The sequence below is a fragment of the Babylonia areolata genome, chromosome 28 (genome assembly GCF_041734735.1).
Source record: "Babylonia areolata isolate BAREFJ2019XMU chromosome 28, ASM4173473v1, whole genome shotgun sequence".
NCBI lineage: Eukaryota > Metazoa > Mollusca > Gastropoda > Neogastropoda > Buccinidae > Babylonia > Babylonia areolata.
Genome location: NC_134903.1, coordinates 2,391,348 through 2,535,526, shown reverse-complemented (window position 1 = coordinate 2,535,526; position 144,179 = coordinate 2,391,348). Strand labels below are relative to the sequence as shown.

At 43.3% G+C, this 144,179-nt stretch overlaps 4 protein-coding genes and 1 long non-coding RNA gene across 8 annotated transcripts in view; 1 reads left to right on the top strand and 4 right to left on the bottom strand.

The window, feature by feature from the left end:
* LOC143302056 (steroid 17-alpha-hydroxylase/17,20 lyase-like) overlaps positions 1-16,371 on the bottom strand; it is a 21,128-nt gene extending 4,757 nt beyond the window's left edge. The window contains exons 1-3 of one of the 3 annotated variants that reach the window (XM_076616552.1): positions 16,169-16,371; positions 10,306-10,653; positions 7,181-7,869 (exon numbers count right to left, since the gene is read on the bottom strand). In XM_076616552.1, the coding sequence (XP_076472667.1) occupies positions 7,181-7,869; positions 10,306-10,618 (1,002 nt within the window). In that variant the 5' untranslated portion in view covers positions 10,619-10,653; positions 16,169-16,371. Of the gene's footprint in view, positions 1-7,180; positions 7,870-10,305; positions 10,677-16,168 lie in introns of all 3 variants that reach the window. The other 2 variants (XM_076616551.1, XM_076616550.1) reach the window with 2 other exon arrangements.
* Positions 16,372-26,476: 10,105 nt separating this feature from the next.
* LOC143302087 (uncharacterized) lies at positions 26,477-32,233 on the bottom strand. The gene is made up of 3 exons (XM_076616603.1): positions 32,157-32,233; positions 28,821-28,913; positions 26,477-27,237 (listed from the first exon to the last, which is right to left on the bottom strand). Exons 2-3 carry the CDS (start codon positions 28,906-28,908, stop codon positions 27,002-27,004), a joined length of 324 nt encoding a protein of 107 aa, XP_076472718.1. The 5' UTR covers positions 28,909-28,913; positions 32,157-32,233; the 3' UTR covers positions 26,477-27,001.
* A 20,651-nt stretch (positions 32,234-52,884) lies between these two features.
* On the top strand, positions 52,885-64,874 carry LOC143302128 (uncharacterized). Its single transcript, XR_013057886.1, has 2 exons — positions 52,885-63,053; positions 63,143-64,874. It is a non-coding gene; the product is annotated as an uncharacterized LOC143302128 (long non-coding RNA).
* A 22-nt stretch (positions 64,875-64,896) lies between these two features.
* Positions 64,897-111,785, bottom strand: LOC143302127 (phosphatidylinositol 4,5-bisphosphate 3-kinase catalytic subunit alpha isoform-like). Of its 2 annotated transcripts, none has more exons than XM_076616675.1 (21): positions 111,653-111,785; positions 108,684-109,146; positions 105,168-105,386; positions 102,181-102,431; positions 101,756-101,873; positions 100,271-100,389; positions 98,840-99,025; positions 96,023-96,158; positions 94,967-95,109; positions 93,146-93,255; positions 89,407-89,488; positions 86,890-87,054; positions 85,588-85,691; positions 81,078-81,237; positions 78,365-78,474; positions 75,749-75,870; positions 73,922-74,000; positions 71,066-71,233; positions 68,271-68,388; positions 66,565-66,716; positions 64,897-65,521 (listed from the first exon to the last, which is right to left on the bottom strand). In XM_076616675.1, exons 2-21 carry the CDS (start codon positions 109,027-109,029, stop codon positions 65,257-65,259), a joined length of 3,153 nt encoding a protein of 1,050 aa, XP_076472790.1. In that variant the 5' UTR covers positions 109,030-109,146; positions 111,653-111,785; the 3' UTR covers positions 64,897-65,256. The 2 variants fall into 2 exon arrangements, with proteins under 2 accessions (XP_076472790.1, XP_076472789.1); XM_076616674.1 differs by having other exon boundaries at positions 108,684-109,136.
* Positions 111,786-130,449: 18,664 nt separating this feature from the next.
* The window catches only part of LOC143301967 (elongator complex protein 5-like), a 16,877-nt gene continuing 3,147 nt past the window's right edge, over positions 130,450-144,179 (bottom strand). The window contains exons 3-8 of the mRNA XM_076616445.1: positions 143,161-143,241; positions 140,531-140,736; positions 137,284-137,462; positions 136,052-136,150; positions 133,209-133,300; positions 130,450-131,051 (exon numbers count right to left, since the gene is read on the bottom strand). Coding sequence (XP_076472560.1) covers positions 130,961-131,051; positions 133,209-133,300; positions 136,052-136,150; positions 137,284-137,462; positions 140,531-140,736; positions 143,161-143,241 — 748 coding nt within the window. The 3' untranslated portion in view covers positions 130,450-130,960. The remainder of the gene's footprint in view (positions 131,052-133,208; positions 133,301-136,051; positions 136,151-137,283; positions 137,463-140,530; positions 140,737-143,160; positions 143,242-144,179) is intronic.

The following is a 144,179-nucleotide window of genomic DNA, read 5'->3' as shown; positions in this document are numbered from 1 at the left end:
CCTCCAAACCTGTATCATCATACCACCTCTATCATCACACCACCTCCATACCTGTATCATCACACCACCTGTATCATCACACCACCTGTATCATCACACCACCTCTGTACCTGTATCACCACACCACCTGTATCATCACACCACCTGTATCATCACACCACCTCTGTACCTGTATCATCACACCACCTGTATCATCACACCACCTCTGTACCTGTATCATCACACCACCTCTGTACCTGTATCATCACACCACCTCTGTACCTGTATCATCACACCACCTGTATCATCACACCACCTCTGTACCTGTATCATCACACCACCTGTATCATCACACCACCTGTATCATCACACCACCTGTATCATCACACCACCTCCGTACCTGTATCATCACACCACCTGTATCATCACACCACCTCCGTACCTGTATCATCACACCACCTGTATCATCACACCACCTGTGTCATCACACCACCTCTGTACCTGTATCATCACACCACCTGTATCATCACACCACCTCTGTACCTGTATCATCACACCACCTGTATCACCACACCACCTCTGTACCTGTATCATCACACCACCTGTATCATCACACCACCTCTGTACCTGTATCATCACACCACCTGTATCATCACACCACCTGTATCATCACACCACCTCTGTACCTGTATCACCACACCACCTGTATCACCACACCACCTCCATACCTGTGTCATCACACCACCTGTATCATCACACCACCTGTATCATCACACCACCTCTGTACCTGTATCATCACACCACCTGTATCATCACACCACCTGTGTACCTGTATCACCACACCACCTGTATCATCACACCACCTCTGTACCTGTATCATCACACCACCTGTATCATCACACCACCTCTGTACCTGCATCACCACACCACCTGTATCACCACACCACCTCCATACCTGTGTCATCACACCACCTGTATCATCACACCACCTGTATCATCACACCACCTCTGTACCTGTATCATCACACCACCTCTGTACCTGTATCATCACACCACCTGTATCATCACACCACCTCTGTACCTGTATCATCACACCACCTGTATCATCACACCACCTGTATCATCACACCACCTCTGTACCTGTATCACCACACCACCTGTATCACCACACCACCTCCATACCTGTGTCATCACACCACCTGTATCATCACACCACCTGTATCATCACACCACCTCCGTACCTGTATCATCACACCACCTGTATCATCACACCACCTGTGTACCTGTATCACCACACCACCTGTATCATCACACCACCTCTGTACCTGTATCATCACACCACCTGTATCATCACACCACCTGTATCATCACACCACCTGTATCATCACACCACCTCTGTACCTGCATCACCACACCACCTGTATCACCACACCACCTCCATACCTGTGTCATCACACCACCTGTATCATCACACCACCTGTATCATCACACCACCTGTATCATCACACCACCTCTGTACCTGTATCATCACACCACCTGTATCATCACACCACCTGTGTACCTGTATCACCACACCACCTGTATCATCACACCACCTCTGTACCTGTATCATCACACCACCTGTATCACCACACCACCTCTGTACCTGTATCATCACACCACCTCTGTACCTGTATCATCACACCACCTGTATCATCACACCACCTCTGTACCTGTATCATCACACCACCTGTATCACCACACCACCTCTGTACCTGTATCACCACACCACCTCTGTACCTGTATCATCACACCACCTCTGTACCTGTATCATCACACCACCTGTATCATCACACCACCTCTGTACCTGTATCATCACACCACCTCTGTACCTGTATCATCACACCACCTGTATCATCACACCACCTCTGTACCTGTATCATCACACCACCTGTATCATCACACCACCTCTGTACCTGTATCATCATACCACCTGTATCATCACACCACCTCTGTACCTGTATCATCACACCACCTGTATCATCACACCACCTGTATCATCACACCACCTCTGTACCTGTATCATCACACCACCTGTATCATCACACCACCTGTATCATCACACCACCTCTGTACCTGTATCATCACACCACCTGTATCATCACACCACCTCTGTACCTGCATCATCACACCACCTCTGTACCTGTATCATCACACCACCTCCATACCTGTATCATCACACCACCTGTATCATCACACCACCTCTGTACCTGCATCATCACACTACCTGTATCATCACACCACCTCCAAACCTGTATCATCATACCACCTCTATCATCACACCACCTCCATACCTGTATCATCACACCACCTGTATCATCACACCACCTGTATCATCACACCACCTCTGTACCTGTATCACCACACCACCTGTATCATCACACCACCTGTATCATCACACCACCTCTGTACCTGTATCATCACACCACCTGTATCATCACACCACCTCTGTACCTGTATCATCACACCACCTCTGTACCTGTATCATCACACCACCTGTATCATCACACCACCTCTGTACCTGTATCATCACACCACCTGTATCATCACACCACCTGTATCATCACACCACCTGTATCATCACACCACCTCCGTACCTGTATCATCACACCACCTGTATCATCACACCACCTCCGTACCTGTATCATCACACCACCTGTATCATCACACCACCTGTATCATCACACCACCTCTGTACCTGTATCATCACACCACCTGTATCATCACACCACCTGTATCATCACACCACCTCTGTACCTGTATCATCACACCACCTGTATCACCACACCACCTCTGTACCTGTATCATCACACCACCTGTATCATCACACCACCTGTATCATCACACCACCTCTGTACCTGTATCACCACACCACCTGTATCACCACACCACCTGTATCATCACACCACCTGTATCACCACACCACCTCTGTACCTGTATCATCACACCACCTCTGTACCTGTATCACCACACCACCTGTATCACCACACCACCTCCATACCTGTGTCATCACACCACCTGTATCATCACACCACCTGTATCATCACACCACCTCTGTACCTGTATCATCACACCACCTGTATCATCACACCACCTGTGTACCTGTATCACCACACCACCTGTATCATCACACCACCTCTGTACCTGTATCATCACACCACCTGTATCATCACACCACCTCTGTACCTGCATCACCACACCACCTGTATCACCACACCACCTCCATACCTGTGTCATCACACCACCTGTATCATCACACCACCTGTATCATCACACCACCTCTGTACCTGTATCATCACACCACCTCTGTACCTGTATCATCACACCACCTGTATCACCACACCACCTCTGTACCTGTATCATCACACCACCTGTATCATCACACCACCTGTATCATCACACCACCTCTGTACCTGTATCACCACACCACCTGTATCACCACACCACCTCCATACCTGTGTCATCACACCACCTGTATCATCACACCACCTGTATCATCACACCACCTCTGTACCTGTATCATCACACCACCTGTATCATCACACCACCTGTGTACCTGTATCACCACACCACCTGTATCATCACACCACCTCTGTACCTGTATCATCACACCACCTGTATCATCACACCACCTGTATCATCACACCACCTCTGTACCTGCATCACCACACCACATGTATCACCACACCACCTCCATACCTGTGTCATCACACCACCTGTATCATCACACCACCTGTATCATCACACCACCTGTATCATCACACCACCTCTGTACCTATATCATCACACCACCTGTATCATCACACCACCTCTGTACCTGTATCACCACACCACCTGTATCATCACACCACCTCTGTACCTGTATCATCACACCACCTGTATCACCACACCACCTCTATACCTGTATCACCACACCACCTCTGTACCTGTATCATCACACCACCTCTGTACCTGTATCATCACACCACCTGTATCATCACACCACCTCTGTACCTGTATCATCACACCACCTGTATCACCACACCACCTCTGTACCTGTATCATCACACCACCTATGTACCTGTATCATCACACCGCCTGTATCATCACACCACCTCTGTACCTGTATCATCACACCACCTGTATCATCACACCACCTGTATCATCACACCACCTCTGTACCTGTATCATCATACCACCTGTATCATCACACCACCTGTATCATCATACCACCTGTATCATCACACCACCTCTGTACCTGTATCATCATACCACCTGTATCATCACACCACCTCTGTACCTGTATCATCACACCACCTGTATCATCACACCACCTCTGTACCTGTATCATCATACCACCTGTGTCATCACACCACCTGTATCATCACACCACCTCTGTACCTGTATCATCACACCACCTGTATCATCACACCACCTCTGTACCTGTATCATCACACCACCTCTGTACCTGTATCATCACACCACCTGTATCATCACACCACCTCTGTACCTGTATCATCATACCACCTGTATCATCACACCACCTGTATCATCACACCACCTCTGTACCTGTATCATCACACCACCTGTATCATCACACCACCTGTATCATCACACCACCTCTGTACCTGTATCATCACACCACCTGTATCATCACACCACCTGTATCACCACACCACCTCTGTACCTGTATCATCACACCACCTGTATCATCACACCACCTGTATACCTGTATCATCACACCACCTCTGTACCTGTATCATCACACCACCTGTATCATCACACCACCTGTATCATCACACCACCTCTGTACCTGTATCATCACACCACCTCTGTACCTGTATCATCACACCACCTGTATCACCACACCACCTGTATCATCACACCACCTGTATCATCACACCACCTCTGTACCTGTATCATCACACCACCTGTATCATCACACCACCTGTGTACCTGTATCATCACACCACCTGTATCATCACACCACCTGTGTACCTGTGTCATCACACCACCTCTGTACCTATATCACACCACTTTTGTTCATCTTAATTCGTGGGCTGCAACTCCCACTCATATGTACACGAGTGAGGTATTACGTGTATGACCGTTTTTAACCCCGCCATGCAGGCAGCCATACTCTGTTTTCGGGGGTTCCCATCACTCAAAGTGCTGTTGCTGACAGGCGCATAACGGCTCAACTGGTCAAGTTAAGGTGCTGAACTTTTTATTTCCAATCTAACAGTCGGTCGTCGGTCCTGGGTTTGAATCTCGGTCAGTGGCAGCACTTGCTGTGTCAATTAATCAAGGGTGGAGGTACCTCTCTCCTCAGATCTCCCAGGTCGAACAGATGATGCAGACCTGGCTTGGTGCCTCATCCCCATTTTTTTTTTTTTTTCATGTGCATACAAGTCCATTGGATCAAAAGTGCACATTAAAGATCCCACAATATCATGTCAACGTTTGTCAGGTTATAGAAACAGGCACCAGCGCTCGGTGGGTTGGGTAAAAGAAACAAGAACATACCTGAACATGCACACCCCTGATAGATTATAAAAGAAAGAAATTAATGAAACACACACACACACACACACACACACAAACCCGAAAAAACAATGGAGCATGACTGCCTGTTATCCAGGGAACAACGGTCACACATGCCAAAGTCTACTTGAACATTTTGAGTGATCATTGAGTTGTCAGCCCATCAACGCATAAGGAACTGCCGTTGGGGGAAGACGCAGTGTGGCTAAGTCCAAACCAGCCGTTCGCGGCCACCAAGGCAGTCAGTGAACTCACACCCACTGTGTCTAGGGCTCAGCACAGAAAGGCAGTGAACTCACACACACTGTGTCTAGGGCACAGCACAGGAAGGCAGTGAACTCACACACACTGTGTCTAGGGCTCAGCACAGGAAGGCAGTGAACTCACAACCACTGTGTCTAGGGCTCAGCACAGGAAGGCAGTGAACTCACACCCACTGTGTCTAGGGCTCAGCACAGGAAGGCAGTGAACTCACACCCACTGTGTCTAGGGCTCAGCACAGGAAGGCAGTGAACTCACAACCACTGTGTCTAGGGCTCAGCACAGGAAGGCAGTGAACTCACACACACTGTGTCTAGGGCTCAGCACAGGAAGGCAGTGAACTCACACCCACTGTGTCTAGGGCTCAGCACAGGAAGGCAGTGAACTCACAACCACTGTGTCTAGGGCTCAACACAGGAAGGCAGTGAACTCACACCCACTGTGTCTAGGGCTCAACACAGGAAGGCAGTGAACTCACACACACTGTGTCTAGGGCTCAACACAGGAAGGCAGTGAACTCACACCCACTGTGTCTAGGGCTCAGCACAGGAAGGCAGTGAACTCACACCCACTGTGTCTAGGGCTCAGCACAGGAAGGCAGTGAACTCACACCCACTGTGTCTAGGGCTCAGCACAGGAAGGCAGTGAACTCACACACACTGTGTCTAGGGCTCAGCACAGGAAGGCAAGGCCCAGTCCTCTCCTTGTGCCCTTTGAACCTTCCCTGTCCAAAGTCAGGTATCCATTTATACCTGTGTGGAGCGAATAAAATCAGAGTAAAGTATCTTCCTCCAAGGACGCAACACCATGTCCACACGGAGCCTCGAACCCTGGTCACTGCTGAACCACAACACTGGATCACAAGTCCAGCATCTAACTGGTTCTGCCACTCTGACTCCCTCTGTGGCAAGATGAGCTAAAATGTAAAATGAAGCACATGTTCATCAAAGAAAAATTATAATTAACAAACATTTAGTATAACAAGTCAATATATCCTGTAAGAATATGCTCTCTTTTTTTTGGTGTCAGAAATAGAACCTCAATAGCATGTTTACTGAAGAATTCCATACAGACATATTGCCAAGTATTTCATTTCTGTGAAATGGTTTGTGACGTGTGACAAGTAGAGACAGACAGAGACACAGCGAGAGAGAGTGTGTGTGTGTGTGTGCCTGTGTGTGTGTGTGTGTAAGTGTGTGTGTGTGTGTGTGTGTGTGTGTGTGTATGTATGTGTGTGTGTGTGTACACGTGCATACGCGCAAGTGGAAGGGCAGGGCATTTGATTGTGCATGCGCGTGTGTCAGTGTGGTGCACGCGCACTCCGTCACATAAAGTAAAGCACACATGCAGGTCCTGGCCAGGGGTCAGTCAGTTTTACCTCAGGATGTCCAGCCACATACAGCAAGGCCCAGGTCAGGGTGTAGCGAGACGTGTCCGAGCCCGCTCCGAACAGGTTAGAGATCGTCTGCCGCACGTGCACGTCCGTGAACATGGCCATGACCTCCGCCCTCTCTTCCCGTGCCGCCTCCATCTGAGCCAGCAGGATGCTGTCCGTCATGTCGCGAACCTTGTCCGGCGAAAAGCTCTGTCGGTGTTCCTGGATCTTGCTCTCGTAGTACTCTAAGACCATGACGAACATGGAGGTGGCGCGTCGGAAGGTTTTTGTGGGCCAGTACTTCAACAGTGGGATGACATCTTCGAAGAACCCGTTCCCTACAGTGCTGTTTATCTCGTCAAACATGTTGATGAGTCGCTGGATTGAAGGATCGTCGTAGGGCTTCTCCTCCCCGAAGCACGTGAAGTCAAGGATGTGGAACATCAGGGAAGAGATAAACGGGAAGGGGTCAAAAGGGCCGGGCTCGGCCGCCATTTTCTCCGTGACCTTGGCCATGACCTTGTGGATGGCCGTGTCAAGGTGGGGACCCGTCAGGTAGTGTCTGATGGCCTTCACAGCAATCCTGCGGTGCAGCTTCCAGGCCGGGGAGTAGTCCGTGAAGGCAATGTCCTTGCTGCCCTCCGTCAGGAGATCCAGGGAGTGAAGGAACGGCCGCCCTGCGTAGTCCTCCCCTGCGGCACGAAAACAGAACTAATATATATCTATATCTACATCTATATCAGTGTCTGAAAGGACATCCAGCATGCGTAGTCCTCCCCTGCGGCACGAAAACAGAACTAATATATATCTATATCTACATCTATATCTACATCTATATCTACATCTATATCTGTGTCTGAAAGGACATCCAGCATGCGTAGTCCTCCCCTGCGGCACGAAAACAGAACTAATATATATCTATATCTACATCTACATCTATATCTGTGTCTGAAAGGGCATCCAGCATGCGTAGTCCTCCCCTGTGGCACGAAAACAGAACTAATATATATCTATATCTACATCTATATCTACATCTATATCTGTGTCTGAAAGGACATCCAGCATGCGTAGTCCTCCCCTGCGGCACGAAAACAGAACTAATATATATCTATATCTACATCTATATCTACATCTATATCTGTGTCTGAAAGGGCATCCAGCATGCGTAGTCCTCCCCTGCGGCACGAAAACAGAACTAATATATATCTATATCTACATCTACATCTATATCTGTGTCTGAAAGGGCATCCAGCATGCGCAGTCCTCCCCTGCAGCACGAAAACAGAATTAATATATATCTATATCTACATCTATATCTACATCTATATCTGTGTCTGAAAGGGCATCCAGCATGCGCAGTCCTCCCCTGCAGCATGAAAACAGAACTAATATATATCTATATCTACATCTACATCTGTGTGTAGTCCTCCCCTGCGGCACGAAAACTAATATATATCTATATCTACATCTACATCTGTGTGTAGTCCTCCCCTGCGGCACGAAAACTAATATATATCTATATCTACATCTACATCTGTGTGTGAAAGGACATCCGGCCTGCGTAGTCCTTCCCTGCAGCATGAAAACAGAACTAATATATATCCATATCTACATCTACATCTGTGTGTAGTCCTCCCCTGCGGCACGAAAACTAATATATATCTATATCTACATCTATATCTGTGTGTGATAGGACATCCGGCCTGCGTAGTCCTCCACTGCGGCACGAAAACTAATATATATCTATATCTACATCTACATCTGTGTGTGAAAGGACATCCGGCCTGCGTAGTCCTTCCCTGCAGCATGAAAACAGAACTAATATATATCCATATCTACATCTACATCTGTGTGTAGTCCTCCCCTGCGGCACGAAAACTAATATATATCTATATCTACATCTATATCTGTGTGTGATAGGACATCCGGCCTGCGTAGTCCTCCACTGCGGCACGAAAACGGAACGAAAAGAACTATATAATATTTCAATTATATGTGCAAACAAAACATCACTTGAGCAAGGAACGAGACTGTTCCAAAAATTTGGAATACGTGATGGAGTGATGTGTATTTTAGTTCTCTCTCATAATAATAATAATGGACATTTGTTGAGCGTTTTCCTCCCTTAAAGAGAGCTCAAAGTGCTTTACAATAAACATCAAACACACACCCACATATGCGCGCGCAATAACTCACAAAAGAGAGAAGAAAAATATTGATTTAACGCACAATAATATAAAACAGATTCAGAGACTACGTGTATTACATAATTACACTCTCGTCTCTCTCTCTCTCTCTCTCTCTCTCTCTCTCTCTACATATACATATTTATCTGTACACACACACACACACACACACACACACACACACACACACACACACACAGAAACAGGGAGGGAAAACAAGGTTTCAACAGTGAAAACTGTTGTCAAAATGACTCCAAGTTTGTAAACCGCTTGGAACTTGGACTCCGACAGAGGATAGGCGCTATATAAGTATCAATATCAAACCAAATCAAATCAAAACCAGGAGAAACTAGTTATTTCCCTGCATGAAAAATGAAGTATGAAACACAGAGGTACGGAACATACACACGGACAGAACAGAGTGTTTTCCCCCTAAAAATATTTTCAAATTCTCAAAGAGGTGTCACTGCAGTTGTTATAGTTGTTTGATGTTAGGTTTATAACGTTTCCATTTTTTCCCCAGCGTTCTCTCTCCCTATCCGCCCTCCACACATAGACAGACTTCTTCCCCCCCCCCCCCCCCCCCCATCCACCCCACTCTCCTACAATCCCTACCCCCTGCGTTTTTGTTTTTGTTTTGTATTTATTTTTCTTTTGTTTTTGTTTTTGTTTTTTTTTTTGTCCTTTTGTCTAATATCACTACAAGTGGAAAGACGTTAAACTGAAAACAACAACTACGACACACCTTTCTGTACAAGCGCCTCATTGATGGAGCTGAAGTCGTTCAGCATGACACACCGGACAGGGCCCAGGTAGATCGTCAGAACCCGACCTCACCATCATCATCATCATCACCATCATCATCATCATCATCAACACCACTGGTAGACAGACAACCACCCCCCACCCCCACCCTCCCAACCCCTACACACACACACACACCTTTCTGCACAAGTGCCTCATTGATGGAGTTGAAGTCGTTCAGCATGACACACCGGACAGGGCCCAGGTAGATGGTCAGGACCGGTCCGTACCTCTCTCTCGCCCAGTGGTCCAGGATGACGTAGAACTGCTGGCTCTTGTCCCTCATCTGCACCAGGTTGCCCAGCAAGGGCAAGGCCAGGGGTCCGGGGGGCAGGCGGTAGCGTTTCCTCATCAGGTAGTACGACAGGACTCCCACCAGAGCTCCCACCAGGAGGGCCTGGGTGAGGGGAGTGCCAGGGGCTCTGGCGCTGAGGTCCCTGACGACGTCCATGGGGCGTGGTGGTGTTCACAACCACGGCGACACTGCTGGGTGAGAAATACTGCAAACACTGCAAGACACAGTGGGTCTCAACAGCACAGTCTGTGTCAACAGCACAGTCATAACGAGTCAACACAACAGTGTCTTGACACTACAGTGTGTCAGGACTACACTCAGTGTGTCAACAGCACAGTGTCAAGAGCACAGTCAGTCCTGAAACCAGTGTGTCAACAGCACAGTCAGAGTGTCAACACCACAGTCAGTGAGTTGACACCACAGTCAAGAGTGTCAACACCAGTCATAGCATGTTAACAACACAGTGTCAACACTACAGTCAGTGTGTCAACACTAGTCGGTTCTGAACACTACAGTCACAGTGTGTCAACAATAGTCAGTTGACAACACTACAGTCAGTGTGTCAACACTAGTCAGTTGTCAACACTACAGTCAGTGTCAACACTACAGTCACAGTGTCAACACTGCAGTCAGTGTGTTAACACCACAGTCACAGTGTGACAACACTTCAGTCAGTGTGTCAACACTATGTGTCAACACTACAGTCACAGTGTGTCAACACTTCAGTCAGTGTGTCAACACTATGTGTCAACACTACAGTCACAGTGTGTCAACACTACAGTCAGTGTGTCAACACTAGTCAGTTGTCAACACTACAGTCACAGTGTGTCAACACTACAGTCAGTGTGTCAACACTAGTCAGTTGTCAACACTACAGTCACAGTGTGTCAACACTACAATCAGTTGTCAACACTAGTTAGTGTGTCAAAACATACAGTCAGTTGTCAACACTACAGTCACAGTGTGTCAACACTACAATCAGTTGTCAACACTACAGTCACAGTGTCAACACTACACTCTGTGTCAACACTACAGTGTGTCAGCACTACAGTCACAGTGTGTCAACACCAGTCAGTGTGTCAACACTACAGTCAGTGTGTCAACACCACAGTCAGTGTGTCAACACTGCAGTCAGTGTGTTAACACCAGTCAGTGTGTCAACACTACAGTCAGTGTGTCAACACTAGTCAGTGTGTCAACACTACAGTCACAGTGTGTCAACACTAGTCAGTGTGTCAACACTACAGGCAGTGTGTCAACACCACAGTCACAGTGTCAACACTACAGGCAGTGTATCAACACCAGTCAGTGTGTCAACACTACAATCATGGTGTGTCAACACCACAGTCAGTTGTCAACACCAGTCACAGTGTGTCAACACTATAGTCACAGTGTGTCAACACTACAGTCACAATGTGTCGACACCACAGTCACACTGTGTTGACACCAAAGTGAGTGTGTCAACACCACAATTACAGTGAGTCAACACCACAGTCAGTGTCAACACCAGTCAGTGTGTCAACAATCAGTGTCAACACCATAGTCACAACGTGACAACACCACAGTCACAATGTATCAACACCACAGCCACAGTGTGTTAACAGTACAGTCAATGTGTCAACACCACAGTCACAGCGTGTCAACAGTACAGTCAGTGTGTCAACACCACAGCCACAGTGTCAACACCAGTCACAGTGTGTCAACACCACAGTGTCAACACCAGTCACAGTGTGTCAACACCACTATCACAGTGTGTCAACACCACCATCAGTGTGTGAACACCAGTCACAATGAGTCAACACCACAGTAAGTGTGTCAACACTGCAGTCACAGTGTGTCAACACCACAGTCACAACGTATCGTCACCATAGTCACAGTCGGTGTGTGAACACCACAGTCAGTGTGTCAAAACCACAGTCACAATGAGTCAACACCACAGTCAGTGTGTCAACACCACAGTCACACTGTGTCAACACCACAGTCACACTGTGTCAACACCACAGTCACAATGTATCGTCACCATAGTCACAGTCGGTGTGTGAACACCACAGTCAGTGTGTCAAAACCACAGTCACAATGAGTCAACACCACAGTCAATGTGTCAACACCACAGTCACACTGTGTCAACACCACAGTCACAATGTATCGTCACCACAGTCACACTGTGTCAACACCACAGTCAGTATGTCAACACCACAGTCAGTGTGTCAACACCACAGGCACAATGTATCGTCACCACAGTCACAGTGTCAACACCACAGTCAGTGTCAACACTACAGTGTGTCAGCACTACAGTCACAGTGTGTCAACACCAGTCAGTGTGTCAACACTACAGTCAGTGTGTCAACACCACAGTCAGTGTGTCAACACTGCAGTCAGTGTGTTAACACCAGTCAGTGTGTCAACACTACAGTCAGTGTGTCAACACTAGTCAGTGTGTCAACACTACAGTCACAGTGTGTCAACACTAGTCAGTGTGTCAACACTACAGGCAGTGTGTCAACACCACAGTCACAGTGTCAACACTACAGGCAGTGTATCAACACCAGTCAGTGTGTCAACACTACAATCATGGTGTGTCAACACCACAGTCAGTTGTCAACACCAGTCACAGTGTGTCAACACTATAGTCACAGTGTGTCAACACTACAGTCACAATGTGTCGACACCACAGTCACACTGTGTTGACACCAAAGTGAGTGTGTCAACACCACAATTACAGTGAGTCAACACCACAGTCAGTGTCAACACCAGTCAGTGTGTCAACAATCAGTGTCAACACCATAGTCACAACGTGACAACACCACAGTCACAATGTATCAACACCACAGCCACAGTGTGTTAACAGTACAGTCAATGTGTCAACACCACAGTCACAGCGTGTCAACAGTACAGTCAGTGTGTCAACACCACAGCCACAGTGTCAACACCAGTCACAGTGTGTCAACACCACAGTGTCAACACCAGTCACAGTGTGTCAACACCACTATCACAGTGTGTCAACACCACCATCAGTGTGTGAACACCAGTCACAATGAGTCAACACCACAGTAAGTGTGTCAACACTGCAGTCACAGTGTGTCAACACCACAGTCACAACGTATCGTCACCATAGTCACAGTCGGTGTGTGAACACCACAGTCAGTGTGTCAAAACCACAGTCACAATGAGTCAACACCACAGTCAGTGTGTCAACACCACAGTCACACTGTGTCAACACCACAGTCACACTGTGTCAACACCACAGTCACAATGTATCGTCACCATAGTCACAGTCGGTGTGTGAACACCACAGTCAGTGTGTCAAAACCACAGTCACAATGAGTCAACACCACAGTCAATGTGTCAACACCACAGTCACACTGTGTCAACACCACAGTCACAATGTATCGTCACCACAGTCACACTGTGTCAACACCACAGTCAGTATGTCAACACCACAGTCAGTGTGTCAACACCACAGGCACAATGTATCGTCACCACAGTCACAGTGTCAACACCACAGTCACACTGTGTCAACACCACAGTCAGTGTCAACACCAAAGTCACACTGTGTCAACACCACAGTCAGTGTGTAAAAACCAGTCACACTGTGTCAACGCCACAGTCAGTGTGTCAACACCACAGTCACACTGTGTCAACACCATAGTCACAATGTATCGTCACCACAGTCACACTGTGTCAACACCACAGTCAGTGTGTCAACACCACAGTCACACTGTGTCAACACAACAGTCACAATGTATCGTCACCACAGTCACACTGTGTTGACACAACAGTCAGTGTGTCAACACCACAGTTACACTGTGTCAACACCACAGTCAATGTGTCAACACCACAGTCAGTGTGTCAACACCACAGTCACAACATGTCAACAACACAGTCACTTGTAATTTTTTTTCTTTCTTTTTTCAGAGACAATTTCGAACTGGAAATGTTGGAACCGAATTGTATCTGCAGCTACAATAGGCACAGTACATTGGTGTGAAGCTGTGTGACTGATATGAAGAGAAAAAGAACACTCACAGCAACATGTACAGGACTATCATACATCCACACTAATGGAAATGAAAGATGCAACAACCAGTTTAGTTCCAGTCTATAACTGAAAAAAATCATGACAGTTTCTTGTGGTATATACACTTACTGTATCTGATAGTAAACATCAACACACACACACACACACACACACACACACACACACACACAAATGCACGCACGTACGCACACACACACTGTGTCAAATAAATAAAATGATTAATAAATGATCAGAGCATAAATGGTTAAAATTAATTTTACCGTATGGAATGAATAATAAAGTACAAGTAATTTAACAAGTAAACACACAATCAGTAATTTAACAAGTAAACACACATAGCAGTAAGTTAACAAGTAAACACACATATCAGTAATTTAACAAGTAAACACACATATCAGTAATTTAACAAGTAAATACACATATCAGGAAACAAATCATCCGAGGACAGACAGCCAGTTGGACAGTTATACCTACAAAAATAGATAAAATAAAATACAGAAATATCTTAACTGGAGGAAAGGGTCAGTGAAAATGAATGGTAAACAAACAAAAGAACGGTAAAATGATAACAGGTCAACAATGACTTAGCAGTAAACAATAAAACAAAATTACTAGATTCAGTGTTATGTTTATACATAAAATGTTGATGACATTCATAAAGTGAATGAAATAAATGAGTGAATATATATATATAAATGAATAAGTATGAATTATAATCAGATATGTCCAGTTTAACTGACTGCAAGATTGAACAGACAGACAAAATGACATACTAAACAACACAGATTTATCTCAAATTGTTTGAGAAAGTTAACAGAAGAGGCTGATTACTTGACTGATGCAACAATGAATAACTTGTGTCTGAGTGAATGAATAGTTGATCAAATGATTGATTTTGCAATGAATAGGATGTATGGAAAAGTGACTAAATAATAACTAATGAATAAATAAACCGGATAAAGTGTGTGATGAATGAAAATGAGGAAACGTGATGATGTGTATGGGGGAAAAAAAAGAAGAAAAGAAACATCGTCTAAAACAACAACAAAAACATGTCCAACCTGTTGTCCGCTGTCAAACGGGAATAAAATAAAAATTAAAAATAAAGTAGGGGGTATTTACATGGCTACCGTCAACCACAATTTCCTCTTCAGTTTCAACAATTTTCATCAACAGGTTTTATCGCCATGGCGACACTGAGAGCACGTGACTTTCCAAATATGGAGTGTGATGCCTAATGCTCTGGGAGGCTTCGTTGCCAACTGCAGGTTTCAAGCGTTCTCGCTACAATCTGGATCTGGATCTGTACGTCGCCGAACCAATTTTGATTATATCGCAACGGAAAAACGGGGAGAGCGCAGCATTAAAACAACAACAACAACAACAAAAAACCGCAGCATTAAAAAAAAAAGTGTAGACGAGTTGGCTAATATATATATATATAATATATATGGGGGGGAGGGAGTGGGTCGAGCCACGGCCATTCTAGTTCACGAATATCAACGGAAGGAAACAACAAACAAAAAAGCTTACGTTATTCGCTGTAGGTTGTTGGCTCGATAAAGCGTCTGCTCTAAAAATAAAATAAAATAAGATAAAATATAAAAAATAATAATAATAAAACGAAACAACAACAACAACAACATTAATCACAACAATTATTTTACCTGATAATAACTTTCTTCAAACGTGCCACCTGTCTGCTTGCAGGCTTGCCAGCTGATCTCAGTAACACCGAAGGTCGCCCAGTGTGCGTGCAGTTGATAATGCCTGGCAGAAAAGCGGTCTCACAGGACTGGAAATGGTGCAGCGCCGTGCCTCTGTCTGCAACCGTCCTTTCGCTGGGACTGTGCTGTGGAAATGACGCACTCACAACGCAGTACCTATTTGTTTGACCTGATATGGGTCCATATGGACCCCAGAGATGTTTGCGCACATGTGGGGGTTAGATATGGGTACTTGTGCACCTAAACTCCGTGAGCTTGTGACCCCGGCACTTGACAGGTTGTTGGCTTGAACTCTACTCAGGGACTTCAGTACATAGCTACTTGTTTTGAACGTCTGCACTCGCAGTGACATTAATATCGATATCGCGATTAACAACAACAAAGTGACAACAAGAAATTAAACAAGCAAAGCTTCTGTACTTAGATATTTGTGTATAAGAGAGAGAGAGAGAGAGGTGTCGGTGTGTGTGTCGGTGTGTGTGCATGTGTTGATCATTGTATGTGCATGTGTGCGTGTGTGTGTCCGGCAGTCAATATGTGTGTGTGTGTGTGTGTGTGTGTGTGTGTGTGTGTGTGTGTGTGTGTGTGCTCGCGCACTATTGCCGTTTGTCTACCGGCCGATCAAAGTGTTTAATTATTTCTTGGACTCGTTAAAGTCAGTTTATTAATTTTGCCAGTTACACACACACACACACACACACACACACACACACACACACACACACATATATATATATATATATATATATATAATATATATATATATATACATATAATCTTTTATAAATATATATATATATATATATATATATATATATATATATATATATACATAATCTTTTCTCTTTTTTTCCCAGTCACACAATAATCAAATTCCACGAACATCGGTACATCTGATGAAATCTCTGATTTACTCACTCACTCCAAACGTGATTAATTTACCGAATGCCGGTGTACCACATATCAATCTACAACGTGTTTCTCAGTGAAGAATAAGCAAAAAGACGCGGTACTACTTCGAGATATCCCATTAACTTAAATTGTGCAAACACTATCACCTATAATATATATCAATTTCGATTCTTAAATCGAAATAGTCTATATGTATACTTTCGTCTTAAAGATGAATATAAATTCCAGCCAAATAGTAATAAACATTTTGGACTCAGTTTCTCAACGTAAATAGATGTTTACTTTCAAGCAAAAAAGATTTCACTCACCCAGTCAAGTTGACACGGGACAACAAATCAGTGATGCTGATGCCGTTCACGTTCCTTTTCTGCTGACAGGTGCTTTGAGTACACCCTAACTCTTTGAGTGCACAAGGTGCTTTGAGTACACCCTAACTCTTTGAGTGCACAAGGTGCTTTGAGTACACCCTAACTCTTTGAGTACACAAGGTGCTTTGAGTACACTCAAACTCTTTGAGTACACAAGGTGCTTTGAGTACACCCTAACTCTTTGAGTACACAATTTTTCCGTATTTTTCTCCCATTTCAAATCGTTGGAAATGATCAGTCCGAGAAATTTAAAGTCGCTGATGATCTCTACTTGCTTGTCTTCAGTGACAAGTGGTAAGGGGTCAGATCTGGTCTTCCTGAAATCTAGATTTAATTCTTTGGTTTTTGATATGTTGAGTTCTAAGTTGTTTTGATCACACCTAGCTGACAAGTTCATGTACTTCTTCCCTATATTTTGACTCATCAGTGTTCGTAATCAGCCCTTCTAGAGTAGTATCGTCGGCAAACTTGACCATGTGTTACATTCATTTTGCGTTGCACACTGGCAGTCATGTGTGAATAGTGAGTACAACAGTCTGGGGATAGAACACATCCCTGTGGGGTGCCTATGTTGAGAATGCATAGTGGAGGAAGTGAGGTCACCAACTTTAACAACTTAAATTGCGGTCTGCATCTTAGAAAATTTAGGATCCATGCACAAAGTGATTCAGGCAGCGAGAGGTCTTTCAGTTTAAAATATAGTTTTGATGGCACTATTGTGTTGAACGCAGAGCTGTAGTCAATGAAACGGATCCTGGCATAGCTGTTAGGATTTTCGAGATGTCTCAGGACGTGGAAGAGACCTATGCTAATGGCATCTTCAACTGATCTGTTAGCTCTATAGGCGAACTGAAAGAGATCAAACGATGGAGGAAGGCAGGTTTTTAGGAATTGTTGAATCAAGCATTCAAATGTTCATTACGACTGATGTTAAGGCTACGGGACGATAACAATTAAGACAACTAGGCTATCATTTTTTTTTTTTTTTTTTTTTTTTTTTTTTGAACAGGAATGATTGATTTCTTAAAGCAGTGTGGCACCACACATGACTGAAGGGACATGTTAAATATGTCAGTGAAGACACTAGATAGTTGGACTGCACACTTCCTCAAAAGGCCTGGTGAGATGTTGTAAGGGCCAGTGGCTTTTCTCATTTTCAGACAACTTAAGTGGCGTCTGACTTCATTCTCTTGGACTGTGAAAGGGGGAGTGGGCGTGATTTTGGGTGCAGCCACTTCAGAAGTAGAGAATGGTTTGTCGAATCTGGAGTTTGAATGTGTTGAGTTTGTCTGGAAGAGTACTGTCAGTGCTGTCGACTGCCTGGTGGGTAATTTTCTAATCAGTGATGTTCAGCAGTCCGGCCTATACATTCCTAGAGTTGTTTGCAGACAGGTTTTCTTCTTCTTTTTTTTCCCGATATAAAAACTTTGCCTTCTTAATGCATTTTTCAACACTTCTTTTTGCCTTATTGTGGACTGTTCTATCATCAGTTTCACGAAAAGCTCTCTCTTTTTCCTTTAGTTTTTGCCTAACAGCCCCGTTACACCAAATTTTGTCGTAAAAATATTAGTCATAATATGACAACAACAACAAGAATAATGATGATGGTGATGATGATGATGCTAATATTAATAGGTCCCAACAATAATAATAATAGGTAATGATTATGATGATAATAGTACTGATAAATAACTAATGATAATGGTATTTTTGATGATGATGATGATGATAATCATCGTCATTATCATGGTCATGGTGATAATGATGATGATGATGATATTAACAACAACAATGATAATAAGGAGATCTTGTTGAGCTTGGTACTAGACTCAAAACACTTTTCAGTGAAAAAAAAAAAAAAAAAAAAAAAAAAAAATATATATATATATATATAAGAACAACAGTAGACTTGGCGTGTCTTTAAAACCTGTAATTAAAATGCAGCAATTTTCACTGTATAACAGCTTCTTCAGGCTAGGGCAAGTTTTAAAGACATGCCAAGACTACTGTTGTTCTTAATTATATATTTTTGGTAATTACCTCAGATCATTCTACAAGGAGTGGAGCTCAAGACACCAAGCCAGTGTGATCTTGTATATATTATATACATGAAAAAAAAAAAAAGGAAGAAAAAAAGATGAAAAAAAAGCAGCAGCCACTTAATGTCCTACATTTTCACTCTTAAAGCCAGCGCACACTGGATCCACAGCAATGCTGTGATTACACACACAGTGTTGTTTCAAGTATCCTTTCCCATGCCCTTTACATTGACATTTCCATGACGTTGACCCAGCAGGACCGTCAGTGACACAGGCATGCCATTTTTTTAAAAATTTTTCCAAAGGTTGTGTATGGCATGACTGTGTTTGGTTGTCTGACACTGACAGACTTTGTGGGTTTGGTTGCATGACATGAAGAGTGTCAATGAGAGTGTGATAGTGTTTGTGTGTGTGTGTGAGTTTGGCATTTGCGTGCAGATGCGCATACATAATGCAAATTCATGCATGCATTTGTGTGCTTGTGTGGGTATATGTATACTTGTGCGCATGTGTCAGTGCTTAAATTGCGTATATGTTTGTTTGCGAGAGAGAGAGAGAGAATGTAACACATGGTTTGTGTTTGTATTCAAATATTGTAACACACAGTTTGTGTTTGTATTCAAATATGTAATGCACTGCAATTACTTTGCACTGTGTGTGATGAGTGAAGGTGGGTGGATGTGTGTATGTGTTTCAAGTAATACACCACAATAGCCTTGTGTTCTAACAGTCTCCAGCTTTCCAGTCAGCTCTGACCAAGAAGTTAAACTGAAAAGCTAATGCAGAAGGAAATGGTTTGATTTTGGGGAGAAAAAAAAAATCAGAGCTTAAGCAGAGGATGTCAAAACCAATCTTGACACAGAATAACACCAAAGTGTGCTTTACTCTCTCAAGGTCCTCCACAAAGGAGTTAATGTTGGATTAAAACCAAGCAGGTTACAGGCACAATAGCTGAGTGATGAAGTGTTGGACTTCCAATCCTGGGGTCCTGATTTCAAATCCTGGGTGTGCTACCTGGTGGGTTAAGAGTGGAGATGACCGGTGCAATAGCCAAGTGGTTAAAATGTTGGACTTTTGATCTGAGTGTCCCAGGTTCGAATCTTGGTAATGGCACCTGGTGGGTAGAGGGTGGAGATTTCTCTGAATTCCCAGACCTGCTTGTGCTTGAACCCCCTATGTGTGGATACACAAGCAGAAAATCAAATACACACGTTAAAGATCCTTTAAGCCATGTCAGCATTCAGAAGGCTATAGAAACAAGAACATACCCAGTATGCACACCCCCGAAAACAGAGTACGCCTGCCTACAGGTCTGTGTAAAAATGGGCATGCACGTAAAAGCCCACTCATGTACATGCGAGTGAACGTGGAAGTTGCAGCCCATGAATGAAGAAGAAGGAGAAGAGTGAAGATTGTTCCCATCTCCCAGGTCAACAGACCTGCTAAATGTCTGAACCCCCTTCATGTGTTACCCTTGCAGAAAATCAAATACACACGTTAAAGATCTCACAATAGATGTCAGCATTCTGTGGTTAATCCAGATTATACCCAGAATTCACACACCCAAAAATGAAGTCTGGTTGCCTGAATGCTGAGGTGAAAACCGCCATGTGCACAGAAAGCCCATCAGTACGTGTGAGTGGAAATGGTAGTTGCAGGCCACAAAGAACCCAAGCCAGCGAAAGGACAGGACACATGTATCCCAAAGCTTTATTTCATGCAGCAAAATGCCTACACAACATATCATCAGCAGTCAACAGAAACCTTACATCTCATTTTATCTTTAATGGAGGCAAAATATCTATAAATAAGCCATTTTTCTGGACTAATTTTCAATACTGAACTCTTGTTATAATTCAATTCATATTATATCAAGTATCAACATCCTCTGAAGAGCATTTACATAAACTGAGAAAGCAGAAATGAAACTGGATATTTAAAATTAAAAAAATTAAACACAGAAAAGAAAAGAAAACAGAAAAGTCAATTCAAAACGTTTTCACTGGTCAGCCATGTACATAAAATATGCCTGCGAACCTCACACACCATAAACCTGGCATCAAGTCCACTGTTTCTGAGTTCTCTGGTAAAACAATGTACCACACAACATTCTTGAAACTTCTTCATCAGAACAGCAACCTCCGGAATCCCACAAGGAATGGTCATGCCTTGAGAGCCTACCTACATTTGTGTAAGAGGTAATAATAATAAGAACTGATAATAATAATGAATAATAATAATAGTAATGATTATACAATAATAATAGTACTGCAGTCATACACGCTCAGATATGCAAGAATGTCTGCACTCTCTCTTTCTCTTATAGCATATACCAGCAGGTAAGCAAAGCAAAGTCATTCAATCAATCAACACACAACCCTTACACAAAACACAAACAAAAAAAGAAAGAAAAAAGGTTGACAAATAACTAACTGTATAACCAATGTGGACATCAATACAAAAACAGAACCACCCACATACGAAAAACATGAAGCGTTGAAGTGCGTAACAGACTAAGTCAGTGTCTGAATCAACTAAGTCCCTAAAACAAAAATAAAACATCAAAGAGTGACACAGGTCAAACAGATTGTCGGCTTGTTTAAATGACCTAAATCATTATTTCCGTTTAAAGGTTCTTGAAATAATGAACAGACAAACAGATCTAGTTTAATATACAATACAAAAAAAAAAATAATGTGTGAAAAAAAAGCAATGTGAATACACTCTTTTCTTAAAAAAAAGAAAAAAAGAAAAAAAGGACAGAGACAGAGAGAAAGACAGAGAGAGTCTGTACTGTCAAACAGATAAGCACTGCTGTACTTTTTCTCATCCAGTCCTCACTCTCTGTAGGGTCTACACTTCCACACATGTAGTACGGATGCCTAAATGGAGGAAGGTGACTGAATTATTGAGATGCTTATCTATCAGTATCAGTATCAGTAGCTCAAGGAGGCGTCACTGCGTTCGGTCAAATCCATATACGCTACACCACATCTGCCAAGCAGATGCCTGACCAGCAGCGTAACCCAATGCGCTTAGTCAGGCCTTGAGAAAAAAAAAAAAAGATTCAGCGCTATGGAAGTACATTTATAATCATCATCATTACATGCAATGGAAGCAAAAAAAAAAGCGTTATTCTCCAATGCAAAAAAGACACCAACTGCTCATTTGGAATTCCTGACATAATTTTCACAGATTAACATCAGATCATTTCACGTTCTCAACCTTTCAGTTATTCTTCCAAATATGCTTCTCTGCCAATACAGTGCCTGTGTTTGAATCCTGGTCTTGCCCTTTCTCTAAGGCTGAACTGAAAAGTCCGACGGAGCATCCAGTCATTCAGATGAGACCATAAACCCAGGTCCTGCGTGCAGCACACACTTGGCGCACTGAAAAGAACCCAGGACAACACGAGTGATGTCCTCTGGCAAAATTCTGCATAACTGTGTAATGAGTGTTTTATATAGTCACGTATAGAAAACTAGAGGAAATGTGTTCATACATAAGATATCCCATGTGTGGGTTGTGTTCTTTCCACATTACGTTAGCTAAGCAAAGTGTCCATAACTCTATGCCGATGCTAGGTATAATGTCTATTATATGTTATAAAACTGCACTGTTACACATGATGAAAATGTGTCCACCTTGACCAAATTGATAAAGCAATATATTATAAGTATAATGACTTATGATGACGATGTTATTGTTAGTGTACACTGTATTCATTTTTTTTCTTTCTTTGTTTTTTTGTTTTTTTTGTTTTTGTTTTTTTCCCCTTTCCTTTCCATCTACTCTGAATTGTTATAATGAATTCATATACAAAATAAAACGGTGGTCGACCCAAGAAAGTCCGGGAAAAAGGGAAAGAAAAAAAAATTCTGCATAAGATATCCTCTCTGTCAGGAAACAAATAAATATATATAAATATGCACACACTCAAAGCCGGACAAAATGCACAGGGTTATGCCTCTGGTCAGGCATCTGCCTGACAGATGTGGTGCAGTGTATATGATTCTGTCCAAACATAATGGTACCTCCTTAAATCAAAATGAAACTGCATAAACGGCTGGGTAGAGACGGCCAACTTGTAAACCTGTACAAGTGAAAATATGAAGAGTTGCAGCCCATGAACAGAGGAACAGAAAATAGGGAAACAAACTATATAACACATGACAAAAGCAAACATATATATATATAAAACAGGCTATGGAAGAACAAGCACAAGGAAATATGCAATGAACTTGATGTAAGTCACACACAGACACGCAGACAGACAGAGTGTGAAAGAGTGTGACAGAGAGATGGGAAAGAGCCAAGTGGTAGGCATGTACGAGAACTATAAAAATAGGGGGTAAAATTAAACTGAAAATTAAGCTTTCAAATCCCTGAAGCGACAAAAAATATCACACACACACGCACACACACACACACACACACACACACCACACTCTGTTTCACATATCCTAATGGGAACTCCACAAGATTTTGACCAGTTTCTAAAATACTGAATCAAGGCTTCCAAACCAGCAGACCAGCTGTGGTCCCCTTTACACTTTGGCTGAAGTTACAAGATATCACAGTACTGTCGTTTTAGGGGAGGGAAGGGCTGGATAAACTGGACCCACCATTTCTTAACAGGAACTGGCTTGAGAAAAGCCAGCGTGAGGTTTTTCTTCAAGAAGACATCACCAGAAACAACAATCTGCACCAATGATTTGTCAGGAACCATCTTTTTCTCAAGCCAACAAGACATGAAGATTTCCTTCAAGACGACATCACCAGAAGCAATAATCTGCTCCGATGACTTGCATCAGAACCAAACAGCGATGTCCTGTAGATTCAATCAGTGTTGGCGTTTTGACTGAACAAGAAAACCCATTCAGTCCACAACGCTGAACGTGGAGCTCCACAACAGATTTTGTGTTCACATGTACCTGGTACCTATGTAAGGGCTCTTCCACCTGACTCATTTTATCCTGCCATGGAGTTCTCCAAACTGTGTCTTCAGCGTCATGATGACAAGGTGTTTTGCTTCCATAACCTGCAGAACGCTGACTGATCTGGATTATGGGATCTCAAGCATGCATGTATGGTCTTCTGCAAATGTGGACACAGCAAGGGAAGTGAGGTGCTAAATTCTAAGTGTGCTCATATGTTGAGCTGGGAGACCAGAAAAAAAAAGTTATTGAAACACCAAACACTTTCCAAAAAAAAGAAAATCAAACCTAAGACACAATGAAAGCTTTAAACTGTCACTGACAGGTGCAATTGTTGACAGTTTCTTCTGCATATCCTGTCAATTTTGTATTATTTCCTGTCAAATCTGTGTTTATCTCCTGTCAATTTTGTGTTTATCTCCTGTCAATTTTAGCTCAATTTAATTTTGTGTTTGTCTTCTGTCAATTTTGTATTTATCCCCCTGTCAATTTTTTGTTTAGCTCATTTCAATTTTGTGTTTGTCTTCTGTCAATTTTGTATTTATCCCCCTGTCAATTTTGTGTTTAGCTCATTTCAATTTTGTGTTTGTCTCCCAGGTCAACTTGCATGCAGATCTGCTGATAACTTGACCCACTTCAGGTATCCATGCAGATCTGCTGATACCTTGACCCACTTCAGGTGTCCATGCAAGTCTGCTGATAACTTGACCCACTTCAGGTGTCCATGCGGATCTGCTGATACCTTGACCCACTTCAGGTGTCCATGCAGATCTGCTGATAACTTGACCCACTTCAGGTGTCCATGCAAGTCTGCTGATAACTTGACCCACTTCAGGTGTCCATGCGGATCTGCTGATACCTTGACCCACTTCAGGTGTCCATGCAGATCTGCTGATAACTTGACCCACTTCAGGTGTCCATGCAGATCTGCTGATAACTTGACCCACTTCAGGTGTCCATGCAGATCTGCTGATAACTTGACCCACTTCAGGTGTCCATGCAGATCTGCTGATACCTTGACCCACTTCAGGTGTCCATGCAAGTCTGCTGATAACTTGACCCACTTCAGGTGTCCATGCAGATCTGCTGATAACTTGACCCACTTCAGGTGTCCATGCAGATCTGCTGATACCTTGACACACTTCAGGTGTCCATGCAGATCTGCTGATAACTTGACCCACTTCAGGTGTCCATGCAGATCTGCTGATACCTTGACCCACTTCAGGTGTCCATGCAGATCTGCTGATAACTTGACCCACTTCAGGTGTCCATGCAGATCTGCTGATAACTTGACCCACTTCAGGTGTCCATGCAGATCTGCTGATACCTTGACCCACTTCAGGTGTCCATGCAGATCTGCTGATAACTTGACACACTTCAGGTGTCCATGCAGATCTGCTGATAACTTGACCCACTTCAGGTGTCCATGCAGGAAAGACATGGGAAGCACCAAAATACTCAGTATGGGGCCTCTGAATATGGATTGTGTCTACCTAAATGGGAGCAATGACCGAGTGGAAAAAACACTGGCCCAGGAAGCTTAAGACACCAAGTCTGTTGTTTGAGTGACACACAATTTTTTTCACCCCTTCCCCCACCGCAAATTCTGTGATATAAGTCATTTGGATTATACCTTAAACTGTAGTCCCGTAAGTCATTTGGATTATACCTTAAACTGTAGTCCCATCAGTCATTTGGATTATACCTTAAACTGTAGTCCCGTAAGTCATTTGGATTATACCTTAAACTGTAGTCCCATCAGTCATTTGGATTATACCTTAAACTGTAGTTCCATCAGTCATTTGGATTATACCTTAAACTGTAGTCCCATCAGTCATTTGGATTATACCTTAAACTGTAGTCCCATCAGTCATTTGGATTATACCTTAAACTGTAGTCCCATCAGTCATTTGGATTATACCTTAAACTGTAGTCCTGTAAGTCATTTGGATTATACCTTAAACTGTAGTCCCATCAGTCATTTGGATTATACCTTAAACTGTAGTCCCGTAAGTCATTTGGATTATACCTTAAACTGTAGTCCCATCAGTCATTTGGATTATACCTTAAACTGTAGTCCCATCAGTCATTTGGATTATACCTTAAACTGTAGTCCTGTAAGTCATTTGGATTATGCCTTGAACAGAAGTCCCATCAGCAACACAAAATTAGCTCATGTAAAACTGCCATTGGCAGCAAATGTTAACCCTTTATACAGAAAACTTTATCTTTAAAATCCACTCTGATACATGCACACAGGCAAAAAACAAAACAAACAAAAAAAGTATGTAATTACTGAAATACATAGCCGCACTCTCTTCACACAGAACAGCTTGAAATCCAAAAGAGACAAGAATATTATATAACACACGGACAAGCCCTCTTCTGTGAAACAACTTCACATGGAAATGCAACAGAAGAGCTGGCTAATAACTTTACATAAATATGAGCTGAGAAATAACGATATTCAGCTGAATCAAAAATGAACCTAACGTCAGTCCATCCTCCCAACAATCATCACAAGTTCTCTGCCGATTCACCACTGCACGGTGACTGAGAACTCGAAGACTGGGACTCCTGCTTTGGAGAATTCTGGGACGCCTCTTTTTCTGCAAACATTTTTTTCAGTTCAGCAGCGGCCTCCGGGTTGGCGTCCATCCACATTTCTGCCGTGTTCTTCTGCAGCCAGTCGGAATTGTTGATCTGTTTATGCAGCAATCGAAGCTGGTCTTCCAAACTCTCCTCCGCTGGAGCTGAGAGTGATAGAACACAAAACTAATTAAAAATATTGAGAGAGAGAGAGAGAGAGGGAGAGGGAGAGGGAGTGGAAAGGAGAGAGAGAACGAACGAAGAAACAAAATCTTATTTTTCCAGGGTATTGAGATAAGCACAATTGAGATAAGCACAATCACAAGAATTCTTTTTTTTTTCACAAAGCACTTGGGCATAAAAATAAGAAAGAAAAACACCACACACACAAAAATAAAAAAATATTAACAGAGAAAATTGAAATAAGAGGAGAGGAAAAGCGAGAGAGGGAGGGGGTGGGGGGGTGGGGGGGTGGGAGTGAAGTGAGTAAAGAAGAAAAGATGAAATGAGAGAGACAGATAGACAGACAGACAGGTAAAGGGGGGGAGAGAGGCAGAGAGGGGGGTGGGGGTGAAGGAGAAAGAAAGAACATTTAAAGGAACATAAATGTTTTCATGACATTGCTTCCCTCATCCTCGAACTCATACACACAAATCTGATATACACAAACACCTCTCTCACACCACTCATTCACACACACACACACACTAACCACACATTCACACACACACATATACAAACACAAAGCAATTATCTAAGATCACCCATGCAAAAGTGAAAAGACATCAAATAAGACAGTAAAAAAAAAAAAGAAACACCCGCATCATGTATATAAACAATCCCATTATAAACACACACACACACACATATGTATGTGTGTGCGCGAGTGTGTGTGCATGTGCATGTGTTGGATATTACTGATATGCATGCTCCTGTTTGTGAGTGATCATACCTCCAATTTGAAGTATTGTCTTAGTGTAAACAGACACACATGTGTTATTTTTTCATATGCAGAGTTATGTTATTATGCATCATTGAAAACATGTGTTGTTTCATGTACGGGTCTTAGAGCCCATTACATGGGAAGTCTGCGCTATATAAGTACTGTCTATTATTATTATCACTGTATATATATATATTTATTATATATATATATATATATATATATATATATTTAAATATTCATATTAATGTGTGTTCATGATGGGATTATTTATATATTTGCACACACACACACACACACACACACACACACACATGTATATATGTCAATCACAAACTTGTTGCATTGATTCATCTGTGTTCCCATGATGTAGAAAAACAAAAAACGATTACAACTTGTAACTCTGTAAAACTACCATATTCATGATATTGTAATGAAAAGGCTTAAATTAAAAAGAAAAAAAGAAAGAAAGAAAAAAGAAACCCCAAACAAACATACCAAACATTTCACTCCCTCACTGATGTAAAACTACAATACAAAATAAAGAAGAAAAAATGGTAAACTGATCAACACACTGACCAAAAAAACAAAAACAAAAAACCCCACCTAGTTTGAAATAGCTGGCACTTTTGACAGAAATAACACACAGAAAGCAAATGAGAAAAGAAAACGAAAAAGTATAGGAATTTCACATGAATACTGATTTCCCAGAAAACAGATAAACCTGCAAAATATCCAAGTGATGAAAAGTCATGAATTAGATTTCAATTTAATTTTTGGGGGGGTTATTTTCATGTGATTCACCATTGCATGATGCCCCAGCATCCAAGGCCCCTGGGTTTGCCTTGTCCTCGGAACGAGCTTGATCCCCACCAGCTTCTGCAGTGGACATTGTACCTGCACACACACACACACACACACACACACACACACACACACACACACATGTATAAACACATAAAGCATTTTCACACACACTATTGTTTTGACACAATCACACTGAATCAGTAATGGCACTATTCATCACACAATCATTTGAAAAATATGGGGGCAGCATATTCTTAATTAGTACCACCACTACCACCCTGCCCCTATGCTCCCCCCACCACCACCACCACCCTCCAAAAAACAACAACAACAACAAAAAACCACAAAAAAACTATATACTTGTCCCTTAAACTATGTTAAAGAGCGGACTTGATCATCACTGAAGAAATTGCTCACCCTGTACTCACTTGCATGCCAAGAATAAGCAATACAGTGAGTTGTACACTACATAGCATTTAGCATAATGACGAACAGGCCTCAAACGTTGTATAAAAAGTAAGTCTTTTTCTCCCTCTGAATAAATGAAGTTGGAGACTGACATTTTCTTCTTCTTCTCCGTTTATTCAACTTCAAACTTCGCAAGAACGGGACTTGTACTATTTTTATAGACATTTTGTTGGAGTAATGATTTTTACATTTAAGTATTATTGTTAAGAAGATGAGGGGGAGGGGGATGATTAAGTGAGTTGGGAAAAACCAGGTAAATGGGAGGTGGGCGTGGGATTTAAAACAAACACCTAAATTTTATACAATTACAGAAAATTACTTCATGGACTTCGAAACTGAGAAGTCGATTGTTCATCCAACAAGTGAAACAACTGATAGTATCAGTATAAGTATCAACATCTCAAGGAGGCGTCACTGCGTTTGGACAAATCCATATATACTACATCATATCTGCCAAGCAGATGCCTGACCAGCAGCTTAACCCAACGCGCTTAGTCAGGCCTTGAGAAATAGAAAAAAAAGAAGATAATAATAATAATGATAATAATAATGATGATGATGATGATGATGATGATAATAATAATAAAAATAAAAAATAAAACAGATAAAAATGATCATAAATAGGCAAATAAGCAAATAAATGTAAAACATGCAGACACACATGCATAACAAATATGCAACAAACATGCAGTTTCCACAGATATGAAAGCACAAACAAATGCACAAAAACGTACATGAGCCCCAACACATACACACACACCATCTCCCTAATTACCCTGCACTCCCTCCCCCCTCCTCCACACACACATTCTTAGGCTATGTATCGCAGCTTCCAAAGCACATGCACACACAAGCACACACACATACTTAAATACAAGCACATACACATACACCCCAAGCCCCCATGTATACAAATGTGTATATATGTTTTCGGGGTTTTCCTTTCATTCTTTTGTTTCTTTCAGGTCTTGTAGTCAGCATACTAGCTGGATTGTGTCTTCTGCTTGCCCCATACATGATCTTCCTTGTCCTTGACGGCTGCCTTTTGTCCTGAACTGCATCATGCAGTGGGTTTTGAAGGTTTTCTAATGCTCTGAAGAAGGTCTTAACCCATTCTTACTTGTTTCTGGCCTGCACTGAAGGAAAGTCAAGCAGGTATCACATGGTTTCCATTGGTGTCTTTTGTTGTTCCAAAAGGAACGAATCTTTCCTGAAGCCCTGCTGCTATCCATCTTGTCAGTGTCAAAATTACTCCATACCTTAGTAGCAGCTCCATGAGGTGCACAAACTGGACTTTATTGTAGGCATCTTCAAGGTTGATTGCAACTGCCAGTGTTTCTTCTTTTCTTTGAAATCCTTCATATACCTCATATGCGAAAGCAGCTGCATTTTCCCATGTAGACTTACTGTTCTGTAACCACCTTGATTTGAAGGGAGAATGTGCTTCTATTCAAGATCCCTTGCAAGTTTCCTGGCTATTATGCATTCCCTGAGCTTTCCAGTAATGTTTTGCATAGTCTGGATTCAGTAGCCGCTTACCTGACGATGGTCCTTTCCTTGTTTTGGTATGGGTTTTAAGAAGCTGTGTGACCAGTCCATTGTGGAAACTGTTTTGATACAGATTGAAAAGTTTGCTTCTGTCTTCTTCCGATAGTTATTGACGTCTGAGTAGCGAACTTAGTCTGGGCCAAGAGCTGATTCTTTCTTCCATTTAGATATTGCTTCATTTAGATTATCTATTGTCAAGTCATCATCAGGTCCAGTCTGCATAAGCTTTTGGTTTAACTCCCAAACATATTTCTTTTTTTCATCTAAGTTTCTTTGATCACTCTGTTGTATGAACCGTTTGAGCAGGGTGGATCCTTTTTCTTTATTTGTCTTAAGCTTGGTTCCATCAGTATTTAACATATCTGGGGTTATTGTTGTGCATGTTTTACCTTCCATGCGATGTTAAGATTGCCAGAATTCTGTCAAAGTTGTGTCATAACTGAATGCCTCACAAAACTGTTTCCACTAGTCATTTTTGGCCTCTTGAGCAATGACTTCAAACTGTTTTGGTTTTTTCTTTCATTTTTGTTTCAATTTATTTGTCCAGAGAAGGCTTTGTTCTTTCTTTCTGCCAATGTTTGACAGTTGCATATTTTTCTATCCAGGCTCTCTGTGTGTCAGTATTCCACCATGGGGGCTGAACAGTTTGCTTCCGGTTCAGCGCCGTTCTTCTGTTTCTTCTGCATCTTAATTTTTCGATGATGGTTGTCTCTTTGGTTTCATACTGAAATGGATTATGTGGCTTCATACAGAGTTTATCTGATAGTTTCTGACTGACCGCAAATTAAATTGAATTATAGTAAGTGAACTTATAAATAGTTATGTAAATATAGACGAGGAAATTTGAGCTTAATACAAAAATAAATAAATTCATAGACTAATCAAGCAATGCGCCCCCATTACCCGTTTCAAATAATCTGCAAAGGTTCCTGCAACGTATCGTTCCAGATAGTTTCTGTTGACTGAAACTACCTGGAGGTGATCACTGCCTTGATGTGGAAGCGTCCTGCATTCATTCCTGCTATGAATTTTGGAGATGTTAGAGCAATGTCGATCACACTGTCACTGTCCCCTTGTCTTGTTCCAAGGCGAGTTGGGGATGTGGTTGTTAATGGGCTAAGAAAAATTTCTCTTATCATTCCTTCAAGTGCGAGTCTTTGTGTGTTTGTAGTGTTCCGCTGGTCCCATAACAACTGATAATCACAATGAATGCAACTTTCGCAAGAAAAAGAAAAGAAAGGGAGTAAATACTTCTATAGAATATTCACAAAATCATGTGAAACTCACAAAAACAACACAAGCGTAAACATAACTTACCAGGTTATTGTTGCTAAGGAAATTTAAGAAGTATCGCTGTCTACTGAAAATCGTCTGCCTCAGCGTGCTTTCACGGCGGAAGCAACAATCAAAGGTACATAAATCTCGATGGTAAATTGAGTTACCGTTCCGCCTCCCTTTGCAGAAAAAAAAGAGCATTATTCTATATATATATTTATATATATCAAAATTTTAATGACGTGTAAGAAATTACTTAATTGAGAATTGTATATACTAAAATGACAAAATTTCAACAACAACAAAATAATAATCTGGAGTTATATATATTATATAGAAGAATGTCTGGCCGCTGCATGGGGGGGGGCGGGTGGTGCCCCGGGTGACGCCGCCGCGGGGTTCTTTTGGGGGTGCTTGGCGCTCCCCCTCTCGCCGGGCTCTCTTCCTCCTTTGCCGCCGACCACACCAGAAAGATATCAACAACAACAACAACAACACAAACAAGAATAATAACCTTAACAACAACCAAACACAAGATCCAGGAACCGGCAAACAAACAACCCATACAAGACAAAACTAACAAAACCTAACTCCACTCTACCACAATACAGTCACAGTTAGCGCTCAACACATCAACAACACAACACGCCACCCACATACAACCAACACAACACAACACAACACAACAAACAAACAACCCCCAAATCATACCAATACACCCCCCTTTAAAATATCAACAAACACAACTCCATACATACCGACCACAATAACAACCCCCCTACCACCAAACACATATGACCCCAACCACACAAACAAACAGCCCCCTACCACCAAACACATATGACCCCAACCACACAAACAAACAGCCCCCTACCACCAAACACATATGACCCCAACCACACAAACAACCCCCCTGCCACCAAACACATATGACACCAACCACACAAACAAACAACCCCCCTGCCACCAAACACATATGACCCCAACCACACAAACAAACAACCCCCCTGCCACCAAACACATATGACCCCAACCACACAAACAAACAACCCCCCTGCCACCAAACACATATGACCCCAACCACACAAACAAACAACCCCCCTGCCACCAAACACATATGACCCCAGTCACACAAACAAACAACCCCCCTGCCACCAAACACATATGACCCCAACCACACAAACAAACAACCCCCCTGCCACCAAACACATATGACCCCAACCACACAAACAAACAACCCCCCTGCCACCAAACACATATGACCCCAGTCACACAAACAAACAACCCCCCTACCACCAAACACATATGACCCCAACCACACAAACAAACAACCCCCTACCACCAAACACATACGACCCCAGCCACACAAACAAATACCTCCACTAAAACAACTCCCGCCAAACAAACTTGACCTTAAGGGTGTAGGCACCAATAGGTTGTTAAACTCCAATAGAACTTCGGAAAAAAATCTCCAGATATATATATATATATATATGTATATATATATATATATATATATATATATATATATATATATATATATATATATATCTTGACTCATCTGGCTATGTCATGTGTGGATTTTGCCCAGGCAATACCGGTTTCATAGATTCACTCCATTTCAGATCAACTTTCCTGTCTGCAGATATCATTTCCCCTTCAAAGTGGATTTCCTAGGTAACTTTGTAAGGGTCAAACTTCTTGTTGCATTTTTCTTTTTCACATATGTACGAAGTGCATGCTGCACACGACCTTGGCTTATCATCTGATCTGAAAGAGTAGCAATGAGGCCACATGACCCACAAAGGAGGGAGGGGGAAAATGGCAGCCCTTGCAGTTGATCCTGGGCAGGATCCTGGATTCCTAGCCTTGCGATAAGGCCACTGCCCCATGTGTAAAAGTTTAGGACAGGTATGGATGAATGCCACCTGTTTTAATCAAATGCTGTTCAAAGCAACACCATGTTGTGGGGAACGACTACAGAGCTCCAGTGGACTGAGGACTTCGTAACCTACTCTGGACTGACCGTCTGAACATGGTCTGGGAACCGCAAAGCTCCAAGACTCCCCACTGAACCACCAGACAACATCATGCCCAGACAGTATAATTAGGCAGGCATCAAGTACCGCAAAGCTCCAAGACTCCCCACTGAACCACCAGACAACATCATGCCCAGACAGTATGATTAGGCAGGCATTAAGTACCGCAAAGCTCCAAGACTCCCTATTGAACCACCAGACAACATCATGCCCAGACAGTATAATTAGGCAGGCATTAAGTACCGCAAAGCTCCAAGACTCCCTATTGAACCACCAGACAACATCATGCCCAGACAGTATAATTAGGCAGGCATTAAGTACCGCAAAGCTCCAAGACTCCCTATTGAACCACCAGACAACATCATGCCCAGACAGTATAATTGGGCAGGTATTAAGTACCGCAAAGCTCCAAGACTCCCTATTGAACCACCAGACAACATCATGCCCAGACAGTATAATTGGGCAGGTATTAAGTACCGCAAAGCTCCAAGACTCCCTATTGAACCACCAGACAACATCATGCCCAGACAGTATAATTGGGCAGGCATTAAGTACCGCAAAGCTCCAAGACTCGCATTAAGTACCGCAAAGCTCCAAGACTCCCCACTGAACCACCAGACAACATCATGCCCAGACAGTATAATTGGGCAGGCATTAAGTACCGCAAAGCTCCAAGACTCGCATTAAGTACCGCAAAGCTCCAAGACTCCCCACTGAACCACCAGACAACATCATGCCCAGACAGTATGATTAGGCAGGCATTAAGTACCGCAAAGCTCCAAGACTCCCTATTGAACCACCAGACAACATCATGCCCAGACAAACATCCAGGACTCCCCCTCCTCACTAAACACAAAATCTTCATGACACCAATTCCCAGCACTGCACAACTTGCTCTTAAAGGGCACAAGCCAATAGGTCGTTTAACTCTAAAATTACATCGGGAGGCTGCAGTAGGGTTCAGTGAGGGTTGTTTAACTCTAAAATTACATCGGGAGGCTGCAGTAGGGTTCAGTGAGGGTCGTTTAACTCTAAAATTACATCGGGAGGCTGCAGTAGGGTTCAGTGAGCCAATAGGTCGTTTAACTCTAAAATTACATCGGGAGGCTGCAGTAAGGTTCAGTGAGGGTTGTTTAACTCTAACATTACATCGGGAGGCTGCAGTAAATTACATCGGGAGGCTGCAGTAGGGTTCGTTGAGGGTTGTTTAACTCTAAAATACATCTGGAGGCTGCAGTAGGGTTCGTTGAGGGTTGTTTAAAATTACATCGGGAGGCTGCAGTAGGGTTCAGTGAGGGTCGTTTAACTCTAAAATACATCTGGAGGCTGCAGTAGGGTTCGTTGAGGGTTGTTTAACTCTAAAATACATCTGGAGGCTGCAGTAGGGTTCAGTGAGGGTCGTTTAACTCTAAAATACATCTGGAGGCTGCAGTAGGGTTCGTTGAGGGTTGTTTAAAATTACATCGGGAGGCTGCAGTAGGGTTCAGTGAGGGTCGTTTAACTCTAAAATACATCTGGAGGCTGCAGTAGGGTTCAGTGAGGGTCGTTTAACTCTAAAATACATCTGGAGGCTGCAGTAGGGTTCGTTGAGGGTTGTTTAAAATTACATCGGGAGGCTGCAGTAGGGTTCAGTGAGGGTCGTTTAACTCTAAAATACATCTGGAGGCTGCAGTAGGGTTCAGTGAGGGTCGTTTAACTCTAAAATACATCTGGAGGCTGCAGTAGGGTTCAGTGAGCATGTGCAAGCTCATAATAATTGGTTGGAAGAATGAAATGGCGCACGTGTGGTTCAGTGCATGTTTGAGGACTGATGAAAGGTGGAACGTTTCAGTTTGTTAAGGAGGTGCCACTGTGTTTGGACAAATCCATACACACTACGCCTTTTCTGCCTGGCCAGCAGCATCACCCAACATGCTAGTCAGGCCTTGAGTGCATGCATGTATACATGTGTATGCCAATCCCAGTGGATTTCCTCTGCAGAATTTTGCCAGAGGACAGCACTTTCGTTGCCATGGATTCCTCTTCAGAGCACCGAGTGTGTGCTGCACACAGGACCCCAGTTTTATCATCTCATCCAAACAACTAGATGCTCAGTTTGATTTTCTATCAAATTTGAGAGAAAGGGGGAGACAGGGATTTGAACCAGACCCTCACAGACACTGTAGTGGCAGTTCTGCTTCCTGATCATTCTGCCGCTGTACGTCATCAATGTACCTGTGTGTAGGTTCAAATGTGTTTGTCAGTGGACAGACAATTTCAGTTTCAGTTTAATGGAGGCATCAAAGGACACAGATGGATCCATGTGTGCGGCACCTTCTTCTTCTTCTGTGTTCACTCGTATGCACACGAGTGGGCTTTTACGTGTATGGCCGTTTTTACCCCACCATGTAGGCAGCCATACTCCGTTTTCGGGGGTATGCATGCTGGGTATGTTCTTGTTTCCATAACCCACCGAACGCTGATATGGATTACAGGATCTTTAACGTGCGTATTTGATCTTCTGCTTGCATATACACAAGAAGGGGGTTCAGGCACTAGCAGGTCTGCACATATGTTGACCTGGGAGATCGTAAAAATCTCCACCCTTTATCCACAAGGCGCCGTCACCGTGATTCAAGCCCGGGACCCTCAGATTGACAGTCCAACGCTTTAACCACTCGGCTATTGCGCCCGTCAGTGCGGCACCATATCTGTTTAAAAGATACACAGAAAAAAGGAGCAGATGCCTTGCGTAATGCAAACCCAATGAGCCAGTCAGGTTTTGAGAGCCTATCCCAGGAATGTATAAAACATTAACCTTAAATAAAATAAAACAATCAAACAAAATATTCTCAAGGAGAGATATACAGAAGGCAAAATCAGTGATTGGAATAAAACAATAATGGAAATGGGTCATGTTCAACGAGCTTCAGCAGCTTGTAAGAGGGTCAGGTTTTTGCAAGTGGGCATGTAAAATCTCTCCAACAAATCATTTTACATAGAAATCTGTACACACCACTGCTCTGTCCCCTTTCTCACCTGTTCACTGGCCATGCACACAAACTCACCTTTGCGCACAAAGAATGTTCACACACATGCACATGCTGCTCAAGTTCACAATCATTTATTTCTTAATTAACATGAATTCCAGACAGTGAATAACATAACACAACAAAGAAGTGTTCTTCTCTAACTCAGACAAGAATGGTTATAATGGGGACATTACAACTTGGAAAAAAAAAGGGGAGGGGGGGGGGGGGGGGGGCGGGGGGGGAAGAAGAACAAAAAAAAAAAATCCAGTTCACTGGTATTACAAATATCTGTAATATTCATAATGACATGAGCATTTCAGATTGAAAGCTGACAACAAAACTGAGTTTCACAGTGTGAAAAAAAGGAAGAAGGAAAAAAACATAAACAAAAGCATCTGACACTGACACAATACAAAGTGAATGAATTTCATCAGTGATCAGAGGACACATTGTCACTTATGGTTGGCAGGAGATATACATGTCACTTATGGTTGGCAGGAGATATACAAGGCTTTCTCAAGCCAATGACAAAAAAACCCCCATTATTTATCCATTTGTTTTCACATTTTATTCTTCTACTTTTTCGTACTTAAATAATGACAATGAAATTGCCATAATCAGATAAATCAAACCTGAAACATGTCTTGACAAATACCAAAATCAGTGATACTGAAGACCTAAACACAAGTATTCCACTTGATAGACAGTGTTTTTGCATGCATCTGCCAATAAATCAGAGATAATCAATACCTCCAATGGCAAACCCCTAACAAAAATCAAGTCAGTTTCTCTGACCGAAGGAATCACTAGCGCTGGCCTTTGTGTAAACAGCATTGAACCAACACCAGGAAAAAAAAAAGAAAGAAAAAAGTGGCGATAACAGCCATGCAAATGATGATAACTTCTCTCCAGTTGGTCCTGCCTCACACAGGGTACAATAACGTATTATCCATCACGTACACAGACACAACAGTGCAAGGCTATAGGATTTTCTCTCTCTTTTCACCAGAGGAAAAAACACCTGAATGAAGAGATCATTGCTCCAGTGTTATAAAACAGGCATGCCAGTTTTCTGAGTGGAAATAAAAACAAACAACAACAGTAGTATAAGAGATGGGGGTTCTATATACAACTTTTTTGGGCGTATTAGCTTGTGTTAAGGCCCTCAAGCATAAAAAAAATTTAATCAAAACCTGTGTATGTTGGAGTAATATGACCCTCAAGCATAAAAAAAAATATATAGTTAAAACAAGTTATATGTGTATGGAGAGCCAAATCACAAGATAAAAAAAAAAAAAAAATGGTTGGATATGTGTATGGGGGAGCGAAACGGTCATGGGGGTTCTATATACAACCGACCCCAGCCCAAAACCGCGCAATACCGCCCTCAAGCATCATAAAAAAAATCTAGTTAAAACCAGTTATAACCAGTTACGTGTATGGAGAGCGAAACGGTCGCCCCGTTCCCCGTGTGTGCTAGCGACCGCACGGCGTGTGTAGTGGGAGTGGTCCCGCGCACAGCCTGCTTCCCGCGCGCGCGAAGATTGTGATCACCCTATTAGAGAAAAGATTATATTGTATATATAGAAAAAATAATGCCTTTTCCGCGTAACATTTGTGAGTACCCCCAAGTTAAAACAAATAGAGTATGCGGTCGAGCTTGCATGGGGCTCTATTGTAAAGATCATATTAAATGTCATAGAAAAGGAATGTCACTTCCAGTACTTTGTATAAAATGCAACCTTTATGTACGTACGAAGTATGTTATTTGTTGTAAATGTAAGCATAAAAAAGAGAAGCCTCCTCCCATGGAGAAAAAGATTGATCCTATACCCGATTGTGGAGAACATTCAAGCGACTCTGAGGATGATGATGATGACGATGATGAAATTGACCCTTTTGAAACTTATTCAAGAGGGTATATTCCACCCTTTGGTGGAGTAATCATTGGATTCAGAGATTGATCAACTTGTAAAAAAAAATCCTATTAGAGAAAAAAATATAATAGTATATATAGAGAGAAAAATGGTGCAACGGTATTCTGAAAAGTATTACCGTGATCTCGCTTCAAGAAAAGAGATTCCTAATCATGAATCTATGAATAAAACTGAGTTGATTAAAGCACTGGGGTTTGATGCTTTGGAGGGGGAGACCAATGCTACGCTTAAAGATATCGCACGAAAGCTCAAAATTCGTGGTTTTAGTAGAATGAAAAAAGATGAACTTATTAAAAATATACGTCAACTACAACATAAAGCTGAATCCACGGAGGAGTTTGGTAGTATTATTAAAAATTATAAACTTGCAGCTCTTCCAAATGAAATAGATCCGCTTTCGTTTATGATGAGTAAAGTGGACACTATTAACCAAAGAGCTATTCCACTGACCAAACAAAATATTGTTTTAACGGTGGAGTTTGGTCAAATTAAAAATGATGATACTACTGTAGCTGTATTTCGATCGGAATATCAAAGTATTATTGATGTTGTTGATGATCAAGATATTGAAAAACAAATAAAACAGATTTTGTTAAAAATAGAAAATTTTACAAATGAAGGTTCAGGATGGTTCATTAAAAGAATCTTTAGTTTATGGGTGAATAGAGTTTCTATTACATCTCCAGGATCCTTTATTGAATCACCACAGTGGTTAAAAAATAAAAGAGCTGTGATTAATATTAAAAATAAAGATGATCAATGTATAAGACATTGTTTACGTGCACACAAGTTTCCAGCAAAAGCGAATTCTAATTTAACTTATTCCTATCCTTCTGATGATGGGTTTAATTTTGAAAATATTGACTTTCCTACACCAATAAAACAAATTACAAGGATCGAGACTCAAAATAATATTGCTATTAATGTATACTATTTAAAAAATAAAACGATTGAACGCGCAAGAATATCAAAACAACCCACCAACATGGAGCGTATTAAACTTCTTATTATAGAAAATGAAAATGGTGGACAACATTATACTTATATTAAGAATTTTAACAGACTACTGAGTAATACAAACAAACACAAAGCAGCCATGTACTTTTGTGAGTATTGCTTGACAGGTACAACATCATCAGAACTTTTAGAAGAACATATTAAGCGATGCGCGCAGATCAACCACAAGAACTATTCTCGCGTTGAGATGCCATCGGAGAAGACAAAAATGATCAAATTTACCAATTTTCAAAAACAAATGCAAGTTAGTGATGTGATATATGCTGATTTTGAGGCGATTTGTAAAGAAATAAAAGACGATTCCCATTCGAATAATACCATCAAAGAAAGCGAACACATCATCTCGACATACGGGTTTGTGCATGTTAGGTCTGATGGAAGGGCGTACAAACCGCAACTATTTCGTGGTGAGAATGCGGTCAGTCATTTTCTCGAAAAACTTCAAAGAATATATTATCATACTGTCAAGGAATTGAAAAAACCAGTTCCAATAAAGATGACCAAAAAAGATAACGAATCGTTTGAAAACGAACGAGTTTGTTGGATATGTAGAGGGGAACTACCCGCAAATGATAAAGTAAGAGATCATGACCATATCACAGGGAACTATAGAGGTGCCGCGCATGCATCGTGTAATCTTAAATTGAGAATAAAACCCGACGAATTTGTGTTGTCGGTATTATTTCACAACCTCAAAGGTTACGACTCTCACGCGATCATTTCGGAGCTCGCGAACAAAGGTGGTGGTAGAATTACGTGTATCGCGAATAATAAAGAGAAGTACATCACATTCAGTTGGGGAAGGTTGAAGTTTTTAGATAGTTTCGCATTCCTGAGTTCGAGTCTCGACCAGCTTGCGAAGAACCTTCCGGATGATAAGAAGTTTTTAACGCGCAAACATTTCACAGATGAGGAGGAGTTCAAGCTCGTTACGAGAAAAGGAGTCTTTCCGTACGAATATATTACCGATTGGAGTAAATACGAAGATACGAAACTACCAAAGAAAAGTCATTTCTTTAGTAAACTTAACAACACGGATATATCAGAAAGTGACCACAAGCATGCCAAGAATGTGTGGAAGAAGTTTAAATGTAAGAATCTAGGTGATTATAACGATCTGTACTTAGTCACTGATGTGCTGTTACTTGCCGATGTGTTCCAGAATTTTAGAAATACGTGTTTGCGAACTCATAATCTCGATCCTGTTCATTATTACACGCTTCCCGGAATGTCTTGGGATGCTTTACTCAAGAGTACGGGAATAGAACTCGAACTGTTGACGGATATCGAACAATATAACATGATAGAGGCGGGAATACGCGGTGGAATCAGTATGACTGTAAGAAGATACGCGGAGGCTAATAACAAGTATATGAAAGATTACAGACCTGAAAAAACGGATTCGTATATCATGTATCTCGACGCGAACAACTTGTATGGTTGGGCGATGTTACAAGCTTTACCCACGGGTGGATTTATCTGGGATAACGATGCTAATCTCGAAAAGATTCTAAATCACCCCGACGATGATGAGACGGGATATATTGTGGAGTGTGATATCGAGTACCCTGAGGAATTACACGACGAACATAACGATTATCCCCTAGCTCCTGAGAAAATAGAAATAAAACTCGAAAACCTCTCACCCTATCAACGACGCCTTCGTGAAAAACTCGAGATGCGCGGAAAGGAAACGAGAAAATTAGTTCCGAATCTATGGAATAAGGTTGGTTATGTCGTTCACTATAGAAATCTCAAACTATACACGCAACTTGGCATGAAAGTAACTAAAATCACAAAAGTGTTAAAGTTTAATCAAAGTCCCTGGATGGCGCCCTATATAATGATGAACACCAAACTGAGACAAGCCGCTACTAACGATGCCGATAAAGATCTGTATAAATTAATGAACAACTCGGTATTTGGTAAAACTATGGAAAATATCAGAATGAGAACGAATATCAAATTATTCAAGTTAGATGAAGAGGACAAGGCACGCAAACTAATAAACAAACCAGCTTATGTCGATCATATGATCATCAACGAGAAACTTCTAGCGATTCACTACAAAAAAAATAAGCTTGTGCTCAATAAACCTATCTATATCGGGATGGCCATTCTCGACCTATCAAAGTATCTCATGTATGATTTGTATTACAACCACTACAAGAAAAAATATGGATGCAGGTTGTTATATACTGATACCGATTCATTCATTCTCCACGTAGAATGCGAGGATTTTATCGCTGGTATGGATGATAATGTACATGACCGCAGTAATTTTCCAAAAGATCATCCATTGTATGATAAATCGATAGAGAAAGTGCCAGGATACATGAAAAGTGAGCTCGGATGTAAACCGATCCGACAATTCTGCGGCTTGCGCTCAAAGATGTATTCGGTTGTAGCGGATGATGGATCAGTTATCAAGAAAGCCAAGGGCATAAAAAAATGTGTGGTGAAGGATGAAATTGAACCCGATATGTATAAGGAGTGTATTGATCGATCTGTTCAATTTACTAATAGTATGAGAACGTTCAGATCGTATAAGCACAAGATGTACACGATCAAGCAAATGAAGACATCACTCTCACCGTACGATTCCAAACGCTATTGGCTAGATGATGGTATTACATCTTACGCCTACGGGCACTATGGTATTTCTGTATCGTGAGGAACAACCATAAGCTCTTCGTGTACAAACCCTCTGGATGGGCCATTTTGTAAATAATAAAGAATAGGATCGCCGGGCATCATACGCTTAATATTATAAACTTTAAGAGACCAAACGGGATCCGTTGCTCGTTTGCGAGCTCCACCCTCGAGCTCACCAGGCTCATACAAGTACCGAACTTGCGCATCAGGCGGTAACTCTCCTTTATCATCTTTAGTCGGTGCAGAGGATTCGGCTTCTACCGATTTGGCCTTTATTGCGACCGACGGTTTCTTACCAATAAGTCTCGTCACCTCATTATTCAATGCAGCCACAACAGCCGGTAATCTAGTGACCCATTCTGTTGATCGATTCGGCGATTTCATTTCAGCCACATATTGATGACTAAACAATCGTTCTGCCAGCGTACGATTAAATCTTTCTACAATAGCCTGGCTTCTGTGTGTCTTTCCACGCCTTACTTTTTTAAAAATTTTGTTCACAGCACCCATAAACTCTCGGCCAGGATCTACCTGAAGAAGTTTGGGCAACTTCAAAGGGCTACGGTCATAAATACGTAAAAAAGCGGCCGCCACTTCGACGCTGTCTTTCGTTGTTAGGGGTTCGGCTTCTTTATATCGACTTGCAACATCAACGACAGTCAGCGCATACTTATACGTCTTACGCCTGATTCTGTCATAGGGTAAAAATAAAAGGTCAGCCTGATGAACCTCATTTGGGATAGTAATATCAAATTTTGCTCTCGGAATATACTTTGGAGGGGGTAGATAAATTTGCCATATAGCTTGTTTTTGTAACCATTTTCTAGCCTCATCCTCAGACACCTTGGCTGCTTTCGCGAGTTTTTTAATCGCCGAATAACCCTTCCAATAACCGCTTGGGCTGTAATAGATCTTTTCCATTTTATTTAAGAAAGTAAATGTTTAATATTTTGAAATCGCAAAACCAAAAATGACCATGGTCATGATAATAAATACGTATTCTCGATCTTTTTGTCCCTCTGAGGGTGTATAAAAATCTGAAAGTTGGGGTTTATGAGAAAGAGGGGGTAGTGGCTCCCCCATCACTTTATAATATTCTTGCATAGCCATATCCACATCCTTAAACGTGTTCACAGCATGTTGTTGTTGTCTTAGTTTTTCATTGATATAATCTAAACGTTGAATCCTCTCTTTCTGCCATTCTGCGGTTGCTGCCTGAAGTTGTTCTTGCGCTTTGTTGTGTCGTTTCTGTTCTTCTAACGCGTCTGAAGACCCCAGTTTACTAAATAAAAAATTACTTCCGGTAAATGCTAAAGCGTTTACTACTGCCCCACCAACGAGTAACGCTACTGATGCCATACTATAATGATGATATTATTATTACTTCAAAATATCATGTGGGAGAATACCTTGTTTTTCCAACATATCCTTCGTAGCCATAGCGAGGGCTATATCCAAAGTGACCATCCCGATATCTTCGAGGTTGAAAGCCAGTCTAGGTGTCGGGGCTTTCGTAAATATTAATTTTGTCAATCTCGAGTAACCAGCGGCCAATGCGCTGACCACAACCGCGTGGTATACAGTGTTTGCAATTTCTTTACCGTTTATATTTGGCGTTGCCATTGTTGTTTATAAATTGTGTACAAATTAATGTTCAATACATGATAAATGGGTTGGGTTTTGTTACCACAGGTTGTGGTGGTGGTTTTTTCGACCGATTAAAATATATGTAAACACCACAACCTATTATCATCGCAGCAGCAATGTACAAGGGATTGATAAAAACGTGATCTGGTCTCCTCGATGATGATGGTTCTTGTTGTTGTTCATCTTTCGCTTTTCGAAGTTTTTCGAGAAGTTCTTCATGTTTTGCTTTTCTAGCAGCAGCACCTTTTCGACCCGCTTCAACTTTCTTCTGATTCTTCGGTTTCGTTACTTCCTCCATTATATTTATTAAATTGACAATGTTTAACAGTAGTTACAGCTGTGGTGAGCGGAGCTAAGAACATGCCAAATCTGTGATATAGTTCGCAAGTAAAACTGTTAAGCGCATGTCCCAGGAATGGATCTTGCTCGAGATCACTATTTAATTTTGTTTGATCATCAATTGGGAGATACATACAAACTGCTCTGGTATACAGTTGTATAATTGTATTACCGAGTGATTTTGTAATCATCGATCCTAAACTCGCTTCGTATCTCGTATAAAGCTTGTCTATATCCACATCTTTCATCGCTTCGATTTTATCAACACTAAACTCTTTCCCTAAATATTCTTTTGCTCCACCGGCTGAGACCACCGCCATAAGCCTGTCGCGTTTGGGATCCTCGGATAGTAATGGGTCCATCTTCTTCTTATATTCTATATATCTCCTTTTAAGTTTAAAATAATAAAAAACTACAAATCCAACGACTAAAAGTGTTAAGAAATTGCTAACCAGTGTTAAGAAATTGCTAACCAGTGCTAAGGAACTGTTAAGCATTGTTAAACAGCTGTTGATTATTACTAGCAAATTTTATATGCAACTGGTTGATCAGTTTTTAATATCAACTTGGAGTGTTTGGTATTTGCCAATGATTTCCTAACCTCTTTACGTTCATTTTGTGTTGGAATGACATCGTTTTCTCTTAAACACTCATCAAACGAGTCCCTATCCTTACAGTGAAATAAAGCCACCCATTTTGTTTGTTCGCGAAGGTCAGTAAGAACCGAGTTGTATTTCTGAGTCAACACCCACACAGACTGTTTCGCGTGTCTTCCAGAAAATGCGAGTTTACTCAACATTTGCTTCTTTTGAGTAAGAGCCTTTAAGTCACTACAGTCATCGATGATGTACAACGTTGGCTCCCCGGCAAATATTTCAAAAAACAGCCCAAGCCATTCGTGAAGTTTATCACCGGGATTAACGGTGTATACCCCGCGGTCCTTTCTTACCCACACTCGGGATCGATAGGCTTTATTATATTCGAGAGTAGGGCATAGAATTACAATATTCTCGAACACACCACGATATGTCGTTTGTAATAAATCTAAAATAAATTCGGTCTTGCCACACCCAGTTTGCCCGCAAATAATTGCGGAATGTGCTTCTTTAGTAAACAGCCTCGACAAATCTTCCATCTTCTATATTTAATTGTCCATCCATAATTACAAATACATACGCATTTAGCGGTTCTGCCGTTTCAGCTTTTTTCTGAATCTGAATTGTAATGCCTTCAGACGCATTTTCGATACGACGTCCACTCCCGTGAAGAGAATTATCATCTGTGGTGCGCATATCCAACCAAAGAGCATAATTATTCGTGAAATATTCACCGATTGTGACATCCGCTAGTTCTAAATCTTTTACCACTTTGTCTACTTCGGGGTCGCGTTTTTGCGTTCCGAAAAACTTTCTGATTTCATCCCATTGTTGATAGGAACGCATACCTTGACTAAACAGTTGATTGGGCACACCTTCGATCGTCACTTCAACCTTATCGATCTTAGGATTGTAATACTCATCAAACAACAGCAGTACACCCTTCATACTTTTTGCCGGCACGTTGAGATTAATATTCCAGAGTGTGTCAGATTTGTCCAGAGGAATTTTACGATGTCGTAGTATTCTATCAAATAAAATAGCGAGCCTACCTGAATAATAACCGGCTATCTGTCTCGCAAGTTCGGGTTGTGTGACTTTCTCAAACTCGAGACTAATCCCTTCTATCGTATAGGATGCATCCGGGTCTGTGCTGCGGATAACCTTGCTATAAGCGTTAAAGGTAAGTTCATACTCCAGGCGATCGCCGAGAGCACTCTGATAAAATGGTGCATGAGATTCTAGCAATTCGAAATCAAGCGGAATACAAAATCGATTACCATAAGCCTCCGCAATGGCGGCATCTCTAGCGATAGTGTCATCTCCATTATCCGCGTTAATACGCAATCGTGTCACATTACGGTGTGTAGTTAAGTCAATACCTTGATAAACGGCGTTTCTTCGTTCTTGTCGAGTTCGCCAAAGATCTCCATAAGTATAAAATACATCACTATCTTCAACGCTCATGATTTCATTACCGGAAATGCGAATGGTTGTTTTACGTACTATGGCTCTACCAATATTATCAACGAGTGTTCTGTTCACATCTGTGGTAGAAGTCAAAGAAATTTTGAATGCTAGCCGAACACTCCCCGGAACGATCACATCATCAACACCTAAATTAGGAAAGCGTACAAGAAGTTGTTGATTCTGATCGATAGTTGACGGATTGTTAGTAATCACGACAGTCTGCCGCACGCCCTTTATCCCCCGCGGCTCCCGCAAACTTCTCATTGGATTAAGCTTTCTTCCACTCATTTTTTTGGTTTTATATAGATATAACTTTATATTATAAGTTTAATATGGCGGAAGGTGGTGAGATGGCGGAAGGGTTCGCAGAAGGTGGAATAATAGAATCTGGTTTCTTGCAAACAGAATTATTAAAGAGCGCGGTTGATGATTACTATGATGCATTTGGACAAGAGCCCGATGTTGGGCGAAATTATACCAATTTTGAACTTGATAGTAGAGGTACACTACGATTAAAAAATAATCCAGATTTTAATATCATTAACGTCCGCACGAAACAACCCCTAGCACTTTCAACACTAGCGGGAAAACCTGGTGGAGCAAATATTATTCGCGAGGAACTTGGTTTTGTAGACTGGAGGAGGAAAAACTTAAAACCCCAAACGGTCGCGGCTCTCCAAAAGGTTGAAGCCAAACTGGGTGAAGAAATTGAGATGGATGATTTCTCACCAAATACAATTGATGAAGTACTTAAAACTATAGATGATCCTCCCCTCACCAATGAACTGGGTGGTTATATTCGTGAACTCAAAGGTTTAGACAAAGCCATGCAAAGACAGCGCGGTAATCTTTCTGACAACCTCTCAAAACTCTCTCACCTGGATGAAGAAATATCAACTTTAAAAATAAGAATTCAGTCTGCGGAACTAGCTGATAAAGATGAAAGCGAAATCAAACCCTTGCGTTTACAATTAGACGATCTAAACATCGAGCGTGCTGCACGGCTAGAAGCGATATCAACACACAAAGAAGCGCTGCGATCTCAAATCAGCAGAATGCGTGAAACGATACACAGAATTCTTGAGGAGGACACAACACTAGCGGAACGTATTCGAACGCTTTTTAGAGAACAAGGCATTACTATCGTTTCCATTCTTACTGCCTTTGGTATGATTATCAGCACTATCGTTTTGGCCGTCACGGGTGGAGGGGGCACTCCACGGGCGCCGGGTAAAAAAGATGACAACTGGATAAGAAAAAGACTTAAAGATTTGGGAGAATTACTTAAAAAATTAGGTTTAAAGGCGATTGATGCCCTCCCAGGAGTCATTGGGGCTATTGTTTCGTGGTTATTAAGCACGTTGGGTAAAGCGGTTGGGTGGTTAGCCAACAACCTGTGGGCACTCGTGCTCGGTGCTGGCCTCCTCCTGTTTGATTATTTAAAGAAGAGAAAGTAAATACCACCTATCAATCCAAAAGTAAGAGCGACTTTATAGTCTTTGTGAGTTGTTGGCTCTTCTTCGTACGATACTTTCGCTGGTTTGAGTTTAAATTTGTTATCCGAAGAACCTGCACCATACAGAAAGGGTCTATTACCAGCACCGGTAGCTATTGCAAATCCTGGTCGAGATGTTTGTATTAATTTTTTATTTCTATAGGTAAGAGTGAACCACCCGCGAATGCCTAACAAAACTCTCGTTTCACCCGCTCCTGTCCTCGGTGTTGTCAAAGGCTTGTGTGATTTATAATCGAGCACCGTATTACTCGCATCAAGCATTGCCAAGTCTGCATCAGAAGGTGGCACAAGAGCCCAGTGACCTCTAGACCATTGAAGAGCTTTTCCTGATGGGGCAACAAAATAGTATGCAGGAACACTTTGGGGTGGTGGAACACTTTGGGTAGGTGAAACACTCTGGGTAGGTGGTACAATGTGTGGTAGTTCGTTTAATCCATCATTAACACCAATATTCTGTTCTTCTGTCGCAATGACAATTTTATTATTATAATTAATGTGTGTACCAACCCTCAATGCCATATCAGATGGGGCCATATAAAGGCCAACACCAAATGCAAAGTTTACTTCGGATCTCGCGTACTGGAGAACGTCCTGGTATTTTTTTATCGCCGTTTGTAGGTTTTCGGGGGCATTAATCGCATCTTCAACATTGGCTAAAAATTGTTTTTGCGCATCAAATCCAGTTCCTTTTGTTGTTATACTCGTGCGCGTTTGCGCTTGTGACCCTATTAGAGCCCACACATAAGTGCGAATGCTATCGTTGAGACGAACTATCCCCGCATGTGTAAAACCCAACCCCTTATCAGGAATAAATGTTGTCCAAGCCCGGGTGATGTCCACCGTATGTCTGATTTTATCGTGGGGGCTAAAGAACACAGGTCCCTCTCCTCTGTTTCTCATTGCCTGTCGTGCAGCCCCACCGGGGGTCTCAGCCTGAATAAATTCTCCCAAACCAAAGCCATGCTTTTCTATTTTCTGTCTCCAATCCCTCTGCCCAAATTCGGCACACAAACGCTGATAAACTGTTTTATCAAACGGATTATTATACATGTTAAATGCTTGGTCGGTGGGTAGCGGGATTTTTAACTCGTCCAATAACCTCCGAATCTGATAGTAAAAATGAAACCTATACACGGCTCGAATAAACGAATCAGAAGCTTGAAAATGTTCTTCCGTTACTCCACACCCGGCGGTCGCGCACCATACCACAAAATTGATTTGATTCTGCCACCACACTATCGGGTTGTTTCTCCACGCAAGCCAGGCTGCATTCATCTCCCCAGTCATAGTGGGGTTCGCATAAGACTGAAAAACATCGGGAAACTTGGCGGTAAAAGAATATTCGCTGTTCACGTAGATCACTCGCGTACAACTTATTCTTTTTTCTTTATACCCGGTTGTATAGGACGCGTCCTTATTGAAGCTGTAAATTTTCTTATTCATAGCTATGTATATAATAACAACCGATATTCAAAAAGACGAATTACCGCGGTGCATATCTAATCAAAGTGGAAGACTAGAAATCGCGCTGCGTGAAATAACTTATTATCCCAACTGGAAAAATATCAGTGATGAGCTCGGAAACAATTTCTTTACTACTACCGATCGTAAGATAATAATCCCAGATGGTTATTATAATGTGTGTGAATTGAATAAAGAAGTGTTCACCCCCCACGGTGCAGAGTTAGACTTGCACGCTCCGAGTGGCTATCTGAGAATAAAGAGCACCAAATCGATTGAACTTTCTGAGCGTCTTGCACATACTCTGGGGTTCCCCCAAAAACTCATCGCGCCGGGAATAATGGTGATAGGAAACAGGCATCCGCGGCTCGCGATACATAAAGCACTTTACATTCACCTCTCTCAAATTAATACCACCGATAATTTCTATAACGGATTGCCTTCTACGTTGTTACAATCAATCCCAGTAGAAAATGAAAGATGCGGGGGTGGTCGAACAACCACGTTGACATCACCCCAGTACAAAAGACTTTCTCACGGAGATTTACCACGTTTAACACTTTCTATAGTAGATGAAAATCATAATCCCGTTTCTATTGATTATTTAAATATTACATTACATATAAGATATGGTTGAACCCTGCACTACGCTCGGTTTGGTTGATCTCGGAGATACAGAGGGATTTGATGTGCCGGGAAAAGAAAATAAGTTGTACGCATTCCAGCTTTCTGAAGGAACGTACAAAAGAAAAGAAGTAAAAATTGGTGATATCGTGAGTGAGGATGATGTTGTCAATGATGAGCCCTATCAACTTGTTCGTTTAAACGGTACATGGCAGCTAAAACCCCTCGACAAGGGGATGGTAGATTTTAAAATTGAATCACCTTACATTACCAAAGAAGAAGAAAATAATTATAGAATAAAAAACAGTGGTTGGATGTTCGCTGATTTAAGAGCGTTGGATGTACATTTACTAAACTACCAGGGGAGGTGTTATGTGCTTAAGAAACGCTCGAAGGATAAATCTGAATTAGGAATAGATTTTCATGATCTAACTAGTTTGTGGGGCTTCCGTTTCCGTATTATTTTTGATGTAATTCTCGGTGAAGAGCCTGATGATTTTGTAAAAGTTTTTCAAGGGTTTTACATTAAATGGCCCAAAAATCTTGCAAATCAACCCCTGAGAATCACCATTGAAAAACAAGATGATGCTATGCCCTATGATGTTATACCGCAGGGTAGTCATATAGAATTCTCGCTTGAAGGTATTACCACAAAACAGGAAACAATGAGTTTGTGGATGCAGCTGCGTCTTCCTCAAAATATTTCCTTAAGAAGACTACGTTGCGCCAATTTGAATATTTAGAATATACTATAAATATTAGAAAATGGTTGATCCCGGAGGGCCAGGAACACATAATATCAAACCCTGCACTACGCTCGGTTTGGTTGATCTCGGAGATACAGACGGATTTGATGTGTCGGGAAAAGAAAATCAGTTGTACGCCTTCCAACTTTCTGAAGGAACGTACAAAAGAAAAGAAATAACGAGTAATGGTGGTGGTGTCAACAAATTCAGCGAACTTGCAGACGTGAACGTTGACGGTGTTGTTGTGAACAAACCACATCATCTTGTTCTTTCCGACGATGATACATGGGTACCTTATCCGGTGGATAACTGGGATTTAGATTTTGAAATAAAACAACCCTATGTTAGTATTGGAAGAAATCACGCTCTACAAAAAATACAAAATAGTGGTAAACTGTTGGCTTCCTATCATACGCGTAAAGATCTAATCGTCGTTAACAGCGACGACTTTGGATATGTTATTGGTATGAGAGGTAAAAAGACTGGCACACTGCGGTTAATTAAAGAGTTTGATTTTGAGCCGCCTATTCAGGGGTCAACTGTCGTTTTAGATATACTCCTTAGTGGGGTGCCAGATGATTTTGTAGAAGTTTTAAAAGGGTTGCAGATAAAATGGCCTGGAAATCTTAAAAATAAACTCTTGAGAATTACCATCAAAATTCCAGTGGTTGACCCATCTGATCAACCCGATCCCTCTATAGAATTCTCGCTTGAAGGTGTCATCAAACGTCCATCATTAGATAAAATATCTCTCGACTTTATTCACATCGGACCTCTTCAGCTTAAAAGACTGCGCTACTCTCCTCATCCTGTTACCATCATTTAAAAAAAAAATGATTACTATAGAATAATGGAGTTTCGCCTACGAGAGATATCGAATATAAAAAACAACCTCGAAAAAGAGCGTGATGAAAGAACTTTATTTTATAAAAAATATAAACACGGTGTAAATATCGCTACAGCCGCGGATACAACGCTGACAACTCTTAGTATCGCCCTTGGGGCATCGGGTGTTGGATTACTGTTGAGTGTCGCCGCTGCTCCCGTAGCTATTGGAATAGAAGTGGGAGCTGGTCTCCTTGGTGTGGTTGGTTTAACTTGTAAATTTATTCATAAAAAATTAATGTCACAAGCTATGAAGCACAACGAGATTCGCGTGTTGGCCGAGTCAAAACTGAACACTATAAATGATCTTATTTCAAAAGCATTAGAAGATGATAAAATAAGCGATGAAGAATTTAGTCTCATTCTGGCTGAAGTTGAAAAATTCAATGCAATGAAAACAGACATAAAATCGAAACACAAAACTCAGTTGTTAAAGAAAAATCTATTTGATATTCAAGATGGTAAACCATCCAAAAAAAGCAAACTATGTGAACGGTTGATCCAACCTCCTCTCTTTAAGGACCATTTGGCTCTCCATACACATATTTAAGCCGGTTTTTATGCTTGAGGGCGGTATTGCGCGGTTTTGGGCTGGGGTCGGTTGTATATAGAACCCCCATGACCGTTTCGCTCCCCTCCATACACATATAACTTGTTTTAACTATATATATATTTTTTTATGCTTGAGGGTCATATTACTCCAATATACACAGGTTTTGGCTAAATTTTTTTTATGCTTGAGGGCCTTAACACAAGCTAATACGCCCAAAAAAGTTGTATATAGAACCCCCATCTCTTATACTACTACAACAACAACAACAAAAAAAACAAAAAAACCCACCACCACCAGCTACCAACAGCACAGATAGTTAACTGTTGATCAGGAAGGGATTCTTCTTCTGCATTCCGCTGAAACTCCAATGTTCACTCATATGTAGACAGCTGTACTCCACATGGATGCCTCTTATGTTCTTGTTTCCATAATCCACAGAACGCTGACATGGATCACGTGATATTCAACATACACGTTTGATCTCCTGCATGTGTGTATAATATAAATGATGGGGTGGGGGGGTGGGGGGGGGTTTGGGGGGGGTTCAGGCACAAGCAGGTCTGCACATGTGTTGACCTAGGAATATGGAAAAGTCTCCACCCTTGACCCGCCGGGTTCTGTGACCCGGGTTCAAACCCAGGACCCTCCGATTGAAAGTCCAAAGCTTTGACCACTCAACTGTTGCGCCCCTTGACAGGAAGTAAGGGGTGGGGGCAAAGCCACAGCTGCTCAACCAGCAGCACCGATCAATCATGGGCCCCCTGTGCAGAGTGGAGGGGCGTGGTGGAGAGGGGATGGCTACTTTTCTTTTTTTTTCATTATTCAACAATCAGGTGATCCAGACCAATGCCCCGCAAGAGGAACAGATGGCGAAAATGGCCACACACAACTTTATCAAGAAGGTGAACAACAACACAACTGACACTTTCCAGCATTGAGAGCTGCAGTGTTGATGAGGACCTGTGGTTTATCAAAACTCAGAAATACATCTGTGAGGCAGAAATGAGCACGCCTGGTGAACCTTCTGTTATGTGCATTGTACAGAACTATACCATATAAACATGCTCACAAACAAAAAACATTCAAAAAGAGAGAAAGACCCCAGGCTTCATATTGTGTTCATCATAACTATCCCCCATGGTTAAAATTTCCACTCAGTGTTTTTCTCCAGCTGACTATGCACCATGTTTTATATCCTACTGTGTGTTTTTCTCCAGCTGACTATGCACCATGTTTTATATCCCACTGTGTTTTTCTCCAGCTGACTATGCACCATGTTTTATATCCCACTGTTTTTCTCCAGCTGACTATGCACCATGTTTTATATCCCACTGTGTCTTTTTCTCCAGCTGACTATGCACCATGTTTTACATCCCACTGTGTCTTTTTCTCCAGCTGACTATGCACCATGTTTTACATCCCACTGTGTCTTTTTCTCCAGCTGACTATGCACCATGTTTTATATCCTTGTGTCTTTTTCTCCAGCTGACTATGCACCATGTTTTATATCCCACTGTGTCTTTTTCTCCAGCTGACTATGCACCATGTTTTATATCCTTGTGTCTTTTTCTCCAGCTGACTATGCACCATGTTTCATATCCCACTGTGTCTTTTTCTCCAGCTGACTATGCACCATGTTTTATATCCCACTGTGTGTTTTCTCCAGCTGACTATGCACCATGTTTCATATCCCACTGTGTGTTTTTCTCCAGCTGACTATGCACCATGTTTTATATCCTTGTGTCTTTTTCTCCAGCTGACTATGCACCATGTTTTACATCCCACTGTGTCTTTTTCTCCAGCTGACTATGCACTATGTTTTATATCCCACTGTCTTTTTCTCCAGCTGACTATGCACCATGTTTTATATCCCACTGTGTGTTTTTCTCCAGCTGACTATGCACCATGTTTTATATCCTTGTGTGTTTTCTCCAGCTGAAAGTATCAGAGGACACTGTTGATAAAGTATTGAATGATCCTGCTGAAAAAGTATTAAAGATTAAATGTTCATAAAGTATCTGCATAAAACAGTTAAAGCCGATGTACTGACCAGTATGTCATGTATATTTATTTCACATCAGATCTAACAAATGATGATGATACAATACATTCTTGCACTGACCTGGTGGTTGACATCCTCAATAAAATGTTCAGTATCAAACTAACCTTGACAGGAACAGAGAGACAGACGCTCAGTATCAAGCTAACCTTGACAGGAACAGAGAGACAGACATACAGAGAAGTGGAAATGGCGACTGCAAATACTCTGGAACAAAAACGAAGAAAAGACAACAAAAGAAAAATTATGAACTCCAGATATCAGTAATCTAACTGTGGTTGGGGAAAAAAGGAAAAACTTTTAAACTACTTGTTAGAACTGCGACATAAACATTTACATGGCTCTTGTTCTGTTGTTGTTGTTTTTTTCCAGAAAGTAAACAATGACCCAAATACCTGCAAAAAACAGACAAGAGAAAGACCAGCAGACACTAGACAAAGACATGGTGTCTCACAATGTCTCTCATGTCTTAACTTACAGGTCAGGTCAGGTCATCAGATCTGCTACTGGTAACCTGTAATCCAGTACAACCTGTTCAGGGTCGGGGTGCCGGCGACTAAACCGGCACTCCCACCGCTCCCTTGCGGGACTGGTGAGGCGGGTGGCTAGACACCCTTATGGAATTAAAAACGAGATCCATAAAAGGGCGTCGGCTCAGGAGAGCCACCGACGGTCATCTAGCTCCACCGTGCTGTGTGCATGCCACACGCAGTTGGCCCCCGGGGTGTGTCTACCCATGCATGTGAAGTCTGGATCCAGCAGAATCTGCGGAAGAAACCTATCGGTTCAACGGAGAGGAAGGTGGTTACAGCAACGCACTGTGGAGTGCAGAGAGCAAGATGAGACACCGAAAGGATATCTTGGTCATCCACTGCATCCGTGCTCATCCTCCAGTCGTCTCGACTTAGTCTTGCCACTGGAAATTGGTGAACCCGGACAAGAGAGTGAGGTCGATGTTGCGCAACTCCTCTTCACTTTAACTCGCTCCGGACCAAGGGCCCCAATAGGCCTTACTGTTTACAACTGTTTCAGACAAAGGAGCCCAATCGGCGCTTTATAAAGTTGAACTTTTGGAGTGGCACCTACTTTGCATAATGACGTCATAAGTTAAGAGTATCTCAACTGACCTTTCCACTCTCCACTGCCACCAATCAATGCAAAGTGTGGTGTTGGTTGTGCTCACAAGCAGGAGAGTTATTATCTAGGTGACTGGTTCATGTGAACAGTGTGTGCCAACTGTGGTGTCTCACCCAGCTTCTTCTCAGTCACAAGGAAGAAGACAGAATTAGACTGAAGAGTTTGGAAATTTTCAGTTCATCAATTCTAACATTTGTTTTTGGTGATTTTATTTCTTACCCCTACAAATGGGCTGTGTGTGGAAGTCAGGGGAGCTAACTGACATTACTAAGTGAGATAAACAATGGAAATGGTAATATGTAAATGTTTGTGTGAATTAAAAACAACAAACGAAATAACAAGAAATAATAATAGTTATATGCTTTCCAAAACAATGACAATAAAAGAAGAGAGAGAGAGAGAGAGAGAGAGAGAGAGAGAGAGAGAGAGAGAGAGAGAGAGAGAGAGAGAAAGACTGTCACAGTCAGATACAACAAGACAGAAGGGCTGTAATGACTTCCTCACCACCTCACAGACAGACAGACAGACAAACTCAGACCGAGACAAAAACAGAGACAGAAAGGCATAATAAACCCAAAGGTGGCCAGAAGGACAGACAGACAGACAGACAAGACAGAGAGAAAGAAGGCACAGCATAACACCACTGGTGATATCATCCAGCTCTGGGGTTGCAAGAGGGAGGTTGCAGCGGCGCTAAGCTTGGTTAGCGTTCAGAATTTTCCTTATCCCATGGAACATTCTTTACGTTCAGCAGTCTTAGCACTGCTAACATCGCTCATAGCAGCGCAAAGTTATCTTAGCATTAACGCAAAGTTTGCGTAGCGTTAAGAATTTTCCTGTTTCTTAGGAACTGGCAAAGAAAATTCTAATTGCTAAGCAAATTTAGCTATGCTAAGATTGCTTATGGAACCGCACCACAACCCCTGAGCTTTTCCTGTACAACAGAGACAAAGCATGGATCGTTCCTTCCTAGAAATGTGGAACACCCAACAACAGTATGCACCTTGTCATTACTCATAACATCAACAACAAGGGTCATCATTATTGTACAAACGCTACTGTTACTACTATCAATTTGTATTATGCACAGCCAATTAAAAAAAACAAAAAAAAACCCACATCCCTCCCCCCCACCCAGCCCCCCGAAAAACAAAATAAACACCACCATGCATACATACAAACACATAAAGCAACAAGAACTGTAACACTTTCAGCACACACAAAAAAAGAAAAAGAAAAACACATTCTGGTGAAATACATGTCTGGACTTCGCGTGGAGGGCACAAGGAAATGTATCCACGAAAGTTTATATATAATGCACACACAAACACACATACATGTATATAATATATAAATATATATATATAGACAGAGAGATAGATAGACAGATAATGAAAAGGGTACAGCTACAAGAGGTGAGCTGTGAGAACAAATGACTTCCCAATTCCAGAGACCTATTGGGATCAAGGTGGAGATTTTTCTGATCTCATGGGTGAATATAGACGCAAACCTGCAAGTGCTTGAACTGACTGTATTTGTGTAAATGTACACAGAGAGAGACAGAGAGAGATTGTGAGAGAGAAAGAGAGAAGTCTGTGTTGTTTACGGTAAACTTCTACCAGTAGGCTGTACGATTTAAGGATATTTTCACTCGATTGTTTATTCAGCCATGCTTTCATGTTTCCACAACCCAATGCGACATAAATTACACAATCTTAAATGTGTGTATCTGATCATCTACATGTGTAGCACACAAGAACAGGGTTAAGACACCAACAGGTCTGCACGTATTGGAGACTGGGAAGAATATCTCATCCCTTAACTGACAAGGCACAGCCAGGGTTTGAACACAGAACCACCTGACGGTCAGTCTGATGTGTTCACCACTCAGCTACCGTACCTATCTAAGCCAAGCCCAACACATCATTCTTAAATGGTATATCTTCCCTTGTGACCCTGTGTGCACACATGTTCACATGACTGACAGAATAGGCTGAAATTGTTATTATCGTTATCATACTTACCATTATACATATACATACTTTAAATTTTTTTTTTTTTTTTTTTTATCATCATCTTACGCAGAAATACTATAGTGGGTGATGTCAAATCTGATGTCTAATAACACCGATTATTTCAGATGTGAAAATATCAAACATACAATCATTCACATACACACGCAAGCATTCAAGTATGCCCACCCTTACACACACACACCACACACACACTCACTCACACACACACACACACACCCACTCACACACTAAAAAAGATCCAGATATTTCACACCAAAAGCTGTGAAGCACAATCTGCTTTAGTTTAACTGGTCCCTCACGTTCAAAACGCAAACGAACTATGCAGGACAGAAGCAACCAATAAAGTGAAAACAGATGAAGGAAAGAAATCATACAAAACTTTTCTCTTTCACAGAAAGAATGCTCCCTTCTAAAGACGGATCACTACAGAACAAAGCATTACCTGTATCAATGTTTATGCTCATTAAAGAAAAAGAAAAACACAATATTCATTATTGTATATATTTGCTGCTTATAGCTTAGGTGACAACACGGAGCCATATCATGGCTGAAAAATTGTAAAGTAAACATTGATCCTGTGGAATTCCACACACACACACACTGACAGTTAGGTTGTCAAGAAGACAACAACACCGAAAAAAAACAACAACAACACACACAAAAAAGAACCCAAAACAATCAACACAATACAACAAGACAGCACATTATTTCCATCAATGGTGGGATCAAGTAAACACTGTCATCATGAAAACAAAGAATGAAAAGCATAATTACATGCTTAACACACTCACAGCCCCCACCCCCCTGAAACACACTACTAACACTGTCATCATGAAAACACAGAATGAAAAGCATAATTACATACTTAACACACTCACAGCCCCCACCCCCCTGAAACACACTACTTTTGCACTGACCCAATGTGTAGAAAGTCTTCACAAATCTCTGCGAAAATTCATCATCACACATCAGCAATGTGATAAAAAAAAGACAAAAAAAGACTCACAATATATGAACCAATAAGAAGTGACAGCACAAATGACAACTCCTTTTGAAAGAAAGGTCTCGTGGGTTCTCATTGGTCCATCTGCTTGACACAAGTTTCTGTCCATTTTCAGTTTGCATATTTAGAAGAAAAAAACAACAACAAATGAAATCACATGGACATTCAGTATCTGGGATGGACCACTCAGTCGACAGTACATACATAATCCGTTTAAACAAAACATATATTCACAGTCACATACTTCTTACATGGTCTTCGCATGTTGAAGCAACATATGAAGCATGTCCCCAGATACACATGTTCACACACAATATAAAGTATGTCCCTAAACACACATGCTCACACACAGTATAGAGTAAATGTCCCTAAACACACAAACACAGTGTCTCTGTATACTGACAGAACGCAAAAGACACATGTTCATACATAATGCAAAGTATACGTCCCTGTAATAACACAAATACGGTGTCAGTACAGAACTGGTCAGGAAACAACATTTTCAGTGAACACAGCTCTGAGCAGAGTTTTGGCAACGTCACAATGAGACTGTATACACATATATATTATATATCTATCCAACACAAAATTAGTTCATGAAACGATGGTTTCAGTGAACATACCTCTGAGCAGATTTCTGGCAACGTCACAATAAGACTGTTTATATATTCAACACAGAATTGGTTAATGTGAAACAACGTTTTCAGTGAGTTCTGGCAAAGTCACAACTTTCAAGATTCCCACAACCATCAATTTCATCAGCTGTCCCCTTGTCCATCCATTCACAGCTCAATTTCGTTTTTATTTTATATTCATGTTTGATCAATGTCGTTTATGCAAAAAAAGCATTTGTGAGTGTGTGCCTGCGTGCGTGTGTGTGTGTGTGTGCGTGCGCGCATATGTGCATGTTTCAAACAGTGGAAAGGTGATGATTTTATCAGGCTTGCTTCGCTTTCACTTTGTAGCGTGAGATTTTGTATAAATGTTTTCTGTTGTATGCTGCCTGTTACTGTTCTGCTTGTAGTCTATATGACTTTGTGTCAGCAGCTTCACTACTCTTCATTTCTCTGGCTCAGATGACAAAGTGATTCTGATTCTGATTTTCAACCCAGTGCTTCACACAGGACTTTGATCAACATGCAATATGTAAAAAAGAAAAAAAAAGAGAGGAAAATTTGAGAAACAAAAAATACAAGTGGATAAGCATCGATTTTATACCATCCTTTGTGACAGCTTGTGTTTTATGCAAGAAACTGGTTCAATAAAATCAACTGTTCCCGACGTTACGTCTTATTGTCCACTGTTAAGGGAAATCGAAGGTAAAACCCTATTTCAGTCATGCTTAATAACGCTTATTATGTGTTTAATACACCAAACAGGCAACAGCAATAAAAAAAAAAATCCAAAGGAACAAAATGCAGAAAAGAGTGAGACAGTGGACGGACATTTTTTTCTGGTCAATGCGACAGTTTGAAAAAGACACATCTTTTTTTCTATAAAAAAATCAACAACCCAACTCTGTCACCAAATTTAAGGTGAACTGAATTCAAGTCCACTCATGACCCCAGCCAACAACATAGTGCAATATCAGAGCAATCAGGGGCAGTAAGTCAAGTCACTGGAACAGTGGACATCACTGACACAACCTATCTTTTCAATTAACCTAGTCTTCTTCTATGTTCGAGGGCTGCAACTCCCACATTCACTCAAATGTACTCAAGAGGGCTTTTACGTGTATGACCATTTTTACCCCGCCATATAGGCAGCCATACACTGCTATCGGGGGTGTGCATACTGGGTATGTTCCTGTTTCCATAGCCCACCGAACACTGACATGGAATACAGGAGCTTTAACATGCGTATTTGATCTTCTGCTTGCGTATACTCATGAGGGTTCAAGCACTAGCAGGTCTGCACATATACTGACCTGGGAGATCGGAATAATCTCCACCCTTTACCCACCAGGCACCATTACCGAGATTCGAACTCTGCACCATCAGATTGAAAGTCCAATGCTTTAACCACTCAACTACTGCGCCTGTCAACCCATTCAGTCCCAGAGAGTGTGAAGCCTCAGGATGTTCCCAGCAATACTGACGTGGACAAAAATGAAGAAAATATGTTGAAATTGACCCGTGTGTATATGCGAGCAGAAGATAAATACGTATGTTAAAGATCCTGTAATCCATGTCAGCGTTCGGTGGGCTATGGAAACAAGAACATACCCAGCATGCACACCCCTGAAAGTGGAGTATGGCTGCCTACATGGTGGGGTAAAAACATTCATACATGTAAAAGCCCACTCGTTTCAATACGAGTGAGCAAGGGAGTTGAAGAAGAAGAAGAAGAAGACCAGTTTTTCATCCAAATTGACACGTGGGGATATATGTGGAAATACCAAAGAAGTTAGTTCCCTTTGTTGGAGGTTTGTGCAAATAGTGTAGGAACATTTATGCTATTTTAATGAAACGAATTTTGGTGCCAGGGTACTGCTGAGCACAGGGCTGAACGAGTTAAATCACTGGAATCATGGACATTCATAGATTTCTTTTTTCTTTTCACAGATGAAGGTTATCTTTTTATCTTTCTATACCCCTTTTCAGCAGCACTGGCTGACACGTGAGCAGACATGCCTGCCCCAGAATCCATCAGCACTTAATGATTAACCCATTCAACCCTCGGGAGTTGACAGCCTCCGCAGGCTTCCCCGCCATTTTGATGCTAAAAAACGCAGAATATAATATACTGAAACAGAACCAGTTTTTCCTTTGAACTGATGCGTGTGCGAACAGCCAGAAATACTGTAGAAGTTAGCTCCCTTTGCTGGGGGGGGTTATACACACTTAGGAACATGGAAACGGTTTGGGTGCTACAATTTAGATGCACTGGCAATGCTGGGGCGTGGGTCTTAAGTTAAGTTAAAGGTCTCACAGACTTTTATGACCATTGGAGCAGCGAATTCACATCCACTGTGTCTAGGGTTCAGCACAGGAAGGCTCCTTCCGCTGTTTGAACCATCCCTAACCGAATCAGGTATACCCATTAACACCCTGGTGGAGTGAGGAAAATCCTACTTAGCCTATTTAACTGAAGACAATAATTACTTAGTCATGGAGTCAGAGTGAGCATCCTCTGCCATTTTTGCTTATTTATCATCATTGTTGTCTTTTTTTCTTTTTTTTTAATTATTATTATTTTATTATTATTATTATTATTATTACTACTACCTTTTTTATATTATAATTATTATTTATTTATTTATGTAAGCTCATCTATTATTTATTCACCTTTTTTTTTTCTCTCAAGGCCTGACTAAGCGCGTTGGGTTACGCTGCTGGTCAGGCATCTGCTTGGCAGATGTGGTGTAGCGTATATGGATTTGTCCGAACGCAGTGACGCCTCCTTGAGCGACTGAAACTGAAACTGATCTGCAAATCTGCAGCAAACCGTTCTGTTTCAAACGCCTTACAGTTTAGTCAGCTACCTTTGGTTGCCTCAATGGAAAAAAAATATTCCTACTAACCAACTCCGAAACAAGACAACAATTAATTATAATACAACATGACCTAGTACATCCTGTTGTCGAGATGGTTTCTTTGGAACCAGAAAGCACTGGTTAGAAACAAACGTAAACATATTAACAAATAAGCAAACACATGAATAAATGAAACAAAGATAAAAAGAAAGACAGATGAAAAATATAATAAAACAAAAAAACAAAGCAAAACAACAGGTGCCAGTATACTGACACACCTGTCTTCCAGAAACAACACATACCACTCACAACGAAAACAATATCATTCATAATCAAAACGTGAGGGGTTTTCAACAGTATGTACAATTCAGACGCGGATGAAGTGAAAGCCAACATGATCAAAGTACACAGTCATGGATGGTCAGACAGCCCTGAGAACAGACGGATCAAAGAGGGACGTCCTCACCTCACTGCTGTTGGCGTGGGGAAAATGTCTGCTTTCAAACACAAGCTAAAGGTTAAACGTCCCATAGCCTTTAACGGCCATCTAGATAATGAATTCATATCTGCTGTGTCTGGGGCCCGGCACAGGAAGGCAGGTCCTAATCCTCTCCTTCCTCCTCTTCAGCCTTCCCCAACCTGTCAGGTACCCATTCACACCTGGGTAGGGCTCGGCACAGGAAGGCAGGTCCTAATCCTCTTTCCTCCTCTTCAGCCTTCCCCAACCTGTCAGGTACCCATTCACACCTGGGTAGGGCTCGGCACAGGAAGGCAGGTCCTAATCCTCTTCCTCCTCCTCTTCAGCCTTCCCCAACCTGTCAGGTACCCCATTCACACCTGGGTAGGGCTCAGCACAGGAAGGCAGGTCCTAATCCTCTCCTTCCTCCTCTTCAGCCTTCCCCAACCTGTCAGGCACCCATTCACACCTGGGTAGGGCTCAGGTACTAATCCTCTCCTTCCTCCTCTTCAACCTTCCCCAACCTGTCAGGCACCCATTCACACCTGGGTAGGGCTCAGGTACTAATCCTCTCCTTCCTCCTCTTCAGCCTTCCCCAACCTGTCAGGTACCCCATTCACACCTGGGTAGGGCTCAGGTACTAATCCTCTTTCCTCCTCTTCAGCCTTCCCCAACCTGTCAGGCACCCATTCACACCTGAGTAGGGCTCGGCACAGGAAGGCAGGTCCTAATCCTCTTTCCTCCTCTTCAGCCTTCCCCAACCTGTCAGGTACCCATTCACACCTGAGTAGGGCTCGGCACAGGAAGGCAGGTCCTAATCCTCTTTCCTCCTCTTCAGCCTTCCCCAACCTGTCAGGTACCCATTCACACCTGGGTAGGGCTCGGCACAGGAAGGCAGGTCCTAATCCTCTCCTTCCTCCTCTTCAGCCTTCCCCAACCTGTCAGGTACCCATTCACACCTGGGTAGGGCTCGGCACAGGAAGGCAGGTCCTAATCCTCTCCTTCCTCCTCTTCAGCCTTCCCCAACCTGTCAGGTCACACCTTGGTAGAGTAAGGAAAATCAGAGTAAAATGCCTCTCCCAAGGACATGCCAAAACGGGGGAATCAAACCCTGATCCCTGGTGAACACTGAATCAGTAGTCCAAGGTCTGCCATGGGGCCTGCAAGCCCCACACTGTACAACAAGGCTTTCCTTCGTTTCCTACAACCTCTTTTCCAACTCCTTCACAAGTAGATGACTTTCATCAAACATTAGTTTCCTACAACCTCTTTTCCAACTCCTTCACAAGTAGATGACTTTCATCAATGTTTGGTTTCCGCATTTTATTTTGCGATGGAAAGAAAGCACAACTTGAATTCCGTCAAACTTGGGAAAGGGGCGTAACTTGTATCTACAAATGGAGCAAACATGCGAGACGTTTTCCATTCAGTCTGTAACATGTCTACTCCATCCTTAGTGGCTTATCTACACACCCTGTTACACGCTTTCTGTTCAGACTCCTGTCCATAACCACTTATCTAAAATATACACAATCTGAGGCAACTTTCAAACTGAGCCTGTCTGCATGCAGCCAATGAAAAAGGGATCCGTTTAACAGACTTTGATAAGTTTATCAAATGTATAATTTTATCTCCGTATTTCATCCATAAATAGACTTCTGCAACCTTACTGACCATACAGTTTTAACCTCCATACAGTCTACAATGTGGACATGATCAGTTTTAACCTCCATACAGTCTACAATGTGGACATGATCAACACAACCTTTTTTTTTTAGAAGGTGGCTGACTAAGCATGATATGCTTTTAATGAAAAAAAAAGCTTGTTCACATACAGCTTAGACAGAGTGGTTTTTCCAGGTATATGGTCTATTCACCTCCAGAACATGGGTCTGCAACTGCATGCTGTAATACATCTATCCACATGTGACGGATAGATGAAACAAAAAAGGAGAAAAAAAAGATAAAAAGAAAATCACACATACACTGAGAAACTCATCCGCACACACACACGCATACATTTTTCATCCCCACACACTCTGCAGTAAAGTTGACCAAACTCCATTCAACATTTAAGTCCAATTTATACCCACCCCCCACCCCCTATAAAAAAAAACACAAACACACACACACACAAAAAAGACACACTGCCAAGACAAAACATCCACCCAAAACTCAAACCAGTGGCCAAGTGTCCAACAGGAATCTTCTTCTTCTTCTTCGTTCGTGGGCTGCAACCCCCACGTTCACTTGTATGTACACCAGTGGACTTTTACGTCTATGACCGTTTTTACCTCACCATGTAGGCAGCCATACTCCGTTTTGGGGGGTTAACAGGAATCAAAAACCCATCCCCCTATATTCCCCACTCAGAAGGTACGTCTAGCATCAGAAAGAAAACAAAAAAACCCACCGACCCACCCCACACTCCAAACACACCACCCTCCCCACCCTACCCTACACTACACTCCCTCAAAACTCAATGCGCATGCTTGATGTTGTGGAAGAACCAGTCCACCTTGGTGGTCCAGGAGTCACCATAGGCGTTCTTGAACTGCTCCAGGAAGTAGGTCAGCGCCTTCTCGTCCGTCTTCTCCACGGCCAGGGTCTTGCGGATGTAGCCGATGTCGTCCAGGGACTGCAGCTCTGAGATGCCGCACTGCAGCATCATGGTGAAGAGGGTGATGATCAGGTGGGAGTGCTTCCGCAGCACCAGGTAGGCCTGGCAGCACAGCTCCTGGAACCTGTGTGTGGGGGAAGGGGGGTGTGGGGTGTGGGTGTGGGTGGGGGACAGAATGAGAATGAATGAATGAAGAAGGTGTGAGAGACAGAGAGAGAGTTGTCACACTGAACGATGCTTATACCACACACACACACACACCTCCTTCCAGTAACAACCCATCACCCCCCCCCCCCCCCTCCCCTCCACACACATACTCAACACCAATCCTTACTGTTTGAGTGCCAGAGCTCAGTCAGCTCATTTTCACACAACTTTCCCCCTGCACACACACCCCTCTCCTTTCAACACACACTCCACACGCTCCAATCCCACCCCCCGCCAAACACACACACAACCATCCCCCACAATTTCCCCCCCCCCCCCCCAAACACACACACAACCATCCCCCACAATTCCCACCCCCCAAACACACACACAACCATCCCCCACAATTCCCACCCCCTGCCAAACACACACACAACCATCCCCCACAATTCCCACCCCCCAAACACACACACAACCATCCCCCACAATTCCCACCCCCTGCCAAACACACACACAACCATCCCCCACAATTCCCACCCCCCAAACACACACACAACCATCCCCCACAATTCCCACCCCCCAAACACACACACAACCATCCCCCACAATTCCCACCCCCCCAAACACACGAACAATGCCCCAATGCTGTTTGAGCCCCCTTGCCTTGACAGGGTTGTCAGAGACAACACACACTCACACAAATCCACACAACACCCTCCTCCCCCGACACAAACATCCAACACACTCCCCCCGCCCCAACCCCCCCCCCACACCCCCTTCCCCACAAACTCACACCATGAACACACATTCCCTCCTCCCCACACAAACTCAAACCTCCCCCGCCCACACACAAATATTTCCCCTCAACACCCCTACACACACACACACACACACAGCTTTGCTTTTGCTTTTGGTATGTGGTTACATGTAACTTTGCATGCGTGTCTTATAAACCTTGTTAAGGTTATAATTGACATTAAAACTGATTCTGATTCACACACACAGCGCCCCAACACTTACTGTTTGAAGCCCCGCTGTTTGGCAGGGTTGTCAGATCCCCTGGCGATGACCCTCATGAAGTCCTCTGTCAGCACAAAGGGCACCCTCTCCCTGTTGATGCCAAACTTCTTCTTCTTGTGGTCCAGGAAGTGCCCAAAGTCGATATGGAATACCTGCCAAAGTCAAAGGTGATATGTAAAAAACTGCCAAAGTCAATATGGAATACCTGCCAAAGTTAAAGCTGCTATGGAAATACCTGCCAAAATCATGCCAAAATCAATATAGAATACCTGCCAAAGTCAAAACTGATATGTAAAGTTGATATGGAAATACCTGCCAAAGTCAAAGCTGATATAGAATACCTGCCAAAGTTGAAATGGAATACCTGCCCAAGTTAGAGTTGGAATGTAAATACCTGCCAAAGTCAATATGGAATACCTGTCAAAGTTAAAGTTGGTACGGAAATACCTGTCAAATAGCTCATATGTAAATGCCTGCCAAGTTGATATGGAATACCTGCCAAAGTTCAAGTTGGTATGTAAAAACCTGCCAAAGTCATGATGGAATGCTTGTCAAAATTGATATGTAAATACCTGCCTAAGTCTAAAGCTGATATGGAATACTGCAAAAGTCAAAGTTTAAATGTAAATATGTGCCAACTTCAATGTGGGGAACTTGTCAAAGTTAAAGGTGATTTGTAAATATATGCCTAAGTCAATATGGAATACTTTTCAAAGATATGTAAATATCTGTCAAAGTCTAAGTTAATATCGATTACTTGTCAAAGTTCGGTGATGCCTGTTTTGATTTAACGTACTTAGGACACCACATACTATGCCCTATTCTGACAACAATAATGGCCTTGTCACAGGTCCAGACAGAGTGAGCATCCCTCCAGACTAGGCCATTACTGCCGTCAGCAGGGGACTTAGTAGGTGGTGTCCTGAGTATATTAGCTCAAAACAGGCACAACACCACTTAACTCTTTCCATACAAATGGCGAAAGAGACGACGTTAACAGCGTTTCACCCAAATTACCATCATCAAAATATTGCAAGCGGAAGACTCTTATACTGAAGACGTGAACGTTGACAAAGAATACCACAATTCTGACGACGGAAGCTGAAGGTTGGGTCATTCAGACACCCACTGGACATCCAAGGGGTCTGTGTAGAGGAGAAGAGAGGACTGGCCGTACTGAGAGAGTTAAAATACACTCAGCAGCAGCAGCAGCGCAGGGTCTCCGCAAATATGTGGTCTGCAGGCAACCTAACACCCATAGTTCCCTGTGAACTGCTGACTGTGTGTGACAGCTGTGTACATAGTTGGGTGGGTGGGGGTCGGAGGGCTCGGAATGAGCAGAGTGGGAGTAACACCACCGAAATGGTGCAGTTAATGTGACAGCAAAAAACCACAAAAAACCACAAAAAAATCCCCAACAAACAAAAAACCCAACAACCTAAAGGAGTTACCTGCCCATCCTCAGTGACCATGATGTTCTCAGGGTGGCGGTCACCAATACCCAGCACGAATGTTGCCACACAGTACCCGGCACACGATACCCAAACAAACAAAAAACCCAACAACCTGAAGGAGTTACCTGCCCATCCTCAGTGACCACGACGTTCTCAGGGTGGCGGTCACCTATACCCAGCACGAATGTTGCCACACAGTACCCAGCACACGATACCCAAACAAACAAAAAACCCAAAACCTAAAGGAGTTACCTGCCCATCCTCAGTGACCATGATGTTCTCAGGGTGGCGGTCACCAATACCCAGCACGAATGTCGCCACACAGTACCCGGCACATGATCGGGTGAAGGCGTCGATCGCTTCCTCATACCTGGAGCAGGATAAAAAAAAAAAAAGTTCATCACACAATCATGTGAAGGGTGGAACAGCTGAGTGGTTAAAGCCTTGGGCTTTCTTCTTCTTCTGCGTTCACTCGTATGCACATGAATGGGTTTTTACGTGTATGACCGTTTTTACCCCGACATATAGGCAGCCATACTCCGTTTTCGGGGGTGTGCATGCTGGGTATGTTGTTGTTTCCATAACCAACCGAACGCTGACATGGATTACAGGATCTTTAACGTGCGTATTTGATCTTCTGCTTGTATATACACACGAAGGGGGTTCAGGCACTAGCAGGTCTGCACATATGTTGACCTGGGAGATCGTAAAAATCTCCACCCATTACCCAGCAGGCGCCGTCACCGTGATTTGAACCCGGGACCCTCAGATTGAAAGTCCAACGCTTTAACCATTCGGCTATTGCGCCCGTCGCCTTGGGCTTTCAACCTGAGGGTCCCTGGTACTTCTTCTTCGTTCGTGGGCTGCAACTCATTCACTCGAATGTACACGAGTGGGCTTTTACATGTATGACCGTTTTTACCCCGCCATGTAGGCAGCCATACTCTGTTTCTGGGGCCGTCCCAGGTACGAATCCTGGTCATGGCGCATGGTGGGTAAGGAGCGGAGATTTTCCCCATCTCCCACGTCAACAGGTGTGCAGACCTGCCGGTACCTGAACCCCCTTCGTGTGTACAAGCATGCAGAAGATCAAATATGCACATTAAATATCCCGTAATCTATGTCAGGGTTCGGTGGGTTATGGAAAAGAGAACATACCCAGCATGCACCCGGCATGTTCAGACAAATCCATACATGCTACACCATATCTGCTGGGCAGACGCCTGACCAGGAGCGTAACCCAACGTGCTTAGTCAGGCCTTGAGTGAGTGCATGTATATCTGTGAATGTTGCCAGAGAACAACACTCGTTGCCATAGGTCGCCCAACACTCGGCTTATATCACAGATTGACACAACTTTACATTTGGGCCAACAGCAAAGTCAGAGCTGTATTATCAATGGTTTCTCCAGTCAATGGGAAACCATTTACAGCTTAGTCTTTTGTGAAGGACTATGACTCTCAAACTAGGAGGCAAAATTGCACTGGCTCTTAGTGCTGAGCTTTGTGGGCTAGTTGGCCTTTGGGAACCATCCCAACGTCGACTGTCCTAAAATCCTCTTGGCTGAGAGAGTGGGAATGTACTTGGGCAAGACACTCTCCATTATAATCAAATTCTGGCCCAGATAGTCAGAACAGCAGTTGCCTCCTCTGCTGTTCTGATGGTCATAGTCGGACACGACTATCCAAAAAAACAAAAAAAACAACAACAAAAAAACAAAGCGCGTGTTGCACACAGGACCTTGGTTTATCGTCTCAAAGGAATGAACAGATGCTCACTTTGACTTTCCAGTCACACTTAGGAGAGAGGGTGAAACCAGGATCCAAACTCCAGACACTCACAGTTACTGTACTGAGAGATAAGCATTTTAACCACTCTGCCACTTTCCTTTATGGTTCAGTTCAGTTCCTCAAGGTGTCACAGCGTTCGGACAATTATATATTCCTATACAGATCATATGTAACAGAATATGTCTCCTATACAGATCATATGGAACACAATATGTCTCCTATACAGATCATATGTAACAGAATATGTCTCCTATACAGATCATATGGAACAGAATATGTCTCCTATACAGATCATATGGAACACAATATGTCTCCTATACAGATCATATGGAACAGAATATGTCTCCTACACAGATCATATGGAACACAATATGTCTCCTATACAGATCATACAGAACAGAATATGTCTCCTACACAGATCATATGGAACACAATATGTCTCCTACACAGATCATATGTAACAGAATATGTCTCCTATACAGATCATACAGAACAGAATATGTCTCCTACACAGATCATATGGAACACAATATGTCTCCTACACAGATCATATGTAACAGAATATGTCTCCTATACAGATCATACAGAACAGAATATGTCTCCTACACAGATCATATGGAACACAATATGTCTCCTACACAGATCATATGGAACACAATATGTCTCCTACACAGATCATATGTAACAGAATATGTCTCCTATACAGATCATACAGAACAGAATATGTCTCCTACACAGATCATATGGAACACAATATGTCTCCTACACAAAATTCTGTAAAAGAAATCCACTCTGATTGGTACACAAATATGTATGCATGCACTCAGGGCCTGTCTAAGCGTGTTGTGAAAAACGGTCCTTTTAACATGACTCCTCAATGTTGACTATGGTTGCTTACAGTGGTGAACTTTGTTACATTGTGAAAAACGGTCCTTTTAACATGACCCCTCAATGTCGACTGTGGTTGCTTACAGTGGTGAACTTTGTTACACTGTGAAAAACAGTCCTTTTAACATGACCCCTCAATGTCGACTATGGTTGCTTACAGTGGTGAACTTTGTTACACTGTGAAAAACAGTCCTTTTAACATGACCCCTCAATGTCGACTATGGTTGCTTACAGTGGTGAACTTTGTTACACTGTGAAAAACAGTCCTTTTAACATGACCCCTCAATGTCGACTATGGTTGCAGATGGCGGTGAACTGACTGAATAAAAGTCGCCCAAGGTGACGAAAAAGAGTGAATAAAACCACAACCTGTCCTGGTTCTTCTCCTTGATCCACTTGTGCAGCTGGGAGGAGTCGAGCTGAATGGCAGCACGGGCCCCGCCCCTCGACTGGATCTTGGTGATGGTCTTGGCCCGGTTGATCAGCTCGATCAGCCCCACGTCCTTCCCCGTCGACAGGCACCCGTAGGGGATCATCCTGTCATGACAGGCATGCAGGAAGGTTAACTCATTCCATGCCACAGCTACCTGCCTGCTGCAACTCCCCGACAGTGGTAATTTAACTCATTCTACGCCACAGATACCTGCCTGCTACAACTCCCTGACAGTGGTAATTTAACTCATTCTACACCACTGCTACCTGCCTGCTACAACTCCCCGACAGTGGTAATTTAACTCATTCTACACCACTGCTACCTGCCTGCTACAACTACCTGACAGTGGTAATTTAACTCATTCTACACCACTGCTACCTGCCTGCTACAACTCCCTGACAGTGGTAATTTAACTCATTCTACACCACAGCTACCTGCCTGCTATAACTCCCTGACAGTGGTAATTTAACTCATTCTATGCCACTGCTACCTGCCTGCTACAACTCCCTGACAGTGGTAATTTAACTCATTCCACACCACTGCTACCTGCCTGCTACAACTACCTGACAGTGGTAATTTAACTCATTCTACACCACTGCTACCTGCCTGCTACAACTACCTGACAGTGGTAATTTAACTCATTCCACACCACTGCTACCTGAATGCTACAACTCCCCGACAGTGGTAATTTAACTCATTCTACACCACTGCTACCTGCCTGCTACAACTACCTGACAGTGGTAATTTAACTCATTCTACGCCACAGCTACCTGCCTGCTACAACTACCTGACAGTGGTAATTTAACTCATTCTACACCACTGCTACCTGCCTGCTACAACTACCTGACAGTGGTAATTTAACTCATTCTACACCACTGCTACCTGCCTGCTACAACTCCCTGACAGTGGTAATTTAACTCATTCTACACCACTGCTACCTGCCTGCTACAACTCCCTGACAGTGGTAATTTAACTCATTCTACACCACTGCTACCTGCCTGCTACAACTCCCCTGGAACAGCACTACATGAGACCACTGCAGTAAAAGGTAAGGTTGTTCACAAAAGTGAAAATCAATGGGAGAATTGTTAATCTAATGGAATGAACAAAGCTTTGTTTTTCATGGTTTAAATGGTTCAGCTCAGAACGGCAACTGTACCAAGCAAGTATAAATGAAATCAGAACAGTGTATTGGAACGAGAATACGCGCATCTGGCCCACAGGGGAAGTAATCATGGTACCAGTTAACTCGTACATGGAGCAGAATGAGTTAAAGGTTATAAAGGTTTAATTAAAGGGACAGAAACCCATATGATGATGATGATATTGATACTTATACAGCACCTATCCTCGGTTGGAGACCAAGCCCTAAGCGCTTTACAAACTTACAAACACTGGGTCATTTGCACAACAGGCTACCTGGGCAGAGCCGACTGAAAGCTGCCAATGGGCACTCATCATTTGTTTCCTGTGTCATTCAATCAGATTTCAGTCACACACACATACACACTCATACAGCCATACAACATTTTACATGCATGATCGTTTTGATTATTTACCCCACCATGTACACAGCCATACTCCGTTTTTGGGGGTGTGCATGCTGGGTATGTTCTTGTTTCCATAACCTACCGAACGCCGACATGAATTACAGGATCTCTGACGTGCGTATTTGATCTTCTGTGTGTATATACACACAATGGGGGATCAGGCACTAGCAAGTCTGCATATATGTTGACGTGGGAGATCAGAAAAATCTCTGGTGGTTTACCCACCAGGCGCCGTTACCGAGATTCAAACCCCGGACCCTCAGATTGAAAGTCCAACGCTTTAACCACTTGGCTACTGCGTCCATACAGACTCATCCTGTGAAAGGCACATAAAAAGGTTAAAGGCTAAAAAGGTATAAGGTCCATAGCAAGGAAGAAAGTTTAAAGTTGAAATGTTTTAAGGACTGGTAGCCTTTCCAGGTCATCAGGACAAAGAGCTCATATCCCTGGTGTCTAGGGCTTGGCATAGGAAGGCAGGCAGGAGTCCAATCTTCTACAACAGAGAATGGTGGTGAACTGGCAGGCAAGGCAGAAAAAAAGAGAGAAAAACATGACAGAAAAAGAACTGGCCAGAAACAAAGAGAGCGATAAAAAAGAGGAGAATTTCTTGTGCAGAATTTCCAGATAGTGGAGATACTATACTGAGAGACCCTGACATCCTAACCATTGGAAAAATTTCATGGGTGTGAGCTGCTGACTTTTTTTCCGTAACACTGAAATGTTTGCAGCCAGGCTCCAGTAGCAGCTTAAATGAAAGTGCATGTCGTAACACTGAAACAAAGAGAAAATGAAGAAGAAAAAAAATTGCTGATACAGAACTCCACATAAAGCAGAACTGCTCCCCCAGCCCTGACTTCCCGGAGACAATGGGTGAGGGGGCAAAATAGTTACAGGGCTGGACTCTCACCCAGGTTTCTAGAGTTCAATCCCAAGTTCTGCTGCACTGAAACTGACCTCCCATGCCAATAAATGTGCAGACCTACCTAGCGCCTGCACCCCTTTATGTGTATAAGCAAGCAAAATTTGAAATATCCACATTTAAGATCACAAAATGTATGCTATTATTCTGTAGGTTATGGAAACAACAACGTACCCAGCCTGCCCACACAGGAAAACGGAGCATGGCTGCGTGAATGGACTGTAAAACAGTCATACATATACATACACATCAGTCAACATGGGACTTGCAGCCCACAAAAAGCAGGAGGAGGAGAAGAAAAGACTTCCCCGAGAAGCACTCACATCATGTCCAGCCCTTCGTTTTTCCACAGGGAATCCATCAGACGAATCACCTGGAGGGTCAGCATGTCCTGTCGCAGATCTGTCCCACACACAGTGCAACAGCTCAAAGCTCACAGCCTTTCTTCATGCCTTACTGATAGTTCATCGTCTTAGACTTTGGATGTATGCGTGCATGCATGCCTATATATATGTGTGTGTGTTTGTGTGGGCGTGTGTGGGCGTGTGTGTCGGTGTGCATGTGGGCGTGTCTGTGTGTGTCTGTGTCTGTGTGTGTGTCTGTGTGCATGTCTGTGTGTGTGTGTGTGTGTGTGTGTCTGTGTGTGTAAGCGCATGTATGCATGTGTGTGCACGTGTGTGTGTGTGTGTGTGTGTGTGTGTGTGTGTGTGTTCATCCCTTTTCACTTCAGAGTTGTGCACGCATGTGAATGTCTGGTATGAAAGAGCTTTAGTTTGTCTTCTCTCCACGATTCAGCGCTATGTAAGTACATTCATTCTTATTTTTATCATTGTCATTATTATCAACATCATCGTCATTATCATTTTTTTTATCACCTTTCCGCAATCTTACAGTCAAAAGTCCATAATTTATTTCAGTTTCATTTTCTTTTATCTTACTGTCTTTTTTCTTTTGTGAAGGGGGGGCAGGAGCAAATTCTATAACCAAATGTTCTGGTATGAAATCTGTCTCGAAATTCCAAAGTTTGACAAAATTTTGACTTCATGTTATTGAGAGCAAAATTCTGTATGATACCTGCACACTAGCAGTTGTGCCCTGCTTAGCGTTGGAGCACGTGTGAAAGATATGTTGGGCAATGTGGAGAATGTAGGAAGTTAACTTATGAGAGTGACGGGCGCAATAGCCGAGTGGTTAAAGCGTTGGACTGTCAATCTGAGGGTCCCGGGTTCGAATCACGGTGACGGCGCCTGGTGGGTAAAGGGTGGAGATTTTTACGATCTGCCAGGTCAACCTATGTGCAGACCTGCTAGTGCCTGAACCCCCTTCGTGTGTATATGCAAGCAGAAGATCAAATACGCACGTTAAAGATCCTGTAATCCATATCAGCGTTTGGTGGGTTATGGAAATAAGAACATACCCAGCATGCACATTCCCCCGAAAACGGAGTATGGCTGCCTACATGGCGGGGTAAAAACGGTCATACACGTAAAAACCCACTCGTGTGCATATGAGTGAACGCAGAAGAAGAAGAACTTATGAGAGTGATTCAGAGCATGTTGAGGATCGACTCATGCCACGACTGGCCAAACAAATCGTTCAGCTCCGAGTTCAACTGCTGACCTCAGAGAAATGTATTTTGCAACGACTTGAATTTCTTACGCCCATGACAAAATGGCAAGCTTTACCGCACTGACCCGCAGCACAAGTTTGGCTGTATAACTGATGCTAATCACTGTAATCTGGAGAATCTTCATGCCTCCAATCTTCTGACTAAAGCCTACCTTGGGTAGCTGAAAAGTACGAAAGTTTTACAGAAAGCTGATCCATACAGTTATTTTGATGAAGTAAGAAAACTGCCCTATGACACAGCTTGACTATTTAGAATTCATACGTGTCCACACACAAACCAAATTTAAAATTGCTCTAAAGTCTATATCGACACAAGTAAACTGCACTAACAAGCATGTCACTTCACAATCATTTGGTTTATGTACAAAAAACAAAACAAGTTTCTCAAGTTTAGAGTTATGCATGCGTGTGAATGACTGGTGTGAAAACGCTTTGATTTGTCTCTGCACAAGATTCAGCGCTATATAAATACTTATTATTATTATTATCATCATTGTTAAAACCTTCTGGTCCAGTCTCACCGTCTCCATTTTTGAACATGATGAAGTACTGGCACTCCCCGATGTCCGCCATGCTGTCCGGGTTGTCCCAAACCAACCACAGCGGCAGCTTCTTGGACGTCATCACCTGACAGTCCGCCTGCCTGTAACACACACACACACACACACATGTAAATACACACAAAGATATATATACACATGTATACACACACACACACACACGTGTAAATACACACAAATATATACACATGTATACACACACACACACACACACGTGTAAATACCCACAAAGATATATATACACATGTATACACACACACACACACGTGTAAATACACACAAAGATATATATACACATGTACACACACACACACACACGTGTAAATACACACAAAGATATATATACACATGTATACACACACGCACACATGTGTAAATACACACAGAGATATATATATACACATGTATACACACACACACATGCACTTCATACACTCATTCCCCAACACCTACCCCACTCACACACACACACATAGAAATCAACAGATCATAATTCACACACACACACACACACAATTACCACCACCACCAACTCACACATAGAGAATTCAAGAAATCATGATTTTCCACTCTCACACACACACACACAGACACACACACACACAACATACTAAGACAATAACCACCACCACCACCCCACACACATATCAACAAATTATCATTTTCCACACACACACACACACACATGTAACAGAAACATATACACACACACAACAGAAATAAACACACGCGCGCACACACACATGTAACAGAAACATATACACACACACAACAGAAACACACACACAACACATTACAACAATCACCATCACCACCACCCACACACAGCCACCACCACCACCCACACCTCCCCCACACACACGACAACAATCACAGCCACCACCACCAACCACCCACACACACTACAATCACAACCACCACCACCACCCACCCACACACTACAACAATCACAGCCACCACCACCAACCACCCACACACACTACAACAATCACGGCCACCACCCACACCCCCCACACACACACTACAACAATCACAGCCACCACCACCACCCACACCCCCCACACACACACTACAACAATCACAGCCACCACCACCACCCACCCCCACCCCCCACCAACACACTACAACAATCACAGCCACCACCAACCACCTACACACACTACAACAATCACAACCACCACCAACCACCCACACACACTACAACAATCACAGCCACCACCAACCACCCACACACACTACAACAATCACAGCCACCACCAACCACCCACACACACTACAACAATCACAGCCACCACCACCCACACACACTACAACAATCACAGCCACCACCAACCACCCCCCACACACACACTACAACAATCACAGCCACCAGCCACACACCCACACACTACAACAATCACAGCCACCACCACCAACCACCCACACACACTACAACAATCACAGCCACCAGCCACACACCCACACACACTACAACAATCACAGTCACCACCACCAACCACCCACACGCACATACAACAATCACAGCCACCACCACCAACCACCCACACACACTACAACAATCACAGCCACCACCACCACCCACCCACACACACTACAACAATCACAGCCACCACCACCAACCACCCACATACAACAATCACAGCCACCACCACCAACCACCCACACACTACAACAATCACAGCCACCACCACCAACCACCCACACACTACAACAATCACAGCCACCACCACCAACCACCCACACACACTACAACAATCACAACCACCACCATCCACCCACTCATACTACAACAATCACAGCCACCACCACCAACCACCCACACACTACAACAATCACAGCCACCACCACCAACCACCCACACCCACATACAACAATCACAGCCACCACCACCAACCACCCACACACTACAACAATCACAGCCACCACCACCAACCACCCACACACCCACATACAACAATCACAGCCACCACCACCAACCACCCACACACACTACAACAATCACAGCCACCACCACCAACCACCCACACACACTACAACAATCACAGCCACCACCACCAACCACCCACACACACTACAACAATCACAGCCACCACCAACCACCCACACACACTACAACAATCACAGCCACCACCACCAACCACCCACACACCCACATACAACAATCACAGCCACCACCACCAACCACCCACACACACTACAACAATCACAGCCACCACCACCAACCACCCACACACACTACAACAATCACAGCCACCACCACCAACCACCCACACACACTACAACAATCACAGCCACCAGCCACACACCCACACACACTACAACAATCACAGTCACCACCACCAACCACCCACACACACACACTACAACAATCACAACCACCACCACCAACCACCCACACACTACAACAATCACAGCCACCACCACCAACCACCCCCCCACACACACACTACAACAATCACAGCCACCACCACACACCCACACACTACAACAATCACAGCCACCACCACCAACCACCCCCCCAAACACACACTATAACAATCACAGCCACCAGCCACACACAGAGAGAAGCCAACAGACCGTAGTTTGCCCAATGTCTGTGAAGGGTTGAGGGGAGAGGGGAGGTTACACAGCGCCTCCTGATAGTCCGGCTGCTGGAGCTGCTCCTGAAGGAACCGCATGTGGTCGTCCTGTCACACACACACAACCGTTATTCATTGCTTGGAATGTTTTCCGGAATTTTAACCCTTTCACCACCAGTCTTCTTCTTCTGCGTTCACTCGTATGCACATGAGTGGGCTTTTACATGTATGACCGTTTTTACCCCGCCATGTAGGCAGCCATACTCCGTTTTCGGGGGTGTTCATGCTGGGTATGTTGTTGTTTCCATAACCCACCAAACGCTGACATGGATTACAGGATCTTTAACGTGCGTATTTGATCTTCTGCTTGCATATACACACGAAGGGGGTTCAGGCACTAGCAGGTCTGCACATATGTTGACCTGGGAGATCGTAAAAATCTCCACCCTTCACCCACCAGGCGCCGTCACCGTGATTCAAACCCGGGACCCTCAGATTGACAGTCCAATGCTTTAACCACTCGGCTATTGCGCCCGTCTCACCGCCAGTCAATTTAGAGTACAAAATTCCCTTGTGGTATAAACACAGAAAAGATAGTGGCTAAGAATAGCTGGGGATTCCCCCTGCGATGTAAAGAAAATATGGCCTATCCTACCACTGAACATTAAGAGCAGCAGGTTCATGGATAACTGACCAATGAATGGTCACCTTTCAGTGACATGGGTCCTCTACCACGCCTGTGCATAAATGCGAGCATGGCGGTGAAAGGGTTAAAGTCCAGTTGCTATCCTCCTTTGATGTATTTTAATTCAATGTCGTTATCTATATTTACATCGCTGTGAGTTAATACTAGTTGATGTTGTAAGTTAATACTTGTTGATATGCATAAACCTGATTTCCCCCCTGTAACATCTGAATTATTACGCACCACCATCTCTTTAAACTTTTCATTTCTAATAATAGACTATTTTCAATGCCACTAAAACATACATAACACTTTCCTACACTAATATCCACACGCATTCCCTCTCTTTCACCCACTATCTCTCTTCGTTCCATCTGATAACACTTCTAGTGAACAGACGTTAAACTGAAGATCTCTCTCTCTCTTACACACACAATTATCATAATGATAATAATAACAATAATACTTGTAAATAGCTGGCTCTGAGCACACACACACACATTCTTTGTGCTACACATATGCTCACACACGGGACCTTGACCTGTCGTCTCGTCCAAGTGGCCAGCACAGGCATGCCTACCTCCCAATTTGCTTTTCAGGAACAACACACATTAGAATCAGGGACAGGGTATCATTTTCAGGAACATCTTGGCAAACATACACGGTCGGTGCTAGCTCACATGTACACTGGTCTTGTCAAAGTTACTTCACCGGTGACACAAATCGAGCAGACTTTCACAAAATGGCTTTGGTACAGTTTGGACAGTTCCAGCTTTTCACGAAGTGACTTCAGTAACGGTATTTCCGTTAGTCTTAACAGAGTGTTTTCAGCAATGATTGGAAAGCCATGTGAGGGTACACTTGTACCCACTTGACACTTCAGAAGAAAAAAATGTTATGGTCGGATTTCTTTTATTTTCCAGGACATGCAGCAAATATCCATATTACCGGGACACCCTGTCCATTTTATCAACTTTCCTGGACAAATACGGGCCCTCAGTGATGGCAGGCATGCCTGCTAGCATCCAGACCACCAGTGAGTCTGAAGTCAGTTATACTCACACTGGTGACGTCAGCTTTCAGCGTGTCTGAATGACTAGCGTCCAGACCACCACCCTGTGAGTCTGAAAGTCAGCTTTCAGCGTGTCTGAATGACTAGCGTCCAGACCACCACCAGTGAGTCTGAAAGTCAGCTTTCAGCGTGTCTGAATGACTAGTGTCCAGACCACCACCCAGTGAGTCTGAAAGTCAGCTTTCAGCGTGTCTGAATGACTAGTGTCCAGACCACCACCCAGTGAGTCTGAAAGTCAGCTTTCAGCGTGTCTGAATGACTAGTGTCCAGACCACCACCCAGTGAGTCTGAAAGTCAGCTTTCAGCGTGTCTGAATGACTAGTGTCCAGACCACCACCCAGTGAGTCTGAAAGTCAGCTTTCAGCGTGTCTGAATGACTAGTGTCCAGACCACCACCCAGTGAGTCTGAAAGTCAGCTTTCAGCGTGTCTGAATGACTAGTGTCCAGACCACCACCCAGTGAGTCTGAAAGTCAGCTTTCAGCATGTCTGAATGACTAGTGTCCAGACCACCACCCAGTGAGTCTGAAAGTCAGCTTTCAGCGTGTCTGAATGACTAGCGTCCAGACCACCAACAGTGCATCTGAAAGTCAGTATATACTCTCGCTGGAGACGTCAGCTTTCACTGCGTCCAGTAACTTGCGTCCAGACCCCTGAAAGTCAGTATATACTCATGCTGGTGACGTCAGCTTTCAGCGTGTCTGAATGACTAGCGTCCAGACAACCACCCAGTGAGTCTGAAAGTCAGTTATACTCACGCTAGTGACGTCGGCTTTCAGTGTGTCGGTCAGCTTGGTCAGGGCCTCAAAGTCAGTCATACTCGCGCTAGTGACGTCGGCTTTCAGTGTGTCGGTCAGCTTGGTCAGGGCCTCAAAGTCAGTCATACTCGCGCTAGTGACGTCGGCTTTCAGTGTGTCGGTCAGCTTGGTCAGGGCCTCAAAGTCAGTTATACTCACGCTAGTGACGTCGGCTTTCAGTGTGTCGGTCAGCTTGGTCAGCTTGTCCAGGGCCTCCACCTGCTGGGACAGCGTCTTGAGGTAGTGACCACACCCCCGGCAGTACGCCTCCAGGATCAGGCCGAACCGCAGCCGTATGGATGTCTGGTGCATCTCTGACCTGACGACAAGCAGTGTGTGTGTGCTTGTCAAGTCCTTCGTGTGGAGGAGGGAGGGGTGGGGGGGGGGGTCCAGAGAATCGTTATTTTAAATAAGCATTTTTTTTTCATAATATTTAGTAACTTTATCTGGCTTTACTGGAAAGATCTCTGCAGGCAGCTACAAAACTCAGACGAGTGGAAAACATAATTCCAAGATGCTTATAAGCATTAGCAACAGGCACAGCAATACCATCATACACCTACAGCAATACCATCATACACCTACAGCAATACCATCATACACCTGCCTTTCCCTTGATGCTGAATAACCCCCCCTTCCTGAAGACACCTGTACCACTACAGTGACAGGCACACACTGACAACTGACTTGAGACACACAGACAAAATTACAGCCATGACTGACTTGAGACACACAGACAAAACTACAGTGATGACTGACTTGAGACACACAGACAAAACTACACTGATGACTGACTTGAGACACACAGACAAAACTACACTGATGACTGACTTGAGACACACAGACAAAACTACAGCCATGACTGACTTGAGACACACACAGACAAAACTACAGCCATGACTGACTTGAGACACACAGACAAAACTACAGTCATGACTGACTTGAGACACACACAGACAAAACTACAGCCATGACTGACTTGAGACACACAGACAAAACTACAGCCATGACTGACTTGAGACACACAGACAAAACTACAGTGATGACTGACTTGAGACACACACAGACAAAACTACAGCCATGACTGACTTGAGACACACAGACAAAACTACACTGATGACTGACTTGAGACACACACAGACAAAACTACAGCCATGACTGACTTGAGACACACAGACAAAACTACAGCCATGACTGACTTGAGACACACACAGACAAAACTACAGTCATGACTGACTTGAGACACACACAGACAAAACTACAGCCATGACTGACTTGAGACACACAGACAAAACTACAGCCATGACTGACTTGAGACACACAGACAAAACTACATCCATGACTGACTTGAGACACACAGACAAAACTACAGCCATGACTGACTTGAGACACACAGACAAAACTACAGCCATGACTGACTTGAGACACACAGACAAAACTACAGCCATGACTGACTTGAGACACACACAGACAAAACTACACTGATGACTGACTTGAGACACACAGACAAAACTACAGCCATGACTGACTTGAGACACACAGACAAAACTACAGCCATGACTGACTTGAGACACACACAGACAAAACTACACTGATGACTGACTTGACACACACAGACAAAACTACAGTGATGACTGACTTGAGACACACAGACAAAACTACAGCCATGACTGACTTGAGACACACAGACAAAACTACAGCCATGACTGACTTGAGACACACAGACAAAACTACAGTGATGACTGACTTGAGACACACAGACAAAACTACAGTGATGACTGACTTGAGACACACAGACAAAACTACAGTGATGATTGAATTGAGACACACACAGACAAAACTACAGTGATGACAGACTTGAGACACACACAGACAAAACTACAGTGATGACTTGAGACAGACACAGACAAAACTACAGTGATGACTGACTTGAGACACACACAGACAAAACTACAGTGATGACTGACTTGAGACACACACAGACAAAACTACAGTGATGACTGACTTGAGACACACACAGACAAAACTACAGCCATGACTGACTTGAGACACACAGACAAAACTACAGTCATGACTGACTTGAGACACACAGACAAAACTACAGCCATGACTGACTTGAGACACACACAGACAGACAAAACTACAGCCATGACTGACTTGAGACACACACAGACAAAACTACAGCCATGACTGACTTGAGACACACACAGACAAAACTACAGCCATGACTGACTTGAGACACACAGACAAAACTACAGCCATGACTGACTTGAGACACACACAGACAGACAAAACTACAGCCATGACTGACTTGAGACACACAGACAAAACTACAGTGATAACTGACTTGAGACACACAGACAAAACTACAGTGATGACTGACTTGAGACACACAAAGACAAAACTACAGTGATGACTGACTTGAGACACACACAGACAAAACTACAATGATGACTTGAGACAGACACACACAAAACTACAGTGATGACTGACTTGAGACACACAGACAAAACTACACTGATGACTGACTTGAGACACACAGACAAAACTACACTGATGACTGACTTGAGACACACAGACAAAACTACAGTGATGACTGACGTGAGACACACACAGACAAAACTACAATGATGACTTGAGACACACAGACAAAACTACAGTGATGACTGACTTGAGACACACAGACAAAACTACAGTGATGACTGACTTGAGACACACAGAGACAAAACTACAGCCATGACTGACTTGAGACACACACAGACAAAACTACAGCCATGACTGACTTGAGACACACAGACAAAACTACAGCCATGACTGACTTGAGACACACAGAGACAAAACTACAGCGATGACTGACTTGAGACACACAGACAAAACTACAGTGATGACTGACTTGAGACACACAGACAAAACTACAATGTTGACTTGAGACACACACAGACAAAACTACAATGATGACTTGAGACACACAGACAAAACTACAGTGATGACTGACTTGAGACACACACAGACAAAACTACAGCCATGACTGACTTGAGACACACACAGACAAAACTACAGTGATGACTGACTTGAGACACACACAGACAAAACTACAGCCATGACTGACTTGAGACACACAGACAAAACTACAGCCATGACTGACTTGAGACACACACAGACAAAACTACAGCCATGACTGACTTGAGACACACACAGACAAAACTACAGTGATGACTGACTTGAGACACACAGACAAAACTACAGTGATGACTGACTTGAGACACACAGACAAAACTACAGTGATGACTGACTTGAGACACACAGACAAAACTACAGCGATGACTGACTTGAGACACACAGACAAAACTACAGCCATGACTGACTTGAGACACACAGACAAAACTACAGCCATGACTGACTTGAGACACACAGACAAAACTACAGTGATGACTGACTTGAGACACACAGACAAAACTACAGCCATGACTGACTTGAGACACACAGAGACAAAACTACAGCGATGACTGACTTGAGACACACAGACAAAACTACAGCCATGACTGACTTGAGACACACAGAGACAAAACTACAGCGATGACTGACTTGAGACACACAGACAAAACTACAGCAATGACTGACTTGAGACACAGACAAAACTACAGTGATGACTGACTTGAGACACACAGAGACAAAACTACAGCCATGACTGACTTGAGACACACAGACAAAACTACAGCCATGACTGACTTGAGACACACAGAGACAAAACTACAGCGATGACTGACTTGAGACACACAGACAAAACTACAGCAATGACTGACTTGAGACACAGACAAAACTACAGTGATGACTGACTTGAGACACACACAGACAAAACTACAGCCATGACTGACTTGAGACACACACAGACAAAACTACAGTGATGACTGACTTGAGACACACACAGACAAAACTACAGCCATGACTGACTTGAGACACACACAGAGACAAAACTACAGCCATGACTGACTTGAGACACACACAGACAAAACTACAGTGATGACTGACTTGAGACACACAGACAAAACTACAGTGATGACTGACTTGAGACACACAGACAAAACTACAATGATGACTTGAGACACACAGACAAAACTACAGTGATGACTGACTTGAGACACACACAGACAAAACTACAGTGATGACTGACTTGAGACACACAGACAAAACTACAATGATGACTTGAGACACACAGACAAAACTACAGTGATGACTGACTTGAGACACACACAGACAAAACTACAGTGATGACTGACTTGAGACACACACAGACAAAACTACAGTGATGACTTGAGACACACTGACAAAACTACAGTGATGACTTGAGACACACAGACAAAACTACAGTGATGACTGACTTGAGACACACACAGACAAAACTACAGTGATGACTGACTTGAGACACACACAGACAAAACTACAGTGATGACTTGAGACACACAGACAAAACTACAGTGATGACTGACTTGAGACACACAGACAAAACTACAGTGATGACTGACTTGAGACACACAGACAAAACTACAGTGATGACTGACTTGAGACACACACAGACAAAACTACAGTGATGACTGACTTGAGACACACAGACAAAACTACAGTGATGACTGACTTGAGACACACAGACAAAACTACAGCCATGACTGACTTGAGATGCCAGAAAAAGGCGTTGCCAATGCGCTGACTGAGCAGACTTCTCTTGAGCAAGAACTGAGTGAGGGGATTGTCCAGGTAGGGTTCGTACTTCACCGCCTGTCAGACACACACACACACACACAAAATCAATCACACACACACACACAAAATCAATCACACACACACACACACCACACACAATCAATCACACTTACACACACACACAATACACACACAAAAACACAATACACACACACAGAGAAAATCATCCAGTCAGCTGGTCCAACTATGGGCCACAATGAAGACATTTCATATTGCGCAAAAGCTCTGATTATCAACATCATCCAGAAAATACACTCCAAAGCGACCCACAAAAGCTCTGATTATCAACACCATCCAGAAAATACACTCCAAAGCGACCCACAAAAGCTCTGATTATCAACATCATCCAGAAAATACACTCCAAAGCGACCCACAAAAGCTCTGATTATAAACATCATCCAGAAAATACACTCCAAAGCGACCCACAAAAGCTCTGATTATAAACATCATCCAGAAAATACACTCCAAAGCGACCCACAAAAGCTCTGATTATAAACATCACCAGAAAATACACTCCAAAGCGACCCACAAAAGCTCTGATTATCAACAACATCCAGAAAATACACTCCAAAGCGACCCACAAAAGCTCTGATTATCAACATCATCCAGAAAATACACTCCAAAGCGACCCACAAAAGCTCTGATTATAAACATCATCCAGAAAATACACTCCAAAGCGACCCACAAAAGCTCTGATTATAAACATCATCCAGAAAATACACTCCAAAGCGACCCACAAAAGCTCTGATTATCAACATCACCAGAAAATACACTCCAAAGCGACCCACAAAAGCTCTGATTATCAACATCATCCAGAAAATACACTCCAAAGCGACCCACAAAAGCTCTGATTATCAACATCACCAGAAAATACACTCCAAAGTGACCCACAAATGCAGTGTTTTGTTTCTGTGTTTTGTTTTTCATTTTTGCAATTAGAGACTTGCCTGTGGTTATTCAATAAGTGAGTTTTCCACAATCACTGTCAACAGATTTCCTGACAATTCCTTTTCCAAAGTTAAATTCTAGACTATGGTCACAGACACACACACACACATATACAACACAAACACACACACACAATCACTCCCCCACCAACCACACACTCAAAAGTTAAGTTCTTGACTTTGGTCACACACACACACACACACACACACACACACACTCACTCCCACACGCTCACAAATCCACAAAACAACCCCCCCCCTCTTACCTGCACAAGCTGCAGGAGATACTGGGCCAGCTTGTCATCCATCAGCCCTTTGTCCAGACTCTGCACGGCGAAGGCTCGAACCTGCAGGTCGGAGTAGGAACAGTCCAACAACTCCAGGGCCGTCTCTGGGCTGGTCTGGGGCCAGCATCTCAGCAACTGGTACAGCTGGTGCACACACTGTGGTGTTATCTACTGCATTGTATTGTACTGTATTGTGCTGGATTGTACTGTAGTTTGTACTGTATTGTATTTGGTTGTATTGTACTGTATCGGATTGGACTGAACTGCATTGTAATAGACTGTATTGTACTGTACTGTGTTGCATTTATTTCATTGTATTGTACTGTACTGTACTGTGTTGCATTTATTTCATTGTATTGTACTGTACTGCATTGTACTGTGCTGCACTGTGTTGTACTGTATTCAGTTGTATTGTACTGGACTGGATTGGACTGAACTGCACTGTACTGTAATATATTGTGCTGTATTGTAATGCATTTCATTGTATTGTATTGCATTGTATTGTATTCTGTTGTATTGTACTGCATTGTATTGTACTGCATTGTATTGTTGTGTTGTATTGTATTGTATTCTGTTGTGTTGTATTGTACTGTATTGGATTGGATTGTACTACATTGTACTGTATTGTTACAGGTGATATTGTATTTCATTGTATTGTACTGTTATGTATTGTATCGTAATGGGCTGTATTCTACTGCATTGTATTAAACTGTACTGTACTGTGTTGTATTATATTAATAGCATTGTACTGTACTGTATTGTATTGAATTGTACTGTACTGTATTGTACTGCACTGTATTGCAATGTATTGGGCAGCTGCAATAATTAGTGGACACAAATTGTATTGTGTTGTGTTTTATGTTGTGTTGTGCTGTATTGTGTTGTACTGTGTTGTTATGTATTGTGCTGTGTTGTGCTGCGCTGCACTGCGTTCAACTGCATTAGACTGGACTGGATTGTATCATATGTCATTACATTTTATCACATTGTACTGCACTGGATTTCATTGCATTGCATAGTATTGGATTGGAATCTACAGCACTGAAATGTGTTGTGTTGTGTTGTACTGCACTGCACTTTATTGTGCTGCATTGTATTGATCGTGTTGTCGCAACAACAGCTGGACAAAAGTTCTGTTGTAATGGACTGGATTGCATTACATTGCATTGTGCTATTTTGTACTGGATTGTTACAACAACTGGTGGACACAAATTGTATTGTATCATACTGTATTAAATTGTATCATACTGTATCAAATTGTATTGTATTGTATTAAATTGTATCATACTGTATCAAATTGTATTGTATCAAATTGTATTGTATAGTATTGTATCATATTGTATTGTATTGTGTATCAAATTGTACTGCATTATATTGTTGCAACAACTGGGTTTTCGTCTCATCCAAATGATAAGCCTCCAGACCACCACTCAAGGAAAACGATGGTCAGTGTAGGATTACAATCCCATACTGGTTTTCGTCTCATCCAAATGATAAGCCTCCAGACCACCACTCAAGGAAAACGAGGGACAGTGTAGGATTACAATCCCATACTGGTTTTCGTTTCATCCAAATGATAAGCCTCCAGACCACCACTCAAGGAAAACGAGGGTCAGTGTAGGATTACAATCCCGTACTGGTTTTCGTTTCATCCAAATGATAAGCCTCCAGACCACCACTCAAGGAAAACAAGGATCAGTGTAGGATTCAATCCCATACCCTCAGATCCTCTTGCTTCCCAGGCGGATGTGTCACCGCTGGGCCACTGATTAGTCCAATGTGAACCCGGAACCAACAACTGTATTTTTCATGGGTTACGATTTAAGGCACAGCCTTTATTCTGTCACTCTGTCCTGGCTGATCATCATCCCCGACAAACAGTGGACACAAATACATGGAAGGAAGAAGAAGCAACAGAAGAGGTTTAGTTTTATCAAAAATATGTGACGAGCGCAACAGCCGACTGACTACAACACTGGACATTGAAACCGAGGGTCCCTGGTTCGAATCCCTGGCATGAAACAGAGGGTCCCCGGTTCTTCTTCTTCTTCTGCGTCTGTGGGCTACAACTCCCACGTTCACTCGTATATACGCAAGTGGGCTTTTACGTGTATGACCGTTTTTAACCCGCCATGTAGGCAGCCATACTCCGCTTTTGGGGGTATGCATGCTGGGTATGTTCTTGTTTCCATAACCCACCAAACGCTGACATGGATTACAGGATCTTTAACTTGTGTATCTGATCTTCTGCTTGCATATACACACGAAGGGGGTTCAGGCACAAGCAGGTCTGCACATAAGTTTACCTGGGAGATCGTAAAAATCTCCACCCTTTACCCACCAGGCGCCGTCACCATGATTTGAACCCGGGACCCTCAGATTGACAGTCCAACGCTTTAACCACTCGGCTATTGCGCCCGTCCAGTGTATGAATGAATGTGGGAGCAGCAGCCCAAGATCGAAGAAGATGATTATAAAAATCTGTCAGCCTCTTACCTGTGCAACGTTTTCCCGGTCGTTCCATTTGATGGCAGCCAGCAGCTTGGGGAGGGAGTGAGGTATGGTCACACACTTTTCTCTGCACAGTGCCAAGGTTATACGTTCAGCTGGTACTCTATGCACATTTTCACTTATTTCAATTCTAGTATCTTTTTAATAAATGCACATGAGCTTTATGTGCGTGAAAGTGTGTGTTTATGCTTGTGATTGTGCATGCGCATGTGTGTGTGTGTGTGTGTGTGTGTGTGTGTGTGTGTGAGTGAGTGAGTGAGTGGGTGTGTGTGTGTGTGAGGGGGGGTGGGGGGTGGGTGCACGCCTGCGTAAAAGCAGGCGCATGTGTGTGTATGCATGTGTGTGTGTGTATGTGCATTCCTGTGCATGTATGCAAGTATATGTGTGTGCACACATGTACAAGTATGCTCTTGTCCAGTTAAAGTCTTAACTCCCGAGAGCAAGGTTTCGGTTGCGCCCCTTTTCTCTGCATTCAAATTTTGTATTACGTGTAGCTGACACATTTTGTACTTTCCAAAGTCAATTCAGGTCTAGATTGGAAGCTGCTAGGCAAATCTCGCTCTCTGCCATAAATGAAGCCAAACCGCAGCTTTATTAGGCTTTTATTTTGAATAAACCTTCACCGACGTCACAGTGTCAGACTCTGGTGAGAAACTGTCTTGATTCAAATCGCCCGCCATTTATAGTCCGGTTCAGGCTTTAAGCCAAACCAATCCCATGACAGTACGCTGGTAGTCAGTGTACTGGTTGCAGTTCTTGTCCCAACACTCAGAAAGAAGCAAACGCTCTCTCTCATACATACACACTAACAAACAACTAGTATGCACAAATGTGAAACACATACATGCTCATTCTTTCCCCTTTACACATACACACACAAACACAATCTACCTAGCATACACACACACACACACACACAGACTGTGACACACACACACACACACACACACCCTGTCTCTCCACCAAACAAAGCACAACTCCACACAAGGAAGGAACCATCCGACAAGACAGAGCGAGGGAGGACACACACACACACACACAGTCACACACACACACAGAACACACACATAGACTGTCACACACACACATACACAGACTGTCTCTCACACACACACACACACACACACACACACACACACTGTGACACATACATACACTGTGACAAACACACACACACTCACTCTGTCTCACCACCAAACAAAGCACAACCCCTCACAAGGAAGGAAGCGACCGAGGGAGTGAGTGAGTGAGGACAGACCCACCTCATCTTCCACAAGGAGTGAGGAAGTGAGGACAGACCCACCTCATCTTCCACAGAGAGTGAGGACAGACCCACCTCATCTTCCACAGGGAGTGAGTGAGGACAGACCCACCTCATCTTCCACAGGGAGTGAGTGAGGACAGACCCACCTCATCTTCCACAGGGAGTGAGTGAGGACAGACCCACCTCATCTTCCACAGGGAGTGAGGACAGACCCACCTCATCTTCCACAGGGAGTGAGTGAGGACAGACCCACCTCATCTTCCACAGGGAGTGAGGGAGTGAGGACAGACCCACCTCATCTTCCACAGGGACTGAGGACAGACCCACCTCATCTTCCACAGGGAGTGAGTGAGGACAGACCCACCTCATCTTCCACAGGGAGTGAGGGAGTGAGGACAGACCCACCTCATCTTCCACAGGGAGTGAGTGAGGACAGACCCACCTCATCTTCCACAGGGAGTGAGGACAGACCCACCTCATCTTCCACAGGGAGGGAGGACAGACCCGCCTCATCTTCCACAGGGAGTGAGGGAGTGAGGACAGACCCACCTCATCTTCCACAGAGAGAGAGTGAGTGAGGACAGACCCACCTCATCTTCCACAGGGAGGGAGTGAGTGAGGACAGACCCACCTCATCTTCCACAGGGAGGGAGTGAGTGAGGACAGACCCACCTCATCTTCCACAGGGAGTGAGGACAGACCCACCTCATCTTCCACAGGGAGTGAGTGAGGACAGACTCACCTCATCTTCCACAGGGAGTGAGTGAGGACAGACCCACCTCATCTTCCACAGGGAGGGAGTGAGGACAGACCCACCTCATCTTCCACAGGGAGTGAGTGAGGACAGACCCAACTCATCTTCCACAGAGAGAGAGTGAGTGAGGACAGACCCACCTCATCTTCCACAGGGAGTAAGTGACGACAGACCCACCTCATCTTCCACAGAGTGTGAGTGAGGACAGACCCACCTCATCTTCCACAGGGAGGGAGTGAGGACAGACCCACCTCATCTTCCACAGGGAGTGAGTGAGGACAGACCCACCTCATCTTCCACAGGGAGGGAGTGAGGACAGACCCACCTCATCTTCCACAGGGAGTGAGTGAGGACAGACCCACCTCATCTTCCACAGGGAGTGAGTGAGGACAGACCCACCTCATCTTCCACAGGGAGTGAGTGAGGACAGACCCACCTCATCTTCCACAGGGAGGGAGTGAGGACAGACCCACCTCATCTTCCACAGGGAGGGAGTGAGTGAGGACAGACCCACCTCATCTTCCACAGGGAGTGAGGACAGACCCACCTCATCTTCCACAGGGAGTGAGTGAGGACAGACCCACCTCATCTTCCACAGGGAGGGAGTGAGGACAGACCCACCTCATCTTCCACAGGGAGGGAGTGAGGACAGACCCACCTCATCTTCCACAGGGAGGGAGTGAGGACAGACCCACCTCATCTTCCACAGGGAGTGAGTGAGGACAGACCCACCTCATCTTCCACAGAGAGAGAGTGAGTGAGGACAGACCCACCTCATCTTCCACAGGGAGTGAGTGAGGACAGACCCACCTCATCTTCCACAGAGTGTGAGTGAGGACAGACCCACCTCATCTTCCACAGGGAGTGAGTGAGGACAGACCCACCTCATCTTCCACAGGGAGTGAGTGAGGACAGACCCACCTCATCTTCCACAGGGAGTGAGTGAGGACAGACCCACCTCATCTTCCACAGAGAGAGAGTGAGTGAGGACAGACCCACCTCATCTTCCACAGGGAGGGAGTGAGGACAGACCCACCTCATCTTCCACAGGGAGGGAGTGAGGACAGACCCACCTCATCTTCCACAGGGAGGGAGTGAGGACAGACCCACCTCATCTTCCACAGAGAGTGAGTGAGGACAGACCCACCTCATCTTCCACAGGGAGTGAGTGAGGACAGACCCACCTCATCTTCCACAGGGAGGGAGTGAGGACAGACCCACCTCATCTTCCACAGGGAGTGAGGACAGACCCACCTCATCTTCCACAGGGAGTGAGTGAGGACAGACCCACCTCATCTTCCACAGAGAGTGAGTGAGGACAGACCCACCTCATCTTCCACAGGGAGTGAGTGAGGACAGACCCACCTCATCTTCCACAGGGAGTGAGGACAGACCCACCTCATCTTCCACAGAGAGTGAGTGAGGACAGACCCACCTCATCTTCCACAGGGAGTGAGTGAGGACAGACCCACCTCATCTTCCACAGGGAGTGAGTGAGGACAGACCCACCTCATCTTCCACAGAGAGTGAGTGAGTGAGGACAGACCCACCTCATCTTCCACAGGGAGTGAGTGAGGACAGACCCACCTCATCTTCCGCAGAGAGTGAGTGAGTGAGGACAGACCCACCTCATCTTCCACAGGGAGTGAGTGAGGACAGACCCACCTCATCTTCCACAGGGAGTGAGGGAGTGAGGACAGACCCACCTCATCTTCCACAGCAGTTCCTTCTCCTGCTCAGAGATGTCGGACAGGGGGTCCTTGGAGATGATCTCCTCCAGAGCCAGCTGATCCTTCTTGTTCACCTCAGGCAGTGGCTGCACACACACACACACACACACACACGCACACATATGCACGCACACGCACGCACACACACACATGCACACACACACACGCGCACACACACACACACGCGCACATACACACACACACACGCACACACACACAACCCAGTGGTTAAAGCACTGGACTTGTGTCGTCTTCTGCTAGTTTGTTTGTGGGCTGCAACTCCCACCCCTTCACTGGTATACATGTACATGTGCATTGTTTTGCTTGTTTTTGTTTTTTTTCTGGTTCTACAGGACCAATATTGTTCAGACCAGATGTCGCCCGGAGTGGGTGGATGGACTGTAACTAAGTACAAGCAACAAAGATAGATAGATAGATATAGACAGACAGACAGACACAGACAGACAAATAGATAGACAGACACACAGACAGACTGACAGATAGACTGAGAGACAGACAGACAAACAAACAGATAAACAGACAGACAGACAGATGGATAGACAGACAGATAGATAGACTGACAGATAGACAAGACAGACAGACAGATAAACAGATAGATAGATAAACAGACAGACAGACAGATAAGACATACAAACAGACAGATTAACAGATAGATAGACAGACAAGACAGACAGACAGATAGACAGATACACAGGTAGCCAGATAGACCAATATTTTTCAGCCCTGATATGCATGGTTGGCTGGGCTATTAGCAAAAAAGACAGATAGATTAGATAGAGATAGACAGAGATGGATAGATAGATATAGATACATACATACATACAGATTGATAGATACATAGATACTTACAGACAGAGATAGACATACAGACAGACAGATAGATAGACAGACAGACACTAAGACAGATACATAGATAAACATACAGACAGGCAGATGGATAGACAGAGACAGGTAGATAGACACTAAGACAGACACACAGATAGGTTGACAGACTGACAGACAAATGAACAATAGACTCACCTGCATCATACCACCCTGATGTTCCTTGAGAGACACCATACGTGCCAGCTGTTCAGACTCACCTGCATCATACCACCCTGATGTTCCTTGAGAGACACCATGCGTGCCAGCTGTTCAAAGTGAGACTCACCTGCATCATACCACCCTGATGTTCCTTGAGAGACACCATGCGTGCCAGCTGTTCAGACTCACCTGCATCATACCACCCTGATGTTCTTTGAGAGACACCCACCGTGCCAGCTGTTCAGACTCACCTGCATCATACCACCCTGATGTTCTTTGAGAGACACCATGCGTGCCAGCTGTTCAGACTCACCTGCATCATACCACCCTGATGTTCCTTGAGAGACACCATGCGTGCCAGCTGTTCAGACTCACCTGCATCATACCACCCTGATGTTCCTTGAGAGACACCATACGTGCCAGCTGTTCAGACTCACCTGCATCATACCACCCTGATGTTCTTTGAGAGACACCATACGTGCCAGCTGTTCAGACTCACCTGCATCATACCACCCTGATGTTCCTTGAGAGACACCATGCGTGCCAGCTGTTCAAAGTGAGACTCACCTGCATCATACCACCCTGATGTTCCTTGAGAGACACCCACCGTGCCAGCTGTTCAGACTCACCTGCATCATACCACCCTGATGTTCCTTGAGAGACACCATGCGTGCCAGCTGTTCAGACTCACCTGCATCATACCACCCTGATGTTCCTTGAGAGACACCATGCCTGCCAGCTGTTCAGACTCACCTGCATCATACCACCCTGATGTTCCTTGAGAGACACCATGCGTGCTAGCTGCTCAAAGTGCGACTCGGGCGGGTACACCAGGGGGTGGGAGAAGCGGTCAAACTCTATCTCCAGGCACGGGCAGTCCTTGTTGGGGTTCGATACTGTCGGGATGGGAAAACAAAGCATGCTGCAGAGTGTGTGTGTGTGTGTGTGTGTGTGTGCGAGAGAGAGAGAGAGAGAGTGAAAATGGGGGAGAGAGTGCATGAAAATGGGGGCAGGAGGGTGGGGGGGGGAGAGAGAGAGAGAGAGAGAGAGAGAGAGATAGAGAGAGAATGTGGGGCAGGGGGGGTGAGAGAGAAAGAGAGGGTGAAAAAGGGGGAGAGAGAGAGAGATAGAGAGAGAATGTGGGGCAGGGGGGGTGAGAGAGAAAGAGAGGGTGAAAAAGGGGGAGAGAGAGAGAGAGAGAGAGAGAGAGAGAGAGAGAGAGAGAGAGAGAGAGAGAGAGAGAGAGAGAATGTGGGGCAGGGGGGGGGGTGAGAGAGAAAGAGAGGGTGAAAAAGGGGGAGAGAGAGAGAGAGAGATAGAGAGAGAATATGGGGCAGGGGGGGGTGGGGTGAGAGAGAAAGAGAGGGTGAAAAAGGGGGGGAGAGAGAGAGAGAGAGAGAGAGAGAGAGGAAAGAGACACACACACATGGAGAAAGAGAGAAAGACTCTGTGTGTGCGTGTGTGTGTGTGTGTGTGTGCGTGTGTGTGTGTCTGTGCGTGTGTGTGTGTGCGTGTGTGTGTGTGTGTGTGTGTGCATGCATCATGTGTGTGTGTGTGTGTGCATGTGTGTGTGAGAATGGGAGATCTTTATAATTATATATATCTATCGATATTATATAAAGAGAGAGACAGAGACAAAGACAGAGAGACATAGAGAAAGAGGAGAGAGAGAGAGAGAGAGAGATGGTTTATTCAATTAAGGCCATAGCCCCATATGAATAGGGGGTAATAACAGTTTTACATGTGTCATTGCAATCAGAGAGAGAGAGAGAGAGAGAGAGAGACTGTGTGTGTGTGTGTGACATATACTGGGCAGGCCGATGGGGTTGAGGAGGTCGTCCATCCCTTGCGGCATGGGCCACAGGTACAGTGACTGCTTGTCGCTCTGCAGCCGGTTGTTGAAGTTGAACAGCTGCAGGTTGCCCCAGGCCAGAGCGTATTGCACCTGCCCAGGAAAGGAAAGTTTCAGTTTCAGTTTCAGCATCCCAAGGAGGCGTCACTGCATTCAGGTCAGATGCCTGCACAGCTGTTATTGGACCTGTCGAGGAAAGGAAAGTTTCAGTTTCAGCATCTCAAGGTTATGTTGCCTTCGGAACAGATGTCTGAACAGCTGTTATTGGACCTGTTGTGGAAAGGAAGTTTCAGTTTCAGTTTCAGCATCTCAAGGTTATGTTGCCTTCGGAACAGATGTCTGAACAGCTGTTATTGGACCTGTTGTGGAAAGGAAGTTTCAGTTTCAGTTTCAGCATCTCAAGAAGGCGTCCCTACGTTCGGAACAAATCCTTGCACACAACACATCTGCTAGGCAGATGCCTGAACATCTGTCATTGCACCTGCAGAGGAAGGAAGGGAAGTTTCAGTTGTTTTTCTTGTTTGTGTTTTTGTCTTTGGTGGCTGGGAAGCAAGCTTTAATGATACTGGTTCAGGTAGTATTATCTATACTGGTTCAGGTAGTGTTATCTATACTGGTTCTGGTAGTGTCGTCTATACTGGTTCAGCTAGTGTTATCTATACTGGTTCAGGTAGTGTAGTGTATCTATACTGGTTCAGGTGGTGTAATCTATATTGGTTCAGGTGGTGTCATCTATACTGGTTCAGGTAGTGTCATCTATACTGGTTCAGGTGGTGTCATCTATACTGGTTCAGGTAGTGTTATCTATACTGGTTCAGGTAGTGTAGTGTTATCTATACTGGTTCAGGTGGTGTCATCTATACTGGTTCAGGTAGTGTAGTGTTATCTATACTGGTTCAGGTGGTGTCATCTATACTGGTTCAGGTGGTGTCATCTATACTGGTTCAGGTAGTGTCATCTATACTGGTTCAGGTAGTGTAGTGTTATCTATACTGGTTCAGGTGGTGTCATCTATACTGGTTCAGGTGGTGTCATCTATACTGGTTCAGGTAGTGTAGTGTTATCTATACTGGTTCAGGTGGTGTCATCTATACTGGTTCAGGTAGTGTAGTGTTATCTATACTGGTTCAGGTGGTGTCATCTATACTGGTTCAGGTGGTGTCATCTATACTGATTCAGGTAGTGTCATCTACACTGGTTCAGGTAGTGTTATGCTTGGGGGAAGGTGGCAGTGTCCGTGAGAGGGAGTTGGTTCCATTCCAACCCTCGCCCTTTCTCTCAAGTTCGGCTGGAAAATCAAACTGAGCATCTAGCCATTTGGGTGAGACAGTAAATTGAGGTATCGTGCGCAGCCCGCACTTGGCACGCTGAAAAAGAACCCATGTCAACAAAAGTGTTGGCCTCTGGTAGAATTGTGAAGAAGAAATCCACACATACAGGAACACAAATACATAACCTGATACATGCTCTCATGGCCGGACCGGCGCACTGGGTTATGCTGCTGTCAGGCATGTGCCTGGCAGATGTGGTGCAGCGTATAAATATGGATTTGTCCGAATGGAGCAACGTCTCCTTGAGAAAATGAACACTGAAACTGCCACACCAGGCAGCTACCTACCACCCATTTTTTTGTTTCTGCTTTTCAGTTTCAGTTTCGGCATCTCAAAGAGGCGTCTCTGCGTTCAGAACAAATCCATACATGCTTCTCCACACCTGCTAAGCAGATGCCTGACCAGCAGCATAACCCAACACTGGGCTCAGTCAGGCCTCGAGTGAGCGCAAGCACATATGCATTTGTGTACCTAAAAGACTGGATTTCTTCAGCAGAATTCTGCCACAGAACAATACTTTTGTTGCCATGGGTTCTTTTTCAGTGCGCCAACAGCATGCTGCACACGATCCTCGGTTTATCGTCTCATCAGAATGGCTAGATGCTCAGATTGATTTTCCAGTCAAACTTCGGAGAAAGGGAGAGAGGTTTAGCAGTCCAGCCCTGGAAGACAGACACTCTAACATCTCCGCAGCAATAAAGAACAGTTTCAGCTTCAGTTTCAAGGAGGTTCCATACCGCGCAAATTGACCATATACCCTTCACCACATCTGCTTAATATCTACTTTATATTAATAGATAAAAAAACAAATAAAGGTAAATAAACACACATACACGCATGCACACACACACACACATTCCCACATATCACAGATCCCACAACACACACACACACACACACAGAAAGCCACTGAAACAGTGCAGATGATGGGGTAGCACAACAACAAAATCCCCACAACACACACACACATCACAACACACACACACATCACAAACACACACACATATATCACAACACACACACACACACATCATAACACACACACACGTATCACAACACACACATCACAACACACACACACATCACAACACACACACACATATATCACAACACACACATCACAACACACACACATATCACAACACACACACATATCACAACACACACACACATCACAACACACACACATCACAACACACACACACATATCACAACACACACATCACAACACACACACATCACAACACACACACACATATCACAACACACACACACACACATCACAACACACACACACATCACAACACACACACACATATATCACAACACACACACACAAATATCACAACACACACACACACATCACAACACAAACACACCCACACAGCCACTGAAACAGTGCAGATGATGGGGCAGCACAACCAAAAGACCCCAACAACACACCTTCCGGTTGCGGCGCTTGGACTCGGAGCAGATGGACAGACAGAGGCGGGCGCTGCGAGGGACGTCAGGGATCTTGAGGAACTCGAGCCACTCATCCCAGCGCGGGTTGGTGGACTCCACCATCTTGCTGCTGCGAGGCTCACACAGCGCCTCCGTGCCGTGGTAGATACAGGCCTTGACGTAGATCTGCAACAATCAGAGGCACTTTAGTAATCCACATGCATGTAGACTGACAGGTGCAATAGCCGAGTGGTTAAAGCGTTGGACTGTCAATCTGAGGGTCCCGGGTTCGAATCTCGGTAATCGTGCCTCGTGGGTAAAGAGTGGAGATTTTTTCCGGTCTCCCAAGTCAACGTATGTTCAAACCTGCTTGTGCCTGAACCCCCTTCATGTGCATTAGCAAGCAGAAGATCAAATACGCGTGTCAAAGATCCTGTAATCCATGTCAGCGTTCAGTGGGTTATGGAAACAAGAACACACCCAGCATGCACACCCCCAAAAACGGAGTATGGCTGCCTACATGGTGGGGTAAAAATGGTCATACACGTAACAGCCCACTTGTGCACATAGAGGTGAATGGGGGAGTTGCAGCCCATGAACGAAAAAGATTAATCCACATGTATATATGATTGTTCTTGTCTTTGTTGCTTTTAGTCCACTCGACCGCACTGGGCCATATCATCAGGACTATCAAACCATACAAATGCGTCAACACAAAACTGTCACATCAACAAACAAAAAAAAACCAACTATGCAAATGCTCAACCGTGTGAACACAAAACTGTCATATCTACAAAAAAACCCACAAAGACAAACCCACGAAATACAGTTCATGACACAGTGTCCCAACCATTTAGCTCCTCAGGACAAACAAGACTAGGCTGTGCTGAACACCAGCCACTCCACTTAATTTATCAACCCCAGATTACAAAAAATCATAAAAAAGGAAAAAAAACAATATTTCAAAGCCAACCAAAAAATACATTAAAAAGGCTATAAAGGCTGCTGAATGGGCAGCTGGTGTCCATCCCAGTGTTTACAATCTCAATACCTAATCGCCAGAGCAAAACAGTACAGACAGTACATCATAGACTGCGGAAAAAGTGTCAAGGCTTGCTTGAAAGAAGAGAAAGAAGAAAACGAAGACGACAATGAAGCAGGTGAAAAAGATGAAAACAAAGACAACAATGACAGAGAAGATGAAGAAAACAAAGATGACGATGAACAAAAAGATGAAGAAAACAAAGACAACGACAAAGATGATGACGAAGGAGAAGCTGATGATGACAATGAAGAAGAAAATGACAAAGACGAAAACAAAGATGACAAAGAGGCGAAAACGTAGATGACAACAATGACAAAGAACAAGATGATGACGACAACAGTGAAGAAGATGATGACAAAGAAACAGAAGCAGCTCAAGCTCCTCACCTTGCCCAACTCCTTGATGTTGACGTAGGTGGCGCAGCAGATCTTGATACGCAGTGTGGCGTGGACGTCCCACAGAGAGATGGTCTGCTGGTTGTTGATCTCTGTCAGAGCCTGGATGCCTGTCATACATATTGTAACAATAATAATAACAGACATTATCACTAATACTATTATCATTATTATCACTAGTAGTTGCATCAGTCGTAGTAATAGTAAAAGCAGAAGTATAATAATAATAATGATGATGATGATGATGACAATAAAAATAACGAGAAGAGGATTTTCATATAGCTGCAAGAGGAAACAAGTTCTAAGCACTTTACAAAGTAAATGCAATGCTTAGAATGAATCCGATAAACACATAAGATAAAACAGAAACATATAAAATGAGTCACTAATAAATTTTTTTCTCAAAAGATGAACGCTGCGCTGCCAAAGGCCATTTCCACCAGAACTGAACTGATGAGTGACATGGTTCTGGCTTTTCTTCTTCTTCTTCTGCGTTCACTCGTATGCACACAAGTGGGCTTTTACGTGTATGACCGTTTTTACCCCGCCATGTAGGCAGCCATACTCCGCTTTCAGGAGTGTGCATGCTGGGTATGTTCTTGTTTCCATAACCCACCGAACACTGACATGGATTACAGGATCTTTAACGTGCGTATTTGATCTTTTGCTTGCATATACACATGAAGGGGGTTCAGGCACTAGCAGGTCTGCACATATGTTGACCTGGGAGATCGGAAAAATCTCCACCCTTTACCCACAGGCGCCGTCACCGTGATTCAAACCCGGGACCCTCAGATTGACAGTCCAACGCTTTAACCACTCGGCTATTGCGCCCGTCAGCTGCCACTCCAATACAGGACTTTCTCCAAAAGGAAGATCCCTGTGTCTGCTAAAGGCTGTCAAAGTGTTAATACAAAAATCCTTAACTCTCTCTGCCCGATGTGCCCAGATCAAGGTCCTACTGTTTACAACTGTTTCAGATGCAGGACCCTGGTCGGGGCTTTAGAAAGTTCTGAATTTTTGGAGTGGCAGCTGACGGGCGCCATAGCTGAATGGTTAAAGCGTTGGACTTTCGATCTGAGGGTCCCGGGTTCGAATCACAGTGACGGCGCCTGGTGGGTAAAGGGTGGAGATTTTTACGATCTCCCAGGTCAACGTATGTGCAGACCTGCCAGTGCCTGAACCCCCTTCGTGTGTATACACAAGCATAATATCAAATACGCACGTTAAAGATCCTGTAATCCATGTCAGCGTTCGGTGGATTACGGAAACAAGAACATACCCAGCATGCACACCCTCAAAAGCGGAGTATGGCTGCCTACATGGCAGGGTAAAAACGGTCATACACGTAAAAGCCCACTCGCGTATATACGAGTGAACGTGGGAGTTGAAGCCCACGAATGCAGAAGAAGAAGAGGAGTGGAAGGTGATTTGCATAATGACATGAAAAGCGAAGAGCATCACTCAGTGACTGACCCCTCTGCATGTAGCTGGGCCACACGAAGGGGGTGTGGGGCAGGGCCAGGTACACACTTTCCCGTGTGTGCAGCATCAGCTGGGGGATGTTGTTCCTCGCAATGCACTCCCGGATATACTGAAACACACACACACACACACATGAGGGACTCTCCCGGATATACTGAAACACACACACACACACACACACGTGAGGGACACTCTCAGACATAGTGAAACACACATACATGTATACATGAGGAACACTCCCCGATATACTGAAAAACACACACATACACACACACACACAAACACATACATGTACACACACACACACACACATACAAACACCCACACCCACACACCCATACAAACACACACACACAAACAACCCCACACACACCCACACACCCCCCACAAAAAAACCACCACCACCTCCACCCTACCTTGTACTGGCTGATGGGCACCTCGGCCAGCAGGAACTGGTCCGCCCCGCACACCTTCAGGACGTACAGGTGCTTGTACTCCTCGATGCAGCGCTCGGCGTGCTCCCTCGTCATGCCCATGGTGCGGGAGCGGCGTCGGATGGTGTCGGAGATAATGTCGGAGGGGAGGGCGTCGTGCTTCACCTTGGCCGTGTACTTGGCACGGTCGTTGTTCTCCGACACCACCCACACGCACACTATCACACAGCCGTCTGGCGGGGAGAAGAAACAGGAGGTGTGTGAAACAAGGTACTGTTTATGACATGAACAGTGTTTTTAAGGGACACACACTATCACACAGCCGTCTGGTGGAGAGAAGATATGAGGGGTTATGAAACAAGGTACTGTTTATGACATGAACAGTGTTTTTAAGGGACACACATGATCACACAGCCATCTGGCGGGGAGAAGAAACAGGAGGTGTGTGAAACAAGGTACTGTTTATGACATGAACAGTGAACAGTGTTTTTAAGGGACGCACACTATGACACAGCCGTCTGGCAGGGAGAAGATATGAGGGGTCATGAAACAAGATACTGTTTATGACATGAACAGTGTTTTTAAGGGACACACACTATCACACGGCCGTCTGGTGGAGAGAAGATATGAGGGGTTATGAAACAAGGTACTGTTTATGACATGAACAGTGTTTTTAAGGGACACACACTATCACACAGCCGTCTGGTGGAGAGAAGATATGAGGGGTTATGAAACAAGGTACTGTTTATGACATGAACAGTGTTTTTAAGGGACACACACTATCACACAGCCGTCTGGTGGAGAGAAGATATGAGGGGTTATGAAACAAGGTACTGTTTATGACATGAACAGTGTTTTTAAGGGACACACACTATCACACGGCCGTCTGGTGGAGAGAAGATATGAGGGGTTATGAAACAAGGTACTGTTTATGACATGAACAGTGTTTTTAAGGGACACACACTATCACACAGCCGTCTGGCAGAGAGAAGATATGAGGGGTTATGAAACAAGGTACTGTTTATGACATGAACAGTGTTTTTAAGGGACACACACTATCACACAGCCGTCTGGCGGAGAGAAGATATGAGGTCTATGGAAAACATGACAGTGTTTTTATGGGATGCACACAATCAAAGCCTGAAAGAAAAAAACAAGATGCATGCAAAACAGGATACTGTTTGTGACATGAAAGTGTATTCATGCAACAAATACTATCTCACAGCCGCCTGGTCAAAAGAAGAAATAAGGTCTATATCAAACAGGATACTGTTTGTTCTATATCAAACAGGACACTGTTTGGAACATGAAAGTGTTTTTAAGTGACAAATACCATCACACAGCCACCTGGTCAAAAGAAGAAACGAGGTTTATATCAAACAGGATACTGTTTGGAACATGAAAGTGTTTTTAAGTGACGAATACTATCACACAGCTGTCTGGTCAAAAGAAGAAATAAGGTCTATATCAAACAGGATACTGTTTGTTCTATATCAAACAGGACACTGTTTGGAACATGAAAGTGTTTTTAAGTGACAAATACCATCACACAGCCACCTGGTCAAAAGAAGAAACGAGGTTTATATCAAACAGGATACTGTTTGGAACATGAAAGTGTTTTTAAGTGACAAATACTATCACACAGCCACCTGGTCAAAAGAAGAAACGAGGTTTATATCAAACAGGATACTGTTTGGAACATGAAAGTGTTTTTAAGTGACAAATACTATCACACAGCCACCTGGTCAAAAGAAGAAACGAGGTTTATATCAAACAGGATACTGTTTGGAACATGAAAGTGTTTTTAAGTGACAAATACAATCACACAACCGCCTGGTCATAAGAAGAAACGAGGTCTATGCAAAATACTATCACAGACTGTCTGGTAGAAAGAACAAACAAGACTGTAAAACAAGACAAGCGTTGTGACACATGAGTGTTTTTAAACTTTTCTCTCATTCCCTCACTGCTTTTTGTTGGTGTGGTTGTTGTTGTTTTCCTCATAAAACAAGAAACGAGAGGTGAAAAACACTGGTAGGCAGGAAAACAAAACAAAACATGGTGTGTGTGTGTGTGTGTGTGTGTGTGTACACATGTGTACGTATGTGTGTACTTTACATTTGTATTAGATTTTAAATACTGCTAAATAACTTGGTTTTAACTGTGTATACATGTCTATGTTTTAGTTCTGCATGATAATTATTTATGCATGTGTGTGACTGATTATTTTGTGATGCTTATATTAACTTAGCAGTTAAGCATATTTTCTTTTATACATGTATACATTTACACTGATATTGAATGACTGTGGTAAGTGGGTGTTCATGATTGTGTGAGGTCCCACATTAACTTGGCATCTGAGCATTCTATTCCCTTTGTGTGTTCATACCATGCATCATTTATGTAGCGTACACCACACATGAATTTCTCTTCTTGAGATAATACAGTATTCTATATCTGTATCTGTATCGTGGCTCTGCAGTGTCGCAATGCACTCTCCCTGGGAGAAACAGCCAGAGTTTCACACAGAGAAATCTGTTGTAACAAACAGTAACCCAAACAATTCCAATACTACTTAAAACCCACCTCTTTCCAACATAGCCTCCCTCCCCTGCCTCTTCTTCGTCTTCAGTTTCTCAAGTTTAGAGTTATGCATGCATGTGAATGACTCGTGTGAAAGCTCTTTGATTTGTCTCTGCACAAGATTCAGCGCTATATAAATACTACATGTCATCAATCATCAATAACTATTTGTTATGAAACAAGGTCATAACTCTCCTTTCAAACACAGAATAATTCAAAAAGTTAGTTAACAATTTCAATAAAAATACATACACAAGTCTGAATTTCACATACAGAAAATCTGTTATGACAAATATCAAATATCTAATACGATACTAAACAAAACAAAAAAACATACAATACAACAGCCCATTACACTCCTCTCTTCTGACTGTGCGACACTGTACCTTCTGTGAACTTCTTGAGACTCTCCAACAAGTGTGGGGGTAGTTCTTTGGAGCCGTCTATCTCGGGGCTGTAGGCGTACATGGCACGCGCATGGTCCCCCCCACTGTCCCTCATCTCCACGATGTCCTTGCACGACTTGAGGACGTTACGACGAAAGGTCATGACCTCCAGGTCCTTGTTCTCGTTGAACTCATTCACTGGCATGCCGATCAGCATACCTGAAAGAGGAGAGAAAATTGAAAGAAATTTGATTTTTTTTTTTGTATGTAAGACAGTTGTACTGTATTGTATTGTATTACTAATTTTCATCACAACAGATTTCTCTGTGTGAAATTCGGATTGCTCTCCCAAGGGAGAGTGTGTCGTAACACTGAGAGCGCCACCCATTTTTTTGTATTTTTTTCCTGCATGCAGATTTGTTGTTTTTTTGTTTTCCTATTGAAGTGGATTTTTCTACAGGATTTTGCCAGGGACAACCCTTTAGTTGCCATGGGTTCTTTTACATGTGCTAGGTGCATGCTGTACACGGGACCTCGGTTTATCGTTTCATCCAAATGACTAGTGTCCAGACCTCCACTCAAGGTCTAGTGGAAGGGTAGAAAATACTGGCCACTGTGCCATGATTCGAACCAGTGTGCTCAGATTCTCTCGCTTCCTAGGCGTTACCTCTAGGTCATCACTCCAGTTGTGTCCAACTATCATATGACCATCAGAACAGCAGAGGAGGCAACTGCTGTCCCAACTTTCTGGGCTAGAATTTGATCATAATGGAGAATGTCTTGCCCAAGTTACATCCCCACTCTATCGGCCAAGAGGGTTTTAGGACAGGTCGCCATTTGGATGGTTCCCAAAGACCAACTAGCCCCCAAAGCTGCTGCACTAAGAGCCAGTGCAGTCTTGCCTTCTAGTTTGAGAGTCATGCTCATAGTTCTTCTGAAAAGGCTAAGCTGTAAATGACTTCCCACTGTAATGAAGAAACCACTGATCATACACTGGTACAGCTCTCACACTGCTGTTGGCCCAAATGTAAGCTTTTGTCAATCTGTGTTTGAAAATTAAACAGTCCTAAAAGCAAAAAGGTAAAGAAAAAGAGAGTATACATATAATGCATCAATTAATAATACAAGTATAACAGTGTCTACATATACCTTCATAAGTCTGTCTACATATATTTTTATTTTTATAAGTCTGTCTACATATATTTTCATAAGTCTGTCTGTCTGCATACATTTTCATAAGTTTGTCTTTGTTAGTTCATATACTTTTATAAGTACACTTACCAACTAATATTACAAGTATAACAGTGTCTTAGTTATATCATTTAATTTGTAATAATCATTGCAAAATTCCAATTTATTGTAATGGTTTACAGTGGGAATATGAACCTATTTATAGATAAATATGTTTCAGTTTCAGTTTCTCAAGGAGGTGTAACTGCTTTCGGACAAATCCGTATGCCACACCACATCTGCTATGCAGATGGCTGACAGCAGCATGACCCAACGCTCTATCCAGGCCTCCAGTTCTTGCATGTATATTTGTGTACCTATCCCAGGAGATTTCTTCTCCCGAATTTTGCCAGAGGACAACACTCTCCGTTCTTTTTCACTGTGCCAGTGTGCATGCTGCACACAGGACCTCGGTTTACAGTCCCATCCGAAGGACAAGACGCTCAGTTCGATTTCCCGTCAAACGTGGGAGAAAGGGCGAGAGCAGGATTCGAACCCAGACCGTCATGGACTCTGAATTGGCAGTTGAGCGTCTAGACCATTCTGCCACCTTCCTCCTTATAGTTACATGGATTGATATTAATCGAACCACAAGAGGAAATCAGGGGAAACAGGAATCTGTTGGCTAGAGACACATTTTGACATTTTACAGATGTTACTACTGACTAAAAAGACCAAACATTAAAAAAAATTTTTTTACAAGTACACTTCACTCACTGAAGACAAATTCTGAAATAAAGTTATAGAGCAGAGAGTCACTCCATCAGTCAGTGACATCAGAGGGTAAATCACTTCTGAATATACTCTAAAAAGAAAACTATGAGACCAAAACTCATCCATATGCCATGTTTCACTTGGTCCATGTTATTTTTCCTGAGATACGTTCCTTCAACAGCCTTCAGTAATTTCAATTTGCATTCTATAGTATTTATTAGAATTTTAACAATGAAAATGTAGAATATGGCACAGAAAGTCTTCATGAGCAGCCACTATGACACGAAGCAAAATAATTTGGATTTCATCAAAAGTGATGATGATTTTAATCCAGACAGTGACCGAGGTAAAGATTAATCTCCTGTCGCCTTGCCAAGTCTGAGACAACTCTCTACAAATAAAATTAGAGCAGTCCTTTTTTGTCCCACTGCTTGTTTTCTAACCAGTCATTCCAGGCAGCTTCAGGCCTGAAGTGCTGTTGGCCAGAGGCACCAGAGTACGGAATGGATTACAAAATAAAAACAATTAAAGAATCCAGACATGAACTAAGCATTCCTGTCAGCAGTATCTCCATAAATAATTTGCCCTGGAAAGAAAACTGCATCCATGACTATGCATCAACAATATTTAAGAAGTGAAGAATTCAGAAATTAAAAGCAATACCACTGATGCTGACAATGAGGAAGTGACAATATTTCAAATAAAAATAGTTATTAAAAGAAAGAAAAAAAGCAACAAACCAAACAAACCAGCCAAACAGTATTTTTCACCTGCCCTGCACAGTTTACACATTTCAAACTGAAGACAATTTATTCAGATAGGCCAAAACCCCTACCTAACGGAATGTAAACTAGGTACAATAATAATCATAACTCACCTATTTCAACTGGGTACAATAATAATCACAACTCACCTATTTCAACTGGGTTTCAACTGGGTACAATAATAATCATAACTCACCTATTTCAACTGGATACAATAATAATCACAACTCACCTATTTCAACTGGGTACAATAATAATCACAACTCACCTATTTCAACTGGGTACAATAATAATCACAACTCACCTATTTCAACTGGGTACAATAATAATCACAACTCACCTATTTCAACAGGGTACAATAATAATCATAACTCACCTATTTCAACTGGGTACAATAATAATCACAACTCACCTATTTCAACTGGGTACAATAATAATCACAACTCACCTATTTCAACTGGGTACAATAATAATCACAACTCACCTATTTCAACTGGGTACAATAATAATCACAACTCACCTATTTCAACTGGGTACAATAATAATCATAACTCACCTATTTCAACTGGGTACAATAATAATCATAACTCACCTATTTCGACTGGGTACAATAATAATCACAACTCACCTATTTCAACTGGGTACAATAATAATCATAACTCACCTATTTCAACTGGGTACAATAATAATCATAACTCACCTATTTCAACTGGGTACAATAATAATCATAACTCACCTATTTCAACTGGGTACAATAATAATCATAACTCACCTATTTCAACTGGGTACAATAATAATCATAACTCACCTATTTCGTAGTTCAGCATCTTCTCTTCACGGTTGCCCAGAGGCTCCATGATCTTCAGGATGGGCTGAAAGAGGCGGAGGTCACACAGCCGCCGTGTCTCGTCGTAGAACTCTTCCCGCTCAGCATCCTGGGTAATGGCCACAAAGATGTAGGACTCCGGCTCACTCAGCTTGGCGTACAGCGGGTACTTCTTGGCCTCCATCCACAGGTTGGCCTTGATCACCTCCAGGGTCGCATCCCGGTTGCACTCGCAGGGCACCAGCACGCCCGTAGGGAGGAGGCAGTCCACCACGATCTTGGAGGGCATCAAGTGGTGCCCCCATAGCTCTCCGGAACTGGGAGGCATGTTGCTGTCTGATCACTGACGTCCTGGTTGAGATGGTGTGGGCGGCAGTGGTGTGGCAGGCTTGAGACACCTTCCTGACTCTGGAGTCTTCCTTAGCATTCCATTGTCTGCAAATAACTGCGATGATGTTGATGGTGTACAATAAATGATGTTGAATATATTCCAAACTACAGGCGCATACATTTGACATTGTTGTTCATAGTCCCGCCAACCCCACTTGACCATATGTCAGGACTGACACACACACAGACACATAAAAAAAGGGCTTTGGATATGTCAGTAGTACTGGTAGTCTTTTCTTTAGATTTTCAATATTTCGTTTTAACTCCAAATGAGGGGGGGAAAAATCATCCTTCAATATCAACTCTGCTTTTCTTCACAATTGACAGAAAAATGAGAATGTGAAATCTGTCGTTTGCTCTATAATCTATTACATGACCAAAATAAACTTGCCGATTTCTTGTCACAGTTCATGCATGTTAGGTATCAATACCTGTGTTTTGCTAACCCACTGAACTCTGACAAAAACTTCATCATTTTAAATGGACTGGATCTTCTACAGTTGTGTAATTACACATGAAGGAGGGGAATGTATGTGTGTGTATGCGTTGGGGGTGGGGGGTGGGGTGTTAAACACAAGTGGGTCTGCAGATGTTTCACTAAACCTGTTATTTCATAGACAGAAAAATCTCCACTCTTAACTCAGTGAGTCAGTGATCCCCCCTGACTTTCATCACAGCCAACTCATTTGTATGGGTAACAAAACAAAATCACCTAAAAACAAATGTTAGAATTTATGAACTGACAACTTCTAAACAAATCAGTAACATAACGAGTTTTGGGGGGGCAAAACATACCTTCATCGGCCTTCTTATGCTATCATGCAGTGAGATGTTGAAAGTATCCATATTTTTTTGTTCGAAATTTGCACACAATGACTTGTATTTATGAACCCAGGAAAGCACAAAGAATTTGAAAAAGATTAAATTCAGAACGTTATATAGCCACGATAGGGCCCCTTCATCTAATTCTGTTGTCTGCCTTGTGACTGAGACGAAACTGGGTCAGACGCCATTGTTGACACGCACTGTTCACGTGAAAATAACACTCAGACTACTTGCGAGCACAACAACAAACACTGCATTTATTGGTTGCAGTGGAGAGTGGAAAGGTCTCTTCAGATATTCTTAGCTCATAACGTCATTATGGAAATTAGGTGCTACTCTCCAATTCAAAACTATCTAACGGGGCCCTTCATCTGAAAGGGTTGTGAACAGTGGGGCCCCCATCAGGCTTTTGTCCAGTGTTGAGTTCACCCACCAAGCACTGTAGAGACACAACACAGGACCTCTAATCAAAAAGAAAACTTCAACTCTCTTACCAATCCAGCTGGTTCTTTATACTAGTAGTAGTTAGTAGTGGTAGTAGCAGTAGGATAAGGACAAAGCCAGCTTTGAAGCTTATTGTAAACAGTGCCTTCTTAAGTTCTTTCAATCTTTGTTTCATTTGAACACAAACATATTTTGGTAAAGATTTTGATCAAGTTTAACGTTCCATTTACAATTTATTTATTTGTCAAATTCTCTACAAATATTAAGAGTTTTGTAGAATTGTCCAGCTGATTCTTGAATGAGTTAGTAGATGGTGTTTGTTTCACATGAGGTGGCAGCTGATTCCAACTCTATTACTGAAGTAAAACTTTATGCATTAGTATTTGAACGTTGTACTTAAACAAAAATTTTCCCCTCAGTATTTCTTGTGAAACTGTACTGAGGTGCAGAGAACTCATTCCAAGACACATCAACATGACCAAACTAAAAGTTTATATGTCTCAATGAGATCAATATGTAGCCTTCTACAATTACAGGAAAATCATTCTAAATAAGTTATAACCTATCATTATAAGTCATGTGCCTACATCTGTGTACAAGCTTTTGTGGCTCTCCTCTGCATCCTCTCAAACTTTGCAACAGACTGTCATTCCAGATAAGGACACCACACTGAACAATTCCACACTCCAGGTGAGGTCCCACCAGAGCTTTAGATAGTTTTACAAAATTACCACGGTCAAGCAAAAGTTGTTTTAATCATGCCAATCATTTGATTTGCTTTATTTATGCAGACTTTATCAACAATGTGTTTGTAAGTATGGTCTGGCATTTTAACTTTTTTTTTTTTCCTTATTAACTAGTGCTTGTGCCTGAATAGATACCCTTGACACATACTACACATACAAAACTGTTTTGACTTCGGGTTCAAAATCTATCCGAGATCCAACTGTTACGTAGCATTCACTGCGAACTTTAGATTAAAGCTGGGAGTAACTCAGGTCTGACACAAAAAAATATCTTACTCATGTTACTGTCTTTCGTTCTTCAACTCACTGTGCCGCCTGCCTTCGCTCACCCGTTTCTTACACTAGACCATTTGATTCTGTGTGGCATGTTTCATTTTGCTGTGAACGAATGAACAACTAGTTACATGATGTCATTTGTTTATCGTGATCTATGAACTGAGCGGTAAGTGCTCTGATCCGCAAATCTGGTGAGATCGTAGTATGACACCAAATTTCTCAGAAAGCGCTATCACAGAAAAATAAGAATGGTTATCGATGGTGACTGACCTATATAAAAAGGCGATGTTGACAGCATTCCTGCAGTGAAATAAGCACCTGACGAGGAAACATTTTGAGTTGTTATGAATTATTAAATCACTGATCAACAAAGCAGAAGCAGACACAGGAAACAGCTCTCTCAACAACTGACTTTCACTTCCGGTTTAAGGGCTTAAAGGGTTCAGTGCACAGACGTAGTCCGTGGGTTCAGTGTGCATCGTGACCTCGTTTGACCCCGTTCCAACCAGAAAGCGCGGGCTCTTTCGTTTCTGGATGAACGTTGGAAATTGTGTGTGTGTGTGTGTGTGTGTATGTGTGTGCAAGAGAGAGAGAAGGCTCATCTATAATGGCGTTACGTAACATGTGTTTTGCTCATGGCGCCCCGACTGTTTGATTTGTGATGCTTTAGCTCGGATTATCGTTCAGTTTTTAATGATTGTGCAATGGATGCACAGTGTTCAGTGTAAACTCCGAGAGAGAGGGATGGAGACAGGGAGAGAGTAGGTGTGTGTGAGTTTGTGTGTGAGTCAGGACTGAAGAAATTGAGGGGGTACCAATGGATGCAAGGTCCGTGAGGGAGCGTGTCGATACTCCCCCGTGTCAATACTCCCCCGCCGTACACACACACTCATACGTGTGTGTGTGTGTGTGTGTGTGCGTGTGTGTTGTCGTTGTTGTTGTTGTTGTCTTCTTCTTCATCAGTTTAGCGTTTTTTTAGCCGTAAGTGTTATTTGACAAACATAGGGGGGAAAAGACGGCTACCGGTGACGGGGAAAAGTAACTGTTTATGTGTGTGTGTGTGTGCGTACGCGCGCACGCGTGCGTGCGTGTGTGTGTGTGCCAGTGTCAGCGTGTGTTGGATAATTATAATTGGTGAAATTTTGCTTAAAAAATGAAATTACAATAAAACATCCTTAGAACGGAATGCTAATGATAACAGTAAGCGAACTTGACTAATCAACAAAGATTTGAATCGGTATGATTAAGCATTAATAAGGAATATAATGTAATGCGATTAGCAACATATAAACAGGTAAAAAAGAATTAATTGTATGATTTATTTAACTTGAGGCATAAGGTTTCGAGGGGGGGGGGGGGGTGCGGGGGGGGGGAGGGGGGGGGGGGTATGCGTCAGTGTCAGCCCGCAGTTTGCATTGCATGGATTGTTCATGTTTTCGATTCTTTTTATTGATTGTTTTCACACACACACACACACACACACACACACACACACACACACACACACACACACACACACAGCGTTTTGCCGCTGTAAGATTTAGCACGGATAATTCATGTTACATAATTTGTAGTACATAGAATAAAGAAGACAATTAATCAGTTGTCTGCAGCAAATGCCGCTCGTTGCATTTAAAAAAAACCCATATATTTTTGTTTCGTTTTTATTGATTATTTTCACACACACACACACACACACACACACACACACACACACACACACACACACACACGTTCAACGCCGGTACTTTCCGAAAGCCAGACCGAAAATCTCGTATAATATTGCCACTGACAATCCTTACAAACTATGTCGATATGCGTCAATTAGTTGATAACGTATCACCCCATAGAATATTGTTTTCGGAGATCTCCTTACACAAACTAACGAAATCAAACTCTAGTCTGGTCATGTCTACGATTCTGTATATTTACATGTATTACAAATTGTGAACCATCCTCACCCAACTTTTCTTTTTCCCGCACTGACATATCTTTACATTTCTCTCTCTCTCTCTCTCTCTCTCTCTCTCTCTCTCTCTCTCTCTCTCTCTCATAATATGTCTATTTGTCCATATCCCTATTACCCGTCGCCTTATTTGCTGTCTTTTATGTCTCTTACATCTGTGTTTTAAATTTTATCATTACTTTTCTGTGTTAATTTGACTTGAATCATTCATGTGTAGCATTCATGCTAGGGTTTTGTTGTTGTTGTTGTTCCCTTGGTGTGTGTGTGTGTGTGTGTGTGTGTGTGTGTGTTACTCGCTTCCGTTTCGTACAGATGTGAGCGATGTTGTGTCTCTCTCAGTTTGACGCTGTGCTATACTTGTACATTATACATGTATTAAGTATTAAGTATAACATTTATATGCGTACATGTTTGTGTGTATCTTAGAACAACGGCAGATGTGCTGATGTCTTCACCGTTGGAAAATAAAGATTCGTTCATTCATTCATTCCCCCCCCCCTCTCTCTCTCTCTCTCTGTCCTTTTTGCCAGGATGAACTGAAACTGAATACTATTTATTGTTTGTTATATGTACATTCATTTGCGGATGAATTTCTTCAAGACTGTTTAAATATGTTTCCAGTGACATTTCTCTGATCAAACAACAAGCAGAGACATTGTCAAGTATCAAAATTTACTATGACTCAGTTGATTGTTGACTATTGGCACAAAGGGTAGTGAAGGTGGATGTTTCCTCTGATAATCAAAGGGCAGTAATTTCCAACTAAACCCAGTGGCTTTTTTACCCAAACGACATAATCCTTTGATTTCTCCACTTCACATGCAGCTTGACACGATGGTAAAGCATTGTTTGCTAATGAGTATACACGCCGAGAGCAGCTGAGTAACTTAGTGATGTATCACACCTTTTCTTTTTGTCATGAAACGTCTTGTGTTTGTACGATAATTATGTAAGATTTGCTTTTGTAAAAGGGGGGGGATAGGTACTAGGGGAACATAGGGGCGGGGATTGGTGGGTGGAGACCCTCCCCTCCCCTCCTTGTCACAGCAGTCCATGGACTGACCACAACGGACAGGAAAACAGATCGCAGAGACTCTGCCTTTTGACACACAGCCGACAGACCTGGAGGTAGCTGGCGAACTTCTTCAGTGCTGCACCACAATCACTCTCCACACAGCTGATGGGGAGAAGAAACAGCAATTGACACGAGTCTATCACCAACTGGAACCAGAGCTGTAGGTAACAGTCTGACGGGAGCTTTGACAAAGCAGTTCCATGTCAGTCATGGCGGTGTGAATGAACCAGTACACAGACATTCACCTCTATTACTTAGCAACACCTTCCAGTTTTAATTTGCGAACCAATTTCTCTGTCTCACACACACGTACCTCTGTCTCTGTCTCACACACACTTACCAATTTCTCTCTCTCTGTCTCTCTCTCACACACGCACACACACACTGTAATTGTTTATTTCTATATTATCCTTTCCCGACCCCCATTTCCCCTCCCCCCAGCCCCCATTAAAAAAAAATTTCTTCTCTTTTTTTTCTGAGGGCAGGGTGTAAAAAAGCTGTATAACCTTATCCTTTTACCCTCAATAAAGATCATTTTGACTTGACACACACACACACACAGTCCCCTCCCTATTTTCATGACTGTCTTGTCTGTCTGTCTCTCTCTTAACACACACACACACACACACACACCTCTGCGCACGCGCCCGTGTGTGTGTGTGTTTCCTTTTTTTTCACGTCTTGCCTGTCTCTGGGTTTCGCTCGATCTCTGCCTCAGCCTCTCTGTCTGTCTGCCTTTCTGTGTGATTGGTTCTAATTTCTGTTTTTGTGCTTCTCTATCTGTATCTCTCTCTCTCTGAATAAAGGATCGCCATCGTTTTCTCTCTGATCTACATACATGTATACATCTGTGCGTGCGTGTTACGGTTCTACGGTAACTATGACAACAGACAGCGCAGATCAGCCTCCACTAGACACTTTCTGAGAGAGCTGAGCTCAACATGTAGTGTGCCTGTCTGAACCTCGGCAGACAGGCAGTCCTGAGTTCACAAAGGGTTTGTGTGTGTTTGTGTGAGTGTGCGTAGCGATGCCTAAGGCTCAGTTAAACCTCCCCCACCCCATGTGTACATAGCACCACTTCACCAGAGGACATAGATCTGAGTGAGGATCAAGGGCCTGAAGAGGCCACCTCCTCCAGTGAATCTCCACCGATTGAAATGACCGCCACATCAGACTTTATTCAGAAGACTTATTCTTGCTCATTGGTAGAAATTTTGGCATGGTCAGATGACGGGCGCAATAGCCGAGTGGTTAAAGCGTTGGACTGTCAATCTGAGGGTCCCGGGTTCGAATCACGGTGACGGCGCCTGGTGGTTAAAGGGTGGAGATTTTTACGATCTCCCAGGTCAATATATGTGCAGACCTGCCAGTGCCTCAACCTCCTTCGTGTGTATATGCAAGCAGAAGATCAAATACGCGCGTTAAAGATCCTTTAATCCATGTCAGCGTTCGGTGGGTTATGGAAACAAGAACATACCCAGCATGCACACCCCCGAAAACGGAGTATGGCTGCCTACATGGTGGGGTAAAAACGGTCATACACGTAAAAGCCCACTCGTGTGCATACGAGTGAACGCAGAAGAAGAAGGCATGGTCAGACCTCTTAGTGTATAGATTTCAGTGCTTAGGTAACATAGACAAAAACATAATCACAGAAAAATACTTTGATCAAAACGACGCACAGATAAAGCCAGGAAACCCGCTACAGAAGACACACCTTGGCATTCCCAGTCTCTTTCAGCAAACGTCAAGAAAATAACACCACGTGCCTTTTTCAATGAACGAAAGGACATCACACTCACGCTGTACCTGAAGTACAGAACAAACAGCCAAGTCACAGTGTCTTCCCCAGATAGTGGCCGAACCCGCACACGTGCAACGTCAACCGTCTGTGTCACTACATCCGTGCTGAACAGACTGTCACAACTGATCTGCAGGAACTGTCCACTACCCAAACCAGCTTCCTGAGCCAGGTCATGTTCATCAGCGAGGATATAAAAACTTCTACGAAAAACGAACTTCGGCCAATAATAACCGACAAATATGAAGAACTGAAACTGAAACAGCACATCCAAACGTTAGAAAAACTGAAACAGCACATCGAAACGTTAGAAAAACTGAAACAACACATCGAAACGTTAGAAACACGGTTAGCCAGTGTTGAAAAACAACACATGGAAACGTTAGAAACACGGTTAGCCAGTGTTGAAAAACAACACATCGAAACGTTAGAAACACGGTTAGCCAGTGTTGAAAAACAGCACATGGAAACGTTAGAAACACGGAAAGCCAGTGTTGAAAAACAAAATACACAGCTACAGAAGGAAAACCAGTCACCCAAAACACAAATGGGGACAGTGCAAGCAACCATCAAAAAGATGAAACCAAAACCAACCACGAACACGGACAACCAGAGACTCCCCATTGAAGCCACAGCTTAACAGGTCAAAGCACACTCGAAGCCCTCTCAGACAATGCAGACAAGCAATGAAAATGAAATTGTGAAGGAAAACACACAATCCACTACCCATATCACACCTACAACCCCCACAGATACACACCAACCACCCACAGAAACCAGCCAGATAAACCCCTCTCCAGTTCCAGCCCACATCCAAGACACTTTCCTCAAAACAACATCACTACAGCAAACAGCTTCTCAGTGTTGGGGGAAGACACACTGCCTGAGGAGACACCCACCAACTCCAACAAAGATACGAAAGTAGACACAAAATCCAAAACCACTACTCCCAGCCCAACCACCACCAACAAACGCTCTACCCGGGAAATTCTATGTAACACACAGATAAATAAAAATGCATCCGCTATACTGATTGGGGCCTCCAGTATACGGGCTATTGATGCACAGAAACTGTTCCAAAAAGGCCATATTATGTGTCAAAAAGTGCATGTGCCAGGTATGACTGTTGGTGACATGCACGAGTGGTTACGCAATCCACCAACCCATCCCTCCATCCACTTGGTCACTGTGCATGTCGGAGTCAACAGCTGCCCCAACGGCCAGGTCACAGAGAGGGAGTGGTCAGACGTGATCACTCTTTGCCGACAAGTGTTTCCCCCAGCGCTGGTACGCCACAGCTCAATCATCCCGGCTCAGGGTCGACATAACTTCAACAACACCATCCTCCCCTCCAACAGGCACTTGGCAGCAGCCTGTGAGATACTTGGTGCTGTGTTCATCAACATCCGCAGCACCTTCACAGCCAGGTCCGGAGCCCCTCGACTGGACCTGTACAAAGACATCAACCAGCCCAGCCCCAAAGGGACAGCTAAACTAGCTGTCAACTTGAGTGTTGACAACGAGCGGTCATCTGGAACGTCTGCCTCTTGGTCGTCAGACAGTGACCGTCTAGACATCCCCCATCGTGATGCACGTCCACGCACATGGCAACCTCGCCGTCGGCAGGGGCCGCAAAGGAGACCTGCCTTCCCCAATCCCCCGCCACCCACTTACCACCAGCCACCCCCACCATCCCTGTACCACTACCCCCCTTTGGTCCCTAATCCCAAATCCCCCATCCTCCTCCCTCTGTCCACCCCCATTATCCACCACGAGGGGCACTTCCACTGCCAACAGACGGGAACGCCACAGGGCGGGACGTTCCTGACTGTCACCCAGGCAACGCCAGTGTTCCTTGACCGCCGCCTGCCTCCTGTGTGCACAGCACAGCAGACCGCAATGTGTTAACACTGAGGACTGCATTAGTATGTGTGTGCAGGTGAATGTATGTGTGCGAGGACGAGTGCGAAATGAGTGCGCATAACTGAGTGTAAGCGAGCGTGAATGTAGCGAGAATGCGTGAATTTGTATGACCCTTGTCGCTGAACTCTGTCTTCAAGTGCCGAGGTTTTTTGGTGCGTACAATCTGACACTTCCTTTCTGTCGTTTCTACAGAGTTGCGCGACCGTATTCCCTTGTGGAGTGTTTTGATTCCTTATACTCCCTTTCCTCTTGTTTCTTCATTACTACCTCCCTCTTACTCTCTTCGTTCTCCCTCTCTCTCCCTCAAAATCAACCGTGATCAATTTCTGTGATCATTTCTGCGAATCAACTAAATACACACCTGTCCACAATAGCTAAGAAAACTGTCACCACAGATTACACAAAATTGCATGACCTTGAAAATTAAATTTATATTGTCAGGATAAAAACAGCTTAGTTGAAGTAAATATTCCACCCATAACAGTACTTGAAGTCTATAACTACCTTATCCACCTAAAACAAACAGGAACACGCGGACTGGATGGCATCGACAGCAGTATCAGTATCAGTGTCAGTAGCTCAAGGAGGCGTCACTTCTTTCGGTCAAATCCATATACGGTACACCACATCTGCTAAACAGATGCCTGACCAGCAGCGTAACCCAACGCGCTTAGTCAGACCTTGAGAAAAAAAAAAGGAATTAAAAAAAAAAAAAAGAAATTTAAAAAAAAATTAATAACAAAAAAGAAAAAAAAGAACAAATAATAAATTAATTAAATTAAATTAAAAATTAAAATAATTAATAATTAAATAAAAAAGAAGAAGATAAATACATAAAAAATACTACTTCTGATAATAATATTATAATAGATAAATACATAAAAATACTACTACTAATAATAATAATATTCAAAAGGCGCAAAATCTTGATTAAGTCAACTCTATGCGCGCGCGCACACATACACACACACACACACTCACACATACACACACACACTCACACACAAAGATGATGATAAATGAGCAGATAAATGTAATTGAACATGCAGACACACGTTCACACACACACACACACACACACACACACACACACACACACACACACACACACACACACACACAACAGATAGGCAACAAACATGCAGTTTCACAGATATGAAAGCACAATCAAATACACATAAACGTACATGAGCACCAACACACACACACACACACACACACACACACACACACACACACACATTACCCTGCAACCCCCCCCCCTCCCCGCCCCCCCCCGCCCCCTCCTCCACACACTCATTTCTAGGCTACACATCGCAGCTTCCACCACACACACACACACACACACACGCGCGCGCGCGCGCGCGCACACACACACGCACGCACACTTACTTGTACAAGCACACGCACATACGCCCATATCCCCCACCCCAACCCCCACACACATATATACAATGTGCACACCCGCACGTTCCAATATTCCTTTGCTCCCACAGTGTAGACATGCATACACACACCGTCCTTTCTAAACAGGCCGTTCTGAGTTCTCTCTCTCTCTGCCTCTGTCTGTCTGTCTGTCTGTCTCTCCTCCCCGCGCCCTTTCCCTCGCCCCTCCCCCCTTCCGCTGCCCCTCCCCCCCTCCCCCCAATAAAAAGAGATGTTTGAACAAACGAAGAATTGTCTCATTGAGTCCAGTGCCAGTCTGATTCAGAACTGTGGTTTCACTGCAGTCCGGGAACCGCCTTGATGAAGCAGACACAAGTCTCTCAGAGCAGTGTGAATGAACCAGTATAGTCCTTTCACCTCTCTCTACACTCAGCAACACTTTGCCGACAGGTATTCACTAGGTTACGCAGGTTAAAGATCTGCTCCGTGGTACTCCTTCCTTCACGGAAACTGGCGTGTCCGGTGAAGCTTGAGGCTGGACAGCACTTGCTGACCACACGAGTGAGGGTGACCATTGTCCTGCAGCGTGTCAACTGCTTGGAGCGAGGTCGCTGTGAAGGTTTGACAAACAGACTGAGTGACGTCACTCGGGGCTTTACGTAATGGGGCTGGGTGGTCAGTGGAGTGAAGAACTGTCGGTAAAGGGTTGTTGGGTGTCGATAGGTGAAGGTATTGAACTGGTTCATTCACACTGCACTGAAAGCCTTGGGTGTGCTTCATGAAGGCGGTCCTCACATCAATGCAAACAGAGCTCTGATTCCACCTGGTATTGAACTCCAGCAGTTCTTCTCCTCTCTCCACTCTGTGAAGAGTCAATGGGGCGCCGCACAAAAGAACTGTTCATCAGTTTCCTCCAGGTCTGTCGGTTGTGTGTCAAAACCTGGGTCTCTGCTAAACTGTTTTCCTGTCTCTTGTGAATGCGTGGTGAAGTGGTGTGCCCAGTCATCGGACTGGTCTGAAGTAGGAGACGCCTGTTCATTCGTTTAAACAGCCCGGCTCTAAAACGTTTCACACACAAACAAGAGCCAGTCTTTGTGACAGTCCCCGATACACCTAACTCCGCTCACAAAGGCCCTGGACCTTCTATAAAAGTGAGACCCCAATCTGCAACCCCTCAGAACTCAGCCATTCCAACAACGGAACCTTCGCCGAACCAAGACATACCCAGTCCTGAACAACTGAACCTTGAGGCCGTCAGCCAACAGGCCGATACATCAACTATACTGCCGCTTCCAACTTCACTGCCTTGGCTTCCTCGGAACGTGAGCGTGCACAGAGAAGAAACAGAGGTGTTTGACTTCACCGACTGAAACATACGTGGTGCTCTGTTCGTGAAGAAACATTCTGAAGGTACGTCTCTCTCTCTCTCTCTCTCTCTCTCTCTCTCTCTTCTTCTTCTTCTTCTTCTTCTTCTTCTGCTTCTTCTTCTTCTTTCCCTTGTGAAATCTTTTTTAAGCCATTCCATTTTTGTGAAAAAGCTATTAATTTTTCTTCCTTCCTTTAAAAGAAATTGAAAATTAACAGTGTGTTTATATTCAGATATTCATTCTCTGAACGTTATCATTAAGAGGTACTTCGTTATGTGTATCTATTTATCAAAAGAAATATATCACCTAGTTCCCGAAAACGTTTTATTTTATATTTTATTATCATTAAAAAAAAATAAATAAATAAATACACAAACAACAACCTGATTATTCACAAGGTGATACACGATATTAACAACCTTGGTTTTTCCGTTTTTGTGACCAGAATAATTATCAACAGATTCTATTTGTGCACATATGTATAAAACAAAGATAGTTCGCTTTATGGATGTTCTTACTAAGATAATTGTCACAATTTTCTGTGTGTACTTAAGAGAAATAGCTCGTTTTGCACATGGAAATAAATACATATGCTTAGATGTAAACTTCCTCGTTACTCAGTAGGAGATTTACACGATATAAACAACTTCAGGAGGAAATTTGCACTTTTCCCCCATTTCCATTTTTTGTGGTGTAGCGTTGGATCAGTCAGTCTGCACGCTTTGACGCTTGCTTAAATCTGAAAACTGCCTCGACTGGTAAAATGTGTATGAAAGAGACATACCTGAGCATAGGTGCTGAATTGCAAGCATAATAACTCGTGCTGAATTTCTCTTTGCACAATTCCCAGGGTCGTGACAAGGTTAAACTTTGACGCTGTTGTTGTTGTTCTTCTTCTTCTTCTTTCTCTCTCTCTCTCTCTCTCTCTCTCTTTCTTCTTCTTCTTCTTCTTCTTCTTTTTTTCTCTTTTTTTTTCTTCTTCATCTTTTTTTTTTAACTGAGGAAGGTGTCAGTTCTGACACAGCCCTTTGCGGCCGGCTAGGCTCTAAAGTGTTTTTTTTTTCATGTCACGCGTTTTCAAAATAGAAAGAACGAACAGAAAAAACAACAACCGATGCATAAAGTAAGTTTTCTATTGGTGGAAGAGTAAGGAAAACGACAAGAGTACAGCTCAAGTCATTTGTAAACAAAGGTTGGTAATGATGTTCTAATTACACAAGTGAAAACCCACAAGCAAGGTAAATATGTAATGCCAACATGAATAGCACACACACACACACACACACACACACACACACATATATATATATATATATATATATATATATATATATATATATATATTTGTTGAGATGTGTTGCTTTTGTCAACTAAAAACGATGATACAGAAGGATGCGAAAGCGGGAGGCTTTTTCTGCGAGCGGATTTTTGTAATAATACCTGGGAGCTGGGGGATCGGGGGGTGGGGGTGGGGCTGTTCGTCTGTTTTTTTCTCTTCTGTTTTTATGGAATAGAAATGTTTTAAATGTGATTAAACCAGTCTGCTTACTTTCCGGTTTACAATCACAAATATAGGATTCGGTTACCCATTAGAATATGAACAAAATCGAATACAGTACCAGTTTTGACGTTTGCATAATTTTCAACGGCTCCAACGTGTTTTGTTCGGACTAAATTTTAGGCCGGCGAATGCTGACATAAATTACTTCCCTTGCGCAGTCATTCTCACAACACGAAGAGACAATACTCTCTTAATCCCAGAAGTTGAAGAAACAGTAGTCATAAAACCATTATCACTCGCTTCTGAGTCACGAGTGCTTCCCAGCTGGGCGGTGTTTGCAGGACTTCATGCAGTTCGTCATGCTCTTTCCGCTGGTGGTTGATGAGTCCGTGTCGTCTGCTCCTCACACGAACTCAGTCAGACTGGCTGAATTACCTCCTTTATAATACTGTTGACAGCGTCCGTGTTTCACAAAAGCTTTGAACGATATCAATAAAGAAATGACAGTTGTTGTTGTTGTTTTTTTGTTTGTTGTTGTTGTTTGTTGTTTTCACATATATTGAGTAAATTCAATGCTTCACCAACGGCATGACGATAGATATACTTATTTATTTGGATGTGTGTGCATCGTGTATAAATCTTTCGGTTTCATTACATGTGTGTGTGTGTGTGTGTGTGTGTGTGTGTGTGTGTGTTGGGTTTTTTTGTTTGGTTGGTTGTTTTTTTTTGCATGGTTAGTGTGTTACGCAATTACAAGTGTGTCAGTGAGCATGCGTGGGCGCGAATAAGCGTGGTGTGAGTGTGTTTGTGCGTGCAAAGAAAAAGAGAATGGGACACGTACAAGAATGTCTTTGTGCTCTCAGTGAGTTTTGTGTCAGTGTGTGTCAGTGTGTGTCAGTGTGTGTGTGTGCTTGTGCTTGTTTTACGCCCTTGCGATCAAGCTGTCCTTCTTCTATAAGAACATGATAAAATCTGCAGCCTGCAGACGGCCGGTCTAAAACAAATATGATTCCATCGTTCAGTTCTCCGATTCCAGTATTCCATTCTATTCTACTTCAGCTCACTAACATTCCATATTGATGCCTAGAACTCACCACCTCATCACCACTGTTTTCAGGCTTCCCCAGCTTGTCAGGCGTGTCCACGGACTCCTGAAGGACCCCTCGCACTAACCCGCTCCTGCAGAGGACGCTCCCACCCCACCCACCTCAACACCACAACGTCTGTCAGCACAATGTCCTGGGGCAGCACTTGGGGCAGCTCGGGAGGCAGCGAATCGGATCACACCCCCTCCTCGTGGGGATCATGGAGGTCTGAGCCAGACGATGTGTTCATCTGGACCAGCAGCCGGACTGACCGTGACCGACGTGACAACACCCGGACTGAGGACTCCAACCCCTGGGGAAGCAGCGGGTCCGGTGGATGGGGAGGGGGATGGGGAGGGGGATGGAACAGGTCTTCCTCCACAGACAACGAGGCTCCCCCCAGGGACGGCTACGAGAGGGACAACTCTTCCTGGTTTGATGACCCTCCTTCCACGTGCCAGGACATGGTCCAGGACACGTATCGGGGAAACGGCTACGACTTCCTCACCACCTCCGAGCTCAGTGCCCTCGACCATGATCTCCAGGATGCCGTGGACCAGCAACGTCATTCGTCGACGTCCAGTAACGGGTCGTTCGGCGATCTGGCGGTGACCCTGCCCACGGACGGATTGTGGTCCTCGGACCAGAGTGAGGGGTCCCGGGGTGGGCGGTCCTCCTCTGAAAGCTCCCAGAGCGAGAGTCCATGGGGGAACAGCGAGAACAGCGAGGGATCATCCTAGACGCTTCCCCCCTCCCTCACCTGTCCCTCCCGCTCCCCCTCGCCTCCTGTTTTGAAAAAAAAAAAATCTGTTTCTTCGTTTCGTCTATTTGTTGTCAACCTCTTGTTGTATGTAGTTTGTTTAGCGTTCTCTGTATAACTTTTCCGGCGAAAGATGTTTCGTGGTTTTTTTTGTCTTTTTTTTTGTTGTCTTTTAGTATCACTCTTGCGCTGTGTTTGTGTGTAATCGTATTTTCTGTGTAATTTGTTTCTTGTAAAAAAGGAATAAATGTGACATTATCATGACTTTTTGTGGTGGTTTTGATTGTGTGATTATCTCCCTTGTCTTAAGACCTGTTTGTCTGTCTCAATCACTCATGTGTGTGCGTGTGTGCGTGCGTATGTGCGTGAGTGCGTGCGTGCGTGCGTGCGTGTGTGTGTGTGTGTGTGTGTGTGTGTGTGTGTGAGAGAGAGAATGCGAATGCGAATGCGAATACTTTATTCGTTATAGGCCATAACCCCTCATGAATGGGTATACACATACATACAAGCACACCACAGCCATACCAAAATGTTATACATACATATCAACGATCGCCTCAAACGAAACTGATTTTGAATTATATCATCAAGACAATACAATATCTCTAGATTTAAATGAGAGAGAGAGAGAGAGAGAGAGAGAGAGAGAGAGCGTGCGCGCCGGCATGTGAGTGAAAACTACCACACAAAAGGCCAGTATGATTATTCAAATCATTTATTTCAACTTCGACACAGTTACAGCAAACACATTATAATATATATATATATATATATATATATATATATATATATATATATATAAAAATATATATATATATATATATATATATAAAACAAAAAACAGAATTATCACAGTGAGACCATCGGAAAAGCGAGTTTTGATGATGAATACAAGATCAAATAATACTGACATAGAGAATTAATACTGACTAAGTCAACATGGACAGGAGATGAGGGGGAGATAAACAGACATGTTGGAATATAAATGGTATGGAGATAGATAGAGTAGGAAGACAGAATGTCACAGAGATAGACAGACAGAGACAGAGTAGGAAGACAGAATGTCACAGAGATAGACAGACAAAGACAGAGTAGGAAGACAGAATGTCACAGAGATAGACAGACAGAGACAGAGTAGGAAGACAGAATGTCACAGAGATAGATAGACAGAGACAGAGTAGGAAGACAGAATGTCACAGAGAGATAGACAGACAGAGACAGAGCAGGAAGACAGAATGTCACAGAGATAGACAGACAAAGACAGAGTAGGAAGACAGAATGTCACAGAGATAGACAGACAGAGACAGAGCAGGAAGACAGAATGTCACAGAGATAGACAGACAGAGACAGAACAGGAAGACAGAATGTCACAGAGATAGACAGACAGAGTAGGAAGACAGAATGTCACAGAGATAGACAGACAGAGACAGAGTAGGAAGACAGAATGTCACAGAGATAGACAGACAGAGTAGGAAGACAGAATGTCACAGAGATAGACAGACAGAGTAGGAAGACAGAATGTCACAGAGATAGACAGACAAAGACAGAGCAGGAAGACAGAATGTCACAGAGATAGACAGACAAAGACAGAGTAGGAAGACAAAATGTCACAGATAGACAGACAAAGACAGAGTAGGAAGACAGAATGTCACAGAGATAGACAGACAAAGACAGAGTAGGAAGACAGAATGTCACAGAGATAGACAGACAGAGTAGGAAGACAGAATGTCACAGAGATAGACAGACAGAGACAGAGCAGGAAGACAGAATGTCACAGAGATAGACAGACAAAGACAGAGTAGGAAGACAGAATGTCACAGAGATAGACAGAGCAGGAAGACAGAATGTCACAGAGATAGACAGACAGAGACAGAGTAGGAAGACAGAATGTCACAGAGATAGACAGACAGAGACAGAGTAGGAAGACAGAATGTCACAGAGATAGACAGACAAAGATAGAGTAGGAAGACAGAATGTCACAGAGATAGACAGACAGAGACAGAGTAGGAAGACAGAATGTCACAGAGATAGACAGACAAAGACAGAGCAGGAAGACAGAATGTCACAGAGATAGACAGACAGAGACAGAGTAGGAAGACAGAATGTCACAGAGATAGACAGACAGAGACAGAGCAGGAAGACAGAATGTCACAGAGATAGACAGACAGAGACAGAGTAGGAAGACAGAATGTCACAGAGATAGACAGACAGAGACAGAGTAGGAAGACAGAATGTCACAGAGATAGACAGAGCAGGAAGACAGAATGTCACAGAGATAGACAGACAGAGACAGAGTAGGAAGACAGAATGTCACAGAGATAGACAGACAGAGACAGAGTAGGAAGACAGAATGTCACAGAGATAGACAGACAAAGATAGAGTAGGAAGACAGAATGTCACAGAGATAGACAGACAGAGACAGAGCAGGAAGACAGAATGTCACAGAGATAGACAGACAGAGACAGAGTAGGAAGACAGAATGTCACAGAGATAGACAGACAGAGACAGAGTAGGAAGACAGAATGTCACAGAGATAGACAGAGCAGGAAGACAGAATGTCACAGAGACAGACAGACAGAGACAGAGTAGGAAGACACAATGTCACAGAGATAGACAGACAGAGACAGAGTAGGAAGACAGAATGTCACAGAGATAGACAGACAAAGACAGAGCAGGAAGACAGAATGTCACAGAGATAGACAGACAGAGACAGAGTAGGAAGACAGAATGTCACAGAGATAGACAGACAGAGACAGAGTAGGAAGACAGAATGTCACAGAGATAGACAGACAGAGACAGAGCAGGAAGACAGAATGTCACAGAGATAGACAGACAAAGACAGAGTAGGAAGACAGAATGTCACAGAGAGAGACAGACAGAGACAGAGTAGGAAGACAGAATGTCACAGAGATAGACAGAGCAGGAAGACAGAATGTCACAGAGATAGACAGACAGAGACAGAGTAGGAAGACAGAATGTCACAGAGATAGATAGACAGAGACAGAGTAGGAAGACAGAATGTCACAGAGATAGACAGACAAAGACAGAGTAGGAAGACAGAATGTCACAGAGATAGATAGACAGAGACAGAGTAGGAAGACAGAATGTCACAGAGATAGACAGACAGAGACAGAGTGGGAAGACAGAATGTCACAGAGATAGACAGACAGAGACAGAGTAGGAAGACAGAATGTCACAGAGATAGACAGACAGAGACAGAGTAGGAAGACAGAATGTCACAGAGATAGACAGACAGAGACAGAGCAGGAAGACAGAATGTCACAGAGATAGACAGACAGAGACAGAGCAGGAAGACAGAATGTCACAGAGATAGACAGACAGAGACAGAGTAGGAAAACAGAATGTCACAGAGTCAATGGAGAAATAAAACAAACAACAAGAGAAGATCAGAATAATATGTTTTCGAGTGCGCGTGCACGTGTGTGTGTGTGTGTGTAGGGAGGGGTGGGGGGAGAGCAGGAGGCAGGGGGGAGAGGGGTCGGTGGGGGTGTGAGGAGGGGGACTGGGGTGGGGGGGTGGGGGCTGGGTGGTGGTGGTAATGAAATGTGGTGTCTGTGGGGTGGAGTGTACACACAAGACGCCTGCCTGAAATATTCTCGTGTCAGTGCGCGCGCTTATCGTTGGCTTGCATATAGAAATCACAAAACAGTATGGTTGCTTTCTGGAAATTGTGTCAGGTTGCACCTTAACAATATGAATTCAAAATCATCAAATTATATGATAAGTATAGAATAAATGATATAGAATGCTAATATATGATAAAGATGAAACAATAACCATATTTGTTTCAAGCGTCTTCACGTTCCCCCCCCCCCCCCCTTTTTCGTGTTCCAACATGTCTTCTTCAAGACTGTTTTCCCCCTACCTATACTTATCCAGATGAAGTGTTCGCCCAGTGGTAACGTGTCAGCATAGAAAGTGAGAGAATCTGGTAGTGCAAGTTTCAACACACACCTTTGTAGAGCAAGTTTCGATATATGCCTTCTTTGTAGTGCAAGTTTCAATACATGCCTTCTTTGTTGTGCAAGTTTCAATACATGCCTTCTTTGTTGTGCAAGTTTCAACACATGCCTTCTGAGCACAGATCATGACGACGTTAGTTCAATGCCATCTGCATCTTTTGGGTGAAGGGTGGAGACAGATTTGTCCAATCTTCCAGGTCAACATAAATCATCATGTGCACACCTGCTAATTCATGAACCCCCTTCCTGCAAAAACACAAGCTGGAGATCCCATAATCCACGTCAGTGTTTTGCTGGGATATGGAAACATGAACACATCCACCATGCCATCCCCGAAAATGGGGTACGGCTGCCTAAATGGCTGGGTGAAAATGGTCATACATGTAAAGGCCCACTAGCAGATACAGGTGAACGTGATCGGCCTCACAAAAAACTGAATAAATCAAATTCACACATCCCTTTGGCTCAGTGGGTAGTGCACAAAGTGAGGTCACATGTACATGTAATGTACCAATTGTTCCAGTTTTCATCGCTTTGTTACCTTTAATAGAATATTCAATTCATATTCTTATTCGTTGTTCTTATTATCTTATTTTATTTCAGTTTATTTCTTCATTTTTATGTTTTGTGTCGTTCTTCATTTTTTATGTTTTGTGTCGTTAAATGGGCAGAATTGTAAAAAGGCCTTTACTGTGCCTAATTCTTTACCAATTAAAGATTCAATCAATCAATCAATCTTCGTTCGTGGGCTGCAACGTTCACTCGTATCTACACGTATGGGCTTTTACGAGTATGACCGTTTTTACCCCGCCATGTAGGCAGCCATACTCCGTGGTTATGCAACAGTGATGTACGTCCTCCTGGTGAACTAATATTGATGGTTCCCTGTGGATGGCCAGTGCTGTGACCGTGACAGACGAACCCTGGTTTGGCTGTGTATGGGGGTCTCGGGATGAGCAGCGCCAGACAAATAATGCCACGAAAACAATGCAGATGAACAGCGCCAGAGAAATAATGCCACTAAAACAATGCTGATGAGCAGCGCCAGAGAAATAATGCCACTAAAACAATGCAGATGAACAGTGCCAGAGAAATAATGCCACTAAAACAATGCAGATGAACAGCGCCAGAGAAATAATGCCAACAAAACAATGCAGACGAACAGCGCCAGAGAAATAATGCCACTAAAACAATGCAGATAATGGGACAGCAACAACAAAAAAAAAGTAATGCAACAGCTGGCATTCTTTTTCTTTGGTGTGAGTGCTTCCTGGGAAACTGATGCCCTTGACCACTCTCGCTGGAGGATGCTGTGCCCTAGTGGCATAAAGACGTTTGAAAACAAGAGAACGCTGGCCATTAAGGAGAAGCGTGAGCGAAGGAAGCAGGGCTCAACTTTTCCCTTGCAACACCTGTGGGAAGTACTGCGCATCCAGAATCGGCCTCTTCTCTCATATGAGGACACACACCGACAGATAAGCCTGCCTGTCTATTCATCCGTCGGACCGACGGGAGACTCCATCGAGTGCTAGTCTTTCTCATAAGATGATGCCCTGGGCTGAAATTCATGGGGAGGTCTTCTAGCTTGTTAAAGAACCCATGGAAGTAACACAGAGCTGTTCCATGTACAATTCCATTAAAAAAACAAAAACACTTTTATTGACACATAAATAGACATGTCCACACACACACAGTTAATTAAATCTGGAAAACAAAGAAAGAAAAGAAAGGGAAGGAATAACAAAGAAAATGTAATGTTTTCACTGTTTTAATCTGTTATTGTTGGTGTTACCAACTTTACAGTTTCCACTTTGCACATAAATGATTAAAGAACAAACATTATGCACAACTTTGTTCAACGTGAACTAAAAATAATCAAATTGACATCTTGGCAAACAACTAAAATTCAGATACATATGCATGATACATATTGCACACACATTATGAAAAAAGGAATACTTGAGACAAGTCAGGAGGTCCTCCTCTGCAATTGGTAGCAACATTATCCAGTGCTGTCTGCCGCATGTGGGGAGGGAACCCAGGCAGAAAAACACAGTCTCTCACACACACACACTCACACACACACACACACACACACACACACTCTCTCTCTCTCTCACACACACACTCACACACACACAACACAACACAACACAACACAAAACAACAAACACACACACACAACACAAAACAACACACACACAACACAACACAACACAACACACACACACACACACACACACAGATACTCATTTTATTTACTTTCTCATCAACAACACGCTGCGAATCAATCACCCCAGATGGGCACAATAGCCGAGTGGTTAAAGCATTGAATTTTCAATCTGAGGGTCCCGGGTTCAAATCTCAGTAATGGTGCCGGTGGGTAAAGGGTAGAGATTTTTCCGATCTCACAGGTCAACATATGTGCAGACCTGCTTGTGCCTGAACCACCTTCGTGTGTATACACAAGCAGATCAAATACACATGTTAAAGATCCTGTAATCCATGTCAGCGTTCAGTGGGTTATGGAAACAAGAACATACCCAGCATGCACACCCCCAAAAACAGAGTATGGCTGCCTACATCGCAGGGTAAAAACGGTCACACACATGAAAGCCCACTCATGTACATATGAGTGAACGTGGGAATTGCAGCCCATGGACGAAGAAGAAGAACCACCCAAATTCACACCGCCACAGGCAGAAGACATTCATCCAGCCAACGTCTGTCATCAAAAGTCCAAGTCATCGTCAGGATCCTCATCATCAAAATCATCATCTTCATCCGGAACGTAATGAATCACACCACTGTCTGGAGATGACCTGTAACACAGATATTCACAAAGCATTTTAAACTGGAAACAAAAAAGATATTTGATGTTATCTGTGCATCTGGTTCACTTGGAAAAAAGAAAGAAAGAAAAAAAAAGAACCAATGGGTGTATGTAAACATCTCACAACTGATAAATAGGAAATTCTCTTCCTAAAATTACGTTTATCAAACATACTTATCGTGACCCACTAGTGCAGACTCCGGCAGGGAGTCCGATTCCTGTCCTGTGCAAACTACTACCAGTCTATGCAGAGAAAACGAAAGTAGCTACGGCTGATAACCTCCGGGAAGTAGGTTACCTCCCCTCTGTATCCCTGACGACCTTCCTCTAGAACCAATGGGTGTATGTAAACATCTCACAGCTGATAAATACATTTCTTTCATCCAAAAAAAAAAAAAAAAAAAAAATACTTCAGAAAATTTGAAAACACATACCCCAATGATGACATATGATGACATTTAGAACAGGAAGACAGAAAAAAAAGTAAGAAAGAAAGAAGAAGAAAAGTAAAGACACATGAGAAGAATGAATAAAGGCAGGACGGAAATAAGACACAAGACTAAAAGAACAGGAAAAAAAAAGCAGAAAGAAAGAGAGAATAATGGAAAGAATGGACAAGGAAAGAAAACATATAGATACACATTAACTCTCTCCATACGAACGGCGAAAGAGACGACGTTAACAGTGTTTCTCCCCAATTACCACCATCAAAATATTACAAGCGGAAGGCTCTTATACTGAAGAGGTGAATGTTGACAAAGAATACCACAATTCTGACGACGGAAGCTAAAGGTTGGGTCATTCAGACACCCACTGGACATCCGAGGGGTCTGTGTAGAGGAGAAGAGAGGACTGGCCGTACTGAGTGAGTGAAAGAGGAAAGAAAGAGAGAAGAAAGGGTGTGTACAAAAAAAGGAAGCGAAAGATGACTGAAAGAAACACAGTAACAAAACAAAAAAAAAAAAAAAAAAAAGACAAAAAAAAGACAGGAATAATGAAAAGACATCAAGAATGAAAGCAGGACTAGAAGGAAGGAAGGAAGGAGGGAGGGAGGGAAGGACACAAAGAAGGAAAGAAGGAAGAAATATCAGCGACGAAGAATAAAACACAGACTAAAAGAAAACTAAAGGGAAAAAAAGAAGAAGAAAAACCACAGGTCTAATAATGCTAATGCTCATAACAATAATGCTAATACTAATGCTGCTGCTGCTACTACTACTACTACTACCACAACGACTACTATTACTACTACCAACAACAACAATAATAATGATAATAATGATAATGATAATAACAACAGAATGAACAGACACAAATAATGAAAACAGGATGAAAAGGAAGGAAGGAAAGAAGGAAGAAGAAATACAGGAAGGAAGAAAGGGAGGAAGAAGAAATACAGGAAGGAAGGAAGAAAGGAAGGAAGGAAGGAAGGAAGAAAGAAAGGAAGGATCAAAGGAAGCAAGGATGCGAGGAAGGAAGAAATACAGGAAGGAAGGAAGGAAGGAAGGAAGGAAGGAAGGAAGAAGAAATACAGGAAAGAAGGAAGGAAGAAAGAAGAAATACAGGAAAGAAGGAAGGAAGGAAGAAAAAGGAAGGAAGGAAGAAATACTAGCAACAAATGATAAAATACAGACTAAAAAAAAAAATTACCTTGCACAGAATAACCACAATAATAATGCTAATGATAATGGTGATAAGAAGATAAGAATAAAACTGATAACAATCACAATGATAACAACAATAATAATAATAATAATATTAATAGTTATTATCATTAACATTTAGTAATAAAAAAAGAAGAAGAAGATAACGACAAGACTGGTAATAATAATCACAATAATATTGTTATCATTACTATTATTACTATTATCATTATCATTATTTCTATTATTATCATCATCATCTTCATTATCATTACTATTACTATTATTATCATTAACAACAACAGCAACAACAACAATAATAATAATACTAATTAGTAAAAAGAAAAGAAAAAAGAAAAGACCGGAAACAAAGAAAACTGAAAAACAAAAGACACACACACACACACACAAACAGAAACATACAACCCCCCAAAAACCCCTCCAAAACAACACAAACACCACCACAACAACCACCACCACCATCACAGAAATACAGCTCTTACATTTGTGTGTACGGCAGGACGACCTGATCTTTGGCTGCCTTCTCTTCAGGTTTCAGCGACAAGTTGAACGTCAGGTTGGCCGCTGGGTCCGCCTGGTGTCCACACAGAATTTCAGAATATTCTATGAAACCAACCATTCAATTGACCGTCTGATCAACATATATACCACTAACATAAACCTACCATTCAATCCACTGTCTAATCAACATATATACCACTAACATAAACCTACCATTCAATCCACTGTCTAATCAACATATATGCCACTAATATAAACCTACCATTCAATCGACTGTCTAATCAACATATATACCACTAACATAAACCTACCATTCAATCGACTGTCTAATCAACATATATGTCACACTAATATAAACCTACCATTCAGTCGACCATAATATCAGTATGAGTGTCAAAATATCAGTTATACTACGCGGGGGAACTTGCATCCATGAGCATTTTACTGCTTTCCTCGGTAAGAAAATATTCACAAGTTTTGAAAAAAAAACACAAAAAACCAACAAAACAACAATCCATGTAATCAACGTATATGACTATGACCATCAGAACAGCAGAGGAGGCAACTGCTGTCCCAACTGTTTGGGTTAGAGTTTGATTCCAGCGGGGAGTGTCTTGCCCAAGTTACATCCCCACTCCTTCAGCCACCAGGGCGTCAGGACAGCAGGCACTGGGATGGTCCCCGAAGGCCAACTAGCCCCAAAGGCTGCAGCAACAAGAGCTAGAGTTTCTTCTTCTTCTGCGTTCACTCGTATGCACACGAGTGGGCTTTTACGTGTATGACCGTTTTTACCCCGCCATGTAGGCAGCCATACTCCGTTTTCGGGGGTGTGCATGCTGGGTATGTTCTTGTTTCCATAACCCACCGAACGCTGACATGGATTACAGGATCTTTAACGTGCGTATTTGATCTTCTGCTTGCATATACACACGAAGGGGGTTCAGGCACTAGCAGGTCTGCACATATGTTGACCTGGGGGATCGTAAAAATCTCCACCCTTTACCCACCAGGCGCTGTCACCGTGATTCGAACTCGGGACCCACAGATTGAAAGTCCAACGCTTTAACCACTCGGCTACTGCGCCTGTCAAGAGCTAGAGCAATTTTGCCTCCTAGTTTGACAGTCGTAGTCCTTCACAAAAGACTGAGCTATAAATGGATTCCCATTGCTTCAGAGAAACCACTGATCATACAGCTCTCTCTGTGCTGCTGGCCCAACTGTCAGCTCATGTCAATACAGATATTCTACCTGCAAATGCATCAATGTATCTACTACATGAATGTCAAAAAGCCTACTGATGTCCACAGTGAGCATGTTTTGTTTGTTTACTCTGTCAAAAGTGATGCACAGATCAGTCTCCTATTCTTCTTCTTTGTTCGTGGGCTGCGACTCCCACGTTCAATCGTATATATATATACGAGTGGGCTTTTACCTGTATGACTATTTTTACCCCCGCCATAGAGGCAGTTGTACTCGGTTTTTAGGGGGGATGCATACTGGGTATGTTCTTGTTTCCACAACCGCCCAAACACTGACTTGGATTATGGGATCTTTAACGTGCGTATTTGATCTTCTGCATGGTGCACACACATGTAGGAGGTTCAGACACAAGCAGGTCTGCACATCTGTTGACCTGGGAGATTGGAGAAATGTCAAACTGAGCGTCTAGTCATTCAGATGAGACAATAAACCAAAGTCCTGTGTGCAGCACACACTTGGCACACCGCGAAAGAGGCTGTGGCAACAAAGTGTTGTCCTCTGGCAAAATTCTGTGGAAGAAATCCACTTTGACTGGTACACAAACATATATGCATGCACTCAAGGCCACACTGAGGGTGTTGGCTTATGCTGCTGGTCAGGCATTTGCCTAGCAGATGTGGTGTAGTGTATCTGGATCAGCATTTAATGTCCTGGAAATTTGTACTTCACCTCTGAATCTGTGTCCTCTGTTCACCACATGCTCTCTCTCTCTTTGACAATGATGGTGATGATGATGATGATGGTGATGACAGGGATACTTATATAGTGCCTTATCCTCAATCAGAGACCATGCTTTAAGCGCTTGACAAACACCGAATCATTTGCACAACAGGCTGCCTGCCTGGGTAGAACTGACTGAAAGCTGCCACTGGGTGCTCATCATTCGTTTCCTGTGTCATTCAGTCAGATTTCACTTACACACACACACAACCACGAACACACACACACATATGTAACTCTTCTCTCTGCTCTCTCTCAATCAGATGCCATGCTTTGAGAAAATATTCAACAAGAATCAGAGCTGCTAAGACCCAAATGAACCATCATCACTTGAGATGCTGTAAGAAAAGATTACGTTCAAGTTACGTGTCTAACCTGTTCTAAAATGACTCATCTTGGTGAGTGCCCAACATAAATCTATTCTTCGGTCAAACATACATCTTCTAAAAGAAATGATAATGATAATAATAATAATAATGATGGACGCAACAGCTCAATGGTCAGAGCATCAGACTTTCAATCAGAGAGGCTCGGGTTCAATTCCTGGTCATGGCGCCTGGTGGGTAAAAGTGCGAATACGCACGTTAAAGATCCTGTAATACTTGTCAGCGTTTGGCGGATTATGCAAGCAAGAACATATCCGACATACACACACCCTGAAAACAGAGTAGAGCTGCCTACATGGTGGAGGTAAAAACTGTCATACAAGTATAAGCCCACTCATTTATACAAGTTAACGTGGGAGTTGCAGCCAACGAATGAAAAAAACACACAAAAAAACGCTTGTCCACATGTGAATGCTGTTAGGGTTTTTTTTGTGTGTTTTTTTTTTTTATCACCTCACCTGTGGTTCATCAGGGTTCACCTGGACAGTTTCCACCTGTGACTTCCTGACCACCTCCTGCAGGTGTAGACAGTCAGCACTGATGTTGAACTCCTCTGTCTGGAACACACACAGTGGTCATCGTCATCGTCATCGAATAACGTCAATCAAACTGAACACTCCCACCTATGCTGGTTCCAAACCTGGATGCGAGAGGAATGGAGGGTTGGACGAGGGAACTAGCTACTCACTGCCAATCAAGGTGTGAAGGAATAATTATTGATTTGACGAGGGACTAGCTACTCACTGCCAATCAAGGTGTGAAGGAATAATTATTGATTTGACGAGGGACTAGCTACTCACTGCCAATCAAGGTGTGAAGGAATAATTATTGATTTGACGAGGGAACTAGCTACTCACTGTCAATCAAGGTGTGAAGGAATAATTATTGATTTGACGAGGGAACTAGCTACTCACTGCCAATCAAGGTGTGAAGGAATAATTATTGATTTGACGAGGGAACTAGCTACTCACTGCCAATCAAGGTGTGAAGGAATAATTATTGATTTGACGAGGAACTAGCTACTCACTGCCAATCAAGGTGTGAAGGAATAATTATTGATTTGACGAGGGAACTAGCTACTCACTGCCAATCAAGGTGTGAAGGAATAATTATTGATTTGACGAGGGAACTAGCTACTCACTGCCAATCAAGGTGTGAAGGAATAATTATTGATTTGACGAGGGAACTAGCTACTCACTGCCAATCAAGGTGTGAAGGAATAATTATTGATTTGACGAGGGAACTAGCTACTCACTGCCAATCAAGGTGTGAAGGAATAATTATTGATTTGACGAGGGAACTAGCTACTCACTGCCAATCAAGGTGTGAAGGAATAATTATTGATTTGACGAGGGAACTAGCTACTCACTGCCAATCAAGGTGTGAAGGAATAATTATTGATCTGCTAACTCATTCTACTCCAGGAACCAGTTAACTCTTCCGTGATGACTTCCCCTGTGGGCCTGGTATGAGATATTCCCGAACCAATACAGCGTTCTGATTTTGTTTATTCCTGCTTGGTACAGCTGGTGTTCTAAACTGAGCCATCTATGGATTCTGGAAGCACGCATGCGCACACACACACACGCACAGACACACAAACACACGCACTCAAAACACACATACACGAACACACACACACACTTACACACACACACATAAATGCACACAAACACACGCACACACTGACATGAAAAGCAGGCCGTTGCCAGGCCTCCCCGTGACGAAGGAGACAGGTGTAGGAGAAGCGAGGGGAGGACGGTGGCCGCAGCTGGATCAAGGTGTCTGGATGTCCACAGATGACCCTCCTCACCGCCTCATCGTGCACACCTGTGTGGACCAGGCTCAGCACCTGCTCCACCTTGTTTCCTGAGGGAGGGACGAGGAGGGCGGGGGAGGGGTGGCAGGTAAGAAATGATAAATAATGATGTGTATTTCAGTATGTAACTGCAATGGGATTTTAATTCTTCAGTCGACATCGAAGGGTCATGTTAATAAGACCATTTTTTTCACATTGTAACAAAGCTCGACAGCTGCAGCCAGTATCCCCGCCAGTAGAACAATGACTAACCTTTGCCCCCTGACCCAGTTTGCAGTGACCAAGTCCATTGTGTTGTTTGACATGAACCGAAGCCTGTGACAGAGAGCAATCTTATCTAAAATATCTGGTGGCTGGGGACTGTTTTTCACACAGAAACTTGGTGCTGAAAGAGTTAACTGTGTCAGTACAATACGGCAATACGATTTTGAATTTATTATTTTCCTGTGTCGATCAGGCTCAAAACTTGCTCCACCCTGTTTTCTGGGTGGGAGGTGTGTTGGGGGATGGGGGGTGCCGGGGGTGGGGGGGGGGGGGGGGGACAGGTATGAAATCATAAATACAATGATGTGTATTTCAGTACAATACTGTAATAGGATTTTAAACTGTCAGTACAATACTGCAATAGGATTTTAAACTGTCAGTTCAATACTGCAATAGGATTTTAAACTGTGTCAGTACAATACTGCAACAGGATTTTGAACTGTGTCAGTACAACACTGCAATAGGATTTTAAACTGTGTCAGTACAATACTGCAACAGGATTTTAAACTGTGTCAGTACAATACTGCAATAGGATTTTAAACTGTGTCAGTACAATACTGCAATAGGATTTTGAACTGTGTCAGTACAACACTGCAATAGGATTTTAAACTGTGTCAGTACAATACTGCAATAGGATTTTAAACTGTGTCAGTACAATACTGCAATAGGATTTTAAACTGTGTCAGTACAATACTGCAGTAGAATTTTAAACTGTGTCAGTACAATACTGCAACAGGATTTTAAACTGTGTCAGTACAATACTGCAATAATTCATCATTTTCCTGTCTGGATCAGGCTCAACATTTGCTCCTCCCTGTTCCCTGGGTACACAACAACAACAGGATTTAGATTTGCGTCAGTACAATTCTGCAATTTCTTCTTCTGCTTCGTTGTTTGTGGTCTGCGACTTCCGTATTCCCTCACAGGCATGAGTGTGTCTTTGCCTTTACATGTATGAGCATTTTACCACCACTATGTAGGCAGTCATACACCGCCACTATGTAGGCAGTCATACACCGCCACTATGTAGGCAGTCATACACCCCCACTATGCAGGCAGTCATACATCCCCACTATGTAGGCAGTCATACACCGCCACTATGTAGGCAGTCATACACCGCCACTATGTAGGCAGTCATACACCGCCACTATGTAGGCAGTCATACACCGCCACTATGTAGGCAGTCATACACCCCCACTATGCAGGCAGTCATACATCCCCACTATGCAGGCAGTCATACACCGCCACTATGCAGGCAGTCATACATCCCCACTATGCAGGCAGTCATACATCCCCACTATGCAGGCAGTCATACACCGCCACTATGTAGGCAGTCATACACCGCCACTATGTAGGCAGTCATACATCCCCACTATGCAGGCAGTCATACATCCCCACTATGCAGGCAGTCATACATCCCCACTATGCAGGCAGTCATACATCCCCACTATGCAGGCAGTCATACACCGCCACTATGTAGGCAGTCATACACCGCCACTATGTAGGCAGTCATACACCCCCACTATGCAGGCAGTCATACATCCCCACTATGCAGGCAGTCATACACCGCCACTATGTAGGCAGTCATACATCCCCACTATGCAGGCAGTCATACACCGCCACTATGTAGGCAGTCATACACCCCCACTATGTAGGAAGTCATACACCCCCACTATGTAGGCAGTCATACACCCCCACTATGCAGGCAGTCATACACCATTTTACCGCAATATGATTTGGAATTTATCATTTTCCTGTGAGAAAAAAAAAAGGGGGGAGTGGCTGGAGGCAAACACACACAAAAAAAATCAACAACAAAAAACAAAACGAAACAACCCCCCCTGGAAAAAAGACACAATTGGTTATTGTAAAACAACATATTATATATCATCACATGTATGTCTAATTTACTCTAATTCACCTTGCCGTGAATCTATAAACAATAAACCAGTGACAAGAAGCACTTGTTCTCACACACACCAACCGATAAATCACATGTGATACATTACAAGCCCCCCACGCTGCTCTCACACCCCCATCAATGCTCTGTTTTTCCCTGTTTCCATGCTCGTTAATGCTCTGTTTTTCCCTGTTTCCATGCTTGTTAATGCTCTGTTTTTCCCTGTTTCCATGCTTGTTAATGCTCTGTTTTTCCCTGTTCCCATGCTCGTTAATGCTCTGTTTTTCCCTGTTTCCATGCTTGTTAATGCTCTGTTTTTCCCTGTTTCCATGCTTGTTAATCCTCTGTTTTTCCCTGTTCCCATGCTTGTTAATGCTCTGTTTTTCCCTGTTTCCATGCTTGTTAATGCTCTGTTTTCCCTGTTTCCATGCTTGTTAATGCTCTGTTTTTCCCTGTTTCCATGCTTGTTAATGCTCTGTTTTTCCCTGTTTCCATGCTTGTTAATGCTCTGTTTTCCCTGTTTCCATGCTTGTTAATGCTCTGTTTTTCCCTGTTTCAATGCTTGTTAATGCTCTGTTTTTCCCTGTTTCCATGCTTGTTAATGCTCTGTTTTTCCCTGTTTCCATGCTTGTTAATGCTGTTTTTCCCTGTTTCCATGCTTGTTAATGCTCTGTTTTCCCTGTTCCCATGCTTGTTAATGCACACACACCCCAACACACACACACACACACACAGAGTCACACACGCATACACACACACTCTCTTTCTCTCTCTCCTACACACACACACTCTATCATACACAAACATCCCCCCACATGCACACACACAATACACCCCCCACCCCAACACCCTCCTCCCTCTCCCACCCCTCAACCCCACTCCTTCCCCCCCCCCCCTCCCGCAACACCGCCCCCCCCACAACCCCACACAATCCTCTCAGCCCCAGAACCCCACCCCTCTCTCTGTAGTCCAGCAGACTGCGCACAAGCTGAGGCACAGCGGTGGGGGAGTGGGTGAAGACGATGGTGCTCACGGAATCAATCACCACCCCCACCGTCACCCCTGTTCCCTGGACGGCGCTGCGTGTGGCCTCCATCAGCGGGCCTACGGGCAGCCGCTCCCCGAGTTTCTTGGGCCTGGGGAGGACTGGAACCCGGACCCTGTGTGGACAGAGATCAGTTAACTTCACTTCTTCTGCGTTCGTGGGCTTCAACTCCCACGTTCACTCGTATATACGCGAGTGGGCTTTTACGTGTATGACCGTTTTTACCCCGCCATGTAGGCAGCCATACTCCGTTTTCGGGGGTAGTTCACTTTAGTTACACAATGAGGCGTCATTGTGTTCCGACAAATCCATATACGCTACACCACATCTGCCAAGCAGATGCTTGACCAACAATGTAACCCAACATGCTGAGTCAGGCCTTGAGAAAAAAAAAAAGGTAAGCAGACAGATAATGAAATAAAATTCAATGTGGAAAGAAATTTTTAAAAAAAAAGAAAAAAAAGAAAGAAAACAGATATATAAATAAGTAAGTAAACAGATGAATAGAAATTAAAACAGAAATTAATTTTTTTTAAAAAGATAATAACAACAGAAAGACAAGAATGATGATAGATAAACAGATAAGCAAATAAATGCAAACAAACATAAAGACACACACAAACACACGCACACACACACACACACACACACACACACTCATGCATAACAGATATGCACCAAACATGCAGTTTCACAGACATGAAAGCACAAACAAAAGTGCACAGGCCCAACGCTACAAATAAAAAGCACATGAGCCCCGACACACACACACACCATCTCCCACGTTACCCTGCATCCACCCTCCCACCACACGCACATTCCTACTTATCGCAGCTTCTACAGCACACGACAAAGATCAATGCAATGACAAATGAGGAGGAAGATGATGGTGAGAATGACTGATGGTAGCACAGTTTTTCATACCACGCCCCCTTTCTTTGGAATCAACTTCCTCAGCCTCTCCGTCACTCATCTTCACTGCAATCGTTCAAACCCAGTCTGAAGACCCACCTTTTTTCCCCTCCTGAATAATTTTCAACAGCTCATCCCTTTCCAGTATGAACTTAAATGACTATTAGTGAGTGGGTGGAGTTTGAGAGTTTCAGAATTTGTTGACTGTATTTTTTATTGTCTTAGGCCCAACACTCGGCTTATATCACAGACTGACATAAGTTTACATTTGGGCCAACAGCAAAGTGAGAGCTGTATTATCAATGGTTTCTCCAGTCAATGGGAAATCATTTACAGCTTAGTCTTTTGTGAAGGACTATGACTCTCAAACTAGGAGGCAAAATTGCATTGGCTCTTAGTGCTGCAGCCTTGTGGGCTAGCTGGCCTTTGGGAACCATCCCAACGCCGTCTGTCCTAAAACCCTCTTGGCCGAGAGAGTGGGGATGTACTTGGGCAAGACACTCTCCACTATAATCAAATTCTAGCCCAAATAGTCTGAACAGCAGTTGCCTCCTCTGCTGCTCTGATAGTCATAGTCGGACACAACTATCATATATAATTATATATTTATGACTGTGTGCTGTGACTTGTGTGCGTGCCTGTGCTTGTGTGTGTTGTGGGAGTGTGTGTGTAGGGGGATGAGTAATTTCTAACAATGTTTGGTATCTTGTGTTCAATTTTTCCTTTTTGATATTTACGTGTGTGTTGCATTTGTAAACACTTGTGGCTTATTTTCAAGATTAGGCGTAAATGCTCATAATAATAAAAACAACAACAAAAAGAAAAAAACTATATTTGTGTACACATCATTTTGTCAGAGGACATCACACATGCTGCCATGGGTTCTTTTTCAGTACGCCAAGTGCATACTGCTCATGGGACCTTGGTACATCGTCTCATCCCAGTGACGTGATGCTCAGCTCCATTTTCCAGTCAAACTTAGGAGAATTAGGGCCAGTCCGGGATTTAAACCCACACCCTCACGGACAATATATATAGGCAGATAAACGTATCCACCATTCTACCTCCTTGGAACACTTTTTTTTTCTCTCCGAAAATCCCTTTCTACCTAGTGAAATATGTTAAAAGTTTCATGTGGTCATATTTCCTGTTTACATCATCAGTTACTTAATTATTCATAACAGGACCAGCGCAATAGCTGAGTGGTGAAAGCATTGGACTTTCAATCTGAGGGTCCCTGGCTCGAATCTTGGAGATTTTTCCGATCTCCCAGGTCAACATATGTGCAGACCTGCCAGTGCCTGAACCCTTCTCGTGTGCATACACAAGCAGAAGATCAAATACACACGTTAAAGATCCTGTAATCCATGTCAGCATTCGGTGGGTTATGGAAACAAGAACATACCCAGCATGCACAATCCCAAAAGCGGAGTATGGCTGCCTACATGGAGGGGTAAAAACGGTCATACAAGTAAACGCCCACTCGTGTACAAACGACTAAACATGGGAGTTGCAGCCCACGAATGCAGAAGAAGGAGGAGAAGAAGAAGAAGAAGAATTCAGAACACATTGTCTAAATGAGTTGATGCCTTCTTGCTAACAAAACTGGACCTGGTTTGGCACTCACTTCTGTCTCAGAGGGGCGGGTAGGGCGTTGAGGAAAAAGTGAGGGGGCCTCTCGAATGCCATGAGGAGAACCTCGTCATACCTGAAAAATGACAAGTTGCGCACAATGCCTCACCACAAGGGTCTACAAAACAACAACAGTACAACACAAACAACTGCTGTCAAATCTTCACCTCTACACCTCTGAGAGAGGAAACACCAATTTTACTACTGTGTAGCTCGTTATGCAGGTCTGTGAGATAGCTTACTTGCTTACTTAAATCCTTTTTGCTCCAGATGGAGCATAAGGCACCGACATATGGATCAGTAGGAAGTGAGAGAATCTGAGCGCACTGGTTCAAATCCCATAGTCACCAGTATTCCCCCCCCCCCCTCCACTAGACCTCGAGTGGTGGTCTGGATGCTAGTCATTGGAATGAGATTATAAACTGAGGTCCTGTGTGCAGCATGCACTTAGCACATGTAAAAAAAACAAAAAAACTCACGGCAACAAAAGGGTTGTCCTTGGCAAAATTCTGTAGAAAAAATCCACTTCAATAGGAAAACAAATAACATTGCTGCGAGAGATCTCCTTTTGAAAGTTGCTATCAGCTGAGACACTGCCGCCCAGATACTTGAAGCCCTCAACTTCCTCCAGCTCCACACCATGTACATTGGTTTTCTTTGTACTCTCCTTCTTTGCTTTCATTACCTCGGTCTTGCTATGACACAGCTGAGTGGTTAAAGTGTTGGACTTTCAATCTGAGGGTCCTGAGTTCCAATCTCAGTTATGGCTCATAGTGGGTAAAGGGTGGAGATTTTTCTGATTTCCCAGGTCAACATAAATGCAGACCTGCTTGTGCCTGAACCCCCTTCATGTGTATACGCACACAGAAGATCAAATACACACTTTAAAGATCCTGTAATCCATGTCAGTGTTCAGTGGGTTTTGGAAACAAAAACATGCCCAGCATGCACACCCCCAAAAACGGAGTATGGCTGCCTACATGATGGGCAAAATAAAAACAAAAGTCATACACG

Excerpts from the sequence above, each read along its gene's own strand:
- LOC143302087 (XM_076616603.1), bottom strand. The coding sequence starts at position 28,908 with ATGTCCACTGCAGAAGCTGGTGGGGATCAAGCTCGTTCCGAGGACAAG. Across the intron at positions 27,238-28,820 it reads TGCTGGGGCATCATGCAATG|CTCCAGCGGAGGAGAGTTTG; the intron begins GTGAATCACATG and ends TATCACTCTCAG.
- LOC143302127 (XM_076616675.1), bottom strand. The coding sequence starts at position 109,029 with ATGCCTCCCAGTTCCGGAGAGCTATGGGGGCACCACTTGATGCCCTCC. Across the intron at positions 105,387-108,683 it reads GATGCTGAACTACGAAATAG|GTATGCTGATCGGCATGCCA; the intron begins GTGAGTTATGAT and ends CTCCTCTTTCAG. Across the intron at positions 71,234-73,921 it reads AACGAAGGGCTGGACATGAT|GATGATCCCCTACGGGTGCC; the intron begins GTGAGTGCTTCT and ends CTGTCATGACAG.